Source organism: Pleurodeles waltl, chromosome 1_2 (assembly GCF_031143425.1).
Source record: "Pleurodeles waltl isolate 20211129_DDA chromosome 1_2, aPleWal1.hap1.20221129, whole genome shotgun sequence".
Taxonomy (NCBI): domain Eukaryota; kingdom Metazoa; phylum Chordata; class Amphibia; order Caudata; family Salamandridae; genus Pleurodeles; species Pleurodeles waltl.
Window position 1 is genome coordinate 1,261,252,565 of NC_090437.1, and position 144,179 is coordinate 1,261,396,743.

Here is a 144,179-nt window from a genome sequence, read left to right on the forward strand (position 1 = left end):
CCGGCCCAGGCATGGGTGTCACTCGCCACCTGGCATGTGGCTGGCAGGGCCTTCCTGCCCATCTGTCCGTTGGCTTGCGGGGCCCTCCTGGGCTGCCGTACCGGGCCTCTGGGTGTCCTCCTGCACACCTGGGAGGGGGCTGGTGGGGCACTCCTGGGCAGCTGGCCTGCTGCCGGACTTGTCGGGCGTGCTGCCCTTCCCACCCTTCCCTGGTCGTCTGTGGCCCTTTGACACCTTTGGAGGTGTGCCAGGTGGCACCCCACTTCCAGATGGAGCCAGGGTAGGGATTTGGGTCCCTGGTGTCTGTGGCCTCTCGCGCCGGGCACTGCTAACTTTTGGGTGCTTCTCCGGGGGTGGGCTGGCCGTGCCATGGCTCCTTGCCGGAGTTGTTGCCCTTGAGGGTGGGGGACTCCACAGTCCTTGGACAACAGTCCTGATAGGTCCTGGTTTGGTGGTGGCTGAGGTGCTGATTGCAGTCTTATGAGATGGACGGGGTGGGGGAGTTGTTGGAAAGAGGTTAAGGTTGGCAAGGAAAAGCAATTTGGAAAGAGAGTGACGGGTAGGTGTAGTGGGTATGGGAGTGGAGGAAGAGGATGTGGTTGTAGGAGTGTGAAGTCTGGTGTCTTTGGGTGCAGGTGTTGGGCTGGAGGCTGTCGTGAGGTGGATGGCTGTTGGGTGGGTGGCTGCTTGCGTTTGTGTGGTTTGGAAGAGGGGGTGACAGACACACTGGGAGAGGACACAGGGGACGTGTAAATGGTAGTGGGGGTGGTGACTGCACATGTGCGTAGTGTTCTCGTGGGTGTGCTGGTGATGGACGTAGTGGCTGAAGATGTTGTGCATGCAAGTGTGAGTGGAGACGTGACAGGGAGGGAGGAGGGAGACGAGGAGGAGGGGGACACAGTGGAGGCAGTGGCTGTAGGTATGTCTGCATGTGGATGTTGCTTGTGTGAATGCTTGTGTGATGTGTGGTGCTTATGTCTGGATGAGATTCCCTTGGGTGTTGAGGTGTGTGCAGGCTGGTCTTATGGTGTGTCTGGGATAGGCAGAGGTACTGGGGATTGGGTCTGGGTGGAGGAAGTTGGAGGGGGGAGGCTAGAGACAGGGACAATTGCTGCCGTCAGTGCTGAGGCCAGAGCATTGAACGATCGCTGATGGGCAGCCTGACCCGAATGAATGCCCTCCAGCTATGCATTACTCAGGTGCTCCTCCCTTTCTACACCCTGGATGGCATTCAAAAGGGTAGACTGCCCAACATTGATGGTCCTCAGGAGGTCAATGACCTCCTCACTGAGGGCAGCAGGGGTGACTGGGGCAGGGCCTGAGGAGCCTGGGGTGAAGGAGATGCCCACCTTCCTGGGTGAGCGGGCACGGGGCGAAGGCTGAGAGGCTGCTGGGAGGGCGGTGCTGGTGCGCTGGGTGGCGGCTGCACCTATTGTTGCGGGGGCACGGATGTTGCCGCCACCACAAGGGAGCTCCCTTCAGAGGACGATTCGCTGCCACTGACATCAGCACGAGTCCCCGCTGTGGAGCTCCCCTCGCCCTCCGTCTCACTGGTGAAATCCGAGTCAGTTGCATGGCCCGCCATGGCCATATGAGATGCAGCTCCCTCGTGCTCTGATGCCACTTCTCCTCCGCCTGATGATGCTGATGCACACATGAACAGGAAGACCACAAAAAAGGGGGGGGAGAAATAAAGACATGTTGAGTGCATGGATTACTGCTACCGTTGGCGGACAAGACAGACACAGAAGCCCCCTGCACTACGCCGCGCACTTGGGGTCCACTCCGTGGCACATGGCCTACAAGCCTATCGACGACAACTGCACACATAGATGACACAGGGCCATGGATACCTGAACTTGGCACCCTACAGAGGTGGAGGGGCGGGGGCACAGGGCCATGCCTTACGGAGGGGCCTAGCCTACAAAATTCGCCCTGGCCTAGGGAGACCCACAGCCCTCCTCCCCCACCCAGACAACTCCACTGCGCGCAAAGTCACCAGAATGAGAGTGTACTCACCCCCTTGTGTCTGCTGCGATGTCCTCACGCGCCCATCCAAATCGGGGTAGGCCACCGCCAGGATCCGGGACATCAGGGGGGTCAATTGACGACTGGCACCCCTCCTACATTGGGAGGCCATCCCCAGCAGAGCCTCTGCCGTCTTCCTGCTCCCGCAGCGAATGTCCTCCCACCTCTTCCGGCAGTGGGTGCCCCGTCTGTTGTGGACCCCCAGGGTCCGGACGTCCTTGGCGATGGGAAGCCAAATCGCGATTTTCTGGTGGGCGCTGACCTATGTGACATGTACAGGGAGAGAAAAATTGTCATCACCTTCTGCATGCTCGATGTGAGTGGCCCCCCATCCCCACCCTTACCATGTGGCACATGCTCCCATCTGTCGTCTGATGCATGACTCAATCGCTCCCCTCCCCACTATCTTTCATCCACCCGACTCAACCCAGGCATTGCCCACAAAGCATGCTCCCAGTGTACTTACCTGTTGGTCTGGAGGACCGTAGAGTAGCGCATACTGGGGGAGGACCCCATCCACGAGTTTCTCCAATTCTTCAGAAGTGAAGGCAGGGGCCCTTTCCCCAGTCGCAGCAGCCATTGTCTCTTCCAGACCGAGGTCACAGCAGCACTTGCAGTGTAGGTCCTCTCCTGTGGAAGATCAGGTATCGAGTGATTAAGCTGATAGAAAATGGCGGTCACGCCAGCGGCGGTGCGTACCGCGGCGGTGCGTACCTCGACCGCCGGCGCACATCGTCATTGGCTCCTGAAACCCATAGGTTTTAATGTTAACCAATGCGGCTTTGCGCCGCAGTCTTCGACCGCCTACGCCACGGTGTGCCACGCCAGCGCATTGACCTCACATCCCATTGTCACACTTCACAGGTCAGGCAGCCGCCATTTCAAGGGCCCACATGGCTTAATTTCTACTGCGTCACACATACCTAGGCCTTTCCTCAACACTCATACACACCATTCAATGAATATTGAATCGTGTTGTGTGCAAGCTGTGGGAACGTACCTGTGGGTTGATTGACTCTGTGCTCGCTGTTGACCTTCCTAGGCACCGTCCGCTTGGCAATGCAAGGAGATGGAGGAATCTTCCCGTGTACAGACCGCTGGTGGACCTGTCGACAATGGAGGAACGACATGTCATTCTGACATACAGGCTTGACCGAGCCACTATACATGAACTGTGTGCCCAGCTGGAGGCAGACCTGATGTCACCCATCCGCCAACCCACAGGGATCCCCCCTCTAGTGCAGGTGCTGTCAGTACTCCATTTCTTAGCAAGTGGGTCATTTCAAACAACAGTGGCCATATCATCAGGGATGTCTCAACCTATGTTTTCCAAGGTGTTGTCCAGAGTGTTGTCTGCCCTGCTCAAACACATGCAGAGCTACATCGTTTTCCCTGAGGTGGGGGATTTGCCTACAGTGAAGAGTGACTTCTATGCCCTTGGACATATCCCCAACATCATAGGTGCCATTGATGGGACCCATGTGGCTTTGGTAACCCCCAGAGAAAGTGAACAGGTGTACAGGAACAGGAAAAGTTATCATTCGATGAATGTACAGATGGTCTGTTTGGCAGACCAGTACATCTCTCATGTTAATGCCAAGTTCCCTTGCTCTGTGCATGACGCCTACATCCTGCGGAATAGCAGCATCCCGTATGTGATGGGTCAACTCCAGAGGCACCGTGTGTGGCTATTAGGGGACTCTGGTTACCCCAACCTTTCCTGGCTATTGACCCCAGTGAGGAATCCCAGGACCAGGGCAGAGGAACGCTACAATGAGGCCCATGGGCGGACTAGGAGGGTGATCGAACGCACCTTTGGCCTCCTGAAGGCCAGGTTCAGGTGCCTCCATATGACAGGTGGATCCCTAATGTACTCACCAAACAAGGTGTGCCAGATCATCGTGGCCTGCTGTATGCTTCACAACCTGGCTTTGCGCCGCCAGGTGCCTTTTCTGCAGGAGGATGGTCCAGATGGTGGTGTTGTAGCAGCTGTGGAGAGTGAAGAAGAGGAAGCCGAAGAGGACGACATAGACAACAGGAACACAGTAATAGAGCAATACTTTCAGTGACACACAGGTAAGAGTAGACACGGGCATATTACATTTACTTAAAGACTCCTACCTCTCTACTGTCTGACTTTTTCCCCCAGTGTATGGTAACTGTGTTGTGACTTTCCCTTCTGTTTTCAGAGCTGTGGGCCCCACTGCGTGACATCTGCTTAGTTTCCCCATGGGCTACAGCTGTGTGAAAGCGTTTTTTTGGAAACACAATGTGAATAGCAAATTTGGTACTGTCATGTCCAATACATTTGTTAAAATCACAGACAGACTCCAGATTGTTTATGTGCAATAATGTGTTTATTCAAGTGCTCTAATTTGGATGGGTGGTTGCAAATCGGTGAGGGGGGATGGTGGAGGATTGCCCATGGCAGAGTCCAGACTATCAGGTTCACAGGTGCATTGTCCAAATGCCTGTGGGAAGTAGAGCAGGGGCAGTTTAAGGTTGGACAGGGTGACAATGTGGGACAGTGGGATGACAATCAGGGCGGTATCATTTGCTGGCGGGGTCTTGACATGTTACTCTGTCTTCTTCCTGGATCTCAGGGCCCGCTTGTGGGGTGGTTCTCCTTCTGCAGGGGGTGGGGTTCTGGTGGCCTGTTGGTCTTCTGTCGGGGCCTCCTGTCCACTAGCGCCGGCGGAGGTGGTAGCCAGTTCTTGGTCCATGCTAGTGTCAGGGGTCCTTTGAGGTGTCAGAGTGGTCTGCAATGTGGAGATTAACTCATTCAGGGCCACTACGATGGTACCCATGGCGGTACTGATGTTTCTCAGTTCCTCCCTGAACCCCATATACTGTTGTTCCTGCAGAAGCTGGATTTCCTGAAACCTGGCCAGGACCGTCGCCATTGTCTCCTGGGAGTGGTGGTATGCTCCCATGATGGAGGAGAGGGCCTCGTGGAGAGTGGGTTCCCTTGGCCTGTCCCCCCCTGTCGCACAGCTGCCATCCCAGTTCCCCTGTTTCCTTGGCCCTCCGTCCCCTGGACCGTGTGCCCACTACCACTGCCCCCAGGTCCCTGTTGTTGTTTGGGTGGTGGGTTAGCCTGGGTTCCCTGTAGTGGTGGACACACCGCTGATTGACGTGTCCTGGGGACAGAGGTATGGGCCCGCTGGGTGGGTGCTGTGCTGGTGTTCCCAGAGGGGGGTAGGTCTGCTGTGGCCTGTGCCTGTCTGAGGGGAACCGACTGTCCAGAGGTCCCCGATGGACCAGGCTGGTCATCTAGATCCAGGGAGACAGAGCTGCTGTCATCACTGTGGGCCTCTTCTGGGGGTGGAGGGGACATTTGTGGACCCTCCTGCGCGGTGACCTGGCGTTCGGGTCCTGCAGGGGTATAAAAGTATGGTTATTGCTTCTGTGTGTGCCAATGGCGTGCAATGGGTGGGTGCCCGTGTACCCCAGTGCTGGCATTCCTTTGTGGGGGCTGTTGTGACGGTGTTTTGGGGGGTGGGTGATGGGTATGTGCATTGGGCATGCTTTGGTGATGGGTGTCCATGCTTTGGGGCCGCATGCAGGGCTAAGTTTTGGGATGGGTGGGTTGTGATGGTGAGACATTTGCAAGGGGTAGTTGTGAAGGGGGTGAGGGATGGCGGTATGAGTTGGCATGCAGGTGGGGTGGGGGGGATGAAGTAGTGAAGATGAGACTTACCAGAGTCCATTCCTCCAGATACTCCAGCGAGGCCCTCAGGATGCAGGATGTTCAAGACTTGCTCCTCCCATGTTGTAAATTCGTGGGGAGGAGGTGGGGGTCCGCCGCCAGTCCGCTGTACCGCGATGTTGTGCCTTGATACCATGGAACGCACCTTCCCCCGTAGGTCGTTCCACCTCTTCCTGATGTCATCCGGATTTCTTGGGTGCTGTCCCACAGCGTTGACCCTGTCCACTATTCTGCTCCATAGCTCCATCTTCCTGGCAATGGTGGTGTGCTGCACCTGTGTACCGAACAGCTGGGGCTCTACTCGTAGGATTTCCTCCACCATGACCCTGAGTTCAGCATCTGAGAACCTGGGGTGTCTTTGAGGTGCCATGGGCTGGTGTGGATGATGTGTGGGGTGGAGTGTGTAGTAATAGGTGGGGTGCTATTTAGTGGTGTGTTGTGTGAGGTGCGTGGAAGTTCTGTGGGTATTGGTATTGTGTGCCTGTGGATGCTTGGTAGTTGACTGTGGTGTCTCTCTCTGGTCTTCGTTCGAAATTTTTGGCCGTAGGGGTTTGTGGGTGATGTGGGTGTGTGTTTTATATTGTATTGGGTGTGTGGGAGTGGTGTTTGTATGTGTATCAGGTGTGTGTATTTCGAATTGTCCAATGTGGTAGTGTTTTGTAGGTGTATGTGTATTTCGACCGCGGCGGTGTGTACCGCCAATAGAATACCGCGGTTGAAAGACCGCCGCGTGGATTCGTGGGTCGTAATGGCATGGGCGTATTTCTGTTGGCGTGACGGTGGAGGTTTGGTCATCGCCAGTTTATCGCTGACCTTTGGTGTGGCGGACTTTTGTGGATGGCGGTATTTTGGCGGTTTGCCTAGTGTGGGTCAGAATGACCGTGGCGGTTTCCCGCGGCGGTGTTATGGCGGTCTTCTGTCTGGCGGTAAGCACCTTTTACCGCCGAGGTTGGAATGACCACCATAATCTTCTGCATGAACTGCAGGAGTCTGAAAAAACAGGCAGCATATTTCTTTATCTGATGGTTAAGGGAACGTTTGGCATCCATTAAAACATCAAGGTTTTTAACAGGCTGTTTGGGGTAGGTGGAAGTCTTTTGTTCTTAGGCCATCAGCTGGGAGAGCACAATGAGTGTTGGTTGCCTACTAATAGCACCTCAACCTTATCTCTGTTTGATTTTAATCAGTTAAGGAGCATTCACCAAACAACTGTGGACAGTTTTTAAAAGAGTTGGAGCTGGAGGCAGTGATATTGGAGAGTGATGCACAGTACCATCAGCATAAGGAAATAAATGAAAACCTAAAGAGTGTATAATTGTGTCCAAGGTAAGAAGACTGATAAATAGCATGGGACTCAGGGAAGATCCCTGAAGCTCTCTGCGAGGTAGGAAGTACGCTGTGGATGAGAACAGTTTCATTGAGGCAGTAAAGATTCTAGCTGAAAGAAGAAAAATAACATTTCAAAGCTGACTAGCAGATGTCTATTTGTAAGTCTATTGTGTAGGATGGGGTGTTAGGTCCACAAGGAAGTGTGTTGCTTTACTACCTAGTTCAAGGGAGGCGTGTAGATATTGTGCATCTGCTAGGTGAGCAGATTCAGTGGTGTGCACTAGTCAAATGTCCGATTTGGATGGAACTGAAAGATTCTTAACTTACATGGATTGGGAGAGTTTGATATTGACATGTTTTTCCATCACCTTGTATGGGAGTTGGAGCAGTGAAATAGGAAGATAATTGCCTAAGGAACATATATCCAAGGAAAGTCTTTTAAAGCCAGAGTTTGATTTGGAGCAAGATCAAGAGAGGAGTCTGATTTGATGGTGCTAATAAAGGAGTGTAGTGTTTTATGTTAATCATATTATATTATAATCATATTAAGCTCCAGGAAGGAGCCTGTAGATGCCTGTAGCTTTTATGTGTTCACAATTAAAGTCAAGTGGACAAACTTACAGAGATTCAGTTGGAAAGTAAAGTTTATAGATTTATTTTTTTGAGAGAAATAAGTACTAAAGTCATTGCAAAGGCTGGGGAAGGCATGGATACTGAATACAACAGATGGTAGATTGAGCAAAGATTTCACAATTGAGAAACTTTTCCTTGAAAAGTTAGAAGTAGATTCAATGTTGGTGGCCTAGAAGTTGACCGCACAGAATGCATTGCCTTATGATAGGTCTGATTCAGACTTATATTTTGTTTTGTTACTAGGATCAAAGAGAACCCTCCAAGTCCATACTAGTGCTCTTAATTCACATTTCAAGTCTCTAAGATGCTTGTTGAACAACGGAGCTGAGGGTTTGTATATGTGCTTGAAACATGAACTAGTAAGGATGCTGGCATTAAGAGCAGCACTAATCCACTGAAAGAAATTGGAAGTGGCCTCAGAAAGAAAGAGCTTGTTTAGTGGTGCTGGAGATGAATTAGAGAGAGCAGAACACACATTTTTGGTTGAAAGTTTGGACCAAGAATGGGAGGTCCCTGGGCAGGCAAAATGGTTGGTATTAGATAGGATAGTCCACCCTTAGTTCAGGTTATGTTGGAGAACACATGTTCCAAGATATATCCAGATAGGTCAGTAGGTGAAGTAAAAAACGGGGGTATAAACTGGGATTTTTATGTGAGATGAGTCTTCAGGAAAAGAGGAATCATTTGATGGTAGTCTAAATCACCTAAAAGAGAAAAAATTGCATACTTCATTACTTATGAGAGATTGAATTTACTAGGTAACTGGAAAATTGTTTTAACGCAGTTGGTACAGTAAATTAGAGCCCCAGGAAAGGAGAAAGTACTTGAGACTTTTAAGGAGAAGACTGAAAATTACACCCTCACAATTCACTATTTCATGAAATGAAAAGTGAGGCCACCTACAGGTTGGGTTGGCCAGTCTTGCCTAAGGATGTAATAATCAGCCAGGGTGGCAGGCTTGACATCGGGGCTGATGCGTTGTGTAACCATGTTTCAGGTAAGAAGAGTTTATTGGATTTCTGAAAAGAAATAAAATCCCAGATGCCCATACAATCTTTGCATACGGAAAATCCACAGGTTCAGCAATTATTTAACTCATAGAGGAAAGTGAGATAGTGAGACTTTTAGGGCTAAGAGTGTGATGAGATTATGATGAGTAGTAGTTAGGGAAACGTGTGGTAGCTAGGGATTCTGGTGCTTGACACTGTCCTAGCAGGGGTATAGCCTGTAATTAGGGTAAATGTATTTACAGCCCAAGGTATGCTTCAGTGAACACCTAGGAAAAACATCAGACAATTTCAACCATAAAAGAGTGTAATTACAGCCAAAAATTGCTTTGTTAATTGGGCACAGAGTACACTAAATTCTGACTGCCCCGGACCTTTATTTTCATATTGTTAAATCTTGCCCAGCAATCCAGATGTCAGTGATAGCCAAACATTGTGCAGTCCAAGGCAACTTTGTTATGTGTATACATAAGAAAATTGGCATATGGTCCCAATAACTCTGTGAAAGAACCTACTTTGGTAATACCTAGCCCTAGATCCTGTGTTCAATGATTAACTAAGTGTGGGCAAACTCACAACCCTGTTGAAGACCCATTTTAGGGTACATGTTTGGTGATACATGCCATTAGCAGCGGTGGCTCCTCCGTTGTGGTGGAAGAGCATTGCCTCACTGCTAGGAGCCAGCAGATAAGCAGATAAGAAATATAATGATAACAAAACAATTTTATTATAAAAAAAAAATTCACTGACTGAGCCAAGTCTAGGGCGGGGTGGGCACTGCTAGAGCGTGTCAATTTGGCTGATTGTCTTAAGACAGCCAAACTTGCATGGACACTTACATTTCTCCAACCCAAGCTGTGTTACACAGCCAGGTGGAAAAGACGCACAGGCTCCCTGTGCTTACGCGAGTGGCAAACCAGGCTGCTCAACTGCATTGGGGTGCTTCACTCATGCTGGGTATTAGCATTGCGAGCATGAGAGCAGCATCTGGATTGGTTTTATTGCTTCTATCACTTCAACAATTTAAAACTATTTTATATTTCTGTAGACATTTCCTTCGTGAAGAAACAGTTTAAAATTACTTGTTACAGGATATACATTTAGATTGTGGAAATGATCACTTACTAGGCATAATTTGGAAAGAGTGACACCAACAGAAGCGTATAAGTCTGAAACCCTACTCTGGAAACCTAGTGGTTGGTGCATTGCACAACTTAACCTGCCCTTCAAAGGCTATTTGTTAAACTCACCTATGAACAACAAAAGGTTTTGAGCTACATTTTCCATAAATTTGGCAGGAAACTAGCTGTTGGAATTTCCGACAACGTGCCTATCTAGTTCTGCCCTTAGATTTCTGGAAGCAGAGAAGACTGAAGCTGCTACTGAGCTTTGTCTGATATTGGTATTAAAATAATAATTCAAACAAAATCGCGTTAATATTCAACCATATTTCACTTCATTGACCTATATGGAGAAATATTACTAATACAACATTAATTCTACCACAGAATCATGTTATGTATTCACTTAATCGTTAGCTTATTATTATTATTTTTTGTTTTTGTATGATTTTCTTTACTTGAAATTCTTTAATAGCATACCTGTAGAGTGCTGTATTAGTGCAGGGGAGATGTCCTTGAGCCAGCAGAAAAACAGGGGACAAACCAGCAAGCTCTTGGAGATTTCTTGGGTTCAATGATGTATATAGCAAGTCCAGTCCTTCTCACTGCAGGCAGGAAGCAGCAGATGGAAGGCCAACACAGCAAAGCAAGTAGCAAACTGGCAGACCCTCCTACAGCACAGCAACCAGTGGACCAACATAGCAATGCAGTTGCAGAGTGGCAGTTCCTCCTGGCAGCACAACCAGTAGAGATCTGATTTGCTGAGGTTTGGGGTTCAGTACTGTAAGAGAACAGGGCTGATTGCAGAGGTACCCTAACTCTTTGCCCCCATTTTCCACTTTTTGCTGGTGTTTTCCTGACTCTGATGGTGCCATGGGTACTGCTAACCAGTCCCAGGGCCTGTGCTCTGTGTAAAATCAGTATGCAAATTAGGCTAATTATAATTGGCTAAGTCAACCTACCTATAAGTCCTTAGTATATGGTAGGGCATGTAGGTTTAGGGACCCCAGCATAGGTAGTGCACCCATAGGTGCACTGCTGAGGTACCCAGTGTCATTTTAAAGGCAGGCCTGCCTTGCTGGCTGCTTTTAAATTAAAGTTATATGCAAATTCGACTTTGGAATCAAAAGTAGTTCCAAAGTCGTAAACTACCTTATTTTTACATATAAGTCACCCCTAAGGGTGACATGTAACTATAACAGGGAACTTATAAAAATAGTTTTAGAAGCCCTGGTGAGGTAAAAACAGACAAATTAGTTTTTCCCTTATTGTAGTGAATGGCCTCCATAGGCTAGAATGGGGAGGTTTTATTTTAATTTTAAAAGTCCCCTTAAGTAACAGATACCAAGAGTTTGGTATCAAATTAATTGTTGTAATAAATCCCACAACTTCCAGTTGTTGGATTTAATATAACTTGTTCAGGTAACGAGTTTTAAACTTTACCTGAAAAGTTGCCAACAACGCCACATTAGCATAAAAAAAATGACACTAATGTGGCACAATGGGGCGCAACATGCATTCGCCCCTTAGTATGGCTTGTTTCTCCCTGAGAGCATAGGCTTTCGTACTACATCCTTCGCTAGCGTGGGGAAATCAGGGAAGGAAATGGAACGATTGATAGAGTGGTTGTGAATGTGGTTTTGGGATTGATGGTATGTGGACACAATGGCTAGATTACTTTTCATGCACACCATCAAATTCAAAAGTATGCACCTTACCACTGCGCTTATTTTAGCCTCAACTCTTCAGCTAGATTGTAAACCATATATAAGAAAGCAGCGCCTGTGTGAATACTATTGAACTCTTACCATAATCCTTGTTACAGTCCTGTTAGAATTGTGTGAAGCATACATACAATAATGATCAGTTAGCTACATGAGCTGTTGTTGAAAGCATTACTAATAACTGCCACACTTCCCAGTAAGTGGTCATCACAGGGGGAAGGACCATGCACCTGATTGGAGAACCAGGAGCCCCCTGTTTTTCACCCAGGAGCAGGGATAAAATTGGCAGACCTGCACCCACACCTTAGATCCCCATCAGATTCCAACAAGGAAGAACTACGGGAGAAGAAGGACTGCCCTGCTGGACCCGTGACCTGCACCTGGACACTGCACTCTGGAGGACTGCGCCAGCTGCACACTTGGGCTTCACCACTAAAAGGACTTTACCTGTCTTCTACTGCTTCAAGAAGGGACTACCTCTTTGCTACATGTACAAAGGAGCTGCCCAAGGTCCCCTGCATCAAGTCCTGCAAGCAGAGCCCAGCTGACCATCGTCCAGTGGCCATTTGAGGATGCTGACCAGGTGCATTCTGGGAATTGTAGTCCCAGCTCCCAAGGAGCAACTCCGAGCATCTGGAACCTTGGATCAAGTTGTGGACACTTCAAGGACACAAAAAGGACCTCTGGAAGAAGATCCACAAGTTTGGAGACGTTTGGAGCAACTCTATAAGTTGAATAGGTGCATTGTGGGAGTTGTAGTCCCAGGCCCCAAGAGGCACACCAGAGCCTCTGAACCCATGGCTGGTGCTGTGGACCACTTTCCTGAATCAAACACTTCTGAAAGTAAGTGTGACAGTGTTATCTCGTGGGTGGCCTGAACTCTGGACTTTGTTCCTTTCCAGTGCGACTTTTTTTAATTAACCCTTTGAGCGCTAGTTGCTTCTATGTGCTGATAAGCATTAATTCTTTAAAAATTCATATCTCCGTTTCCCCTCATCCAATTATATTTGTTTTGGTGTCATTTTAAAGATAAAAATATAGTCTATTATTATAAATTGATTTTGTATTTTTAAACTGGTTCCTCTGTTTTATGTAACTACTGTTTTGTGATATTTGAATGCTTTACGCTTTGGGCCTGATTACAACTTTGGAGGAGGTGTTAATCCGTCCCAAATGTGACGGATATACCACCAGCCGTATTACGAGTTCCATAGGATATAATGGACTCGTAATACGGCTGGTGGTATATCCGTCACTTTACAGTCACTTTTGGGACGGATTAACACCTCCTCCAAAGTTGTAATCAGGCCCTTTGTCTCCTAAGTTAAGTCTTGCCGCTCGTTGCCAAGCTACCAAGGGTTGAGCTGGGTTTAATTTACTGAGACCTAACTGGACCTAAGTGGAGGTTAGTGGCCAATTGCTAATTGTAGGTACTTACCTGCCCTTACCAATAACCCATTTTCAACAAGTACGTGCACCTAAATGTCCCTTTGAAGTGGAGGAGAGCTTAAAGGAGGCATTTGAAGATCACAAGATCCCTACCCTTCTCTGGCTCCAGATTCTCTATAGAGGGTTATGCAGCCCTTTTGTATGAGGAGAGGCACAGCCTTATTCAGGTGTAAGCGTCAGCTCCTCCCATCCATATAGCCCAGGAAGGCCACTCAGCCTGTTGATGGGTCATCAGGATGAAAATGTCACATCCATATCCCCCTTCTGTGTGACTGTGTAGAAGGTATGCACACAGCCCAGCTGTCAAGAACCCCAGACGTGTATTAAGAGACCAGCAGAGGCACAGAATGGTTAAAGTAAGAAAATGCCAACTTTCGAAAATTGGCATTTTCAGACTTACTATTTAAAAACTGACTTCCCCATAAGTTGTGATTTGAAATTACGAGTCCAGAGACACCAAACTTCATATTTGATCTTTTACCAATTGGACATGACACTTAAAAAATGTCTTATGGTAATCCCAATGCTACCATATGAGAGAGATAGTGCTTGCAATAGTGAACAACAAATGTAGGGGTTTTTCACTATCTGAACATGTTAAACTTAAAAGCACATGTCCAACATTTTAAATACACAGCAACCCACTCTTGGGGCTAACTAGGCATACCTTACGGGTGCCTTACATGTAGTAATAAAGTAAGGTTCAGGACTGGCAAGTGGGTTAAAACTGCACACACAGGCTCTGAAGTGGCAGACCTGAGACAGGTTTGAAAGGCTACTGTAGTGGGATGGCACAACCAGTTCTGCAGGCCCACTATTAGCATTTCATTTACAGGCCCTGTGCATGTATAGTGCACTTTACTGCGGACCTACAGGTAAATTACAAATGCGAATTGTGGGCCTGAGTCAATGTTACCTGGTCAGCAGTGGTAAAATGCCCAGAATGCCAGCAAAAAAAGAGTCAGTAAAACAGGAGGTCAGATATCAAAAAGTTAGGGGAAACCACACCAAGAATGCCAGGTCTGACACATGTCTCTACCAGTTGAAAGTGAGGACAGCTATCCAAACCCTTTGGAGTTCTCTTCACCAGAACCTGGACAGATCATCAGCACTGGCAGGTCTATTCCATTCCTTTCTAGGGAGATGGACCACCTCAACTGTATGGGATTCTCAACCCTCATCTGCATTAACCATCTGAGGGGCCTGTGATCTGTCTAAACCTGGAAGTGGGTGTCAAACAGGTATAGCCTTAGCTTCTTCAGGGCGCACATCTAAACAAAGGCTTCCATTTGAATCACACTTCACCTCTGTTCTTTAGGAAGCAGCCTCCTACTGAGGGAAGCTACAGGTTGATCCAGGCACTCTTAATTTATCTGTGACAGCACAGCTTCTATGTCATGCTCTGAGCCATCTGTCTGAACAACAAATTATTTGGAGAAATCTGTGGCCTTGAGCCTGGGTGCCGTGCACATCAATCAATCACCATGGGATCTGACGATGTTGGCCAGGGGGTCATATATGCTTTGAAGAGCGTGGGGCTGAGGGACAAGCCCTGGGGTACACTGCAGTTGATCTCCTTGGATTTGGAGATAAAAGGTTGGAGGTACATCTTCTGGGGTCTTCTTTTGAGGAAGAGAGTGATCCATCTGAATGCATCCCCTTAGATGCCGATGTGGTGGAGACTTTCGATCAGCATGTGGTAGGATATGGTTTCAAAGGCAGCTGAGAGGTCTAGGAGAATCAAAACTGCTATTTGTCCTTGGTCAAGGAGGGTTCGGATGTCATAAGGGGATTTGATCAGGGCAGCTTTGATAATTTGATTACTGCGGAAGTTATATTGGGAAGGATCAATTAGTTGGTTCTGCTCCAGGAATGTGATGAGTTGCCTGTTGATGATCTTTTCCAGTACCTTTGCTGGAAATAGGAGCAAGGAGATTGGCTGGTAGTTTTTTGGGTTCGCTGGGGTTGGTGGAGGGTTTTTTGAGTAGTGGTCTGACTTCTGCGTGTTTCCAGGTGTCGGGAAATGATGTGGTGTAGAACAGGATGGTGAGTTCCTGACCGATGCTTTGATTTCCAAGGTTGAAGATGTAGTGCGGGCATTGGTCTGTGAGAGCTCCTGAGTGGATGGATTTCATGGTGGAGGTGATGTCCTGGGCGGAGAGGATATTCCAGGTGGTCCGTATGTGGCTTGCGTTGATTACGGGCCTATCTGTTGAGAAACTCAGTAGGTGTGGGTTGGGGTTCGAAGTTTCTGTATATGTTTGCGATCTTGTTGTGGAAGAAGTGGGCCAAGTTGTCACACAGCTCCTGTGAGGGTGTGATGTTGTTTTTGCTGGCAGATGGGTTGGATAATTCCTTAATGATGTTGAAAAGTTCCTTGATGTTGTTGCTGCTGGTTTTGCTGGCAGCCGGGTTGGATAATTCCTTAATGATGTTGAAAAGTTCCTTGATGTTGTTGCTGCTGGTTTTGATGCATGTGGAAAGGGCTGTCTTCTTTGTTGCCCTTAGCAGGCGGTGGTACAGGTTGAGGGAGGTCTTGAAGGCTGCTCTTTCGGAGGTGTCCTTGCTGGCACACCATCTCCTCCTCAGCTATTTGCTGTCTTGTTCTGAGTTCTCGGGTGTACCAACTGGCCATTTTGAATGTTGCTCTTGATAGGGACGATGCTGTCAGCGTAATTAGTGCTCGAGGTGTTGAAGTTTTTCACTAACGGTTCCAGGTTGGCGGGAGTAGCTGGGTTGGAGGTGTTGAGGGAATAAACCCAGGTGGTCTCTGAGATTTTGTTCTTTCTCCAGTGGGGATGGAGGTGCAGGGACTGGGGATGCTGAAGTGGTGATGGAGCGATTGCTCCATGTGAATTCTCTAACATGGCTGTTTTTGATGCAGTTGCTTGAAGTGAAAATGGTGTCTAGGGTGTCCTGCAGTGTGTGTGTAGGGTTGTGGATGATCTGGGTCAATCCGAGGCTGTGCATTCTGTCAAGGAGGTGTGCAGTGTTGTTGTTGTTATGGTAAATGATGTGGAAATGTAGGTCACCGCAGGAAGATGTAGTGCTTGGAGTCTAATGCGAGGGGTACAATGAAGTCTGTGATGATGTTGCAGAAGCTGGAGTACAATCCTGGGGAGTCGGTATGTGAGGGTCCCTCTGATGGTTAGTTTGTCATCCATGTAGAAATTGAAGTTGAGATGTTTGATGGGGGTGATGGTGTTGTCATGGGGGTAGTGCACTGTATGCTCTCTTTGTGGCACACCCACTCAGGTAACCCCTTTATCTCCAAGTCTGACCTTACCTCCACATCTTTCCAGATGGTGTGCTCCAGGTCCTTGCCCAGCAGACAATCCACAGGCATGGACGGACTCACAGCTACCCTTGAGGAATCTGAGACCTCCCCTACTCAAAGGGAACCAAAACCACTGGGTAGTGGCTCTCAGAGTTGTCAGCAGCAACAACTTGGTGGATCATGTTAGGTATTACCTGGTCTGAAGACCAAAGATTGCACCTGACAGTTGTCATTCTGGCTCCTGTTCTCTGTAACAGTCTCTCAGAGTTTTAACACTCAGCACATTGATGGACACCCACTGACTTTACTTTTTGAGTAATATCAGGCATGTGCATTTTCTGAATCATCTCCCAATCACCCAGGGAAACTAGAGTTAAATGCACTTCCTCCCCAGCACTATCTAAGACTATCTCCTCCCTAAACACTACACTAGTCAACTGCAGTGACTGCCCACCAGTGGGGGTCTGAGCCCACTTCGGACACTTGGGGGCATATTTATACTCTAATTCGGTGCAAAACTAACTCCATACTTATACTTCGGTGCTAGACCCGTCAAGCACCACATTTATGGAGTTAAAGTCATTTCTTGGGAAGTGGAAAGCTACCTTGCCTTAATGAGATGCAAGGTAGGCGTTCCCATGCAAAAAATTACTCTATGGCCTTAACGCCATATTTATATTCCTGTGCAAAAATGGTGCACGGAAGGGAGGAGGGGTCAAAAAATTGTGCAAAGTTAGCTTTGCCCTGTTTTTTTAACTCCTAGGTCAGGGCAGGCGTTAGGGGGACCTGTGGGCCTATTTCCATGGTGGAACACCATGAAATAAGCCCACAGGTGCCCTCTGCAGACCCCAGGGGCACCCCCACCCACACCAGTGGAACTGCGGAGGATGGGGGACCCCATCCCAGGTAAGTACAGATAAGTACAGGTTAAGTATTGCATTTTATTTTTTAAAGTGCCATAGGGGGACCTGAAATGGGCCCCCATACATGGCACAGGGTAATTGTCCTCTGTGCTGGTCATTGGGGTAGTGGGCATAACTCCTATCTTTCTTAAGGCAGGAGTCATGTGGCATGGTAGGTTTAGCACCATAAAATGACGCTAATCTGGTTATAGTCATTTTGTTTTTACTCTAACCTGCCTAAAGTCATTTTTTGGTGCTAAACCTCCTTCTTCTAAACCGCCAGCCCCATCCGACTAAAGTGTTTTTTTTTACTCTAGCCTAACCTTTGCACCGGCTTGCACCATGCCATAAATATGGTGCCCGGCTGGTGCACAGAAATGGTGCAAACCGGTGCTAAACTTTTCGATGCAAAACTGAGTTAGTGCAGTTTTGCACCAAAAAGTATAAATAAGGGCCTTGGTATCTCCTTTGTTTTGCCCTTCCTGCTGACAATCAATGTACTACACAGGAGTCATTTGTGCAGACTTGTTCTCAGGGAACCACATTTTCTTTCTCTCAGAAGGGGAAGGGAACCTTGTCCTGCAAAACTAGTTTGGGCCACTTTGGTGAACTCCTTACTCTCTTTGTCCCTCGTCCTTGTCATGATCCCCCCAAGGTACCTTCTTGGAGACTCAGATGTTAACCCATTGGTTCTTCTCCTTGGAAAGTTCTATGGGGGCAGTGAGCTTCATGTCAACAATGTGCTGGCACAGATCTAAAAAGCAAAGACTAAAAAGATGCTCTATTGCAAATAAATTGTGCAACTACTGATAATCTTTTACCTCACTGCCCCTCGCCCAACCATTCAGTTCATTGCACAAAATAATCCACACAGTCTACCCAGGTGTTTTGGGAAATACAAAAAGACTCTGCACCAGTTTAGATAAATAGAGAATATTTAAATAAAACCAAAATGACAAAAACACAATCAGTGGAAGTTGAGATATGAATTTTGAAAGATTAAGGGCCTCATTGCGAGTTTGGTGGTCATACCGCAAGACTGCCATGTTGGCGGTCCCAAAACCTTTGCCATGATGGTAATTGTTAGAAATGGGTTCTCTGGTTGGCAGTCAGTATACACTCTGTCCAAGCAGGAACCCTCACTCTAGTCAGGGTAAGGGGGATACACACCTAGGATAAACCCTGGTCACCCCCTTGGTAGCTTGGCACAAGCAGTCATGCTTTTCTAAGAGGCAATGTGTAAAGTATTTGTACAATCACACACAGTAGCACAGTGAAACACCACAAAAGGACTCAACACCAGATTAGACAAAATAGTCAATATTTATCTGAGTAAAACAAGACCAAACTGACAAAAATCCAACATACACAAGCAAAGTTATACATGTTTAAAGGTTAAAGTTCAATATAGGGGTTAGAAACACAAATGCTTCAATTTGGTGATATTATGGCATCAGGATGGAGTCACTCCTAATAATCCAATTCAAATGGCGCCAGTCACAGAGTCACACGGACCCCCAAGTACAGTACCTTGTGAAAATGAGGAAACACGCCTGTGCACGGAGTCATAGATCGAGGCGTTGCTGGATCCAGTGTGGGGCTGCAGAGCAGAGGAGCGGAGTTGTCGGTGAGAGGCCTTGGGTCCTTGCTGCAGAGCAGTGGAGATGAGGTGGCGGCGGTGTGAAGAGTCAGTTCCCTACACTACCCACAGAGTCAAGTGTCACGGACGTCGGTGACACATCATTTCAGGACTCACGATGTTGTGGACTTCAGTGAGGCGGCATTGGGCCTACAGGGTCAGTCCGGGTTGTCGCACTCCAGCAGGGGCCACTGCTTCAGTTGCATCCGATGTTTCAGGATCCAGCAGCGGCGTCAGTCCGTGCGTGGTCCGAAGTCGCTGCACTTAGTTTTCTTGTTTTTTTGCCAGCTTTCACTCCCAAGGGACTGGAAACTGGAATAGGTTCCACCTGATGAGTTAGAGTCCACAGCAAGTGAACCCAGAGGCTGGTAGGTGGTTTTTGCTGTCCCTGAGACTTCTTAACAGGAGACAAGCTCGGTCCAAGCCCTCAGAGAAACTTCACATGCAGGATACACAGCAGAGCAGCAACTGCAGGCCAGCCCAACAAAGCACAAATAGCAAAGAGGCAGTATTCCTCCTCCAGCTTTTCAGCTCTTCTCCTGGGCAGAGGTTTCTCTTGATCCAGGAGTGGTCTAAAAGTCTGGGTTTTGGTTGCACTACTTATACCCCTTTCTGCCTTTGAAGTAGGCAAACTTCAAAGAAAAATCTCTTTTTGTTCACAAGATCCTCCCTTGCCCAGGCCTGGTGCTGATACCTGGGGCTTGGAGACTGCATTGTGTGAGGACATGCACAGCCCTTCAGGAATAAGTGCCATCTCCTCCACCCTCACTCTAGGCCAGGAGACTCATCAGGATATCCAGTTACAACCCAGCTCCCTTTGTGTCACTGTCAAGAGGGAATTCACAGCAGCCCAACTGTCAGTCTGACACAGACGTGGAATACACAAACAGGCAGAGGCACTGAATGGTTAAGCAAGAAAATACCCACTTTCTAAAAGTGTCATTTTCAAACTGACAATCTAAAAAACAACTTTACCAAAATATGTATTTTTAAATTGTGATTTAAGAGACCCCAAACTCAATTGCTCTAACTGCTCCCAATGGGAAATTGCACTTAAAAGTTATTTAAAGCCATGTTAACCTATGAGAATAATAGGCCTTGCAATAGAGAAAACCTAATTTGGTAGTATTTCACTGTCAGGACATGTAACACATCAGTACATGTCCCACCTTTTACATACACTGCACCCTGCCCATGCGGCTACTTAGGGCATTCCTTAGGGGTGGCTTACATGTACAGAAAGGGAGGATTTGGGCCTGTAAAGTGGGTACACTTGCCAAGTCGAATTGGCAGTTTAAAACTGCACATACAGACACTGCAGTGGCAAGTCTGAGTCATGTTTGCAGGGCTACTCATGGTGGTTGCACAATCAGTGCTTGAGGCCCACTAGTAGCATTTGATTTACAGGCCCTGGACACCTCTAGTGCATTTTACTAGGGACTTACTAGTAAATCAAATATGCCAATCATGGAAAAGCCAATTACACATACAGTTTATACAGAGAGAACGTGTGCTTTGGCACTGGTCAGCAGTGGTAAAGTACCCAGAGTACTAAAAACCAGCTAAAACAAAGTCCGGCACACAATCAAAAGATAGGAAGCAGAGGCAAAAAGACAGGGAAGTCTGCACCAAGGATGCCAACCGCCCATCAAAAAAGGCACACCGGCAGTGGAGCAGAGGGCCAAAAGTAGGTGGTCCGACCACCAGCTGATGATGAGTTAAGTGTCATGGTGGATGAATCATAGGAGTAGAGCCACAACTGTTTGGAGCGCAAGACCAGCACACTTCTTTCAGTAGGAAAATGTAAATGTGGGAGAGGATGTTTGACAGAGTCAATGCTGTAGGCACCACCCTGTGTACAAGGTCGAAGAAAAGGTGGAACAACCTCACGGGTTATGTGCATTCCATGGTCTCCAGGCACCAGCTGCAGGCCAAGAAGGCTGGGGGTGTCCCTCCCAGGGCCCTATTACAACTCCCTACCTGGGAGGAGAAGGTCCTGGCCATCCTGCATCCTGAAGGCTGGACATGAATACCTGGGGGAGTGGAGTATGGTAAGTCATTACTGTGACCTCACTCACCAGCCCAGGGCCCACCATTCCAAGATCTCTATTTGGCAATTCACATTTGAAATGTAGTCATCTGGGGAGATGACATGTGTATAGTGTGTGTAGTACAGGAATGACATGACTACATCTCCCAGCAGTCACTGTTACTGTTACTGAAACATTAGCAACACAAAAGGATGATGGACGGAGCGCTGAACAATGCAAACACTCACCCCTAGTCACAGATCTGGGTTTAATCCATTGTTCTGTTGCTCACCATGCCACCCCAGTTTGGACCCAGCCATATGCAAATCAGTCTTGACCCTGTCCCTCATGGGAACAGTTCAGCCCGAACTGCCAGGCCAGGTCCTCCCTGGACCGAAAACAAGCATCCTGGGACCGGTTTCAGGGTATCACCCTTCATCAGCCAGGCTAGCTTGAATCCAGTGGCACAGTGAGTATGGAACCCACATCTGGGCATACCCTCCCCACTTAGGGAAAGTTTAGCAACAGAGAAGGATGATGGACGGAGTGCTAAACAATGCAAACACTTACCCCCAGTCACAGATCTGGGTTTAATCCATCTTTCTTTTGCTCACCATGCCACCCCAGTTTGGACCCGGCCTGCAGTGATGAAACATATCTACAGCTACATACAGGTCATACAAGAAGAGTGTTTAGCCTAAGTGAAGGGTGACTGTCTGGCTTGCAATTGACGACAACATATTCAAAGCCCACATATTCACAAACATGATGCAAGTGGCCCAACACAGCAAAGTAACTCATGTACATTGTGCACTTCAGACTGTCCACCCAAACACTGGCCAAGCTGTCTTGGAACAGGTCTCATACATCCCAAATCTGTTACCTACATTACATGGAACAGTCAATGTCTATTTCACAAGTCAGAACAGCATCATATACCTGTCAAGGTCACAACTCTGAAATGCCCACATGCATAAAACCAGGAGTATAGAATTGTCAACATGCCTACAACCCTAATCACATAGCAGGCATCTGGAAATGAGGTTACATTGTAATGGGAATTCCACAGACAAAGCAGCTAAAACAAAATGGGGATAGGTTTGGATACCATTAGCCCCTCATTGTCTTGAAAAATCACTCTACTCCACACATTCTGACAACTACAGTTCTTCGTACTGTCACAGTCATTACATCACATGACATACTTACAAAGTTTTATTGATGAGATTTGCAATTCAGCTCCTTCCCCTTCACCACTGTCAACCTCACTTGGCATTTCAGGAGGCTCACCCAGTGGCACTGCTGGCTCCCCCTCCTCAGCAATGTATGGGATATTCCTTCGCAGGGCAAGGTTGAGGAGCATGCAGCAGGCCGTAATGATCTTTTCCAGGTGAGTAGAGGAGGACTGCACCATACCTAAATCTTACCTTCAGGTGCCCAAAAGCTTGCTCCACTACCCACCTTGTTCTTCCTTGGGCCTCACTGAAGTGGACTTTCCCTGGTGTAGTTGGATTCCTTAGTGGCATCAACAACCAAGGAAGGTTTAGATATGCAGTCTTCTGTTAAGGAATGGGACATATGTGCAACTATGAGTCCCAGATTTATAGCACCATGCATTACACATACCCAAACAGGACATGTTGTGACTTACCAACTGGCCAGTCTCTCTGGGTACAGTCATGACATCAGTCAGGGGATTGTACTGTTCTGCATAATGAAGGCATCATGGACTGATCCCGGATAATGGGCATAGGCCTGTAAGATGTAGAGATCCACCAAGCAGACAACTTGGACATTGATGTAATGAAAGTTCTTTCCTTTGCCATATACTTGTTCTATGGCATGCGTTGGGACCAAAACAACATGTGTGTCACCATTGGCCTCACAACATGTGGGTTGAATGCAAAACCATAAAAGCCAGCCTTCACATGGGCTGAATCCTCACGTCTGGGAAACTGGAAGAAGCGGTCTATGTGTTTCAACATTGCTGAGAGGACATTCTTCAACATCAGAATGAACATAGGTTGGGACATTCCACCAGCTTGGGCCACTGTATGTTGGAAGGACCTTGTGGCTAGGAAGTGCAATACTGACATGACTTGAACAATGCGTGGTATGTTGTTTGGATAGCTAATATCCATCATCAGATATGGTTCCAACTGATGACAGAAATCCACTATCGTTAGCTGATTCAGATGGTACAGCAGGATGATGTGGTGTTATTCCATGGTCTGAAGGTCTGGCAGTAGATAGTAGACAGGTGATTGACACATCCTCCCTCTCCCTGGGAACCTATTAATTACAAGAAATGAGTCCGGACATTAGTAATTGTGACCACAGCAAATACATGACGCATGTCAAGGATTACATGTGACATGACAATTTTGAATGGCTGGAAATGGCAACTGCTCAAAAGACAAGGGTCTCATGTTAACCCCTTGGCTTACCACACATATGTACGTCATGTATCAGGGACGAAAGCAACATTGTGCATCACCGATGCCATTCAGAATGTGACAGGCTGTACCAAGCGCAAATAAGATATTCGACGGGGGTTGACTGTGCTCAAATGTAAATTTCTATATGTGCCCTGTAACATACAACAATGGTGTCAGATTTTTAGGAACAAAATAACCATACAACATGAGCTGGTTTTAGTGCCCAAAATACTGTTATATGAGGTGTGATGTAGTTTATGACTCAATTTTTCACTTTGTTGGTCTCTAAAACAGTGGCTGCCTGACCTAGTCCAATGTACCTTAGGAACCACCTGCGACCTCCAGTGAGTGTCATCATGGCAGTAGGTGGTCTCAACCACAGCAGACATAGCCATAGGCTAACATTGTTGCCAATGGCGGTCTTGGGCCAATGTCTGTGTCCGCTGGTGATGACCACAGGCTTGACCACCATGTTCTGGAATGTCCCTCACTTTACTCCTGACACTGCTACCAGCAAGACCTCCACTACTGAGCTGCTGTGTAATGCGTCTGGGAACAATCATGTCACATCCAGCAGGTGATAGGGCCCCAGCTTTCACAAAAGAGGAGCTGGAGAGGCGGTTATGGCAGTCAGATCCCTGTACGAACAGCTCTATGGTGAACCAGAAGAGCAAGTAAATGCCTTGTGCACAGTTTTCCCTGTAATTAACCATTCTTTCCCCCCTCACAGACTAGAATGTGCCCATATATGCCAGAATGTATACTTATGTGCCTGTTGTTGCTGTCTGTGTGGCATCAATAAAAGAGTCAATGTGCGGGTATTGGTTGCCAGTGTCATATATTAAGTTTGGTCACATTGTGTAGGCTCTATGTACGCTGTTCCCTGAATCAACTTAAGTTGGGTGCACATGACTAGGTAAGGTTACAGCACAACCATCCACTGACATCTATTTCATCAAGATTGCTGTACATGTGAGACAATATGTATGTCCATGACAGCATGAGCTGAGTATGCATATTGTATGTGTTAATTGTGAGGATTGTGAGCTATGTGTATGTTGCCACAGGGTTACTTCAGACATCTGCCCGTCCCAGTCTGTTTTTTTGAAGGTATGACATCACTCTCTCTGCCCTTCAGGCTGCCACACACACCACAAGCAAAATTGTTGTTGGCTACATGATGTACTGTTATACAGTACATAGAAGTGATGGGAATGTAGTGTCATGTGGGTTTCAGTCTGCTAAACCTGCAGAGACCCGAGCCTGTCACATGTATCTCCCAGTATGTGTTACAATGGGGTGTAGTCAATGTGGCTATACAACTGTGGCACAGTATCCACTTTCTGTACCCCAGATGAACTTGTCTTGTGACCAATATGAGGCTTTGTTTTGATATAGTGCCCAGAATGCCTTATACCTCTAATGAGAGTTGTAATGTGTACAGGGGTGGGTCACTGCTCTGTGACAGATGTGCCCTTACCATCATTGTCATGTGTCTCTCTGACTCCTGACAGGTCCCTTACTCTCTACAGGTCATATGTGTCCTGTGCAGGCTCATTGCATGACTGACATTTCCACAGTGCAGAGAGTGTGTTGATTCCCGGAAACTGGACAATGCATGCCTTTGTTTGTAGGATGCCATGTCAGTAGGAGAGAAGTCTGTGGTACAGGTACATAGCACAGAACCCCACTCACTGAAGTACCATAAGGCTGCATTTTTCATTGCAAAGCTCCACACAGGGACTGGCTAGAAACTTTCTGTGCCCTCCATGCCAGTCCCATTTATTGTTACCCATGTGTGTTGTATGACTTGGTACTCTGCCAGTGGCTTGTAAGGAATGTATGCCAAAAGTAATTATCACAAAGTGTGCATATGTAGGTTTATTTATGTCTAAGGAGTCTATCTTTCAGAAATCAGTAAGGTGTGAAGCTCCTCATGGTGGCTCACGTCACCCAGGTTGCTTGAGCATGTCCCTAAAGATGTCAGTAAACCTGTCTAGTCATTGTAGGGCCTGAGCAGGGTAGTGGGTTGTCCTTCAGATTGGCAAATGTATCTCTCTAGTAATAGCCCTGTACTTACTAGCTTACATATCCCAAACTTGGGGAGTACAGACAAACTGGAGAAGACCGACCCTGATGTTTTTGACATGTGTGTGATGGGGCAGGTGTACATGATCGCTTGATATATCTTTTGCATCCATGCAGGTCAACGACCATCAAAAGAAAGGGATTTGGAGAACTATTACTCAGAAGATGCGGACCCTGGGATCCATAGCTGGTGGAGCGCCCACTGCAGAAAAAGGTGGGAGGACCTGAGACGCTAGGCCCGAAGATCACAGAGGCCCATTAGCGGATGTCCCCCCAACATGAGTAGGGTGCCCATTGGACAATGACCCCCTTATTGGCCCTCATCCTGGCGGTGGTCTATCTGGAGCTTGATGGGCATTTCAGAGCAGCACAGCAGCCACAAGTGAGGGTCTGACAGGTTCCCCTGACATTTAGGGATGGGCCATGTGTCACACAGTAGATGAGAGATTCATTTTGTAAACATGTCATGTGTTTTATACTGATGTGCCTTGGCCTGTTGTACCAGGGACCTAGGACTGGCCTGGGTAGAATTCTCAAACCACTAGCTTTGACAGGACCACATATGGCTCTGTACAGTTATCAATCAAGTACTGTTTGTTGTAGTAATGTGTGTGTTTTCTATGTAATAGACCACTACTCCTCAGTGTTCCAGGCCAAAGGCAAGTAGATGATGAATAACTGTCCTCAGCCATGTTCGTGTGTAAATGTGTATGTTGGCATCTGCCACCCAGAATCATGTTTTCTTCAGTGTCTGATGGGTTCTGGTGCCTCAATGCAGTCTGTAATGTGAAGGTGTCCCAAATTCATATGATAAGGCTTACATTTTAGTTTGTTTTAAGCTATGGATCACTACTTTCCATTGGTAAGTTGGACTATCCATTGACATGATTTATGTTCCATCACTGTTGCCAACATTTCATGTGCCTAGATGTCAGCAGGTGTCCCTTTCCCTTGAGTGTACATATGTGAGCTACATTTTCGTGCATGGTCTTACTATATTGATGAGATGATGTCTTTATTCCCACACATGTATTTGTGCATGGCAACCTACGTGGAATAAACCATTTGCAATGGGGCTACATATTATGTTGTGCCACATACAGGATTGTGTCATCATTGTCTATCGGCTGGCACATACCCTTAAGTGTCTTAGCATGTCATTTGGCATGTACAACTGCACAACTGCAGTAGCAACAAGAGACATGACAGGTAGGCCTAGGGTTAAGAATCACAATGTGAATATGTATGCCTTGACAGTTGGCATGCATTATGGAGTCACTTGCAACTATGTTTCAGTCACATGTGTTTGGGTACTGACATTCATTCACAGACAGAAAGCTGCATTGACATAAGCAAAATGGGGATAGTGATGTAGGGCCATTGGGCAATCCGTTGAGGGCCTTCTACAATTCCTTGCAATGTCTGTGTCTCTCCAACATGGCAATGGCTAATTGCTTCTACTGAAGCACTCAGAGCATCTTATGGTAAGGGGTGCTAGCCAATATTGGTGATTACCCTGTGGCTTGCTGTTTTTAGCGGACATCTCTCCCAGACATCTTGCACATGATGTCTACAGTATTCATTTCCGTGCCTCATGTGTGGCCTATCTGAGCAAAATCAATGATACCTCCTTGACTCTGCTGGGGCAGATGTCACTTGGTGAAGTGTGCATAGTGGAGCTGCATCCAGTGTGTCATGATTTCCTGTCACCTTCTCCAGGCTATTGTACCTTTGTCATTAACATAGCAGAATGTGGGAGCATCACTTATTTCTGTTAGCTCCTTAGGTATGTAATAAATAAATATGTGCACACCCTTGTGTGGGAAATGTGGGAATACAGTTGGAATTGATTTAATATTATGTGACAACAGGTAACTAAGGTCTGCTCCATGGGGAAAGCCTTACTAGTTCAGTGTTTACAGTGATTGCACAGCTTCAGGCATGCAATTATAGTTTTCATTGATCCTGATTTTCCAGTGGTAATCTGTTGACATTTTAGATGGCATGCATGCCTATGGTATGGCACATGTATGGACAACTTAGGTGTAGTTTTTTGCTGGGGCCTACCTGACATCATGGTAATGTTTGCTAATGTGAGCTGTTGTTCAAGTGTGTTCATAGACATGTGATGAGCCTCTTTCTGTTTGTCTTTGCAACATCTGTACCAGCAAGCAGACAAGACAGGGGCCGAGCCGAGTGGGGAAGCATCAGGCCACAGGACCTTGGGTCAAGAGACATCTGACACATAGGGACCCAGTGGCCTTGAGGTTGAGGGGAGTGCCCCAGGGTAGATAGGTTCAATATCACCATCCTCATCATTGGATTCTTCCTCCAGTGGCCACTTCTTAATGGTGGCGGACCCATCAGGGCAACCCCGTACCATTTTTGTCCGCTACCCCCATTCTATCACCACCCTCCGTGTTGCTCCCTAAGTAGGTGGCCATGCCTGCTCACCCAAGAGGGCAGGTGTCTCCTTCACTGCAAGCATCTCCACCCCAGCCCCTTGTGAGGAGGCTATTTACCTCCTGAGAAGTATCTATATAGGTCAGTCAGCCATTTTGAATGCCATCCAGGGATTGGTGACCCAAATGCAACAAACAATGGCGTTCCTGGAAGGAATTCATACTGCAATGTCTGGCCTACAAAGATCTTTTCAGGCTCAGGCTTCCACATTGACGGCAGCTGGTCTCCCCCCATCTTCCATCCTCCCTCCAACTCCCTCTTCCCTGTCCAAATCCCCCTTTCCCCACCTATCTAGAGCACTCAAACAGATCCACAGACATCTACCTCAACAGGCAAAAGGAGCACACACATACACAAACAATACAAAACACACCCACATGCACACAAATAATATCAACCTACAGACACAGCAACACTCACAGCTTCCAGGGACATACCTACGACTTCCCAGCATCACACACATGACATCAACCATACCTACAGAAACCACAACAACAGGCACTGACACAGCTACAATATCCATCCTACCCACCGGCACCACCCCAGCAGACCCCCAGAGCAACTCGTGATGGGAAAGGATCCTGCAGACCAGGCAGCCTCACAGAAAGGGTGCCTGCCGCAAGTGCTGGCCAGAAGGGCAAGGAGCCCTCACCAGCTGATGCCAGGAAGGGCAAGGAGCCATCCCCGGCTGCTGCCAGGAAGGGCAAGGGGCCTGCACCAGCAGCTGCCCTGAAGAGCAAGGAGCCATCCCCAGCTGCAGCCAGGAAGGGCAAGGAGCCTGCACAAGCAGGCAGGAATGACAGGGGGCCTGGTGCTGGGACTCAGTCAAAGCCCCCACCACCAACCATGGTGGTGCAGCCATCTGAGGCTGCAGGGGATGGGCAGGAGCTTTCCCCCACAACCACCACCAGCATCAGCACCTCCCCACCACTGAGCAGCCGTCCGATGCTGCAGGGGATTGTCAGGAGCTTCCCCCACAACCACCACCAGCAGCAGCACCACCACCACCACCAGCAATGGGCAGCTGTCCAAGGATGCAGGGGATGGGCAGAAGCTTCCCCTAACAACCAACACCAGCAGCACCACCACTGAGCAGCCATCTGAGGCTCCAGGGGATGGGCAGGAGCTTTTTCCCACAACTACCACCAGCATCAGCAGCAGCACCACCACTGAGCAGCCGTCACCGCCAGCAGACAGTCTGTAGTCCTGCGTCTATTGACTGTTGTGCGGCCTGCACCCTGAATACCCTGCGGGTATGACACCCACCTGAGAGACTGTGACCTTGCACTCCCCAAGATCTGCATCACAGGGCTGGATGCCCCCTCCAGAACCAGTGGGTATGGCACCCACTCACCCGATCCGCCCCAGGATGAAGCTCACTGGGCACGATGCCCCCTCCAGAACCAGTGGGTATGGCACCCACTCACCCCATCCTCCCCAGGATGAAAATCACATGGCACGATGCCCCCTCAGAACCAGTGGGGAAAGCACCCACTCACCCCATCCTACCCAGGATGAAGATCACATGGCACAATGCCCCACCCAGAACCTGTGGGTATTGCACCCAATCACCCCATCCTCCCCAGGATGAAGATCACAGGGCACAATGCCCCCTTCAGAACCAGTGGGAAAATATCCACTCACCCCATTCTCCCCTGGATGAAGATCACAGGGCACAATGCCCCCTCCAGAACCAGTGGGGAAAACACCCACTCACCCCATCCTCCCCAGGATGAAGATCACAGGGCACAATGCCCCCTCCAGAACCAGTGGGTATGGCACCCACTCACCCCATCCTCCCCAGGATGAAGATCACAGGGTACGATGCCCCTCCAGGACCAGTGGGTATGGCACCCACTTGGAATACTGTGGCCTTGCACTCCCCAGGACCAAGCAGTAGGCAAATTACCCACTTGAGAGACTGTGGCCTTGCATTCTCCAGGACCAATCAGTGGGCAATTCACCCACTTGAGAGACTGTGGCCTTGCACTCCCCAGGACCAAGCACAGGGCATGTTGCCCCCTCCAGGACCAGTGGTGTTGTTCCATCTGCCGGCTGAGGTGCCCCCCGTTCCCCGTCCCCCTGAGGTGTCTGCCCTTTTTTGGAACTGATGCCCCTGCAGTGTTCTCTCTGTGTTGTTGCAGGAGACAAGTGGGGCCTTGGACTTTGTCATGTGGCGCTTTGGGCCACGCACATTGAGGACTGGGCAGTGTCCCTTGATTTGTACATATGTATATACTTTTAGATTGGATGTACGTGTTTTTGATGTATTTAAATTATTACACTCACTTTCATCTATTCATGTTGTCCTTACGTTATTCCTGAGGGGTACACGCTATATATGTTTTCTTGCTGCAGCTGTATGTGTGTATGGTGCTGGGGGTGGGGAGGTGTGTGTTGTGCATGTCACTCTCTTTTTTCTCCCTCCCCTGTGTGCTAGGCAGATGTACTCACCGTGGTCATCTTCGTCATCGTTGGTGTTCGTGGTGGAGCAGGATATAGAAGATCATAGAAAAAATCTGCAGCTTGGGCCCCATGGCGGTGTGGTTGTTCACTGAGTCTCCAATGGTGAGTCCTTTCCCTTCTGTGCTGTGTTTCTGCCAGGCTTTTGATGTCGTTGGTACCGCCCCAGAAAAGTTGGTAAATTGGATTGTCATTATATGGTGGGCGGAACATTGACTTCCGTCTGGCTGTAGACGGCTACCGCTGTGGTGACTATTGTTTCCGCCCTGGCGGTCGGCGTGGTAAAGTGGCTGTCTATTTGAGATCTTTCCGCCATGGTCATAATTTGGTGGTATTTACCACCAGCCTGTTGGTGGTATTACCGCCACTTTATCACCATCCGCCAGGGTTGTAATGAGGGCCAATGTCCAAGGTTTGGCAAGGACACAGTGGGGGCATATCACTCATGCAATTATGCCCTCACGTATATTATGGTGCGCCCTGTCTTAGGGCTGGAAGGCCTGCTAGAGGGGTGAATTACCTATAGAATATGCAGTGTAGGGTGGACAGGACTCACAGAGAGTGTGCCATGTTCAGTCTGTATTTTAGGTTTGCACCAGGACACTCAGCCTGCTAGGTCAGTGCTGGGTCCATCTGGATGCATAGCCCTTGAGTCTGGCATAATCTGTGCTGCTGGCCTTGGGAGCTTACCCCTGGTAGCCCATGCCCTGGGTACCTAAGTACCTTTTGCTAGGGACTTATAGTGGCAGCTAAAGGTGGATCCAATCACTTGTACCATGTTTTAGGGAAAGAACACAGGCACTGGGAACCTGGTTAGCAGGATCCCAGTGCACTCCAGTCCACGTTGCATTCAGAAACCAGACAAAAAGTGGGGGGTATTGCAACAAGGAGTCAGTCTCTCACACTAGCAACAGAAGATGGGGTGGAGGAAGAGAGTGAACCTCTTCTTGACTTCCTGTCTGCTGGAGAGAAGGTTGGGTCTGTGGAAGGAGTGACCCTCTCCCCCTCCCTGACCCCAGAACAGCACAGGGACCGTCGCCAGGTGTGTCAGTTCGCCTCTTTGTTCTCCCTGATACCAGGGGTCACACACTTGTGTACACACGATGTGGACACTGGGGACAGTCTTCCTGTTAAACACAATGTTTACAGAGTGACTGGCAGGGTAAGGGCTAACATTTAAGATTGGGGGCCAGATGTAGGGCGATTCCAATTTGCGACTTGCAAATTGCGATTCAGAGCTGACACCATCTACGACACACAAGGGGGGTCGCAAAGGCCCACTTCATTATTATTAATGAGGTGGGTCGCAATTTGCGACCCCCTTGCGAGTGGCGGCATTCACAGGGATGGTGGCCTGCTGTGGACAGCAGACCACCATGTCAGTAACTGCTTTTTAATAAAGCAGGTTTTTTTTTTTTTGTAATGCAGCCATTTTTGTTTCATTTTTTTCAGAGCAGTCAGTGCCATGAGGATCCCTTCCCTTTTGCAAATGGGTTACCACCCATTTCAAATGGGTGCAAAGTGCGATTGCTTTGCGACCGTGTTCGCGGTCACATAGCAATCTGGCATTGCACTGCGACTCGCAATTAGGAAGGGGACTCCCCTTCCTAATTGTGACTCGCAAACCCGTTTTGCGATTCGGTAGCCAGGTTACCAAATCACAAAAGGGGTTTTGTGCATTGCAAACTGTTTCTTAAATCTGGCCCAAAGTCTCTAAAATGATAGCATAGGGAGTTATTGAGTTTTCCAGCAGACCTTGGGCCAGCCAAGTGGTTTCGGTCTCATAGCCTGCTGCTCCTGGTGCCACTCTAGAACTCTGGCTCTGTGTGGACTACCAGGGACTCAATGCGGTCACCATGACTGATAAGCAGCCCATCCGCTGAGCTGATGAGCTCATTGGCCGGTTGGGAGCTGCCAAATACATAAGTACATTTGATCTTACCTCTGGGTATTGGCAGATTGCCCTAACTGAGGGGGCTAAGCTGAGATCTGTATTCTCCACACCAGATGGGCACTACCAGTTTAGGGTGATGCCCTTTGGAATGAAGAATGCCCCACCAGAGGTTGGTCAACCAGGTGTTGGCTGGACTGGATGATCGCAGTGCAGCCTACCTGGATGATATTGCTGTCATTAGTTCCACATGGGAGGAACAGTTGCATCATCTCTGTAAAGTGTTGGAGGGCCTGCAGAAGGCAGGCCTCACTATTAAGGCAAGCAAGTGCCAAATAGGGCATGGTTCTGTGGTGTACTTGGGACACAAGGTGGAGAGTTGCCAAGTGGTACCCCTACAGCCAAAAATTGAAACCATTCTGGCTTGGGAGCCTCCCAAGACCCAGACTGAGGTGAGATCCTTTAAAAGTCTCACCGGATACTACAGGAGATTTGTCAAGGGGTATGGCACAATTGTTGCTCCCTTGACTGAGTTAACTTCCAAAAGGCAACCCAGAAATGTGATCTGGACTGAGTCTTGCCAGACAGCTTTTGATGCCCTGAAAGCTTCCATGTGCAGAGCACCTGTGCTGAAGGCACCTGACTATTCCAAGGAATTTGTTGTGCATACACACACCTCAGATTGTGATTTTGGAGCAGTACTCCCACAGCTTAATGAAAAGGGCCTGGATCAACCTGTAGCCTTGATTAGCAGGAGCTTATATCCCAGGTAACGTCGGCGAAGTGCAATTGAGCATGACGCTATTGCTGTGGTCTATGCACTGAAGAAGCTAAGACCCCACTTGTTTGGGGCTCACTTCCGAGTTCAGATAGACCACAGGTCCCTCAAATGGTTAATGCAGATGAGAGGTGAGAATCCCAAATTGTTGAGGTGGTCAATCTCCAAACAGGGAATGGACTTTACGATGGAACACCACCCTGGCACCGACCACACCAATGCTGATGGTCTGTCCAGATTCATCCGCCTAAGTGATGAGAACTCTCATGAGGTTGGGTAGTTGCTCCCCACTTTCAGATGCGGGGACATGTGTTAGACTTGGCGTCATTGGCATGGTCTCCCCTAACCTTTTGCCTCTACTTCACAGGTTGCTTCTGTGTGCTGGACTATGTTTTTGTTGTTTTTGTTTGCTCTGGCACTTTACCATTGCTGACCAGTTTAGGAAAGTACCCTCTTTTTGCCATGGTTACCCCATTTTCTGCCTGATGTCAGTGTGTTTGACTGTGTTAACTGGGATCCTGCTAACCACAACCCCAGTGAATATGCTCTCTCTCCTCTAAATGTTGTCACTGCATACTGGTAACCCAGTATTTCACCCAATATTTGCATACTGGTGCCCCTTATAAGTCCCTAGTATATTGTACCTAGGTACCCAGGACATTGGGTTCCAGGGGATCCCTATGGGCTGCAGCATTTCTTTTGCCACCCACAGGGAGCCCATGTAAAGGCTTTTATGGGACTGCCATTGCATCTTGTGTGAAAAGGTGCATGCAACCTTTCACTGCCATTTACATTGCACCAGGTCACTTATAAGTCATCCCTATATCAGCCCTTTCAGCCCTGGGGGCAGGGTACAGAGTACCTGTGTGTGAGGGCACCTCTGCTCTAGCAGAGGTGCCCCTCACGACCTCTAGGACCATTTTCCTGGACTTCGTGAGTGTGGGGATGCCATTTTTCGTGCTTACTGTACATAGGTCACTACCTATGTCCAGCTACATAATGGTGACTCCGAACACAGGCATGTTTGGTATCAAACATGTTGAAATCATACCCCAATGCCTTTGAAAGCATTGGTTGTATGATTCCATGCACTCCTCAGAGGACCCCCTGCATAGTCATTGCAGCCTTCTGAGGTTTTCCAGGCAGCCCCAGCTGCTGCCAACTCTCAGACAGTTTTCTGCCCTCCTGTTGCTTGAGCAGCTCGAGGCCAGGAAAGCAGAACAAAGGATTTTCTTTGGGAGAGGGGTGTTACACCCTCTCCCTTTGGAAATAGGTGTTACAGGCTTGGGGGAGGGGGGGTAGCCTCCACAAGCCTCTGGAAATGCTTTGAAGGGCACAGATGGTATCCTCCTTCCATTATCCAGTCTACACCGGTTCAGGGACCCTCAGTCCCTTCTCTGGCATGAAACTGGACAAAGAAAAGGGGAGTGACCACTCCCCTGTTCATCACCACCCCAAGGGTGGTGCTCAGAGCTCCTCTAAAGGGTCCCTGGGTTTTGCCATCTTGGATTCCAAGTTGGCAGGGCACTCTGGGAGCACCTGAGTGGCCAGTGCCAGCAGGTGACTTCAGAGCCCTCCACTGATAGGTGCTTACCTGTTTAGCTGACCAATCCCCCTTTTAGGGCTATTTAGGGTCTCTCTCTTGGGTGGTTCCTCAGATTCGGATTGCAAGACTCCAGCAAGAATCCTCTGCATCCTTTACTTCACCGTCTTACCAAAGAAACTGCATCTGGACCCTCCAGGAACTCTACAAAACTGCAACAAAGAAGCAAAGACGACTTTTGCAACATTGTATCTTCAGCTCCTGCCAGCAACTACAACTGTTTCCAGGTTGTGCATCCTTCAAGGACAGCCTCTTTTCAGCCTGCACCGGAAGAATGATGGAATCTCCCTTGGAGTGGAGGAGTCACTCCCCTGCTTCATCAGGCAACCCTCTGCAGTGACGACCTGTGGAGTGGGTCATCTCTCCTGAAGAAATGCATGGATCCAGCAAAACTGGTGGTGGACTAAAGTTTTCCTGATGGTCCTGACGTCCAACTTTGGTGGAGGTAAGAGCTTGCCTCCCCACGCAAGACAGTACCCCCATGCACTGCATGTTTTGCAGTTGCCAAGGTTTATTGGCATCCTTCTACAAAGTTTTTCCTGCACCGTGCAGCTCCGGCCACCAGCACTCTAACTTGTGATGCACAGCCTCATGCGTGGTTCTCCGGCAGCGTGGGATCCCTTTGTGTAGTGCTACATGGGCCTCCTTTTGCACCTTCTTTGTCCCCGTGCTGTGGGACTCCTGTGAAGTGCTGAGAGCCCCCTCTGTCTCCCCCTCCTGGGTAGAGGCCACCAGGTCACTCCTGGTCCCGGGCAGCACCATTTTCCACCAACCGTGAGCTTTGCGTGTGCCAGGGCTTGCTTGGGGAACCCAGGTAAGCAAACCAGACTGCAATCATCCATCCAGCGCGGGACATCATCTACACCAACCAGGAACCTGCATCCGTCTTCTTGGGTGCAGTACTGACTGTTCTTCTTCACCAGTGTTCTTCTTTTGCACCTTCATCCGGGTTAGCAGGGGTTCCTCTTCTCCCTGGAGTCTTCAGAGCTTCTTAGACTTGGTCCCCTTCTTCCAAAGGTCTTAAGGTCCAGGAATCCATTGTTGGTGTCTTGCAGTCTTGTCTGATTCTGGCAAAATCCTCTATCATGTGTTCTTGTGTGTTCTAGGAACGTTTCAGTGATTTACTCCTGCTTTCCTGGACTCTGGGGTGGGTGCTATTACTTACCTTGGTTTTATTTTATACTCCCAGTGCCCCTCTAAACACTACACATGCCTAGGTGGGATACCGACTTTCGCATTCAACTGATAGTTTATGGTTTGTATTCCTCCTAGGCCCATTTCTAACTATTGTGATTTTCACTATTGGTACTGTTTTCTCACTGTTTTACAGCTAATTCAGCTTTCTAGTGTACATACTGTGTACATTACTTACCTCCTAAGGCAGTATAGTCCCTAAGGTATTTTTGGCATTTGTGTCACCAAAATAAAGTACCTTTATTTTTGTTTCACTGAGTATTTTCTTTCATGTCTGTGAGTACTGTGTGACTAGAGTGGTATTGCATGAGCTTTGCATGTCTCCTAGTTAGGCCATGGCTGCTCATCCACACTACCCCTAGAGAGCCTGGCTTCTACACACTGTCTACATTTCAGTAATAAGGGATAACTGGACCTGGTATAAGGTGTAAGTACCTTAGGTACCCACTACAAAGCAGGCCAGCCTCCTACAGCACTATACTTGCCTAGATGGGAAACCGACTTTCGCATTCCACTTCCTAAGTATATGGTTTGTGTTCCCCCTAGGCCCATTTCTAACTATTGTGATTTTCACTACTTGCATTGTTTTCTAACTGTGTTTACAGCTAATTCTGCATTCTAGTGTATATATTGTGTACATTACATACCTCCTAGGGGAGTATAGTCTCTAAGGTAATATTGGCATTTGTGTCACCAAAATAAAGTACCTTTACTTTTGTAACAATGAGTATTTTCTTTCATGTTTGTGAGTACTGTGTGACTACAGTGGTATTGCATGAGCTTTGCATGTCTCCTAGTTAGGCCTTGGCTGCTCATCCACACTACCCCTAGAGAGCCTGGCTTTTACACACTGTCTACTTTTTACTTTTAAGTGATAACTGGACCTGGTATAAGGTGTAAGTACCTTAGGTACCCACTACAAAGCAGGCCAGCCTCCTACAACACTATACTTGCCTAGGTGGGAAACCGACTTTCGCACTCCACTTCCTTAGTATATGGTTTGTGTTCCCCAAGGCACATTTCTAATTATTGTGATTGTCACTATTTGCACTGTTTTCTAACTGTTTTTACAGCTAATTCTGCATTCTAGCGTATATACTGTGTACATTACATACCTCCTAAGGCAGTATAGTCTCCAAGGTATTTTTGGCTTTGTGTCACCAAAATAAAGTACCTTTATTTATGTAACAATTAGCATTTTCTTTCATGTTTGTGAGTACTGTGTAACTACAGTGGTATTGCATGAGCTTTGCATATCTCCTAGTTAGGCCTTGGCTGCTCATCCGTACTACCCCAGAGAGCATGGCTTTTACACACTGTCTACATTTTACTTATTAGGGATAACTGGACCTGGTATAAGGTGTAAGTACCTTAGGTACCCACTACAAAGCAGGCCAGCCTCCTACAACACTATACTTGCCTAGGTGGGAAACCGACTATCGCATTCCACTTCCTTAGTATATGGTTTGTGTTCCCTAAGGCCCATTTCTAACTATTGTGATTTTCACAATTTGCACTGTTTTCTAACTGTTTTTACAGCTGATTCTGCATTCTAGTGTATATACTGTGCACATTACATACCTCCTAAGGCAGAATAGTCTCCAAGGTATTTATGGCTTTGTGTCACCAAAATAAAGTACCTTTATTTGTGTAACAATGAGTATTTTCTTTCATGTGTGTAAGTACTGTGTGTCTACAGTAGTATTGCATGAGCTTTGCATGTCTCCTAGATAGGCCTTGGCTGCTCATCCACACCACCCCTAGAGCGCCTGACTTCTACACACTGTCTACATTTCACTTATAAGGGATAACTGGACCTGGTATAAGGTGTAAGTACCTTAGGTACACAATACAAAGAAGGCTAGCCTCCTACAACACTATACTTGACTAGGTGGTAAACCAACTTCAGCATTCCACTTCCGTAATATATGGTTTGTGTTCCCCTTAGGCCCATTTCTAACTATTGTGATTTTCACTATTTGCACTGTTTTCTAACTGTTTTACAGCTATTTCTACATGCTAGTGTATATACTTTGTGTACTACTTACCTCCTACGGAAGTATAGTCTCTATGGTATTTTTGACATTTGTGTCACTAAAATAAAATACCTTTACTTTTGTAACATTGAGTATTTTTTTTCATGTGTGTGAGTACTGGGTGACTATGGTGGTATTGCATGAGCTTTGCATGTCTCCTAGTTAGGCCTTCACTGCTCATCCATACTACCCTTAGAGAGCCTGGCTTCTAGCCAGTCCCTACATTTCACTATTAAGGGATAACTAGACCCGGTATAAGGTGTAAGTACCTTAGGTACCCATTACAAAGTAAGCCAGCCTCCTACAACAAGTGCTAAAGTGTAAGTGTTCCCTGTATAAATTATATGTGTACTTTGGTTTATCCATAATTGGCATATTTGATTTGCTAGTAAGTCCCTAGAAAAGTGCACTAGAGGTGCCCAGGACCTGCAAATCAAATGCTACTAGAGGGCCTGCAGCACTGGTTGTGCCACCCACATTAGTAGCCCTGTAAATGTGGTTCAGACCTGCCACTGCATTGTCTGTGTGTGCTGTTTTAAACTGCCAATTAAACTTGGCAAGTGTACCCACTTGCCAGGCCTAAACCTTCCCTTTTTATACATATGAGTCATCCCTAAGGTAGGCCCGAGGTAGCCCCATGGGCAGGGTGCAGTGTATATTAAAGGTGGAACATGTACGTATGTGTTTTACCTGTCCTGATGGTGAAATACTGCCAAATTCGGTTGTCACTGTTGCAAGGCCTATCTCTCTCAAAGGTCAACATGGGGGCTGCCTTTAAATAGTATTAAAGCCCCGATTCCCTTTGGGAGCAGACAGACATATGGAATTTGGGGTCTCTGAACTCACAATTTAAAAATAAATCTTTAAGTGAAGTTGGATTTTCGATTTTGTGTTTGAAAATGCCACTTTTAGAAAGTAGGCATTTTCTTGCTTAAACGATTCTGTGACTCTGCTTGTTTGTGGATTCGCTGTCTGGGTCAGTTTGACAGATGGGCTGTTTGCACCTCTCCTCTAGACAGTTCCACAAAGGGAGCTGAGGTGTAACCTGCATATCCTGATGGGCCATCTGGGCTGAGGGTAGGGGAGTGTGTTTGGGGCCTGGCCTGCCCAAGGCAGGATCTTGAAAACAACAGACACTTCTCTTTGAGGTATTGTCGTAGTTTGGACTCTTGCTCTGAGCAAGACTGCTGGTTTAGGGATGACAGTACTTTTGTTTGTAGGCGGCTACGTCTTTCCTACAACAAATCGCAACTGTTGTCCCAACCTTACCGGCTCACTAGCAGCACCTCATCAGAAACACAATAGTAAAAGGTGATTTATGGCAGCCGTTTACGCATGGACTCGAAAATAAGATATCTCAGGAAGTGTTGTGGTTAAACGGAGATTACACTTTTCTCACAGATATATTATGTCTCATACAAACACAGGCAATGACACAGATGCAGTAAAGTTACAATAGTTTTTATTTAACATAACTGCAATTTGCGATAGGTTGCATGGGCTACAATGATTAGGATAATGAATAAAGCAAGAAATAGTATTGTGAAGACGAGAGTCATTATTACAAAGACCCCAACCATCTTGCAATATATAAGAAAGATATATGAGATGTACTATGCCCTAATACCCTAATGTGAAAAGGCCTAACCTCCTACCTAAAGGAGAGCTGGGTTTGTTAAACCTAATCTGCCAATGCCATGTCCATGAGAGGAGCCCCCAACCCTCGTTACCTTGGAACGAGGTCTCTATCTCAGACTCCGCAGGGACACGAAGACTGGGTCAGCGTCAAGACGACTGCAGCATCGGTATCAGCAATGGTGGCGATGCCCTCTGGTCGGAATCCCTCTGATTATCTGTCTAAAGTGGGATGTATTTATACAGATCTACAAGGTCCCCTGACGTAGGTGTGTTCCTAAACAATAGATAACAGACATGCTTGGGACGGCAATCAATATCAACAATCCCTCGAAAGTATAGAGAGGGAAAATCCCTAAGTGTGAACACCTACTGTTTGTTTGTCTTTGGTGCTTGATCTTGACGCCTTGGCGCGGTGACGCTGATAATGTTACCCATAACAAGTGGCCTAACTATAAACAAGGCAGCCATCTTAGAAGAAATAAATAATTAAATGGGCTAAGACAGAGCAAGCTAAGTAGGTTAAAAGTCACTAGGTGACGGGGGCACGAGTCTACAAGCCAGAGGCTAAGCTAACTCCTGTTATCCCATTAAAACGAACTAGGATTCACTACAGTATGCCTACTTCAAAGGCAGAAAGGGGCATATAAACAGCACCCAAAACCCCTGAAAATCAGATTACTTCTGGAACCAAGAGGAATCTCTGCCAAGAAGAAGTGCCAGGGGAAGCTGGAGGAGGAGTACTGCCCCTTTGCCTGTGACTGTGCTTTGCTGGGTTGGCCAGCAGTAGCTGCTTCTACATGAGAGAGGACAAATACTGACACTTGTGTGACTTCCCATTGGTGAAGAATCTCCAAGGGCTTGAACTGAGCTTGCCTCCTGTTGTTGAAGTCTCAGGGACAACAAAGACTTATCTCTGACAGCACTTGGGCTTTCTACCTGCCAAGTGGTGCCCTAACCTGTCTCTGAGCCCTTGAAAGGTGCAGTTGGTGGAAAAGGACAGAAATCCATGCAAAGACCGCTATGCGGGGAAAATTTCGACTCATCACCCACCTCGCTGCTGAAAAACGAAGCGCCACCGGCCTCGTGGCTAAAATTGACACTCCATCTGCATTGTGACTGGGAGATCAATGTAACGCGGCTGGAGAAACAACACGCAACACCCGCAGCAGCTGCTATTAACAATGCAAGCACCACGGTTTCTTGACACCGTGTGACCGGATTTCAATGTAACATCGTTGGAGAGAAGAAATGACGCACGCCGATTTGACCAGAGGAGGAAATGACGCACATTCTTGCTTGAGGTGAGAAATTGACGCATCGTGGCCTTTTCAACGCACACTAGCCCATGCTGCTTTATTTTGAAGCTACCCAGGTACTTTTGTGAAATAACAGTGTTTTCACTGTTTTCTAAGGATTAAGGGGGTCATTCTGACCTCGGCGGTAAAAGGCGCTTACCACCGGTCAGAAGACTGCCATAACACCGCCGCGGTCGCGGTAAACCGCCACGGTCATTCTGACCCGCAACTGGCAAACCGCCAAAAACCCGACATCAACAAAAGTCCGCCACACCAAAGGTCAGCGGGAAACTGGCGATGACCAAACCTCCACCGTCACGCCAACAGAAATACGCCCATACCATTCCGACCCACAAATCCCAGCAGCGGTCTTTCAACTGCGGTATTCCATTGGCGGTACACACCGCCGCGCTCAAAATACACACACCTTTACAAAACACATCCACATTGGATAATTCAAAATACACACACCTGAGACACATACACACACCACTCCCACACACCCAATTAAATATAAAACACACACCCACATCACCCACAAACCCCTATGACCACAATTGCGACTGAAGGACAGAGAGAGACAGCACAGAATAGAGTACACCATCACACAGAGGCAAATCACAACATCACCTACACAATATCCACGCACAAAACACCACACACCACCACACTCACTACACTCTACAACACATACACCACCCCTCACCTCATCCACACCACCCCATGGCACCCCAAAGACACCCCAGGTTCACTGACGCAGAACTCAGGATCATGGTGGAGGAAATAGTTCGGGTAGAGCCCCAGCTCTTCGGGACACAGGTGCAGCACACCACCATTGCCAGGAAGATGGAGCTATGGCAAAGAATAGTGGACAGGGTCAACGCTGTGGGACAGCATCCACGAAATCGGGACGACATCAGGAAGCGGTGGAACGACCTACGGGGGAAGGTGCGTTCCATGGTATCAAGGCACAACATTGCGGTGCAGAAGACTGGCGGCGGACCCCCACCTGCTCCCCCAGAATTCACAACATGGGAAGAGGAAGTCTTGCACATCCTGCATCCTGAGGGCCTCGCAGGAGTAGGCGGAGGAATGGACTCTGGTAAGTCAAATCTTCACTACTTCATTCCCCCCACCCCACCTGCATGCCAAATCATACCCCCACCCTCACCCCCACCCCCATCACACCAACTCCTTGCTAATGGCTCACCATCACAACCCACCCATCCCAAAACCTAGCCCTGCATGCGTCCCCAAAGCATGGACACCCATCACCAAAGCATGCCCACTGCACACACCCATCACCCCCACAAGCCACTGTCACAAAAGCCCCCACAAGGGAATGCCAGCACTGGGGGACACGGCCACCCACCCATTACACGAAATGGCACACACAGAAGCAATAACCATACTCTTATACCCCTGCAGGACCCGAACGCCACCACACCGCCACGGAGGGTCCAGAGATGTCCATCCCACCCCCAGAAGAGGCCCCCAGTGATGACAGCAGCTCTGTCTCCCTGGACCCAGATGACCAGCCTGGCCCATCGGGGACCTCGGGACAGTCGGTTCCCCACAGACAGCCACAGGCTACAGCAGACCTAACCCCCTCTGGGAACACCAGCACAGCTCCCACCCAGCGGGCCCATGCCTCTGTCTCCAGGACACGTCAATCAGCGGTGTGTCCACCACTACAGGGCACCCAGGTTGACCCACCACCCCAACAACAACAGGGACCTGGGGGCAGTGGTAGTGGGCACACGGTCCAGGGGACAGAGGCCCAGGGAAACAGGGGAACTGGGAGGGCTGCTGTGCGACGGGGGGGGGACAGGCCCAGGGAACCGACTCTCCAAGAGGCCCTCTCCTCCATCATGGGAGCATACCACCTCTCCCAGGAGACGATGGCTACGGTACTGGCCAGGTTCCAGGAGATCCAGGTACTGCAGGAGGAACAGTACATGGGGTTCAGAGAGGAACTGCAAAACATTAGTTCCGCAATGGGGACCATCGTCGTGGCCCTTAACCAGATAGTCACCACATTGCGGGACCATGTGGCACCACAAAGGGCCCCTGTCACTAGCATGGACCAGGAACAGCCTACCACCTCCGCCGGCGCTAGTGGACAGGAGGCCCCCACACAACGACAGGCCACCAGAACCCCACCTCCTGCAGAAGAAGAACCACCCCGCAAGCGGTCCCTGAGATCTCACAAGAAGACAGAGTAGGATGCCAAGACCCCCGCCAGCAAAGGATACCCCCTGATGTCATTCCACTGTCCCACATTGTCACCCTGTCCAAACTTAAACTGCCCCTGCTCCATCCTTCCACAGGCATATGGACAATGCATCTGTGAGACTGAAAACTGGACTCTGCCATGGACATTACTCCACCATCACCCATCACCGTTTTACAATCATGTTCCTAAATTTAGCACTTTAATAAAATCACTTATTGCACTTAAAAAATCTGCAAGTCTGCTTGTATTTTGAACAAATGTATTAGACATAACGGTGCCATAATGTTCAGTTACATTGTGATGACAGCATACCACTGTCACACAGCTGTAGTCTATGGGCAAACAAAGCAGAGGTCACGCAGTGGGGCCCACAGCTCTGAAAACGGAAGGGAAAGTCACAACTCAGTTAACAGGAACTGGGGGGAAACACATACAGTACAGAGGCAGGAGACTTTAAGTAAATGTAAAATGGCGTGGTTGATTCGTACCTGTGTGCTACTGAAAATACTGTTGTATCACTGTGTCCCTGTTGTCTGTGTCGTCCCCGTCGTCTTCCTCCTCTTCACTCTCCACAGGCTCCACAGCTGCTACAAAACCACCATCTGGACCATCCTCCTGCAGGAAAGGCACCTGGCGTCGCAAAGCCAGGTTGTGAAGCATACAGCAGGCCACGATGATATGGAACACCTTCTTTGGTGAGTACATTAGGGGTCCACCTGTCATATGCAGGCACCTAAACCTGGCCTTCAGGAGGCCGAAGGTTCTTTCTATAATCCTCCTAGTTCGCCCATGGGCCTCATTGTAGCGTTCCTCTGCCCTTGTCCTGGGATTCCTCACTGGGGTAAGTAGCAACGACAGGTTGGGGTAACCAGAGTCACCTATTAGCCACACACAGTGTCTCTGTAGCTGTTCCATCACATAAGGGATGCTGCTATTTCGCATGATGTACGCGTCATGCACTGACCCAGGGAACTTGGCATTTACATGGGAGATGTACTGGTCAGCCAAACAGACCACCTGGACATTCATCGAATGATAACTTTTTCTGTTCCTGTACACCTGCTCACTTTCACTGGGGGGGAACCAAAGCCACATGAGTCCAATCAATGGCACCAATGATGTTGGGGATATGGCCAAGGGCATAGAAATCACCCTTCACTGTAGCCAAATCGCCCACCTGAGGGAAAACAATGTAGCTCCGCATGTATTTCATCAGGGCAGACAACACTCTGGACAAAACCTTAGAAAACATAGGCTGAGACATCCCTGATGATATGGCCACTGTTGTTTGGAATGATCCACTTGCCAAAAAATGGAGTACTGACAGAACCTGCACCAGAGGGGGAATCCCTGTGGGTTGGCGAATGGGGGACATCAGGTCTGGCTCCAGCTGGGCACACAGTTCCTGTATAGTGGCTCGGTCAAGTCTGTGTGTCAGTATGACATGTCTTTCTTCCATTGTCGACAGGTCCACCAGCGGTCTGTACACAGGAGGATTCCTCCATCTCCTCGCAAGTCCCAGCGGACGGTGCCTAGGAAGGACAACATGGAGTCAAGCAACCCACAGGTACGTAACCACAGCTTGCACAGTACACGATTCGCTATGCATTGAATGGCTTGTATGATTGGCAATGCAAGGCCTAGGCCTGTGTGACGCAGTAGAAATTAAGCCATGTGGGCCCTTGAAATGGCGGCTGCCTGACCTGTGAAGTGTGACAATGGGATGTGAGGTCAATGTGCTGGCGTGGCACACCGTGGCGGTAGGCGGTCGAAGACCGTGGCGCAAAGCAGCATTGGTTAACATTGAACCCTATGGGTCTCATGAGCCAATGACGATGTGCGCCGGCGGTTACGGTACGCTCCGCCGCGGTACGCACCGCCGCGGGCGTGACCGCCATTTTCTATCTGCTTAAACACTCGAGACCTGATCATCCACAGGAGAGTACCTATACTGCAAGTGCTGCTGTGACCTCGGTCTGGAAGAGACAATGGCTGCTGCGACTGGGGAAAGGGCCCCTGCCTTCACATCTGAGGAATTGGAGAAACTTGTTGATGGGGTCCTCCCCCAGTATGCACTACTCTACGGTCCTCCAGACCAACAGGTAAGTACACAGGGAGCACGTTGTATGGGCCATGCCTGTGTTGAGTGGGGTGGATGTAAGATGGTGGGGAGGGGAGCGAATGAGGAATGCAACGCACGACAGATGAGAGCATGTGCCACATGGCAAGGTTGGGGAGGGGGGGCCACTCACATCGACCATGCAGAAAAATGATGATATTTCTTTTCCCACCCTGTACATGTCACACAGGTCAGCGCCCATCAGAAGATCGACATTTGGCGTGCCATCGCCAAGGACGTCCGGGCCCTCGGGGTCCACAACAGACGGGGCACCCACTGCCGCAAGAGGTGGGAGGACATCCGCTGCGGGAGCAGAAAGACCGCCGAGGCTCTGCTGGGGATGGCCTCCCAACCTAGGAGGGGTGCCACACGGCAATTGACCCCCCTGATGTCCCGGATCCTGGCGGTGGCCTACCCCGATTTGGATGGGCGCGTGAGGACATCACAGCAGACACAAGGGGGTGAGTATCAGCACATTCTGCTATATTAGCGCACAGTGGAGGTGTCTGGGTGGGGGAGGAGGGCTGTGGCTATCTCTAGGCCAGGGCGGTTTCTGTAGGCTAGGCCCCTCTGTAAGGCATGGCCCTGTGCCCCCGCCCCCCACCTCTGTAGGGTGCTAAGTACAGCTATCCATGGCCCGGGCTCACCTATGTGTGCATTTGTCGTCCATAGACTTGTAGGCCCAGTCACAATAATTGAGTAGTGTACCTCGAGTGCGCGGCTTAGTGCAGGGGGCTTCTGTGTCTGTCCTCTCCGCCAACGGTGTCGCCAATGCATGCACTCAACATGTCTTTCTTTCTTCTCCCCCCCCTTTTCTTTGGTTTTCCTGTTCATGTGTGCATTAGCAACATCAGGCGGAGGAGAAGTGGCATCGGCGCATGAGGGAGCTGCATTTCACATGGCCCCGGAGGGCCATGCAACCGACTCCGAGTAAACCAGTGAGACGGAGGGCGAGGGGAGCTCCACAAAGGGGACCCGTGGAGACGTCAGCGACACCGACACGTCCTCGGAAGGGAGCTCCCTTGTGGTGGCGGCAACATCCGTGCCCACCGCAACAACAGGTACAGCTGCCACCCAGCGCACCAGCTCCGCCCTCCCAGCAGCCCCTCAGCGTTCGCCCCGTGCCCGCTCTGCCAGGAAGCCGGGCATCTCCTTCGCCCCAGGCACCTCAGGCCCTGCCCCAGTTACTCCTGCTGCCCTCAGTGCGGAGATCATTGACCTCCTCCAGACGCTCTTAGTTGGGCAGTCTACCCTTTTGAATGCCATCCAGGGGTTAGAAAGGGAGGTGCATCGGAGCAATGCATACCTGGAGGGCATTCATTCGGGTTAGGCTGCCCATCAGCGATCGTTCAACGCTCTGGCCTCAGCACTGACGGCAGCCATTGTCCCTGTCTCCAGCCTCCCTCCTCCAACTCCCTCTACCCAGTCCCACTCCCCTGTTCCTCTGCCTATCCCAGACACACCTACAGACCAGCCTGCACACACATCAACACCCAAGGGCAGCTCATCCAGACATAAGCACCACAGATCACACAAGCATTCACCCAAGCAACATCCACATGCAGACATGCCAACAGCCACTTCCTCCTTTGTGTCCCCCTCCTCCTCGTCTCCCTCCTCCCTCCCTGTGACGTCTCCACTCACACCTGCATGCACACCACCATCAGCCAGTACGTCCATCACCAGCACACCCACCAGAACACGCCGCACACGTGCAGTCACCACCCCCACTGCCATTTACACGTCCCCTGTGTCCTCTCCCAGTGTGTCTGTCACCCCCTCTTCCAAACCACACAAACGCAGGCAGCCACCCACCCAACAGCCATCCACCTCACGACAGCCTACGTCACAAGCACCTGCACCCAAAGACAGCACACTTGACTCTCCTACAACCACATCCTCTTCCTCCACTCCCATACCCACTGCACCTACCCTTCCCATTGCTCCTAAAAAGTTTTTCCTCTCCAAAATTAACCTCTTTGCATCACCTGACCCACCCCCTCCATCTCGTAAGAGTCCAAACAGCACCTCTGCCACCACAAGCCCTGCACCTACTAGGACCATGGTTCAGGGCTATTGGAGTCCACCAGCTCCTAGGGCAGGAACATCGGCCAGCAGCAAGGGGACAGCCAGCCCACCCCCTGGGAAAAGAACCAAAAAAGGGAAGGGCCGGCACGACAGGCCTGAGACGGCTGCCCCCAAGGACACTACCCTTGCACCGTCACCTGGCACATCCACAAAGGGAGGCAAGGGCCCCAGAGATTCAGCGAAGGAGGGCAAGGGCAGCAGGGCGGACAAGTCCGACAGCAGGCGAGCTGCCCAGGAGGGCCCCACCAGCCCCATTTCGGGTGTGACGGAGGACACCCACGGGCCCAGGACTCCAGCAAAGGAGGGCCCGGCAAGCGAAAGGTCGGATGGCGACTGAGCGGGAATTATTGGCCAGATCTGGTTCCCTAGGAACACAAGACAAGCACCGCTGAACAGGGCCCCGCCGTGAGAAGCACCGCTGAACAGGGCCCCGCCGTGACAAGCACCGCTGAACAGGGCCCCGCCAAGACAAGCACCGCTGAACAGGGTCCCGCCGTGAGAATCACCGCTGAACAGGGCCCTTCCTGTCAAGCACCGCTGAACAGGGCCCCACTGTGAGAATCACCGCTGAACAGGGCCCCGCCGTGACAAGCACCGCTGAACAGGGCCCGCCAAGACAAGCACCGCTGAACAGGGCCCCGCCAAGACAAGCACCGCTGAACAGGGCCCCGCCGTGAGAAGCACCGCTGAACAGGGCCCCGCCGTGACAAGCACCGCTGAACAGGGCCCCGCCAAGACAAGCACCACTGAACAGGGCCCCGCCGTGAGAAGCACCGCTGAACAGGGCCCTTCCTGTCAAGCACCGCTGCACAGGGCCCCGCCGTGAGAAGCACCGCTGAACAGGGCCCCGCCGTGAGAAGCACCGCTGAACAGGGCCCCGCCGTGACAAGCACCGCTGAACAGGGCCCCCCCAAGACAAGCACCGCTGAACAGGGCCCCGCCGTGAGAAGCACCGCTGAACAGGGCCCCGCGTGAAAAGCACCGCTGAACAGGGCCCCGCCGTGACAAGCACCGCTGAACAGGGCCCCGCCAAGACAAGCACCGCTAAACAGGGCCCCGCCGTGAGAAGCACCGCTGAACAGGGCCCCGCCGTGACAAGCACCGCTGAACAGGGCCCCGCCGTGACAAGCACCGCTGAACAGGGCCCCGCCAAGACAAGCACCGCTGAAGAGGGCCCCGCCGTGAGAAGCACCGCTGAACAGGGCCCCGCCGTGAGAAGCACCGCTGAACAGGGCCCCGCCGTGTGAAGCACCGCTGAACAGGGCCCCGCCGTGACAAGCACCACTGAACAGGGCCCCGCCGTGACAAGCACCGCTGAACAGGGCCCCGCCAAGACAAGCACCGCTGAACAGGGCCCGCCGTGAGAAGCACCGCTGAACAGGGCCCCGCCGTGACAAGCACCACTGAACAGGGCCCCGCCAAGACAAGCACCGCTGAACAGGGCCCCGCCGTGAGAAGCACCGCTGAACAGGGCCCCGCCGTGAGAAGCACCGCTGAACAGGGCCCCGCCGTGTCACGCACCGCTGAACAGGGCCCTTCCTGTCAAGCACCGCTGAACAGGGCCCTTCCTGTCAAGCACCGCTCCGCTGGGCCCTTCCTGTCAAGCACCGCTCCGCTGGGCACCGCCGTCTCTGAACTGCTCCGCTGGGCCCTTCATCTCAAGCACCGCTCCGCTGGGCCCCGCCGTCTCTGAACTGCTCCGCTGGGCCCTTCCTGTCAAGCACCGCTCCGCTGGGCCCTTCATCTCAAGCACCGCTCCGCTGGGCCCTTCATCTCAAGCACCGCTCCGCTGGGCACCGCTGTCTCTGAACTGCTCCGCTGGGCCCTTCCTGTCAAGCACCGCTCCGCTGGGCACCGCCGTCTCTGAACTGCTCCGCTGGGCCCTTCCTGTCAAGCACCGCTCCGCTGGGCCCTTCATCTCAAGCACCGCTCCGCTGGGCACCGCCGTCTCTGAACTGCTCCGCTGGGCCCTTCCTGTCAAGCACCGCTCCGCTGGGCACCGCCGTCTCTGAACTGCTCCGCTGGGCCCTTCCTGTCAAGCACCGCTCCGCTGGGCCCTTCATCTCAAGCACCGCTCCGCTGGGCCCTTCATCTCAAGCACCGCTCCGCTGGGCACCGCCGTCTCTGAACTGCTCCGCTGGGCCCTTCCTGTCAAGCACCGCTCCGCTGGGCACCGCCGTCTCTGAACTGCTCCGCTGGGCCCTTCATCTCAAGCACCGCTGGCCCATTGGCAGGGCCGGATCTGTGTCGGGCAGGGCTTCACGAAGCACTCTGGCCAACATGCCTCCTCCATAACCAGTGGAGTCTGTAATCCACCTGATGGACTGTGGCTTTGCACTCCCCAGGATGGTACAGTGGGCAATCCACCCACTGTAGAGACTTGAGAGACTGTGGCTTTGCACTCCCCAGGATGGTACAGTGGGCATGGAGGCCCCTCGTGGATCTGGCGTCGTGGACTCATGTGGCTGAGGCGCCCCCCCTTCCCTTCCCCCTGAGGTGCCTGTGGTTTTATTATCTGATGCCCCAGCAGTGTTCTCTCCAATGGAATCGGGTCTCGTGTGTGGGCTTTGCCCATGTGTTTATGCACATTGGCCCACGAACAATGGAAGGTAGCCAATATGTGCCGGACTTTTGGGCTATGTATATATTGTTCATGTTGTAATATATTTTATTTATATATTTCATATTTCACTTAACTTCAAACATGCTATAATATACTTCAATTTTAATGATCATTTTATTTTGTCTTTGCATTATTCCAGGGGGTTTGGGGGGTGTCACTCTGACTTGTTGCTCTGCATTGGTGTGTAGGGATTTGGGGGGGTTAGGGGGTGGCGGTGTTGCGTATGTGTGTGCCTGTAACCTTTTCTCCTCCCCCCTCCCCTATGTCTTAGGTGCAGTACTCACCGCTGTCGTCTGCGCCGGCGTTCGTGCTCCTGGTAGAGGAGCAGGTAGACAATAGCTGGTAGGATGTTTAATTCGGGTTCCATGCTGTCCAGATTCCTTGTGGAGTGTATAGAGGTGAGCGTTTTCCCGTTCGTAGTCTGTTTCCGCCGTGTTTTTATCGGCGGGGCTCCCGCCCCGGAAAAGGTGGCGGATTGGTGGGTCGTGATAGTGTGGGCGGTACATTGTCTGCCGCCTGTCTGTTGGCGGTGACCGCCGCGCTGTTTGTTTGTCCCGCCGTGGCGGTTGGAGTGTTAAAGTGGCGGCCTGTGTTGGCGGTTCCCGCCAGGGTCAGAATTCCATTTTTTTTACCGCCTGCCTGTTGGCGGGTTGGCCGCCGCTTTAACACCGACCGCCAGGGTTGGAATGACCCCCTAAGACTCTTTGGGGGTTATTACAACTTTGGAGGAGGTGTTAATCCGTCCCAAAAGTGATGGTAAAGTGACAGATATACCACCAGCCGTATTATGAGTCCATTATATCCTATGGAACTCGTAATACGGCTGGTGGTGTATCCGTCACATTTGGGACGGATTAACACCTCCTCCAAAGTTGTAATAACCCCCTTATTCTTTAAAAAATTCATAACTTGACTTGTGTATGTTGGATTTTTATTGTTTTAGTCTTGTTTTGTTTAGATAAATATTATCTATTTTTCTAAACCTGTGTTGTGTCATTTTGTAGTGTTTCACTGAGTTACTGTATGTGTTGGTACAAATACTTTACATATTGCTTCTGAAGTTCAGCCTGCCTGCTTTTGCCAAGCTACCAAGGGTGTGAGGGAGGGTTAACTGAGGGTAAGTCTCCTTTACCCTGACTAAAGAGAGGGTCCTTTCTTGGACCGGGGTAACCTGACTGCCAACCAAAAACCCCATTTCTAACAGCGGTGTCATAGCATTTTGGGGTGTTTACGATGGTGAGTAATTAATCTTGTGTTGTCCATTGTGATTTTGTTTGGTGTTGGACTTATCCCCCAGATATGGCTTATGTATTGATCTGATGTGTGTCAGCTTGAGTTTTATTAGTGCGGACATAGAGGGGGTCATTCTGACCCTGGCGGCCCACCGACCACGGGAGCACTGCCAACAGGCTGGCGGTGCTCCAACGAGCATTCTGACCGCGGCGGTTCAGCCGCGGTCAGAAGCGGAAAGTCAGCGGTCTCCCGCTGACTTTCCGTTGCTCGTTTGAATCCTCCATGGCTGCGGAGCGCGCTCCGCAGCCATGAGGATTCTGACCCCCCCTACCGCCATCCTGTTCATGGCGGGAAAGCCGCCATGAACAGGATGGCGGTAGGGGGGGTCGCGGGGCCCCTGGGGGCCCCTGCCGTGCCCATGCCAATGGCATGGGCACGGCAGGGGCCCCCGTAAGAGGGCCCCGCAAAGTATTTCAGTGTCTGCCTTGCAGACACTGAAATACGCGACGGGTGCCACTGCACCCGTCGCACCTTCCCACTCCGCCGGCTCGATTACGAGCCGGCATCCTCGTGGGAAGGGAGTTTTTCCCTGAGCTGGCGGGCGGTCTTTTGGAGACCGCCCGCCAGCCCAGGGAAAAACTCATAATACCCTCCGCGGTCTTCTGACGGCGGAGCGGTATAATGGGGGCGGAATTCTGGCGGGCGGCCTCCGCCGCCTGCCAGAATCAGAATCACCCCCAGAGTGTGTTCAGGTGTGATAGCTTTGTTAGTTGTTGCCTGTGCATGTATCCATTTATCTGTGTGTCCCTTGCAGCTAGTACTTGTAGAGGTATGTTGCTTGCAGTTGAAGTTGTATGAGTTGCAATTCCCCGTTGTGCAGAGGGTCATTTCATTTTGGTCTAGTACAGTTTGTCCCTGACACATAAATAGGGCTCTTTCCTGTGCACAAGTTGTTTTAGGGGTGTGTACAGAATGATATGTGTCCCAGTGCAGCCTCATTCCCTGGGTGTTCCTGGTGCTCCCATACTGATTGTTTAGGTATTATATGGATATTGTCCTTTGTCTATTTGTCTCTCTGCACATTGTGCATGCCATTATCCTTCCATTGTGCTGTGATGGGTGTGCCCACTGCACAGTTGTTTTTATGATGGTGTTATTTGTGTTTGATGCCACATTGATACATATGTGTGTTGTATGAGATCCCTGGCCTGTGTGGAATTTGAGTGTGTGAGTGGTATTTGTATGTGAGATTGTTAGAAATGTGGTCTTTGGTTGACAGTCAGGTTACCCCCTGTTCAAGCAAGGACCCTCACTCTAGTCAGGGTAAAAGAGAATCACCCTTCATCTAACCTCTGCTTATCCCCTTGGTAGCTTGGCATGAGCAGTAGGCTTAACTTCAGAGCGCTAGGTGTAAAGTATTTGTACCAACACACACAGTAACTTCATGAAAACAGTACAAAATGACACAACACAGGTTTAGAAAAAAAGAAAATATTTATCCAAACAAAACAAGACCAAAACGACAAAAATCCACAATACACAAGTCAAGTTATCAATTAAAAAGCAAAAAGAGTCCTTATGTAGTTTAAAACACACACTAACACTGTTAGCGTGAAAAGGTACCTTGGGTGCGTCAAAAATAACCCGGCACAGGCGAGTGTACGTCAAAAAGGGCTTGCGATCCGTCAATTTCACTTACGAGTGAGACCTTGCGTCATTTCTCCTTTTGTCGGGTCGGGTTTGTCGTTTCTTCTTCCCGCAGGAGAGTGATGCGTCGATCCAGTCAGCACTCTCGGGTCCGGGCAGGCCTTGCGTTGTTTTTACATGCCCAGCAGTGTTTGCATCGGAAATCCAGCCGCACGATGATCCGAAAACCACGCAGCGCGGGTTGTGATCTCCCAGTCTCCGTCAGCGATGCTGTGAATCATTTCCCCAGCTCTGTGCATCGATTCTTCGGTCGCATTTCCGGTGAGCGTCGATTTTCAGCCGCAGAGCCGGAGGCCCGTTGTTTCTTCAGCCGCAGATCGGAGTTGTGTCAATCTTTTCACCGCACAGCGCTCTGTGCATGGATTTCCTCCTCTTAGGCTGCCAGCTTCTCCTTTCAAGCTCCCAGGAACTGGATGGGCACCACAGGGCAGAGTACGAGTCTCTCCAGAGACTCCAGGTGCTGGCAGAGAGAAGTCTTTGCTTCAAACAACTGGAGGCAAGCTCTAAATCAAGCCCTTGGAGATCTTCATAAGATGGAAGGCACACAAAGTCCAGTCTTTGCCCTCTTACTCTGGCAGAAGCAGCAATTGCGGGATAGCTCCACAAAGCACAGTCACAGGCAGGGCAGCTCTTCTTCCTCAGCTATTCAGCTCTTCTCCAGGCAGAGGTTCCACTTGGTTTCCAGAAGTGTTCTGAAGTCTGTGGTTTTGGGTGCCCTTCTTATACCCAATTTCTCCTTTGAAGTAGGCGTACTTCAAAGCAAAGTCTCTCTTGAATGTGAAATCCTGCCTTGCCCAGGCCAGGCCCCAGAAACTCACCAGGGGGTTGGAGACTGCAATGTGTGAGGGCAGGCACAGCCCTTTCAAGTGTGAGTGGCCGCTCCTCCCCTCCCTCCTAGCACAGATGGCTAATCAGGATATGCAGGCTACACCCCAGCTCCCTTTGTGTCACTGTCTAGTGTGAGGTGCAACCAGCCCAACTGTCAAACTGACCCAGACAGGGAATCCACAAACAGGCAGAGTCACAGAAATGGTATAGGCAAGAAAATGCTCACTTTCTAAAAGTGGCATTTTCAAACACACAGTTTCAAAATCAACTAAAAGATGTATTTTTAAATTGTGAGCTCAGAGACCCCAAACTCCACATGCCCATCCACTCCCAAAGGGAATCTACACTTTAATCAGATTTAAAGGTAGAACCCATGTTAACCTACGAGAGGGACAGGCCTTGCAACAGTGAAAAACGAATTTAGCAATATTTCACTGTCAGGACATATAAAACACATTACTATGGGGGTCATTATGACCCTGGTGGCCGGCGGTACACTGGCGGTAACACCACCAACAGGCTGGTGGTGTTCCACCAGTGTATTATGACCGTGGCGCATTAGCCACGGCCATACCGCCGGCCCCTCCACTATACCGCCAGGCTTCAGCCAGGCGGTCATAATCCTCAATAGCCAACCTGTCCATGGCGGTAAACACCGCCATGGAAAGCCTGGCAGTAAGGGGGACTCGGGGTGCTCCTAGGGGCCACTGCACTGCCCATGCACTTGGCATGGGCAGTGCAGGGGCCCCCAGGCACAGCCTCATCACACATTTCACTGCCCGCATTTCAGGCAGTAAAAGCGCGACGGGTGCTGCTGCACCCGCTGCCCTCAACATTGCCGCTGGCTCTATTATAAGCCGGCTTCAATGTTGATGTGACTTTTCCGCTGGGCCAGCAGAAATGTCAAAATAGGGAGCCACCAATACCACCAACACTGGCGGTATTGTGATGCCAGCAGCTTCGGCGGTCTTTCCTACCTTAGCCATACACTGCACCCTGCCCTTGGGGCTACCTAGGGCCTACCTTAGTGGTGTCTGACATGTAAGAAAAGGGTAGGTTTAGGCGTGGCAAGTGGGTACACTTGCCAAGTCGAATTTACATTTAAAACTGCACACACAGACACTGCAGTGGCAGGTCTGAGACATGATTACAGAGCTACTTATGTGGGTGGCACAACCAGTGCTGCATGCCCACTAGTAGCGTTTGATTTACAGGCCCTGGCACCTCTAGTGCACTGTACTAGGGACTTATAAATAAATCAAATATGCCAATCATGGATAAACCAATTACATACACATTTTGTAAATGAGCACATGCACTTTAGCACTGTTTGCAGTGTTAAAGTGCCCAGAGTAACAAAAACAGCAAAATCAGAGTCCAGCACACATCAACAACCTTGGGAACAGAGGCAAAAAGTTAAGGGAGACCACGCCAAGGACGAAAAGTCTAACAGTGATGTCTGTGTGTTGTTGATTATTTGTGTGAGACTATTGTGTAGCCTTCAGTGTATCTGTGCCTGAGAAGTGTGGCTCTGTGTTTTTGTGTCATGGTGTAGTGCAGTCTGAGTGAGCTACCTAAATGAGGCATATTGTAAGTGTGCATGTGTCAGTCATGGTATCTGGTTCAGATGCAGGACACAATGCCAAGTGCACCTGGTGCCTCTAGTCCCCCTCCCAATGATGTGGCTGATGGCTCTATGGCCCTCATTATTAAATTGGCGGTAAATCCCGCTTACCGCCACGCTGATGGCCATCAATTTACCACCACATTGGCGAATACCCGTTCATCATATTATGACACACACACACCAATCCGACAGAATTCAGCCACATACACAAATCCGCCAGACCAAAGGTCAGTGATAAACTGGCGGTCTCAAAACCCACACCGTTACGCCAACAGAACAACGCCCATCACATTATGACCCACCAATCACCATGGCGTACATTCAACGGCGACAAATCATTGGCGGTACATACCGCCACGCTCAGAATGGACACCCATATTCAAAACAACACTACATTTGCCAATACCAAATACACACACCTGACACACATACACACACCACATCCAGCCACCCACACCACTATAAAACACACACCCACATTACCCACAACCCCTTACGTACAACAATTGCCACCAGGAGACTGAGAAGAAGAGCACAGAGACAACTAGACACACACACACTCACCGACACACATCACACAACACCCATGACACCACAAATGCACCCCCATATCACTGAAGAGGAGTTAAGGGTCATGGTGAAGGAAATTGTCAGGGTAGAGCCACAGCTCTTTGGAGGACAGGTACTGCAAATATCTATAGAATGGAAGAAGGAGCTGTGGCGGAGAATCGTGTACAGGGTCGATGCCGTGGGACAGCACCCAAGAACAAGGGACGACATCAGGAAGAGGTGGAATGACCTAAGGGGGAAAGGACATTCCATAGCAGCAAGGCATCAGCACGCCATACAGAGGACTGGCGGTGGACCCCCACCTCCTCCCCAACAGCTCACAGCATAGGAGGAGCAGGTACTGGCAATACTGCATCTTGAGGGACTCGCCGGAGTTGGCGGAGAACTGGACACTGGTAAGGCAACTTTTAACAATTATCACCTCCATACCTGCATGCCATCTCACACCCTCACTCCCATCACTCCACAACATCCCACACACTGCACCTACACATGTGACTAACCCCAATGCCAACCCCTGCATGCTATATCGATGCATGGACAGCCTTCCAAGCCCTGCATGGACACCCATCACTAAAGCATGCACAGCATAGGGAAACTAACAATCCCACAGTACACCAACATACACAGGCAAACGCTGGCAGGGTGACAACAACCATAGAGGGGAAGCTACAGATGTAAAAATGTCATACACTTGAAGCATAATACATCATTTACATCCCCACAGGTACCCCAGCCTATGTCAGTGGAGAAGAGGTCCCACCCCAACAGAAGAGACCCCCAGTGATGACAGTAACTCTGGACTTCTGGATCTGGACGACCAACCTGGCCCATCAAGGACCACTGGACAGCTGGTCACCCAAGCCCACTCACAGACAACCACAGAGCCTCCCCTATCAGGAACCAACTCCACAGCATCTACCCAGTGCACCCACGCCTCAGTCCCCAGAACACATCAATCAGCAGTGTGCCCACCTATACAGGGACCCCAGGCCACACCTCACACACAAGACAATCAGGGTCCTGGGGTCAGTGGCAGTGGGCACACCATGCAGGGGAAAGAGGCACTGTCCAACAGAGACACTGGGAGGACTGCTGTGCACCAGGGGGAGGACAGGCCCAGGGAACCGACTCTCCAGGACACGATGGGCCAGATCCTAGACAACATGCAGGAAAACAGGCAGCTGCAGGAGGGACAGTATCAGGGGATCAGGGAGGACTTGCAGACCACCAACACCATCCTGATATCCATAGCAGGGGTGCTGGCATACATGGCCAAAATCATGAGGGACGCAACAGCACACCAGCAGGCCCCTACCACTAGCCAGTCATCTGAACAGCCTTCCAGTTCTGCTGCCGTTACTGGCCAGGAGGCCCCGCCACAGGATCCACAGGCCACCAGCACCCCTCCCCCTGCAAATGATGAACCACCTCGCAAACATTCCCTGCGAACTAAACAGATGCTAGAGACACTTGCCAAGACCACCACCAGGAAATGAGACTCTGCTGATTGTCCCCCTTGTGTCCCACTCAGTCACCTTGTCCACCTTGAACTGCCATTGCTCCCCTTCCTATGTCCCCATGGACACTGCACCTGTGCTACCAACAGACTGGAACAATACCTTGGACTTTCCTCTATCATCACCCCATCACACATAGTATGAGCATAGAATGAATGACCTGTTGTCATATCACCAACATCTGTAAAATGAATATCCATGGGTGTTAGACCTGACATGCCTTAGGGTGGTCACCCCTAACTATTTGCCTGCCTCCCTCCACTTTTAGGACGCAGTTTTTGCTGGCTTTTAGACTCTGCACACTTTACCACTGCTAACCAGTACTAAATTGCATATGCTCTCTCCCTTTAAACATGGTAACTTTGGATCATACCCAATTGGACTATGTAATGTACTTATACGTCCCTAGTAATGTGCACTGTATGTGCCTAGGGCCTGTAGATTAAATGCTACTAGAGGGCCTGCAGCACTGGTTGTGCCACCCACTCAAGTATCCCCTTTACCTTGTCCCAGGCCTGCCTTTTCAAGGCCTGAGTGTACAGTTTCACTGCCACTTCGACTTGGCATTTAAAAGTACTTGCCAAGCCTAAAGCTCCCTTTTTTCTACACATAAGTCACCTCTAATGTGTGCCCTAGGTAACCCCTAGAGCAGGGTGCTGTGTGGGTAAAAGGCAGGACATGTACCTGTGTAGTTTACATGTCATGGTAGTGTAAAACTCCTAAATTAGTTTTTACACTACTGGGAGACCTGTTCCCTTCATAGGCTAACATTGGGGCTGCCCTCATACATTGTTGAAGGGGCAGCTGCTGATCTGAAGGGAGTGGGAAGGTCATATTTAGTATGGCCAGAATGGTAATACAAAATCCTGCTGACTGGCGAAGTTGGATATAATATTACTATTTTAGAAATGCCACTTTTAGAAAGTGAGCATTTCTCTGCACTTAAATCTTTCTGTGCCTTACAATCCACGTCTGGCTAGGTTTAGTTGACAGCTCCTTGTGCATTCACTCAGACACACCCCAAACACAGGGTACTCAGCCTCACTTGCATACATCTGCATTTTGAATGGGTCTTCCTGGGCTGGGAGGGTGGAGGGCCTGCTCTCACACAAAGGACTGCCACACCCCCTACTGGGACCCTGGCAGACAGGATTGAACTGAAAGGGGACCTGGTGCACTTCTAAGTCACTCTTTGAAGTCTCCCCCACTTCAATGGCACATTTGGGTATAAAACAGGGCATTTGCCCTACCACCTCAGACACTTGCTGGACAAGAAACCTGAACCAGAACCTGCATCCTGCCAAGAAGAACTGCCTGGCTGCTCAAAGGACTCACCTGTCTGCTTTCTACAAAGGACTGCTGCCTTGCTGTTGGCCTGCTGCCTTGCTGAACTCTTGTCTGGCTGCAAAAGTGTTCTCCAAGGGCTTGGATAGAGCTTGCCTCCTGTTCCATGAAGTCTCAGGACCAAAAAGACTTCTCTTTTTTATTTGGACCCCTCGTGTGCCAAAAAATTCGACACACGGCTTGCTCAATGGTGAGAAAATCGCTGCACGCCGACGCTGCTCAACGCGACGCCTACGGGACGACCGGAACTTCGACGCACGGCCTCGCATGGACAACGCCGCTCGACTTCCAGAGAGGAAATTGATGCGACGCCTGCCGTGAGAAAGAAAGTTCCACGCACAGCTTCCCAGAACGACACACAGCCAGATAACAAGCCGAGGAATCCATGCACAGACCCTGGGACATCTGGTAATCCTGTGAACCATAGAAGGAGTCGGCCCGCGTGCCGGAAAACGACGCACATCTTCCCCGAGTGAAAAATAACGCCGCAAGTCCGTGTGTGAAGGGGCGAAACCAACGCACACACACCATTTTTCCACGCATCTCCTCCTCTGCGTCCCTCTGCTGAGATTTTCCACTCCAAACCAGGTACTTTGTGCTTGAAAGAGACTTTGGGGGTCATTCTGACCCTGGCGGTCACCGACCGACAGGGCCAACGACCGCGGAAGCACCGCCAACAGGCTGGCGGTGTTTCCTGGGCCATTCTGACCGCGGCGGTAAAGCCGCGGTCAGAAAAGGGGAACCGGCGGTTTCCCGCCGGTTTACCCCTGGCCCAGGGAATCCTCCATGGCGGCGCTGCTTGCAGCGCCGCCATGGGGATTCCGACCCCCTTCCCGCCATCCTGTTCCTGGCGGTTTTTACCGCCAGGAACAGGGTGGCGGGAACGGGTGTCGTGGGGCCCCTGGGGGCCCCTGCACTGCCCATGCCACTGGCATGGGCAGTGCAGGGGCCCCCTAACAGGGCCCCACAAAGATTTTCAGTGTCTGCAAAGTCGCTGAAAATCGCGACGGGTGCCACTGCACCCGTCGCACCCCTGCAAATCCGCCGGCTCCATTCGGATCCGGCTTCCTCTTTGCAGGGGCTTTCCCGCTGACCGCGGTCTTTTGGCGGTCTCCGCCCGGCGGGCGGCACCAGCCACCCGCCGGGGTCAGAATGACCCCCTTTGTTTGCTTTTTAAAGACTTAAGACACTTTATATCACTTTTCAGTGATATTTCCACAAATACTTTACACATTGCCTTCTAAGTTAAGCCTGACTGCTCGTGCCAAGCTACCAGAGGGTGGGTACAGGATAATTTGGTTTGTGTGTGACTTACCCTGACTAGAGTGAGGGTTCTTGCTTGGACAGAGGGTAACCTGACTGCCAACCAAAAACCCAATTTCTAACAATAGGTAATAGAAAGTAGGGGAAAGAAGTAGGTAATGTCAGCCTGCCAATGCCACACAGAATACACCAATAGTCATAGAAATGTGAAGTTGCCTTGTCTCACTTGTGTGTTATTGGAAGTACTGACATACCAATGTTCTGTTGTCCACATCCTCATCCTCCTCATCCTCACTCTCCTCAGGGTCCGCTGCTGCTACAGGGGCATCTCCAGTCTCCTCCTCCTGCAGAAAAGGTACATGGCATCTGAGGGGCAGGTTGTGCAACATGCAGCATGCCACTACTATCTTCTATTATTCTACTATCACAGAACTTCTTGGGTGAGTAGCACAGGGATCCACTTGTCAGATAGAGGCACAGGAACCTGGCCTTCAGGAGGCCAAAGGTCCTTTCAACAATCCTTCTGGTTCACCCATGTTCCTCATTAGAACGTTCTTCTGCCCTTGTCCTGGCATTCCTCACAGGGGTCAGCAACCATGATACGTTTGGGTAACCAGAGTCACCGGCAAATATTGAGAAACAACATTTAGCCACACGCTATCCTATATGGCCAACAGCATAGGCATACACGAACATATACTGGGTGGGTACTAAGGCTCACCTACTAGCCACATCCTGTGCCTCTGTAGTTGGGTCATCACATTTGGGATGCTGCTATTCCTCAGGACAAAGGCATCATGCACCAACCCTGGATATTTAGCATTGACAGGGGAGATGTACTGGTCCGCCAGGCACACCATCTGCACATTCATGGAGTGGAAACTCTTCCGATTCCTGAATACCTGTTAATTTTGCAGGGGGGGACAAACGCAATATGTGTTCCGTCAATCACCCCAATTATATTGGGGATATGTCCCATTGCATAAAACCCTGCCTTCACAGTGGCCAAATCCTCCACCTGGGGGAAAGCAATGTAGCTGAACATTAGTTTTATCAGGGCAAACAAGACTCTTGCCAGCACTAATGAGAACGTTGGCTGTGACATTCCTGCTGCCAAGCCCACTGTTACTTGGAAAGAACCAGTTGCCAGGAAATGGAGCATTGACAGAACTTGCACAAGAGGGGTGATACCAGAGTGATGACGGATAGCTGAAATCAGGTCAGGTTCCAACTGGGCACACAGCTCTGTGATTGTTGCCCTGTCCAGTCTATAGGTGAGTAAAATGTGCCTGTCCTCCAGTGTAGCCACGTCCACCAGGGGTCTTTACACAGGGGGTATGTCTCCATCTCCTATTCATCCGCAGTGGTAGGTATCTAAGGGACACAAGAGTGAGTAGGCTGTCACAATTTGAACAACTATACCAAACAGCAGTCCACATCGTGCAATCATGTTTTGAGACAGTGTAATGGAAAAGTATGTGGCTATATATCCTGTGACGCAGAAATTATAGATAGGCCTGTTCAGCCACCCTGAAATGGCGATTCCTGTCCTGTGTGGAGGGACAGGTGGAAGTGAGATAATGCTGCTGATGTTGTGCGCTGTGGCGGTAGGCTGTCGTGAACCGCCGTGCAATTCCTCATTAGTTTATATTGGGCCCTATGGGGTACAGTGGCCAATGGAGATCTACGCTAGCGGTGCCAGTATGCACTGCTGCGGACGCCACCGCCATTTTATATCACATTCCTCACTTGTTTCCTGACCTTTCATAGGAAAGGACCTACACTGCATGTGCTGCTGTGACCTGTGTCTGGAACCTACCATGGCCTGTGTGACCGGGGAAAGGGCCCCAGCCTTCACTTCGGAGGAGTTGGAGTGACTGGTGGATGGGTTCTATCCGAGTACAGACTGCAGTATGGACCTCCAGACCAACCGGTAAGTACACTGTGGGCACAATGCATGTGGCATGAATGCATGGAGTTGTGTGTGTGAAGGCCTCATGTAGGGGGTGGTTGGTGAATGGGCCCTGGGCAGAGTGCAGCATGTATGCTGGGCCATGTCTGTGCTAATAGGGATGTGAAGGGGCATGGTGGGCCATAAGTGTAACAGGCAGGATGGTCAGACTAATATATTTCCCGTGTGTATCTCTCTGCAGGTCAGCACCCATCATAAGAAGGGTATATGGCGTGCCATCGCCAAGGACGTGCGGACCCTGAAGGTCTATGGCAGGCAGAGCACCCACTGTCAGAAACGGTGGGAGGACCTGAGAAGCTGGGCACGAAAAACAGCAGAGGCCAAGCTGAAGGATGGCCACCCAATGAGGAAGGGGTGCCCGTCGAACCCTGACCCCCCCTGATGGCCCGCATACTGGCAGTGGCCTATCTGGAGCTAGATGGGCGCTTGGGGGCATCACAGCAGCAACAAGGGGGTGAGTACAGTTCCCTTCATTACAACTTACGCCTGGTGGGGTGGTATCCGGGTGGGTGATGTTGGCCTGTAGGTGGCCCTAGTCCAGGCCTGACATTGCATAGTAGGTCCCATGTTGGGCAGGGTTCTGATGTTAAAGTCATCCAACCAAGCTAATGGGCATCCACTACTGGGCAGGGGTCTGTGGGTCTGAGGTATGCTGCCATTGGTGGTATGTGTCCTTATCCATTGGCTGGTGACTAGTATTGTAACTGGTAGAACATTGCCTAGTGCGTTGGGCTGTTCCATCTGTGTGTGTGTGTGTGTTGTGTATGCTAACGGTGGTGTTGGTGCGGCTATTGACCAAGTGTATTCTTTGTCTCTTCCCCCACCTTTTTTGATTGTCACCCTGTCCTTGTGTGCATTAGCATCATCTGGTGGAGGAGCGGAGGCACCGGTGACGGAGGGAGCTGCATCCCACAGGACCCAGGAGCCAGGAGGCCGAATCCACCGATGGTGAGGGCACCAGTGGGACGGAGGGCGAGGGGAACACCACGGAGGAGACTGGAGGGGACAGTTCGGACATGGATACCTCCTCCGATGGAAGCTCCCTGGTGGTGGCGGACACCTCTGTCCCCACTCCATCTACAGGTACAGCGTCCACCCCCGTACCAGCACCACCCTCCCAGCAGCCCCTCAGCGAGCTTCCCGTGCCCGCTCACCCAGTAGGGTGGGCATCTCCTTCTCCCCAGGCATCTCATGCCCTGACCCAGTGAGCCCTGCTGCCCTGAGTGAGGAGGCTATTGACCTCCTGCGACCCACCTCTGTTGGGCAGTCAACCATTGTGAATGTCATCCAGGGGCTGGCAGCCCAAATGCAACAGTCCAGTGCAATTGTGGAGGGCATTAACACTGGCTTGAGGGTCCAACAGAGATCAATCCAGGCTCTGGCCTCCTCTCTGATGGCAGCCAGTGTCCCTGTTTCTACCCTCCCCCCTCCAACTTCCTCCACCCAATCCCATTTCCCTCAACCACAACCTATCCCAAAAGTGGTCCAGATGCTTGGGACCATCCAGATGCAGACATACCAACATTCACTGCCTCCACTGTGGCCCCCTCCTCCTCGTCATCCACCTCCCTCCCAGTTGCGTCTCCACTCACACCTGCATGCACTACATACTCATCCACTACCCCCATCACCAGCACACCTATCAGTACACATCCCTCACTGGCAGTCACCACCCCTACATCCATGCACACGTCCCCGTGGCAAGCACCTCAGCCACCCAGTCTATGGGCACAGTAGTGTCTCAAGCACAACAAGGTGGGAAAGGATCCCGGCCACCAGCCAGACAGCCGGAAAGGGTAACTGGCCCAAGTGCTGCAGGAAGGAAGGGCAAGGAGGCATCCCCAAGTGCTGCCGGAAGGAAGGGCAAGGAAGCATCCCCAAGTGCTGCAGGGAAGAAGGGCAAGGAGCCACCCCCAAGTGCTGCAGGAAGAAAGGGCAAGGAGCCATCCCGAAGTGCTGTAGGAAGGAAGGGCAAGGAGCCATCGCCAAGTGCTGCAGGAAGGAAGGGCAAGGGGCCTGCACCAGCAGCCAGTGAGATCATGGGGCCTGGTGCTGGGACTCAGTCGGAGACCCCACCACCAACCATAGTGGTGCAGCAGTCCAAGGCTGCAGGGGATGGGCTTGAGCCTCCCCCCCACCACTGCCAGCTCTGCCAGCAGCACCACCACCAGCACAACCACCAGCAGTAGCAGCACCACCAGTTGGCAGCCATCCGAGGTTGCATGGGATGGGCTGGAGCCTCCCTCCACCACTAGCTCCGGCAGCAGCACCAAAACCAGCACTGCTACCTGCACCACCACCAGCAGCAACAGCCCCGGAGGGCAGCCGTTCAAGGCTGCAGGGGATGGGCTGGAGCCTCACCCCACCACTACCAGCTCTCAACTTATGATGAAAAACTTTCTACAACATTACAGCACTTGCTGCACCCATTTATGGTGAAAGACTTTTTGAAATATTATTCAAATTAATTCTAATGACTGCATTTATCATGATGCTTTGGGGCTATTCGAGCTGAAATGTAAGACAGGGTGCTCCCTTTTTGGATTGTGTATTTAACAGCTCCCGTGAGCCTTTGAGCTGACGACTCTGGTGAAGCACCTGTGCGCCTACTGAGTGGTACATAAACCTGAGAATACAATTAGGCGGCATTTCAAGCAACCCCGTCTGCCACACTTTGCTCTCCGCTGGTGACGGCCGAAAGCCAGAAACACGTGTCCAGAGATACGGCCTTCGCTGCACCAACTTATGGTGAAAAACTTTCTACAACGTTACAGCACTTGCTGCACCCATTTATGGTGAAAGACTTTTTGAAATATTATTAGAATTCATTCTAATGACTGCACTTATCATGATGCTTTGGGGCTATTCGAGCTGAAATGTAAGACAGGGTGCTCCATTTTTGGATTGGACACCCACTCACCCCATTGTAGGAGGCTGGCCTGGCTTATAGTGGGTACCTTGTGGTACTTACACCTTGTGCCAGGTCCAGTTATCCCTTATTAGTAGATTAGAAGTGTTCTAGCAGCTTGGGCTGATAGAGGTAGCTATAGCAGAGCAGCTTAGGCTGAACTAGGAGACATGCAAAGCTCCTACTATACCACTTATATCACTTAGCACTATATCACAAGAAAATACAATACTCAGAGTTATTAAAAATAAAGGTACTTCATTTTAGTGACAATATGCCAAAAGTATCTCAGAGGATATACTTCCTTAGGAGGTAAGTAATATACACAAAATATACACATACAAACCAAAATCAGGTAAGTAAACAGTTAGAAAAGTAGTGCAAATACTGTAGAACACAACAGGCCCTCATTCTAACCCCGGCGGTCTCAGACCGCCGGGGCCAGGGTCGGCGGGAGCACCGCCGACAGACCGGCGGTGCCCCGCAGGGCATTCTGACCGCGGCGGTTTGGCCGCGGTCAGAAAGGGTAAACCGGCGGTCTCCCGCCGGTTTACCGCTGCCCTTAGAATCCCCCATGAGCCCCTGGGGGCCCCTGCCGTGCCCATGCCAATGGCATGGGCACGGCAGGGGCCCCCGTAAGAGGGCCCCACAAAGTATTTCAGTGTCTGCCCAGCAGACACTGAAATACGCGACGGGTGCAACTGCACCCGTCGCACCTTCCCACTCCGCCGGCTCAATTCTGAGCCGGCATCTTAGTGGGAAGGTTGATTTGCCCTGGGCTGGCGGGCGGCCTTTTGGCGGCCGCCTGCCAGCCCAGGGCAAATCCCAAAATACCCTCAGCGGTCTTTCGACAGCGGAGTGGTATTTTGGTGGGGGAACTTCGGCGGGCGGCCTCCGCCGCCCGCCGAAGTTAGAATCACCCCCAACAGAATGCAATAGGAGAAAATAGGCCTAGGGGCAACACAAACCATATACTCCAAAAGTGGAATGCGAACCACGAATGGACCCCAGGCCCAGTGTAGTGTGTAGAGGGTTGCTGGGAGTGTAAGAGAATACTAAGGGTGTCCAAGATACCCCACACCAAGACCCTGAAAAGTAGGAGGAAAGTTACTCTACTACCCCAGAAAGGCAGTAAAGTTGAGATAGGGGATTCTGCAAGAACAACAACTGACTGCAAAGCACTGAAGATGGATTCCTGGACCTGAGGACCTGCAAAGGAAGGGGACCAAGAGTGTAGGTAAGTGTGAATGTGTGTGCATGTGTGTGTGTGTGTGTGTAAAGTGTGTGAAAGTGGAGGTCAAAGCGCATGTGATGTCCACTTCCGCTAACCCTGGCATTATGGTGAATTGACATCCATGGTGTGTGTGCTTGTGGGTGAGAGTGTGTTTATGTGAGAGAGTGTATGTACGTGTGAATTTGTGGGTACGTGTATGTGTGTGTGAGTTAAAATGGAGGTCAAAGGGCATGTAATGCCACGCCTGGTATTTCGGTGAATTGACCTCCATCGTGAGAGTTTATATGCATGGACCCGAACGGTCATAAGTGTCCCGAATTGGGAAAATATTCGTGGGTGTTCCACCCCAAACACGCTCTTGAAGCTACTTCCCTTCACAGGCACATTTTGTCTCCAGGGACAACTTCACACCTTTTGTATCGATAGCCAGCAGAAGCTCTTAACATGGCAGCAGCAGGAGAATTCAATAATTTATGTGAGTTTTATAAATGGCAGTTATAATTGCAATTATTGTAAAAGGATGTAATTGTGAATACATTGAAGAAGTAATTATTCACAAAATAGCTGCTCCGTTCTTTGACAAATAAAATGAGACAAAAACGCGTTTCTGCTCCACAGGCCCGAATAACCCTCTCCAACAAACAGTCTATATGTTTGCTGATGTGAATCTCATCCAACAGTCTAATGAGTTCTAATCAATGTTCTCATATGAGCTGCATGTACGAGTTTTTACTTTCAAATTAGTGAGATGTCATCCGATGCTGCTTGTGGGAAATAAGAAATTCATACACGAGGCAGCCAAATTAGTTTACCGCGGCAACGTGAAACGATGCTAAGTTGATAAGTTACATTGCTCCTTGTTTTTTTCATGAAAATAGTCAAATCTATAAATGAACATCTAAAGAGTAGTAAATAATGTGTGTTTTCTTGAGCAATGTCGCTGTCTATGTTTGCAACAGAGAAAATGACTAAAGCTTTTGTAGAAGGCTGCTGAATAGGCCTGAGGTGTCAGCCTCTAAATGTACAAAACCTTGGCCAGTCTGAGCTCTCTAATATACAGGAGATCTCAGCTCACCTACTTAGGTGGGTGACACCCACCATGGGAGGCGGGGAGAGGGCTCCAAACTCCATCCTCCACTTATTGTGCAGTTATTTACCGGTAATCTTCATTACCTCGATTAAGGTCCCCCTCATCCCGCTCCTTAGTATGTGAGGTGGTTCCGCCTCCCCATAGGCCCCTGAGATGCTAGTCCCTTTTTTATTTTCGTATCATAACCCCATCCCACCCTCCACTATTCCTGTTAATAACAAGACAAGACACAACAACAGCAGAAGGGAGGGAGGAAACGTGACTGGGAAGAGGAGGGCCTTATTCGGAGTAATGAAGATTACCAGTAAGTAACAGCACACAACTCCCTCATAGGACCACCTCATCCCACCCTTACTACGTGAGGATCTCACAAGCCAATACACAAAATAAAAGTATGACACCAGAGAGACATGCCAAAAAGTTTAATAAAAGGTGTAGTAGGTGGACTCTTCCTCTAGGCAAGACTGCTGGTTGAAAGATGACAGTACTTATATTTTCTAGGTGACTATGCCAGTCTTACAATTCACAACTGTCATCCCAACCCTTCCGGCTTACAAGCAGCACCTCACCAAGAACCCAAATAGTAAAAGGTGATTTGTGGCAGCCTTTACTCATGGACTCAAGAGTGTGGTATCTCAGGGAGTGTTGTGGTTAAACGGAGATTACCCCTTTCTCACATAGACACCATGGTGCATATTTATACTCTGTTTGCGCCGAATGTGCGTCAAAAATATTGACGCACATTCAACGCAAACCTTGCACCATATTTATACCATGACGCCCTCCCCCATGAATGTAAAAATTCCTCCGTGTGCGTCATTTTCTGGATGAGGGAAACCGGCTTGCGTTAATGACAAGCAAGGTAGGCGTTCCCACACAAAAAATGACTTAAACACACATGCACCATATTTATCCTACCACACAAAAATCCTGCACAGCTCGGAGGCGGAGCCGGAGGCGAAAAATGATGCACAGTCCGATTTGCATAAAAAAATAATGCTTGGGTCAGGGCAGGCATTAAAATTTTGCAAACACACCAGTATTTAAGGAAAGCAAACAGAAGAAACAGCAGAGCTCAAAAAGGAAGACATGGAGGTGCTATTCATCCAGCATGCACAAAGACGCAGAGCACAGGGCCAACACCAGCAGCTTCCACCACACCAGCATCAAATCAAATCAAATCAAATCATTAACATTTATAAAGCGCGCTACTCACCCGTGCGGGTCTCAAGGCGCTAGGAGGGAAAGGGGGGGTTATCGCTGCTCGAACAGCCAAGTCTTTAGGAGTCTCCGGAAAGCGGAGTGGTCCTGGGTGGTCCTGAGGCTGGTGGGGAGGGAGTTCCAGGTCTTGGCCGCCAGGAAGGAGAAAGATCTCCCACCCGCCGTGGAGCGGCGGGTGCGAGGGACGGCAGCAAGAGCGAGGCCAGCGGAGCGGAGGGGGCGGGTGGGGACGTGGAAGCTGAGGCGTCTGTTGAGGTATTCCGGTCCCTTGTTGTGGAGGGCTTTGTGTGCGTGGGTGAGAAGACGGAAGGTGATCCTTTTGCTGACTGGGAGCCAATGCAGGTGTCTCAGGTGTGCGGAGATGTGGCTGTTGCGGGGTACGTCGAGGATGAGGCGGGCCGAGGCGTTTTGGATGCGTTGCAGGCGGTTTTGGAGTTTGGCTGTGGTCCCGGCGTAGAGGGTGTTGCCGTAGTCCAGGCGGCTCGTGACGAGGGCGTGGGTCACGGTTTTTCTGGTGTCGGCGGGGATCCAGCGGAAGATCTTACGGAGCATGCGGAGAGTGAGGAAGCAGGCGGAGGACACGGCGTTGACTTGCTTGGTCATGGTGAGAAGAGGGTCCAAGATGAAGCCGAGGTTGCGGGCGTGGTCTGCGGGGGTCGGTGCGGTGCCGAGGGCCGTGGGCCACCAGGAGTCGTCCCAGGCAGACGTGGTGTTGCCGAGGATGAGGACTTCCGTTTTTTCAGAGTTCAGCTTTAGGCGGCTGAGCCTCATCCAATCTGCGACGTCCTTCATACCCTCTTGTAGGTTGGTCTTGGCGCTGGCGGGGTCCTTGGTGAGGGAGAGTACAAGTTGGGTGTCGTCGGCGTAGGAGGTGATGATGATGTCGTGCTTGCGTACGATGTCGGCGAGGGGGCTCATGTAGACATTGAAGAGTGTCGGGCTGAGCGATGAGCCTTGAGGTACGCCGCAGATGATCTTGGTGGGTTCTGAGCGAAACGGAGGGAGGTAAACTCTTTGGGAGCGGTTAGCGAGGAAGGAGGCGATCCAGTCCAGGGCCTGGCCTTGGATCCCGGTGGAGCGTAGGCGGGTGATTAGGGTGCGGTGACAGACGGTGTCAAAGGCAGCCGAGAGGTCGAGGAGAATGAGGGCGACTGTTTCACCGTTGTCCATCAGGGTTCTGATGTCGTCTGTGACTGAGATGAGGGCGGTTTCCGTGCTGTGGTTGGTTCGGAATCCGGTTTGTGAAGGGTCGAGCAGGTTGTTGTCTTCCAGGAAGGTGGTCAGCTGTTTGTTGACGGTCTTTTCTATTACCTTGGCTGGGAAAGGTAGAAGAGAGATGGGGCGGAAGTTTTTCAGGTCGCTTGGGTCAGCCGTAGGTTTCTTTAGTAGGGCGTTGACTTCAGCGTGCTTCCAGCATTCGGGGAAGGTAGCAGAAGAAAAAGAAGAGTTGATGACGGTCTGGAGGTGCGGGGCGATGATGTCGTCGGCTTTGTTAAAGATGAAGTGCGGGCAGGGGTCCGAAGGGGCGCCGGAGTGGATAGAGTTCATGATGGATTTGGTTTCTTCCGTGTTGATGTGGGTCCAGTTGTTGAGGGTGATGTCCGGGGAAGCGGGTTCAGTGGTGTATGGTTGGGTCTGGTGTCCGAAGCTGTCGTGGAGGTCGCTGATCTTGCGATGGAAGAAAGTGGCGAGGGATTCGCACAAATCCTGTGAGGGCGTGACGGCGTTGGCGCTGGCGCTGGGGTTGGAGAACTCTTTGACGATGCTGAAGAGTTCTCTGCTGTTGTGGCTGTTTTTGTCTAGTCTGTCGGTGAAAAAGTTCCTTTTGGCAGTGCGGAGCAGGTACCCCAAAGGCAATGCAGAAGGCAGGAGAGGATATTCCGGACCAGGACAACCCTTCAGAGACTCAGGCAACATGATGTCATCCAGAGGTACAGACTCAACTGGCAAGCCATTCAGCAGCTGCTGCGCCACATTGAGTCACAGTTGGCACCCAGCTTGCAGACACCCCACATCATTCCACAGAGACCAAGCTGTTAGCTGTCCTCCACATGTTGGCAAGTGGCTCGTTTCAAACCACTGGTGCCCTGGTTGCCGGGATCTCACAGCCCTTATTCTCTGCCTTCCTACCCAAGGTGTTGGATGCCATTGTCTCCCTCACACCCCACCACATCAGCTTTCCCAACACACAGCAGAAGCAGCAGGAGACCAAATAGAGCTTCTACCAAATCAACAGCTTCCCACAAGTGCTTGGTGCCATTGACTGCACACATGTACGCATTGTGCCACCTGCTGCAACCGAGCATCTATACCGCAACAGGAATCACACACACTCCATCAATGTGCAGGCCATTATCGATCACCGGGAATCGATCACCAACATCGTGGCAAAGTATCCTGGGAGTGTACATGATTCATTAATCTTCCGCCACTACACCATCAATCAACACTTCCAGGATGGACGATATGGCAATGGCCTACTTGTTGGTAAGTACAGAAACCTACTCATATACACACAGCAGAGCAACCATGTAGGACACACAACACATACACCACTACATTGACACGTGGCCAGGAAGACAATGAGGTTGTGACACTGCTAGGCATGTTTGATATCCTCACCCAATTGGATACCCACCTAGGGACAAATGACAGATGCAAATAACAACAGATGGCATTCCAGAGCCACCAGGGAACAATTTAAAACCACACAGTGACAATGAAATGGCCTTAACTGCCAGTACAACTCAGAAGATTAATCTTACAATATCACATCAATAACACTCAATCACACACCCTTCCAAGCAATATGTATAGTGTAAGGGGTATGCAATGTGTTTCGCTGCAGGCATAAGACCATGATACACATAGCATGATGATGATGACTCTAATGAAAGGGACATGGAATCATTGAGGCTGTACCAATATCTCACATCACTCCTCCTCTGACAATGCCCACTACCAATAAGCGAGTGGACTGTGCTAAGAACACATATTGATGTGACAATATGGAAAGTGCTCATTCCTACACATACCGTTTGAGACAATTAAACATATACACAACAAATGTACAGGAATATGGACCTTCTGACACTCAAACCGTCAACCTCACAACCAAGTTAGCCAGCTGAACTGGACCAGGTTCAGTAGTGTAGGTACAAGTTTGAACATGAGTCAACTCGGAAGGGCAGATAAATAGGTCTGCATAGAACTTGTCACACATGGGATATTTGTGCATTGTCAATTGTCAACACGTCAGTGCTGCCAACTTTTGGAGATGTGTTGTACAATGTCACCTAGCCAAATCAAAGGGCCTCATTGATGTTTAACAAATTCTATTGCATATGTTAACTTGGATGGGATGTCCAGGCCATAAAGATGCAACCGTGTTACCACCACTGTGGAATAGATTCTGTGTATGGAAGTATCATGTCACCCCCAGTTAAGACACATGGACACCTCTTTCACATGACATAATGCATGGGAGTACACAATGTACTGCAAGTTTACAAAAATACAGTTGACATCCGGTCAATCAGCCAAACACCAGTTCAGATAATGAAACATCCCAATGCCGATGGTACATCCTAGAAGCCTGGGATTCCACACAATAACACAAACACAGATGAGTCGCAGACAACACAAGAGAACAACTGCCATGCAAAGTGATAATCATGGTGCAAGCAACATCAACATTTTCTCTTTCAGCTGATCAGGGGTATGGGATCCAACCATGGATCATGACCCCATTTGCAAACCCAAGCACAGCATCAGAGCGTGCCTATAATGATGCACATCGGAGGGCACGCACCATAGTAGAGAGGACGTTTGGCATCCTGAAGTCAAGATTCAGGTGCCTCGACATCACCAGAGGCAGCCTCCTATACTCACCTGAAATGGTCTACAAGATCATTTTGACCTGTGCCATCCTGCACACCATTTGTGTAAGGAGGAATATTCCCCTCTATGAACCAGAACCACAAAATGCCTGAAGAGGAAGAAGAGGAGGATGTTGTCCATCAACATGAGGGGGACCATCCAAACACTGCAGCAGGATTGCGTCTTAGACAACACATTGTACAAACTTCTTTTAACTATAGTCACCATCACCACAGTCTTACCATATGTCATTAAACACCTATTCTAATCATTATATCATGGTCTGGGTAATGATTTATGCATCACATTATTCGTAAGATTCATAATCAGAATGTAGCTTCATAGAGCATTGCAGATATACAGATTAGGATACTGAAAAATCCACATCACATTTGATGGGTATGAATGTACACCCAACTTCACACACACTGTAAATGACATATATCCTGTCCATTTCACATTTCAAGGGCAATATCAGAGGACCACAGATATGGCACACATACATGTTGGCAACATGGTTCATTGCAGCATATGGCACACAACTAAGACACCATCATTCATAAGGTAAAAAACTGCCTCATACATGAGGCAGTGGATGTCCTATTGCATTTGTAATAGGAATGTATGACCAGACCATTGACAGCAGTAAGTGTGACATCAGCTATCTCTGCAAGGAGTATGTGTGACAAGAAGTCCATGTAAGCTGCAAATGGATAGCACGAGTGCCCCAGGTATGACTAGCATTGCTCACAAGACATGCCCTGCACATGCCATTCCAAGTCATAAGTCCTGCCACTGCCATGTTTTCAGTCTCTCCCCACCCTTCTCTAGGGGGCCCTGGAAATGGACTATTTGTACCCAGATAATTCTTCATCTACACACACAGAGACTCACATTCTGACTCCAGTGTGCTTCCCTCTTTATTATGGCATGCCATAGTCATAGTTCATCTGTGTGCATGGACGTCTGGCCAGATAATGCACTGCCTGGTAGTCTGTAGGCCCTGTAATCACCTGTCCATTGCTTCCCATGTGAAAGGCACTGTTGGCCCTTTGTACTTGATTCTCACCTACAGGACTTGTCAGGGACTGAAGCTGCACACACCTCTGAGCACTTTCATGCAGACCAGCCATTTGAACCTGCACTGCCCTTGCAGCTGCCTGGAACGGCATACAAGCTGCCATTATATGTATATCCCTGGTATGCATTGCCGTATAAATCACTTGTGCGACACAGGCCTTGGGTTATTGTGTAACATTGCAGCACACAAGACTAATACAGCTTTCATTTTCCACAGTGTTGTTCCAGCTTTGACTAGTCTCAGTCTGCTCACTGTGTATTTGCCTTGTTCATGTTAGTTCCTGACAGAGCCTCCAACCTGTTAGCCTGATTGGTCCCTGTCTTTCTGTTACCATAAAGGTTCCATGTGGCTACTTTTGTCTCATAGTTGCTTTCCAAGCCCCCACTTTGCTCCTGGGGTATTGTGTCAGGTAGGTCTACAAGGAATGATCAAATACATTGTATAGCACAATCAGTTTACTTATCGTATCATGGGGTCTTCAAATAGCCTAATCACGGCCCATCCCTTGTCTGGGTTTCATGTATGCATGAGTGATAAATAGTGACAGTGTATCATGGCTGTATGCATGGATTGGGCATGGTGCCTCCAGCACACCAAACAACGTTTGCTAATGTGCATGAAATGTCAAAACATGTTTGTACCCTGACGGTCCACACACTGATTCACATCAGCCCCAACCTATTGATGGGGCTTGCATGGTGAATAGCTGTGAGATTAATCAGCACAGAGGCACTGATGTTGCCGGTTGCAGTGGGAATTTTAGAGGCCACCCTGTGTACAAATGTTGTGAGGAAACCTGCTGGTTTTAAATTACTGATCCATTAACTTTGTGAGCACACCAAGGATGCCCTGTTGTCAGTCTCATACAACTTCTGCAGTGCCATAGCTGGACTATCCCCATGTGTGTTCTCAATTCCTCTTTGGCTTTCGTTCAATTCAGCTGTGTAGGATACTTTATTAATGCAGGGAATGGCTCCACAGACTCATGACTAGACCTGCGCGTAACTGTGACAACATGGACCCCAATAATGACACAGGGTACACATGGCCACATAGTTGAACTGGACACCTTTGTGCAATTAACCACTGGAAATATGTGAACACATGCTGCTTGGTCTGCTGGTCCTCCACTGCCACAAGAGAAACATAGGTCATTTATATGACTCAAACTGTGGAGTGACATTACAGTTTTGGATTGGTTTTGGGACTCTGTGTCAAAACACTGTACAGACATAGTATTTTCAAATGCCTGACTCATGGGTAGTATACAACATTGTAGTACATGTGATGGCTAAGTCTCGTAACATTGTCATAATCAACCGTCCTCTATCTATCCTGTGCATGGTTTGTCATGGGAGATGCTTTTGTCCCAAAATTCTGGTAAGTTCATACAGTATTTGTTGCTACGTGTATGACAAACATATTTCGTGACTCATTTCAACACTGAATAGCATCTGATGGTTATCCACATTGACAACACATGCATACAAGCTCATTTATGAAAACACGTCTTGTGATGTTCACACAGTGGGACAACTACAATTGAAATAGCCAATTCACAGACATTGACACACAGACAATGAGTTACTGTATTAAGTTGCACAGCCTTGCTATCCTCTATTGATGCACCACCTGCTCAAACTGGGTAATACCAATTTGTATTCCAAAAGTTTGGGTATCTATTGTGTCAGTGAAGAGTGCAAATCCGGTACATTAACTAGAGGATCATGGTCTGCAGTAGTGTGATCTGCCACATGTGCCCAAATACTGGAATACAAATATATAGGTGCAAACAGCCTATGTCTGTATAGTTACAGCTGTCATGTACTATAAAAATGTGAGAAATGACCCAAACCTAGTAAAAGACATAGGGGATGATTCTAACTTCGGCGGGCGGCGGAGGCCGCCCGCCAAAGTTCCCCCACCAAAATACCGCTCCGCGGTCGAAAGACCGCTGAGGGTATTTTGGGATTTGCCCTGGGCTGGCGGGCGGCCGCCAAAAGGCCGCCCGCCAGCCCAGGGCAAATCAACCTTCCCACGAGGACTCCGGCTCAGAATTGAGCCGGCGTAGTGGGAAGGTGCGACGGGTGCAGTGGCACCCGTCGCGTATTTCAGTGTCTGCATAGCAGACACTGAAATACTTTGTGGGGCCCTCTTACGGGGGCCCCTGCAGTCCCCATGCCATTGGCATGGGCACTGCAGGGGCCCCCAGGGGCCCCGCGGCACCCCCTACCGCCATCCTGTTCCTGGCGGGAGTCCCGCCAGGAACAGGATGGCGGTAGGGGGTGTCAGAATCCCCATGGCGGTGGAGCGCGCTCCGCCGCCATGGAGGATTCTGCAGGGCAGCGGGAAACCGGCGGGAGACCGCCGGTATCCCGCATCTGACCGCGGCCGAACCGACGCGGTCAGAATGCCCTGCGGGGCACCGCCGGTCTGTCGGCGGTGCTCCCACCGACCCTGGACCGCCGGGGTCAGAATGACCCCCATAAATTTTGATGCATATGCGTCAAAAAAGACGCATATGCATAAACAAATGCCACATATGCGTAGACAAATGACGCTCACAGCCATGATACATCCATTGGCGCGAGCGGTAATTCCCCATGAAATTGGTTACCAATGAAAAATATTTGGAAACATGGATGAGGGGTAATTTCTAAGCATGTGCGTCAAAAAAAATGACTCACAGACTGTAAACATCATAATATTTTGAAGCATTATAATAAAAACGCACCGCTTTTGAGGCAGGAAGTGATGTAATAGGATATCCTGTTTACAGAATTGGTACAGTGGGTGTACTTTCACTTTCACTTTGCAGTCTGTGATTTTTCTTGACTGTGTGGGTGGCTGTGTTTGGACTTGTCTCTCTGTGCATATTGTGAATTTGTCTCCTGTGTGCTCTTTATATTGTCTTTTGGTATTTTCTAAGTGTCTGTAGTATCCTGTGTAAGTGTATTCTTGTCATTTCTGGTGCCTAATTTTGTCTTTGTACTGTTGGGAGTCTGTTGTGGGTATTGTTAGTTTGGGGATAGTTGGGTTTATTTTCATATCATTTACCTCTCCCCCTTTCCCTTCATTATCCTCTGTACCCCTTAACTCCCTTATTATTTCAGTCATGTTGGGTAGGCCACATCTGGGGAGAACGGGTGAGGAGGAGCTGGGGGGATTCATTTGGCTGGTGTGCCACTTCCTCCCATTGATGATCGAAGCAGGTGGCAGGGTGATACAGGGGTATCACACAGAGGCGAGGAGGCTCCGGTGGTCCACGGCCGTGTACCATCTGCGATGCGTCTACAACACACCGTGCAATGACCACCAACTAAAGCACCGCTGGGCTGACCTTGTTGCCAGGGAGCAAGATCTGCTGGACCACATGGGTATTGTGATTGGCGGCCCTGTTAGTGAATACAATTCAGAGTAATGTGCACATTTAAATGCTCTGTAGTGACAGTAGCAGATTTGTTGATATGCTGCAGGCAATGTATTTAGACATGTGGAATGCAAGTTAAATATACAGTGGCCTTGAGTCACACAATAATTGCTACACATTACTGTAATTTGTGGACGCAACAACTGCAAACCACAACTGGATCTTGTAAATTAGTGCTGCCTTCACATCAATGGATGATGCAAATGTGGCTCTAACATATGTTTGAGCCATGGTCTGTGAGTGTACCAGAAAAGACATGTTTTTCACCAGATAATTTCAAGAATGAATGTGTTCCCCAATTATTTCCAATACATATCTGAACTGTATTCTGGCACATACGTACCAATTTCTTTCTAACCTCAGGTAATATCTTAGGCTGATAGTTTGACTTGGTTGTGCCACAATTAAATTAGGAATGGATGCCAAAGTAATGCACACGGGTTCATATCTAAATGTTTGGTGCTACTTTCCATAGCTGTAGCATATAATATGAAGCAAATGATACAAATAGAGGGATAGCAACTACCTATGGCCCTCTGTTCATTGTACCTGTGTGTTTTAAATTTGTCTTGGGCACAGTAGCTGGAACAGAGATAATGCATTTCCCATCTGTGTTACTCTATAGCCATGCACTTCTCAGAAGTTATGGGATCATCATGGGATACCTGACATTGGGGAATGCATGGTCACAATTTATTACGTGCATGATGTCGTGCAAGGGACCCCTGACCAATTCCGTCATACATATAAAGTTCCCTAATACTTTGCTAGTTTTGTTTGGTACACCCCTGCTGACTTAGTGCAGCATATGTTCAATAAATAACTTCCCAGTATGGAGGCTATCACAAGATCAGAAGACCAGCATTCCTGTGAGTGCTGCCATTCCGAAGGTACATACAAATTGAAACCTACATCATCATGATTGACACAGTGGTACATTTGCTAAACCATGTGTTAATAATATGACTGTATCAGTTTGCTGTATACCCGCTGATCTCCCAACTTGGCAAATGTAAGATGATGAATGTGGCTCACTGTGATTTCCAAAACCTATAATGGGTACATAGGGCAATGAGTGACACATTTCAGGTGCAATGACTACACCTGTCCCCCATGCAGTCTGTCATGGATGACCACAATAAACACTGTCATCATATATCTCCTTGTTGTATTAAAATATTAAAACTGGTCAATCCATGGCTTGACTCAAATTGTCACCAATTAATTCACAGGATCCCTGCCATTATGGTGTCATAGGGGGCATATGTGGCTCAGGGCACACTGTTAATGTAGCATATGTAACTTATATACAACACAGGCCCTACATGTAAGGGACCATAGAGAGCATGATAAATCATGACCTTAAATCAACCCACAGTTGCGTCACACAGTGAATGTTTGCCCCTTGATGCACAAGCCACATTACCTGAGTGACTGATATTGCAGTGCTCCAGGAATGTGGCTTTGCATGTCTCTCATTACTACAAATGATGAGAGAAGTTCACTCCATAAATCAGTCTGCAACCAATTGATGGAGCATGTCACCACATGATAGTTAGGGCCACTGCATGTGTGCAGATATGTGTGTATCACTCACTGGAGTGACCGGGTCTGTACATGTTTGCAGTGGTATGTCTGTTGGAGTATCATCATGCCTGAGAGGCTGGACTTTCAGATTTAATTTTACATACAGTAATTTTATTTGAAAGTGTTGTGCAGTGCACAGACATTGAGCACATTCCTCCCTTCCATGCTTTCAAGGTGGACCTGCCCCTTACACAATCGGAGAAGTGGCTTGGTTTGCGGACCCAGACATATCCAGTAAGTGTTGATATTTCAGTTCTGTGTTGTGTTTGCAGCTGTTGTGTGATTGACTCCTGTGTGTTGGACACATAGCAAGGTATGATGTGCTGGCAAATGATCTGATATGTTACTTGACTGGAGTTTCACTTTTTTTCCATCTTTGAGCTGGACAATCAGTAGCGTATAGTCACATTTTGGGATTGTAGTGCAGCCCTGTAGGCATGGCCATGTGAAGAGGATGACATTTGTTTTTTAAATTTTTATGAAGAAAAATTAGCAGAGGGCCATATTCATGATTTAGTCAGCACGTCAGACCCTGAATCTCTCAGAATAGGGATGCCAAAGTCTTACCTACAGACTTGAGCCTCCCTGTTCACTAATGAACATGTTTGACTGTATGTTTAACTTCCTAGCAGCGTCTAGCTCCACATATTGTGCTACATGTATGTGGCACTTGAGTACAATTTCTTAGGTGTCCATGCAGATCATGCCCAGATGTGTGCTTGCATGTATCTGCTTGTTGTAAGACAGGTATTAGTGGTATTAAACGATGTTGACAATTGTCTGCATTTACAAACATAAATGTGGATGGGATTGTCCAAGGTTTGGGTCTATCCTAGTTGGACATCCTCCTTACCTGTGGTGGACTGCCTAAACCCATGTACAGCTGTCCAAAGCTTCCTGGGTGTCCTTGATGTTTGAAAGCATGTGTTGCTTGTCCACCCCCGAGACACAGGCTTAGGGTTATGAAATGTGTACCTAGGTGTGATGATCCAAGTTTAGTCCACAGACATGTAAATCTGTAAATCACTTGTCCAAACCTAGGATACCCACTCATGATTAGCAACTGCATTCCATCCTGGCAATTTCATTTACAAATCACAGATCTTGTGGTCCTTGATTGTCATCCAGAAGATAGTCATTGGTTGGCCTGTCACATGTGGAGGACTTGCAGCATTTCTTACTTGACTAATGGCTGAACAATGATGCATAGGTCATTTAAGTTGATACACATCTTTTAGAGCATTGCTGTGCTGTCCCTGGCATGTACTTCCTCAGGGAGAATCTGTGATCTGTATGGTGATCTGGCCTGTTCCAACTACATTAGATGTATTGTCTGACTCTCATCAGTAGCTATATCACACAATGAAGTACCTAATGTTTGGCTTTATCTTTTTTAACATCAGCCAATATGGATGCCAGCCAGATTTGTGAGTTTCAGCACCGGGCAATGCGTTACCGCCACATTCTGGATGTGGAGTCTGGGTTCCGCCACATGATACAGCGTTATCACCATGAAAGAGCCTCAGGAGTGTGGAGGGCATTTGCCCAAGGGGGCCCTTCGGTGTCCACAGTAGCCGCCACCACCAGCACCACCACCACGACCCAGGTGGCACCAAGGATATCAGCCATCACTGCAGGACCATCGACTTCCACTGCTCCAGGACCACTGACAGCAGCACCTGCACCTCCCCCAACAAGCATTGCACCCCAACCGGACACACATCAACAACTGGCACTCAGACCACCCCTGCTGCAGTCATTGACCCTGATGATTTTAGGGTAATGCAACGTGACATGCAACGTATGTTGCAGAGACTGGACAGCAGGAGGTGTCACAAATTAATAAGAGGGTGCGTGCCATAAAGAAGACCCTTCGGAGGGTGAACTTGTGACAATTATACCCTCTGCCATGATTCCCTCCCCTCCCTCCTCTTTCCTGGTTCTTTTAATTACTGGATTTAGGGGGCTTAGTGTTAGGTTAGAATATGCTGTTAGTTTAGTTAGTAGTAGTGGGTTGGTGGGTAGGGGTATGACATTTTTAAATGTTATTTTTTATGTGGGTGGGTGGGTGGGGGATGTTGTTGGGGTTTTGGTGTTTAGTATAAGTTAGTATGTGTTTAGGTTAGTATATGTTGTCCTTCATATGTCCCGTCTTATAAGGGGGGTGGTTGGTCGATGTTTAGAGTGTTTAGTTAAATGTGATAAGTAAGTTTAGCTTAGGTTAGTTAGGGCCAGTTGTGGGTAATGTGTAGTTAGGATAGGTTAGGTTAGGTAGGGTGTTTCCCCTGGTTTTAGTATCCTTTTTTACTGTTAAATAAATATGTAGGTACTCCTTTACAGTATGTGTCATATGCTTGGGGATCAGGGCCTTGGCATGGGTGAACAATGTATCTTTAGCATTTGCATTTGTGTCCTATCCTGCAACCAAATCCCAATTGAGCTGTCACATTGGCAGCTCCACCAGAGCTACTTTGCTAGGAATCTGCCATCCGTTGCACCCACCTCTCAAGATTACTATGGATCCTAATGTGCTGTTAATTTTTATGTATGTTTTGAATCTCACAAACTTTGGGACCAGATTTGGTATTGAGGACACTGTGGGGGTCATTCCTACCCTGGCGGTCCGAGACCGCCAGGGTAGGGGACGGAGGAAACACCGCCAACAGGCTGGCGGTGCTTCTGAGGCTATTCTGACCGCGGCGGTAAAGCCGCGGTCAGAAAAGGGAAGCCGGCGGTTTCCTGCCGGCTTCCCGCTGCCCCTGTGAATCCTCCACGGCGGCGCTGCAAGCAGCGCCGCCATGGGGATTCCGACCCCCTTCCCGCCAGCCTGGTTCTGGCGGTTTTCACCGGGAACGGGTGTTGTGGGGCCCCTGGGGGCCCCTGCAGTGCCCATGCCTAACAGGGCCCCACATTGATTTTCAGTGTCTGCTTGGCAGACACTGAAAATCGCGACGGGTGCAACTGCACCTGTCGCACACCAGCAACTCCGCTGGCTCCATTCGGAGCCGGCTTCCTCGTTGCTGGTGCTTTCCCGCTGGGCGGGCGGGCGGGCGGGCGGCCTTTTGGCGGTCGCCCGCCAGCCCAGCTGGAAAGACAGAATGACCGCCGCGGTCTTTTGACTGCGGTACGGTCTTCTGGCGGTTCCCGCCAGGCGGGCGGCGACCGCCGCCCACCAAGGTAGGAATGACCGCCTGTGTTATGTCTGCCTGCAGCCTGACGTTCAAGTGAAGCCTTATAAGGTGAGTGATGGTATAATCTCATGTAGTATAGTATACATGACTCACACCTATCATTTGTTACATTGTACAGCCAGGTTACTTATTTGTACATACACTCATACACATCCATTCCTGCTGTATGGTGTGTGTGGAACAAATTGTGACAAATGTCACATACGTAAAGATTGTCTAGTACAATAATTTGAAGGCAATACTTTTCGGTTTAGACATCCCTTGAAGAAGACTTATTCTGTACAACACAGCATTTTACTGTATAGTTTTGAGTTACCTCAGAATTAACCTTCAGGAAGGGTAGATGATGGTACAATCCGACCACAGTGCATAGTTAGCCGCCCACATTCTTTCAGGGAAGTTGTATTGACATTCTATGGGCATTGACATGACGCAAACATCACTAATCTCCCTCACAGTTGATGTGTCACATTACACAGAGACAAAGTGGTTGTTGAAGTGCTATTTATTTTAAAGTGCTGTTGTGCTATATTTACATTGTCCACTAGTGTGACACCTTCCATTGTGATCCTACACATGTGCAAAAGGACATGTCATTGGTCATGCTGGGGTGAAGTGTCATACAGTGCAGTGGGACATGAATTGCCAATGAGGTTGTGAGAGACAATCACAGGGCTTTGTGACAAGGTAAACAGTGGGCTGTAGAATAGTGCTTGAGAGCAGCTGTTGTTAGACTGGCAGGTTACAAAACACAGGACCTTGGTTATAAGGGGCCAGGTGGCAGGGACTTGTGCTGCCGGGTACTCTTACGGGTGAAGGTGATCTGTTCCAAGTCTTCATCCTCTGATGTGTGTGTTGTCTCCTCTGCCCTTGGTGGTGGTGCATGTGTAGGGGCAACAAACACCTCAGTGTTTGAAGACGTGGATTCAGAAATCCCAGTAGCTGCCAACTGTGGGGCTATTAAGGGCAGTACTGCAGCAAGAAGGAGCTGCTGGTTCTTAGGAATAGCAGCCACATCATTGTGGTAGGCAGCCAGGTTGGCCCTGAGGGGATCAATATTGCATTTTTGCACGCGTTGAAAGGTTTGTTGTTGGAGGTGTTGTGTCAACTCTCTTACAGCTGTGCTGATTTCCTTCACACTTTTTTCAAGTTCTTGCAAGATTGTTGTTCGCCCTTGCATGGCTGCTGCCTGTTCTGCAGTTGACATCATGCACAAACGCACCCCCTCTAGGCTGGCTGCCATATTTTCCATCCTCACCCACACCTCCTTGGCCAGCTCCCTCTGGACTCCCTCTGGACTCCCTCTGGACTCCAACTACAGTTCTCTCAAAGCTGGTACCAGTGTTGTCAGAGTCCTCAGCTGGGTTGGAGCTGGCAGGTCGTACAATTGGGGTGGTTCCTCTGTGATGGCTGCTGTATCTGTGCTCCTCCTTGTGACTGAAGATGGGGTCTGGAGGGTTTCAAGGACATCTTGGAGGGTCTGCTGGCTGATGTTTGTTAGCTCATCATCCATGTCATCAGGAAAGTCCAGGACAGGCATATCCCGAGGAGAGCCATCGTCCTCTGCAATGAGATATTTTATAATTATTGTGTCTGTGTTGTGGCATTTGTAATGTGACGTGCCTGCCTTCCTATTAGCTGCACATTGTGATACAGGTTCCTGTTAATTGTTCCTGTCTATAATATTAGCATTCTCCCAGGCCTATGCCCCACCTGCATGTGACATGTATTGTGGTCAGTTTGGGGACTTGTCAGCATCACATCCTCTAAGTGTAGGTTCTTCCCAAATTGTATATTGTCACCTTGTTGTCCTACTCAACCCTCCATCTACTTCCATTCTCATGGCGAGGCCTTGCACTGGCTGTGGGTGTTCTGATGGCACTTGCACCACACTTAACAATCTTGAACTGCCCCAGTCTTTGATATTTCACATCCAGCTATATGTTGCTGAGACCTAGCATAATTATGTATAACATTGGCATGGCACACTACGTATGTCAGCATTGATAGTGTGTAATGTTGATGTTGGGGAATGTGTGCTACATTGGATTGCACTGATAGTCCTAGCAGTGTTCCATTTCCTCTTCTGACTGTGCAGGTGTATTTCACTAGCCGGTGACATATGTCCTCCCCCTCAATGCTGTTGTCTGAGCAGTATAACAGTTGGGATGTTGCAAGGTGTCATTGGAGCTATTGTGACCCAGGCACAGGGTGGACCCTGACATATGCAGCATGGGTATGACATTAGTGCTGTGTACCTCATAATGTTTATGACAATGGCTGATGTTTGTAGCAGCTATGGACATTCACATTTGACAGGATTAGCACATTTGTATTGATTTCAGGTGATTGTTAACGTTGTCATCCTGAACCCTCCAATTTTGTGTGTTTGATCCATGGGCACGTAACTGCCATTAGCTACTTGACCTACACACACAGCAGATGTGGTAGTGGCAACTGTTGTCAATATTACATTCCACTTGCGGATATGTTCTGAGACTATTAATTGAGCCCTAGTTCATATAGGGAGAATACCAGCTGTCGTGTGACAGCAGGCCAGTTTTACGTTGTACCCTACCCTCCTGGACTGGCTACCTTTCCAACATCCTTGGCATGGCTGCATACCCCCATGCAAAGGTTGTTGATGTAGTGTACTACTGTGTCCAAGGTTTCCTCTGAACAGCCCATGCCCCCGTGCCGTGCCCCTTTACCCATGCCACTTCCTGAATATCATGACTTACATGCATTGTGTAGTACGTATGTCCACCTCCCCAACTCACAATTACCATTTGTGCATTTTAAGTCCCCATGCGATTTACCCTGCATCTGTGTTGTCTCCTGGTAGTCTGCGCTGTCCTGTCTTTGAATCCCTGTGACGATCTCCTCAGGGATGACGGCTGCCACCATCTCCTCCATGTGGTCTAGGGCCTCCTGTGGTGCTGGACTCCCACCTCCAGTCTGCAGTGCTGCCTTCCGGTTCCTGGCCATCTTTTCCTTTGTCCTGTGCTTGCAGTCATGACAGCGTTTCTGGCACTCGTTGACTGTTCTTTATCTTGTCAACAATTTGTTGCCATATTGCCTCTCTTCTAGTAATTGGCATTTTTGAGGTGACAAAAAGTTGGTGCTGGTGTTCTGTCACCTCTTTCACCAGTATTTCCTGCTCCTCTGCACTGAACCAACACTTTCTTTTCTTCTTCTCCCTCTCCCGGGTCTTGTGTGGGTCCTCCTGGCTGGTTCCTGGTCTGTTGTCATCTTCCTGGGGTCTGTCCAAGCATCTAGGATCCATTTTGGCTCTCCTTAGCACATTTTGCAGTGTTTGCGCCGCTTTTTCATGCTATTGCGTCAAAAAACAGCGCGTATCTGATTTGCAACGTCTTAAACTGTCTCACAGTCATTTTCGCCACATTAACATCGTTTTTCTTTACGACTTGACGCATTGGTTTGAGTCAAAAAGTAATGACTCACACCTGTGGTTTGCGCCACTGTGTGTCAAAGTATAAATTTGACACCTGAGAGGCACAAAGAAATAGCGTTAGCTGGCGGTAAATTTTGTGACGTAAAACTGCACCGGCGCAGTTTTGCGACAAAAAGTATAAATATGGCCCCATGTCTCAATCAAAGGCAGGCAATGAAGAAGATGCAGTAAAGTTTCAAGAGGTTTTATTTAGCAAAACTGAAATCTGCGATAAGTTGAATGGGCTGCAATGATTAGGATAGTGAACAGTGCAAGAAACAGAATGGTAAAGACAAGAGTCATTAATACAAAGCCCACCACCATCTTGCAATAAAATGTAATGACATGACGTGAAATATGCCCTAATACCCTAGCATAATGAGCCAAACTTCTAACCTTAAAGAGAGCTCGATGTGATAAACCTAATCTGCCAATGCCATGTCCATGAGAAGAGCCCCCAACCCTCATTACCTTGGAAGGAAGTCTCTAGCTCAGACTCCATAGAGACACGAAGACTGGGCCAGCATCAAGGTGACATGCAGCATTGATAGCAGCGATGGTATCTGGTCGGAATCGCGCTGACTATTTGCTTAAGGGAGCAGTATTTATACAGATCTGCTTGGACCCCTAATGTAGGTCTGCTCCCAAACAATAGATAACAAGACATGCTTGGGATGGTAATTTATATAAACAATTCCATCGAAAGCGTGAAGAGGGAAGGTACCTAATGTGAACACCTACAGTTTGTTTATCTTTGTTGCTTGAGATTGATGCCTTAGTGCGGTGGCACTGATGACGCAAACTAAAACATAGGCCTTAACTAAAAACAAGGCAGCCATCTAAAAAGATTTAATTAAATAAATGTGCTAAAACAGAGCAAACTAAGTAAGGTAAAAGTCACTAGGTGACAGTGGCACGAGTCTGCAAGCCAAAGGCTAAGCTAACTCCTGTATCCCATTAAAACAAACTAGGATTTACTACAAAGGCAATAAGGAGCAGCGTCATTAAGAACATCAACAGTCAATTTATTCAGAGAAGCATGCAACACATCAAGATGATAATGCCTAATAAAGTGTGATGTGACTGCCAGGTAGCCACCCTACAAATCTTCAGGACAGAGACACCAGCTGCCTCAACCCAGGAAGCAAACATTGACCGAGTGGTGCGCCCCTTAACATGAAATGGAGGATCCAGGCCCATAGACTTAGAAGACTGCCAAACGCAACTACCTACTGATGGTGAAAGTAGAAAACATTACCCATGGCCATTTTCATACAAGAAACAAACAGAGCTGGAGAAAAGGTGAAAGTCCTGTGTACGTTGCAGATAAATCTGAAGGAATCTCTGAACATCCAACACAGAAGGAACTTGAGCCCCCACTTCGGCCGGAAAATCAGTAAGAACAATCTCTTGCTGCAAATGAAACTTAAAAGAGACTTTAGGGAGAAAGGCCTGATCCAGCCGTAAAACCACCCTGTCAGGCAGAAATTGCAAATAAAGAAAGGGTATGACCAAGGCCCCAAACTCACCCAACCTGTAAGAATAAGTAATGGCCAACAGGAAGGACAACTTAGCTGACAACCACAACAAATCGGCCTCCACCAAAGTCTCAAAATGGGACAATTGGAGACTCTGCAGTACAGTGGGCAGATTCTAAGAGTGAACAATCACTGGATAGATGGGGCAACAAAGCCAAAAACTCCACAACAGCTGAGACCGCAAAGGAGCAACACCCTCCACAGCAACTGTCCAATTCCTACAGACAGGTATAGCAGCCCATTGAGCAGTCAAAGTAAAGGCGGAAAGATTTTTCAGAAACCCATCCCTGAGAAACTCAAGTATTTTGGACTGGTCCCCAGCACCAGGATCCACCCCATGGGAAGAACACAACCTGCAAAAGGAGCCCCATTGCTTATTGTAAAACTTAAGGGTGAAAGCCCAACGGAAATGTTGATTTTCCAATGCCACCAAGGAAGAACAACCCAAAGACTCCAATGTCAAACGTGGAAGAGCCAGACCATGAGATTCAACTGGTAGAGTTGAGGAAAGGACAGGTGGGGGAGCTGAAGCAGGGAGAGGATAACCAGAAGCCGGACAAACCTGCCCCCGGGCAACCTCAGCAACAGGGGGAACCAAAGGCGCCAAGGCCAAAAAGGAGCAACCAGGAGAACCAACACCTTCTTCACCTGAATCTTCTGCAGCACCCTCTGGAGAAGGTGAATGAGAGGGAGTGTATATAGAAGGTCTGAAGACCAGCATCGACCGCCCAAGCCTACGGACACATTATCTATGAACAGAACTGGCAAAGGGGGCATTGAGAGGAGATGCAAAGGGGTTGATCCACGGCTCCCCAAAATGAAGGCAAATGCACACGAACAGGGGCACAGACAGATCATACAGGACTGAAGAAGGCAGATTCTGGCTCAGACTGTCCGCATGAGTGTTCAAATGACTCTGAATGTAAACAGTCCACAGGGCCCTGAGGTGGGGTTATTCCCAGTGACAAATCAGATAAGCCAGATGATTCAGAGAGGTGCACCTTTTCCCTCTTGGCTTTCAATTACAGAGAGCCACATGGTTCTCAGTGTGAACCAACAGGTTGCAATCATTTTTTTAGGTGTAGTGTGACCCAATCTAGGGCAGTGCATTCAAAGCCTATGTGGTCTTTTGTCACATGTGTAAGAAATTAGGTTGTGATTGACTGGGGTGTGGGCCTTGGTTAAGCAACAGCCACAATCTCTTGCAGCGTGAAATAAGAAAAGTCACTAAATTAGCCGGTGCGTCACCCTGGGTAGCTTACCACAAAAAGCAGTCAGGCTTAACTTAGGGGCATTGTATAAAGTATATATGCAGTACACAGACAGCAATAAAAAAAAGATGAAAAATCCCAAGCCAATTTAGGAAAATAGAATGTATTTTAATAAAGTATTTGACACTAAAAAAGCAAACATGCAGTCAGTAAATCCAAAGCTATGAATTTTTAAAGAATAAACTGCAATATAGCACCTTAAAGCACAAAGCTCCAGGCATGGGTATCTGATCAAAAGTTTAAGCAGACCGTGATGGAATGATGGTTGGATACAGTCCCAGATTAGTCAAGCTGAAGGTTTACTTTCTCAAACTTTGAACCAAAAATCCTGTTTGAATTGGGGGTCACAAGGAACAAGGAGAGCATCACAGGTGGCTGTCAGGATGATGCAAAGAGCAGGCCGGGTGTTACAAATGGGTGGGCTGGAGCTTCACTTTGGCGGTCCCCCTATGGGCTGTAGATACTGCTGTCAAAGAGAAGGGCTAATGGCAGCTTTAGTGGATTTGTGGCATAAGCGGAATGGTTCTGGTGCTACTGGACCCGTTCGCAGTTGTAAAGAGCCCAAAAGCTTGATTTGAAGAGCTCAAGAGCCACACCAAGTGTCTAGGACCCAAGATGTGTCACTTGAGGGTCTGGAACTAGCTGTAGAAGTGTACAGGATCTGTTGGGGAGCCTTTTATGTCCCTCAGGCTCAGATAAGGAGGCCAGCAAAAAAGCCCTTTGAGTCACTCTGGGGTCCTGGGTTCGAGATAAAGTTTCAGATCCAGTTCCTCTTTCCCAGCCAAGAGGGCAACAGGCAGCAGGTCCACACAGAAAGGCAGCAGCTCCTTCAGAGTAGCAGTCCAGCAAAATTATGTTACTTTCAGCACCACAGCAGTCCTTCTTCCTAGCAGAGTGTCCACAGGGCCAGAAGTGTACTGAAGAGGTGGGCGAAGGTCCTATTTTTATACCCTGGTGCCCTACTGCTGAAAGGTGGGGAAAGCTTCTAGGAAGGTTTTTTAAAGTGCAGAAAAATGCCAACTTTCTAAAAGTGTCATTTTTGACATTGTAATGAGAAATCCAACTTTACCATTAAAAAGTGTTTAGCGTTACAACTTCATAGGTAAAAACATGATATATCTACCTCCTCTCAGTTAGGAATTAGAACTTTTTAAATGTAATAGGAAATCCTAAATGTTATTCTATAAGGTATTATAGTAGTGAAAAACGTAATTGGGTGTTTTCACTACCAGGACAGGTAAAACGTAAAAGTACATGCCTAACCTTTTAATTAGACAACACACTGCCCTATGTGCTACTTGGGGCCAACACTAGGGGTGATTTATGTGCAATAAAAGCAGAACCGGCTATAGAAATCTGCTCTGCCAGTGCAGCTTGTGGAATTTGGGCACTTTAAAATATGCGGAGTAGCGTGGAGTTCCCAAATTCCGCAATCAGACATGAAATGGAGTTCTTGTGCATGAGGTTGGGTTTTGACACCCTCTAGTGAGCAACATGATACTCCAGGGGCTGCTAGCAAGCACACATGAGACTTTGAGTTCAATCGTGCTGTTTCCGACCACAGGTTCGAGGCTTTGCGTTTACTCGCGCTGCTTCTGGCCGCGACAGTGGCCAAAATAGTCCTGCTCACAGTGCAGATGCATCTGGATTAGATTTTTTACTCCAGATACATCTAAATCTGGTCAAAAAGTGTTTTTGAGAGTATTTCCTTCTGCAATGGACCCTTTCGGGTTGTTTTATTGAAAAGCCTTTTTTTTCAAACAGGAAGGAAGTATCCCAGAGACTCCAACTTCCTGTTCCTGTCCAGCAGGCTCTTCCCAGTGCTTTGTCCATCTCCTGGTCACTTTTCACTTGTATTTTAAGGTGGAAGGATCACTGTCTTTGGCTCACATTTATACTCTGTTTCCCTTGAATTAGTGTCAATTTATTACGCTAATTCAGCGCAAACTTAACTCCATATTTATATTTTGACGCTAGACTACTCTAGTGCCAAAATATTGCAGTTAAAGTAAATTTTGGGATGCGTGAAACCACCTTGTGTCAATGAGATGCAAGGTGGGCGTTCCCATCCAAAAAATGGCTCTAAGTCCCTAGCACCTTATTTATCCTCCTGTGCAAAAATGGTGCACGGGAGGGAGGTGGGCCTAAATAATGGCACTAAGCCTTCTTAGTGCCATAATTTAATGCCTGGGTCTCGGCAGGGATGAGGGGACCTTTGGACCCTGTTCCATGGTCAAACACCATGGAAAGAGCACACAGGAGCCCTCCCCAAGCCATAAGAACACCCCTACACACACCAGAGGGACACCACAGGATGGGGGACCCCATTCCAGGTAAGTATAGGTAAGTAGAGGTTAGTATTTTAGACTTTTTCTAAAGTGCCATTGGGGGCACTGAAATGGGCCCCCCTACATGGCACAGGGTGCAATGGGCATGCCCAGGGGACCCTTGTCCCCTGTGATGGCCACTGAGGCGGTGGGCATGACTCATGTCTTTTATAAGACAGGAGTCACGTGGTATGGATCATTTAGTGTCAAGAAATGCTGGTTAACGTCATCTTATATCACTCTAACTAGCCTAACATAATTTTTTGGTGCAAAACACTATTCTCCCATACTGCCACCCCCACCGGGCTAACATAATTTTTTTTAAGCTAGCCCACCCATTGCGCCAGATTACACCATTCCATTAATATTGCGCCCTGCTGGCATCCTGGAATGGCGCGAGCTGGCGCTATACTTTTTGATGCAAAGCTGCACAAATGCAGTTTTGCGTCAAAACGTATTTTTTTTTATTTTTTTTTTAAATTTCTTGTATTTTATTTTATTTTGTAACTTTTTAAATATTTAAAGATTTTTTTTTTTACATTTTAATGTAATTTCATTCTGCATTTTGGCTTGATCCATCCATCCACATCTATTCCTCCATCCATCCAGCCACCAAAGACGCGTAGCCGCACTACACCATTTGGTTTCTTTAGGTGTATAATAATTCCAATTCTTCCTGCACACCTTGGCTGCAGGCAAATCAGCAGCATAATTCATTTTGTAATGATTATTCCAATTCCCCTGGACCACCTTGCTGACACAGTTTTTTTTAATGATTATTCCATTTACCCATGCAGCTCTTTCTGACTAACCCAGGTGTCTCCTTTAAAACAGATGGAGATAAAGCAAAGAGCTGCATCTGCATGTTGTGCTGCCTGATTTGAAATGAAATTTTATGGTGTGGTGGTGTGGTATGGCTTTACGATGTTTGATTAAATTGGTATTTATTACATAAGTAACCAACCACACTAAGATTGCATTTGTCTGTACTATTTTAACCTGCAAGAATTCCACTTTTCACTACCTACATGTTTTTCTTGCTTGGTTGCTTTTAGATACACAAGAGAAGGGACCTCACATCACCAGCAGTATTGCCAAAGAGACAGTTACTTTGGTCCTCCAAACTCTTCTGCTTGTGCATTTTAGTGCCACGGACAAATTAGAGCTGAAGATGGCCGAAAAGATAGTTGTTCCCAAGAAAGTGACCAGTGAGAGGAAGCAGCTTTCCACCAGTGGCTTGCCAACCGCAACCTTTTTGGGAGAAGTGTGCCTCCCACACCTGCCTCTGGAACCTAGAAGCAGCACTCCCACATCTACAGCACCAATCCACCCTAAGCACAAGACCGTGTCTGTCAATAAGGCAGCCATTGCAATCATGGCAACGCCGGCGAACAGTAAAGTTGAACTGGAGTTGTCCCTTTGTCAAAGTAGTACCCAATCATTTCAGGAAATAGAGCAAACTGGACAGCAGCCGCAGTCAGCAATAGCAGATCTTCACGACCTTGGGGGAGAACAGGAGGTCAAGTCTCCTGCCAAGCAAGAACCTCCTCTTTCAGAATCAATGGACCCCAGATCTCCAGCAAGTAAATGGAAGTGTACTATTCCACCATCTTCTCCGAGCACCACTTCTGATGACTGTGAAAGGGACATGGAGTGGACCCCGACAGAGTCCAAAGTCCAGGAGATGCCAGGAGAGTCAAAGGAAAAGAAGTGTTGCAGAAACACTTAGAAACATGAAAGGGGGTAATGATGATGTGGATGATGACAACAAGCCAGTTATTGTGGAAGCTGGCACAGAGGAGTTTGTCATCACTATCCAACCTGCTACGAGGGATGTGGCACAGGCAGCACCACCAGCTCCCATATATGTATGGCCCCAGCAGAGACCTGCACCATCACATATCTCAGTATAAATATGCACTGCAGAGAGGCAATCAACACACCCACCTACCTGCAATTCTTCACCATTGGCACTGGGCCAATAAGAAAATACTCCTCCCCATTTTGGAATTTTTTTACAATCAGCAACATTTGCCACACAAGTGTTTGTCGAGGTAAGCCTGGGTTATATTATGGTACTGGGGCCAGACGAACCATATGAACAAAACATTATGCAATCTGGTGGGAGGAGCATCTTAAAAAAAAGTCTGAACGTGGTTGCAGTGACGAAGAGGAGGAGAGCCAGGAAACCTCAGCTACAACTTATCAAATCACGGTGGAAGGTTAGGAAGAAGAGGGTGACATGTTCACATAAAGCAGCCCTGTCCCTAGCTGTGTCCCAGAATCACCTGCCTCAGCGACCTCACAATGGCACAGGAAGACCTTGAGTCAGATGGAGACACCACGGTATACTGTCACTGCACCACAATGAACATTGAGTCTACCACCAACTACATCTCAAAAATCACCTGCATCAGTGGCCTCGCAAAAGAAGAAAATCCAGGCTACAATTATAGGCATGTTTAGGTAGGATGGTCCCTATGACTGAACCACCCAATGGCATGTTTGTACAATGGGAAGCTGGCAAAAATTTTAACACTGGACTTCCTCCCTTTCCCTTTTGTGCAATTCCGACGCAAAACTAACTCCATATTTATACTTTGGCGTTAGACGCGTCTAGCGCCAAAGTCCATGGAGTTTGCGTCATTTTTTAGCGTGGACACCTACTTTGCGTTAATGATATGCAAGGTAGGCGTTCGCGTCTAAAAAATCGACTCCGAGGCATGTGAGCCGTATTTACACTCCCGGGCAAAATTCACGCCCGGGAGTGGGCGGGTCAAAAAAAATTACGTACGGCCGCTTTTGCGCCGTTTTTTAGTGCCTGGACAAGGCAGGCGTTAAGGGACCTGTGGGCTCGGAAGGAGCCCAGAGGTGCCCTCCCATGCCCCCAGGGACACCCCCTGTCACCCTTGCCCACCCCAGGAGGACACCCAAGGCTGGAGGGACCCATCCCAGGGACATTAAGGTAAGTTCAGGTAAGTACTTTTTTTTTTTTTTTTTGTGGCATAGGGGGGCCTGATTTGTGCCCCCCTACATGCCACTATGCCCAATGACCATGCCCAGGGGACAGAAGTCCCCTGGGCATGGCCATTGGGCAAGGGGGCATGACTCCTGACTTTGCTAAGACAGGAGTCATTTCTATGGGGGTTGGGAGTCGAAAAAAATGGCGCAAATCGGGTTGAGGTGAAAAATTTGCCTCAGCCTGACTTGCCCCATTTTTTGACGCCCAAGCTCCATATCCCCCTACGCCGGCGCTGCCTGGTGTACGTCGTTTTTTTTCACGCACACCAGGCAGCGCCGGCGGCTAACGCCGGCTAACGTCATTGAATAAATACGGCGCCCGCATGCCGCTTCAGAATGGCGTTAGCCGGCGCTCATTTTTTTGACGCAAAACTGCGTTAGCGCAGTTTTGCGTCAAAAAGTATATATATGGCCCTAGATGTATTGCTATGGACAATGGCAGTAACATAGTCAAGGCCGTGGCAGATGGTGACTATTTCAGGGTCCTATCTTTGGTGCACTGCATCAACCTGATTTTGCAAGACTTTCTCAAAAGAGAAGACATAGTCAGCAACATAATGACCATCTGCAGGCGAATCTGCAGTCATTTCAGCCATTTTTTTAAAGCCCGGAAACTGTTGTGGATTGGTTAGTGTGGTAACAACATACCAGTTAGAACCCTGAATTATAAGTTGCAACATCTGTTTGAGCAGTACAGACAGATCAATGACAATGCCATTCTAAGAGAAGGGGATGCAATTGGGAAAGCTATGACCATGGATGCGGACAAATTAGATCTAGTCAAATGCCTGATACAGATGCTGCTCGTTTTTGAGGTATTCACATGGGAAGTTAGCAAGGAGGACAATCCAATGGCCTGTTGTTGCATCTGCTACAGGACCAAGCAGAGAAAGTGTCTGAAAGATTCACACTCAGAGGTACAAAATGATCAAGTCCAAAGAGTGCATATGTGCTACCCTTCTTGCTTGATCCATGCCACAAAAAAAGTTTTCCTCTTTCATTCCTTTTTCTGAACGGGATGTTTCGAAATTCAAGAGGTGGATTGTTGAGCAAGCCGGAGAACTGGAAGAAGAAAGGCTGAAACTTAGAGTCCCTCTCCGCAGTTCTCTGGTGCCACCTTCAACTTTCAGAGAGGGCAGTCTTGTCTCACAGAAGCCAAGACCAGCAACAAGAACACCAACAACAACAGCATTATAAGAATCGGACCCAATTTCTGCACTGGATTGGTTTTCAAGTGGGAGTTCGTAAATCTAGAGCAGAGGCAAAGGAAAAAGAGGTCGAGAAAGTGGCAGGGCAAATGACACTTCAGATTCAGAGCATGTTCCAGAAGTATCTGGATGACCTAAAAGAGGTGTATGTGGATCAAAATCCATTGGCGCATTGGTATGGGAAGATGCACTAATGGCAGGAGCTCAGCAGGCTGGGACTAAAGTATCTAGCTTTTCCTGTAGCCAGTGTATCTGCTGAACGTGTGTTCAGTGCAGCTGGTGCAGTTGTTACAATGAGAAGGATCAGTCTCTTGACTCAAAACATGAAGAGATTAACCATGATCAAAATGAACCACCATTTTATACCACCTGATTATACTGTTCCCCAAACACCATAGGAGGAGGAAAAGGATGATTGGTCAGAATCAAGTCTGTTTGCTGACCAACTTCTGGGTGAACCACATGAGTCTGAGGACAAATTCTACTTCCTGAACTGAGTATGCCAGTGTCACCATTGAACTTGTTAACTATTTCTCATTGAACTTATTTCTTTCTAGTGGAACATTATGTTTCTGTCAGATATATGCTGACCCATCAATTTTTGGTCACATAATATATGGACGGATAGGAGTTGGACGCATGTGCAGTGAAGAAGCCTCCACATTCCCTTTAGGACATAGAAGACGATGTCTGTCTCCTTCACATGCCATTATCTATCCCTGTTTTTTACATCACCTAGCAGCGCTGCCCCAGCAGATAATTGATTAAAAGACTGTCAGTGCCAATGTCAAATTCCAATGTGTTGCTACTTGATACCAATGGAGGAGATATTTTGTTCAACCACCATGCTTGGATTGGAAGAGGTAGCTACTAACTATTGCAACGATGAGTGGTGATATGTTTAGTGATTGTGATTGATTATTAATGATGTATGCAGGGGCTGACAATGAGGTAGGGAGTACAGCAAATTTGCAAACTTGGTTCTGATGATCTGCAATATTTGGGGGCTGATGGGTGATCATTTTTACCTGAAAGTGATTGGTCTTTCAAACTTAGGCCCTCATTACAACATTGGCGGTAAAAGCCGCTTACCGCCGTGCAGAAGACCGGCAACACACCGCCGCGGAATTCCGCCACAGCTATTATGACCCAGAGCACGGAATCCGCCAAAATTCAGACACCCACACAAGTCCGCCACACCAAAGGTCATTGATAAACTGGCAAAAACAAAACCTCCACCGTCATGCCAACAGAAATACGCGCACACAATCACAACACACGAATCCACGCGGCGGTCTTTCAACCGCGGTATTCCATTGGCGGTACACACCGCTGCACTCAAAATACACACACAAATACAAAACACAGCCACATTGGACAATTCGAAATACACACACTTTATACACATATACACACCACTCCCACACACCCATTACAATATAAAACACCCACATCACCCACAAACACCTACTACCAAAAATTCAGAAAGAAGGCCCAAGAGACACCAAGAAGAACAGCATCCACAGGCACACAACACCATCATCCACAGAACTTCCACGCACCTCACACAACACAACACTGTATATCAGCACACTTATCACCACACACTCCACCCCGCACATCACCTACACCACCCCATGGCACGGCAAAGACATCCCAGGTTCTCGGAGGAGGAGCTCAGGGTCATGGTGGAGGAAATCATCCGGGTAGAGCCACAGCTATTCGGAGCACAGGTGCAGCACACCTCCATTGCAAGGAAAATTGAGCTATGGCGATGAATAGTGGACAGGGTCAACGCAGTGGGACAGCACCCAAGAAATCGGGAGGACATCAGGAAGAGGTGGAATGACCTACGGGGGAAGGTGCGTTCCGTGGTCTCAAGACATCACCTGGTTGTTCAGCGGACTGGCGGCGGACCCCCACCTCCTCCCCCACAACTAACAACATGGGAGGAGCAGGTCTTGGCGATTCTGCATCCTGAGGGCCTTGCAGGAGTAGGTGGAGGAATGTACTCTGGTAAGACAAATCTTAACTATTACATCCCCCACCCTACCTGCATGACAGCACATACCCCCATCCTCACCCTCACCCTCAGCACTCCAACTCCTCACAGATGTCCCACTATCACAACCCACCCATCCCAACACCAAGCCCTGCATGCAACAACAAAGCATGGACACCCATCACTAAAGCATGCCCACTGCACATACCCATACAAACCCCTAAACCATCATCACACAAGGTCCCACGCAGGAATGCAAGCACTGGGGTACACGGTCACCCACCTATTGCACACCATGACACACACAGATGTAATAACCATCCTTTTATACCCCTGCAGGACCCCTACCCAACGTCACCGGCCAGGAGGGTCCACACATGTCCACACCACCAACAGAAGAGGCCCACAGTGATGACAGCAGCTCTGTCCAACTGGATCTAGATGACCAGCCCGGCCCATCGGGGACCTCGGGACAGTCGGTTGCCCTCACCCAATCACAGGCCACCACAGACCTTCCCCCCTCTGGAAACACCAGCACAGCACCCACCCAGGGGGTCCATACCTCTGTCCCCAGGACACGTCAATCAGCTGTGTGTCCACCAATACAGGGAACCCAGGATAACCCACCACCCCCACAACAACAGGGACCTGGGGGCAGTGGTAGTGGGCACACGGTCCAAGGGATAGAGGCCCAGGAACAGAGGGGAACTGGGAGGGCTTCTGTGCGACAGGCGGCGGACAGGCCAAGGGAACCCACTCTCCACGAGGCCCTCTCCTCCATCATGGGAGCCTACCACCACTCCCAGGAGACGATGGCAACGGTACTGGCCAAGTTTCAGGAGACCCGGCGTCTGCAGGAGGAACAGTATATAGGCTTCAGGGAGGAACTCAGAACCATCAGCTCCACCCTGGGCACCATCATAGGGGTGCTGAAGGAACTCGTCAACACCAGGAGGGACACTGTGGCACTACAAGGGGCCCCTGACACTAGCATGGATGATGAACTGCCCACCACCTCCGCCGGCGCTAGTGGACTGGACGCCCCACCACAGGACCACCACACCAGCACCCCACCCCCTGCAGAGGGGAAACCACCCCGCAAACGGGACCTGATATCCAGGAACAAGACAAAGCACGATGCCAAGACCCCTGCCAAGAAATGAGACCACCCTGATTGTCATCCTACTGTCCCACTTTGTCACCCTGTCCATACTTAAACTGCCCCAGCTCCACTTCTTATGCCCATATGGGTAATGCACCTGTGAGACTAATAGACTGGACTCTGCCATGGACATTCCTCCGCCATCACCCCTCACCATTTCACTACCCCTCCAATATTGAGCACTTAAATAAACACACTTTAAGCAAAAAACAATCTGGAGTCTGTCTGTGATTTCTAAATAGTGTATTAGCAATTACTGTGGCAAAATGCTCTTTCAATTGTAATGTCAACATACCTATGTCACACAGCTCTAGTCCATGAGGAATCTAAGCAGATGTCACACAGTGGGACCCACATCTGTGAAATCGTAAGGGAAAGTGACAACTCAGTGACCATACACTTGGTGAAAACGACAGACAGTAGAGAGGTAGTAGTGTTAAAGTACATGTAGTAGGCAGGTCTGTACTCTAACCTGTGTCTCACTGGAAATATTGCTGGATCACTGAGTCCCTGTTGTTCATGTCTTCTTCCTCTGCTTCCTCGTCTTCACTGTCCACAGGCTCCACAGCTGCCACAATACCGCCATCTGGACCATCCTCCTGCAGAAAAGGCACCTGTTGTCGCAAAGCCAAGTTGGGAAGCATACAGCAGGCCACGATGATCTGGCACACCTTCTTTGGTGAATAGAATAGGGATCCACCTGTCATATGGAGGCACCAGAACCTGGCCTTCAGGAGGCCGTAGGTCCGCTTGATCACCCTCCTAGTTCGATCATGGGCCTCATTGTAGCATTCCTCTGCCCTTGTCTTGGGATTCCTCACTGGGATCAGTAGCCATGACAGGTTGGGGGTAACCAGAGTCACCTGCAAATGGCGAGGGACAACTGTTAGACACACACTAACCTGTAGGGATATCCCCAGACCTACACAACCATTCCCACTGACTTGCTTCCAGGTGCTCACCTAATAGCCACGCACAGTGCCTCTGGAGTTGACCCATCACAAAAGAGATGCTGCTATTCCGCAGGATGTAGGCGTCATACACTGAGCCAGGGAACATGTCATTCACATGGGTGATGTACTGGTCTGCCAAACATACCATCTGTACAGTCATAGAATGATAACTCTTCCGGTTTCTGTACACCTGTTCGCTCCTGTGGGGGGGGACCAAAGCCACATGTGTCCCATCAATGGCACCTATGATGTTGGGGATGTGTCCCAGGGCATAGAAATCACCTTTCACTGTAGGCAAATCCTCCACCTGAGGAAAAACGATGTAGCTCTGCATGTGTTTCAGAAGGGCAGACAACACTCTTGACAATACGTTGGAAAACATAAGCTGGGACATCCCTGATGCTATGGCCACTTGCAAGGAAATGGAGCACTGACAGCACCTGCACTTGAGGGGGGATTCCTGTGGGATGGCGGATTGCTGACATCAGGTCTGGCCCCAACTGGGTACACAGTTCCTGGATTGTGGCACGGTCAAGCCTGTATGTGATAATCACATGTCACTCCTCCATTGTCAACAGGTCCACCAGCGGTCGGTACACCGGAGGATGCCGCCATCTCCTCACATGTCCCAGCGGACGGTGCCTATGAAGGACAACAGCGAGCACAGAGTCAAAACTCAGAGGTACATACCCACAGTTTACACAGAACACCATTCATACACAAAAGGTGGCCTGTATGTCTGTTGAGTATAGGCCTAGGTATGTGTGACGCAGTTGAAAATGAAGCTGTGTGGGCCCCTGAAATGGCGGCTGCCTGACCTGTAAAGTGGGACAATGGGATGTGAGGTAACTGTGCTGGTTTTGTACACCGTCGCGGTAGAAAGCCGAAGACCGCGGCGCAATACTGCATTGGTTAACATTGGACCCTATGGGTCCCAGGAGCCAATGACGATGTGCGCCGGCGGTGACGGTACGCACCACCGCAGACGTGACCGCCATTTTCTATCTGTTCAATCACTCGATACCTGATCTTCGACAGGAGAGGACCTACACTGCAAGTGCTGCTATGACCTCGGTCTGGAAGAGACAATGGCTCGAGTGTCTGGGGAAAGGGCCCCTGCCTTCACATCGGAGGAGTTGGAGAAACTCGTGGATGGGGTCCTCCCCCAGTACACGCTACTCTATGGTCCTCCAGACAAACAGGTAAGTACACAGGGAGCATGTTGTATGGGCTATGCCTGTGTGGAGAGGGCTGGATGTAAGAAGGAAGGGGGAGAGTGCTGCGTGCATAAAAGACGGTGAATGCATGTGCCACATGGCAAGGGTAGGGATGGGGGCCCATCAGTTTGATGGTGCAGTTGGTAATAACTTCTCTTTTTCCCCTGTACATTTCATGTAGGTCAGCGCCCACCAGAAAAAAGATGTTTGGCATGCCATCGCCAAGGACGTCCGGACCCTGGGGGTCTACCACAGACGGAGCACCCACTGCTGTAAAAGATGGGATGACATTCGCCGCTGGAGCAAGAAGACGACAGAGGCTCAGCTGGGGATGGCACCATGACCCCCCTGATGTTCAGGATCCTGGCAGTGGCCTACCCGGACTTGGATGGGCGCTTGAGGGCATCACAGCAGACACAAGGGGGTGAGTACACTCTCATTCTGCTGACTTTGTGCGCAGTGGAGGGGTCTGGGTGGGAGAGGTGGGCTGTGGGTTTCCGTAGGCCAGGGCGAGTTCCGTAGGCAAGGCCCCTCCGTAAGGCAGGCCATGTGTCACCCCACCCCACCTCTGTAGAGTGACAACTACACCTAGTCATGCCCCTGTGTCATCTATGTATGCAGATGTCATCCATAGCCTTGTAGGCCATTTCCCAGGAATTGAACAGTGGAGCCCAAGAGCGCGGTGTAGTGCAGGGGGCTTCTGTGTCTGTCGTGTCCGCCAACGGTAGCGGTAATGCATGCACTCAACATGTCTTTCTTCTGTCGTCCCCCCCTGTTTGTGGTCTCCCTGTTCTTGTGTGCATTAGCATCATCAGGTGGAGGAGCAATGGCACCGGAGCACCAGGGGGCTGCATCCCACATGGCCCTGGAGGGCGAAACTACGGACTCGGAGTTCACCAGTGGGACGGAGGGCAAGGGGAGCTCCATGGAGGGGACAGGAGCTGAGACCAGTGACACGGACTCGTCCTCTGATGGGAGCTCCCTTGTGGTGGCAGCAACATCTGTGCCCCCCCATCTACAGGTACAGCCACCACCCACCCTTCCAGCATCGCCCCCCCCCAGCAGCCCCTCAGCCTTCGCCCCGTGCCCGCTCACCCTGGAGGGTGGGCATCACCTTCGCCCCAGGCAGCTCAAGCCCTGCCCCAGTCACCCCTGCTGCCCTCAGTGAGGAGGCCATTGACCTCCTCAGGTCCCTCACTGTTGGGCAGTCTACCATTTTCAATGCCATCCAGGGTGTAGAAAGGCAGTTGCAACAAACAAATGCATTCCTGGAGGGCATTCATTCTGGTCAGGTGGCCCTTCAGCGAGCTTTTCAGACTCTGGCCTCAGCACTGATGGCAGCCATTGTTCCTGTGTCTAGCCTCCCCCCTCCAACTTCCTCCACCCCGACCTAATCCCCTGTACCTCAGCCTATCCCAAGCACACCTACAGACCAGCATGCACACACCTCAACACACAAGGGAAGCTCAGGCAAACATAAGCACCACACATCCACTGTGTCCCCCTCCTCCTCATCTCCCTCCTCCCTCCCAGTCTCGTCTACACTCACACCTGCATGCACTACCTCTACAGCCACTACGTCCCTCTCCAGCACACCCACCACCACACCCTGCTCATGTGCAGTCACCACCCCGACTACCATTCACACGTCCCCTGTGTCCTCTCCCAGTGTGTCTGTGACGCCCCCTCCCAAGATACACAAACGCAGGCACACACCCACCCAACAGCCATCCACCTCACGACACCCTCCAGCGCATGCACCTTCACCCAAAGTCACCAAACGTACACCTCCTACAACCACCACCTCTTCCTCCACTCCCAAACCCGCTCCAGCTACCCCTCCCAGTGTGTCCCAAAAACTTTTCCTGTCCAACCTTGACCTCTTTCCTACACCTCCCCCACCCGGTCCATCTCATAGGTCCCGAACTAGCACCTCAGCCACAACATCTCAGGGACCAGTAGTGCCTGTAGTCACCGGAATCTGGAGTGCACCAGCCACCAGAGCAGCCTGTATGCAAGGAGCCACAGCACAGACAGTCCCCCACCTGTGAAGCATAAGAAGTTGGCCAGTGCCCGGCGGGAGAGGGGGAAGACTCCAGCCACCAAAGCCGCTCCCAGGGGTCCCGGTGGGAGTGTGGAGTAAGCTGTGACACCTTCCAAGGTGGGGAAGGGCCACAAGAAACCCAGCAAGTCTGGGAAGAGCAGCACAGCAGAGAAGACCGCCATCATCCCCGCTGCACAGGAGGCCACCTCCAGCACAAGCCCAGCTGCCCAGGAGGGGCCCGCCAGCACCAGCCCAGCTGCCCAGGAGGGGCCCGCCAGCACAAGCCCCGCTGGGCCATGAAGGACTGCCAGCAAAAGCCCCGCTGGGCCATGAAGGACCACCAGCAACTGAGTCACTGCAATGGAGACCGCCACCTCAAGCACCGCTGAACAGGGCACCACCATGTCAAGCACCGCTGAACAGGGCACCGCCATCTCAAGCACCGCTGAACAGGGGCACCGCCATCTCAAGCACCGCTGAACAGGGCACCGCCATCTCAAGCACCGCTGAACAGGGCACCGCCATCTCAAATACCGCTGAACAGGGCACCGCCATCTCAAGCACCGCTGAACAGGGCACCGCCATCTCAAGCACCGCTGAACAGAGCACCGCCATCTCAAGCTCCGCTGAACAGGGCACCGCCATCTCAAGCACCGCTGAACAGGGCACCGCTGTCTCAAGCACCACTGGCCCTTGAGCGGCAAGGGCACTGACGCAACTGAGTCCGTCACGGGGTGAATGATGCACTCTGGGAATCATGCCCCCTCCAGAACCAGTGGAGATTCACATCCACTACCTCAGTCCATAGCAGGATGAAGCACTCTGGGCACCATGCCCCCTCCAGAGCCAGTGGAGACTGTCATCCACTTGAGAGACTGTGGCTTTGCACACCCCAGGATATGGCAGTGGGCAACCTACCCACTGTAGAGACTTGAGAGACTTTGGCTTTGCACTCCCCAGGATTGAACGGTGGGCAACCCACCCACTGGAGAGACTTGAGAGACTGTGGCTTTGCACTCCCCAGGATATGGCAGTGGGCAACCCACCCACTGTAGAGACTTGAGAGACTGTGGCTTTACACTCACCAGGATTTAGCAGTGGGCAACCCACCCACTGTAGAGACTTGAGAGACTGTGGCTTTGCACTCCCCAGGATATGGCAGTGGGCAACCCACCCACTGTAGAGACTTGAGAGACTGTGGCTTTGTATTCCCCAGGATTGAACAGTGGGCAAACCACCCACTGGAGAGACTTGAGAGACTGTGGCTTTGCACACCCCAGGATTGAACAGTGGGCAACCCACCCACTGTAGAGACTTGAGAGACTGTGGCTTTGCACTCCCCAGGATTGAACAGTGGGCATGTGCCCCCCTCGTGGATTTGGCGTCGTGCACTCAAGCGGCTGAGGTGCCCCCCCTTTCCCTCCCCCTGAGGTGCCTGTTTAGTTGCTGTCTGATGCCCCTGCAGTGTTCTCTCCGTCATGGTCGGGGATCTTCTGTGGGCCTCGCCCATACCGTGTGGTCCCAGTGTTCCACGGACTTTCTTAGAGCACTACCTGGACTACTATGCTTGGTATATATTTTGTACATGGTGTATATATATATTTCTGCCTACTTGCTTTTAATATATTACAATGGTTACACTCATTTTCTATTGTCTTTGCATTCTTCCGGGGGGTTTGGGGGGTGTAACTGTGATGTATTGATTTGCATTAGTGTGTGTGTTGTAGTGGGTGAGGTTGGGTGTGTTGCGTGTGTATGTCCCTGTTTTTTCCCTCCCCCCTACCCCTGTGTCGTAGGTGCTGAACTCAGCGTGGTCTTCGCTGCCGGCGTTCGTGCTCCTGGTAGAGGAGCAGGAAGACTATTGCAGGGAGAATTTGGAGTTCCAGATCCATGGCGTCCTCGTTCCTCGTGGGGTGTGTAGAGGTGAGCGTTTTCCCTTCGGGATTCCTGTTTCCGCCGTGTTTTTATCCGCGGTGAATCTGCCCCGGAAAAGGTGGCGGATGGGCCTGTCATAATAGTGTGGGCGGTACATTGTCTCCCGCCTGTCTGTTGGCGGTGACCGCCGCGCTCTTTGTTTGTACCGCTGTGGCGGTCGGAGTGTTAAAGTGGCTGTCTTTGTTGGCGGTTTCCGCCACGGTCGTAATTGCAAATTGTTTACCGCCGGCGTGTTGGCGGTCCTACCACCGCTTTAACACCATCCGCCAGGGTTGTAATGACCACCTTAGTGACATTTATCTGCAGGGTCCACTCCGATTCTTTGGTTCCACAGACCAGACCAGTCACTTTAGTTACCAAACACAAATCTACACAAAATACTTTCTGTTTTTAAATTTGTTCTTCAACAGCAGTGCATTTGACTACAGAGGTGTACCTCTATCATTTTGGGACTGGGGCAGAGTTCCTCAGAATCAAGAGGATGAGGGTAGAAGGACTCAGGGCAGGACTATCTCAACAGCTAGAGGGAGAAAGTTATCAACTTCAAAGAGAAACCATAATGACACCTGAGGCCTAGTACTCACTCAGCTCTGTGGACTGGAGAGAGGTGCGTTGATTTGGGAAATGCTGCCATTTGTGTGTATGTTTGCTGCATTGCTGGCTCAAACATGAAACTCCTTTTGCTATGCTTCTGAGTATTCTTGGTACACTCCTGACTCCTCGTGAAACTTACCTTGCTTCCTTTTGTCCTTCTTCTTTACTGTTTAATTCAGTCACTGTTTATTTCAATATACATGCCTTCTTCTATTCCTCTTCTGCAAGAACATAACTTGGTGAACGCTCTAGACTTCAGCTTATCTACTGGACAGGTTCACCCAGGCACCCAAGAGTGATGGACAATCCAAGAAGAAAGAAGATGCACCTCCCAGTTTGGCATTGCAGTATCATTTTCCTTTTGTCTAAGGTAGTAATGGCAAAACATTTTCGCACCTCCAAATGGTGTCCGATATAGTACAATTAATACAATAGTCCAAAAGAGGTGCAAGTGGCCAGGTGCCCTACTACCCCAAGGCACCTGAATAGTGTATTCAGGTACTCGTCTCCAGTCTAGCCTTGAAAAAGTCTGTGTTGGCTGTGCTTGATTGACTGTTATTTGATACACCACTATTGTTCCGAATAAATATCTTTCTGGAACACAAAGAAGAGTATTGTACTATGAACCAACGGATCTGTTATATCAAAGTTCACACCTGTATTCCACTACTATATTTGCTTTGTGTGCTGTGGTCGTATTTGTTTATAATTTTCCTTTTAACAATCATAATTTTTAGATCTGGGTGCATTAACTTCAATTCTCCATACTTTGTATTTTTTAAGCCTAGAAGACATTTAGACATATACTATCTTGGGTCTCTTTGGGACAGAAGGACTGTTTGCAATGCATTTAACTGATCTGTGTCGTTCTCGTCCCTTCATGGTTTCCTTCAACAACAGATTTATGATGGTGTGCTTCTCAGCGTCTCAATTAATATTATTGTGGTTTCCTTTGCGTAGTGTTTGTCTTTGTCCCACCTTTCCCAAAATCCCATTTCTCATCCATTCATTGAGCCCCCTACCCTTCTTTTCCCTGGGCTGCGTGATTTATTGAGGTTTGACTTAATTTTAAACCTTAAATGGATCATACAATTGCAGGGTGGATGTGGTGAAAGTGATACCAACTCACTGCATGACTTCTATTGACTGAACAATATTCCACCCCGGCCCCATTAACATCATCATTCTTGCCTTGTGTTGTGTGTTGCATAAACACTTAACCTTGTGCAACCACTCTTGACTGTGAGCTCACTTCTCCTGACGCCATGATTTCATTTCCTAATTTCAGTTTTTAGACGCTAGCTCCCCACCATTGCTCAGAAGAAGTTGCTATTGCTAGTTTTTATTATTATACCAGGTCTTCTTTGTTGTGTGTCAATACTGTCATTGTGGTAGTCTGGTCTCAGTGTTCCTAAAGTTATGATATAATATGACCCACTAACTCTCTGTTTTCTTTCAATCTAGTTGACAGTGATGGATAACCCTTTGATTAATCCTGCAGTTGGAGTTCGTATAGGTGGGAGTGGCACCTCCTGTTCTGCCTTCCCTGTTAGCATGTAGCCTGCTACTACTACTACCTACCACCCCTTTATTATGCTACCTTGGGAACAAACCTGAACTAGGAATACTCCTGTGCTTCATCTGTTCAGGGAAGAGAAGAACTATGGATTGAAGTGAACTTGTTTAGTTAATATTTGACTCTTACTGAAGAAGATGTTGTCTGTGTATCTAGGTTTTTTTGTAGGCAAAGTAGACAATGACCACCATCTCCTAGTGGTCAGTATAGTTGCAGAGGGCAGTAGAGCCAGGGTATAAGTAAGTGAAATACTTTTTTTTAGCAGATTCATAAAACGGACTACAATAAAAACAGCAGTGCAAACTAAAACACCAAAATAAACATTTGAGCTATAAATCAAATAAAATATATTTGCTCCTTTTTATTTTTAACAAATACAAAAAGCTACTCTTTCCACCCACAAAATGTCCACCCCTCTCCCTAAACAAATAGCCTTGTCCCCAATAAGTCCAATGACTCCCTCCCTACCCTCTCCACCCACAATAAGTGTCCCTCCCACCAATTTTCTTTTTTTTTAAAGAGTCAGGCGAGGACGTTCTCCACACCAGTCCAGAGATCGTAGAGGGCTGCCTCTATATGTGCCACCTGGCTGTCCAGGCGCACAAAGGCTCAGATTTAAGAGGGCTTAGCATCATTCTAATGTCACATTAGCGTAATTTGTTTTACGCTAATGTGGTGTTAGAAGGGCAAAAATGCCACGCCATATATATAAAGTAGTGCAATGCATGCAATGAGCCACTATGTAACCCTTTGCACTACATTACACCTGCGCCAGGCAAAATGAATAAAAAGGGGGCATTCCCCTATTAAGGGGGCCATAAAAAATTGTGCAAAGAAATTTAACAGATTTCTTTGCATCATTTTTTCGGGGATTTTTAATACCTGCTCAGAGCAAGCGTTAAAAGGAAGCTCCCATTTGTTTCAATGGGCCTCTGGGTGCTTTGCAGGATCAGCATCAACATTTTTTATGCTAATCCTGCAAAGCACCGAACTAGCTTCTAAAATTCTGATGCTAGTTTCCACCATATTAAGGGCCATATTTATACTCCGTTTGCGCCGAAATTGCGTCGTTTTTTTTGACGCAATTTCGACGCAAAACTAACGCCAACTAACGCCATATTTATACTATGGCGTTAGAGGCGAATAGCGCCAAAGTTCCCGGAATGTGCGTCATTTTTTAGCGTGAACCCCTTCCTTGCGTTAATGATATGCAAGGGAGGCGTTCCCGTCTAAAAAATGACTCCCAGGCCTTTACGTGGGATTTATACTCCCGGGCAAAAGCGACGCCCGGGAGTGGGCGTGGCTAAAAACGGCGCATTTGCGCCGCTTTTTAACGCCTGGGTCAGGCATGGCGTTAAAGGACAAGTGGGCTCAAAATGAGCCCAGAGTGCCCTCCCCTGCCCACAGGGACCCCCCCTGCCACCCTTGGCCACCCCAGGAGGACACCCAAGGCTGGAGGGACCCACCCCAGGGACATTCAGGTAAGTTCAGGTAAGTTTTTTTTTTTTTTTTTTAATAATATTTTGTGGCATAGGGGGGCCTGATTTGTGCCCCCCTACATGCCACTATGCCCAATGACCATGCCCAGGGGACAGAAGTCCCCTGGGCATGGCCATTGGGCAAGGGGCCATGACTCCTATCTTTACAATGATAGGAGTCATGTTGATGGGGGATGGGCGTCGTTAAAAAATGGCGCAAGTCGGGTTAAGACGATTTTTTCGACGTAACCTGACTTGCCCCATTTTAAGACGCCCATGCGCCATTTTCCCCCTACGCCGGCGCTGTCTGGTCTACGTGGTTTTTTCCCACGCAAACCAGGCAGCGCCGGTCTGATTGCGCCGTCTAACGCCATTCCATAAATACGGCGCCCGCATGGCGCTTCAGAATGGCGTTAGACGGCGCAAAACTTTTTGACGCTAAACTGCGTTAGCGCAGTTTAGCGTCAAAAAGTATAAATATGGGCCTAAATACGGCACACACATGGTGACATTGGGAGGCAATAAAGGGCGAAAGAAAAGTGGCACTTCACTAGGTGCAGCGCCACTTTTCATAAATATGCCCCAAAGTGTTTCAGGTCTGAGCATGAGGTCAGAGCAGCAGAGGTGAAACAGGCTGATGCCAGCTGGCAGCAGCTATGATCGTGCTGCTGGGAGGTAGGAGGTGCTAGCAGCCGGTTGGAGGAGCTAGGTCCAGCTGGAATGTTGCCTGCTGCCTGGGCCTTGCCCTCCTCCTCCTGAAGAGCCTACGGCTGCTGATATTCATTGCGGAAGCCCTACAGCCTCTGCTGCTGGAGCCGGGCTGCTGTATCCTGGCAAGTTGGATGTCCACCAGGGGTAGCTGTAACAGGAAAGAAAAAGGAAAATGACAAATTATAAACCGTGCACTGCACACACATTTTTTTTAAAAATAGAGTGGCACTGTAGCCGTAAATTGCTGAACCCCTAGGGCCATTTGAGTTTGATGTGGCTCATTACGAGTCACAGGACAATTTTTGTACCCACACATGCCTCATTGTAGTTGATAAATGTCAAAAGGGTAACATTTTAACTGGCATGGATCCACTATGGAAGCCATGAAATGTTAATCACTGTACATAAATGTGGTGCATGCAAATGGCATTTGGGTTGCTAAAGTACTAGGAAGTGACAGAGTGGGCACTGAGAGGGAGAGAAACACACCTTGGACGTTTGTAACTCATTGACAACTTTGTAAATGCTGCATGAACTCAAGCAGCTGCATATTGCACAGACAACACTATTGAAGTATCCAATTGAACCAAGCAGCAGTTACGTAATAGTAGCATGGGAGACTAATGGTGAGGGAGGTATGATGATGGGTGGGAGGATACATGCCTGCCTTGCTTCAACTACAGTGTTAAGAGAGAAGACAGAAAATTTAAATATCTCAACTTTGAACCACTGCTTTGATAACTATGCAAACCAAGTGAAGTAGGTGAACAGACACGTCCCTCCTCAGAACAGCTCCCTTATTTCTTGAGCTAAGCAATTATACATTCATCTTTTCATTCATCTATTCTATTTACCCTTTGATACCCACTGTTAGACTCTTCATCCTTGATGTGGTCTCCCTTAAATTTTTGCCTCAGTTCCCTTGGTTGTTGATGTGTGCTGGACTCTGATTTTACTGTTGTTGTTACTCTCGGCACTTTACCACTGCCAACTAGTGCTAAAGTGCAAGTACTTCTTTATAAAATGTGTATGTAATTGGTTTATCCATGATTGGCATATTTGGTTTACTAATAAGCCCCTAGTAAAGTGAACTAGAGGTGCCAGGGCCTGAAAAATAAATGCTACTAGTGGGCCTGCAGCACTGGTTGTGCCACCCACATAAGCAGATCTGTAATCATGTCTCAGACCTGCCACTGCAGTGTCTGTGTGCAGTTTTAACTGAACCCACTTGCCAGGCCTAAACCTTCCCTTTCCTTACATGTCAGATACCCCTAAGGTAGGCCCTAGGTAGCACCAAGGGCAGGGTGCAGTGTATGGTTAATGTAGGACATATAGTTATGTGTTTTATATGTCCTGACAGTGAAATACTGCTAAATTCGTTTTTCACTTTTGCAAGGCCTGTCCCTCTCATAGGTTAACATGGGGGCTACCTTTAACTATGATTAAAGTGTAGATTCCCTTTGGGAGTGGATGGACATGTGGAGTTTGGGATCTCTGAGCTCACAATTAAAAAATACATCTTTTAGTAAAGTTGATATTGAGATTGTGTGTTTGAAACTGCCAGTTTTAGAAAGTGAGCATTTTCTTGCTTATACCATTTCTGTGACTCTGCTTGTTTGTGGATTCCCTGTCTGGGTCAGTTTGTCAGTTGGGCTGGTTGCATCTCACACTAGACAGTGACACAAAGGGAGCTGGGGTGTAGCCTGCATATCCTGATGAGCAATCTGTGCTAGGAGGAAGGGGAGGAGTGGTCACTCACACCTGAAAGGCTGTGCCTGCCCTCACACAATGCAGTCTCCAACTCCCTGATGAGTGTCTGGGGCCTGGCCTGGGCAAGGCAGGATTTCACATTCAAAAGAGACTTTACTTTGAAGTAGGCCTCCTTCAAAGGAGAAATTGAGTATAAGAAGGGCACCCAAAACCACAGACTTTGGAAACTCTTCTGGAAACAAGGGGTACCTCTGCCTGGAGAAGAGCTGATGAGCTGAGGAAGAAAAGCTGCCCTGCCTGTGACTGTGCTTTTAGGAGCTATCCTGCATTTGCTGCTTCTGCCAGAGTAAGAGGGCAAAGACTAGACTTTGTGTGCCTTCCATCTTGAGAAGAAATCTCCAAGGGCTTAATTTACAGCTTGCCTCCTGTTGTTTGAAGTCTCAGGGACAAAAAAGACTTCTCTCTGCCAGCACCTGGAGTCTCTGGAGAGACTCCTACTCTGCCCTGTGGTGCCCATCCAGTTCCTGGGACCCTGAAACGAGAAGCTGGTAGCCTAAAGAAAAGCTTGCGGAGACTGGGAGATAGCAACCCGCGCTGCATGGTTTTCGGATCATCGTGCGGCTGGATTTCCGACACAAGTACCGCTGGGCATGTAAAAACAACGCAAGGCCTGCCCGGACCCGAGAGCGCTGACCGGATGGACGCCTCGCTCTCCTGCAGGGAGAAGAAACAACGAGCCCCAGCCCGACGAAAGGAGAAACAACGCAAGGTCCCACTCTTGAGTGGAATTGCCGCATCGCAAGCCCTTTTTGACGCACACTCGCCCGTGCAGGGTTATTTTTGATGCAACTAAGGTACATTTCCACGCTAACAGTGTTAGTGTGTGTTTAAAACTACTCAAAGACTCTTTTTGCATTTTTATTGATAACTTGACTTTTGTATTGTGGATTTTTGTTGTTTTGGTCTTGTTTCGTTTAGATAAGTATTTCCTATTTTTCTAAACCTGTGTTGTGTCATTTTGTAGTCTTTTCATTAAGTTACTGTATGTGTTGGTACAAACACTTTACACCTAGTACTCTGAAGTTAAGCCTACTGCTCTGCCAAGCTACCAAGGGGGTAAGCAGGGGTTAGCTGAGGGTGAGTCTCTTTTACCCTGACTAGAGTGAGGGTCCTTGCTTGAACAGGGGGTAACCTGACTGTCAACCAAAGACCCCATTTCTAACACCCACCATTTAAGATTTACACTCTCATACAGTCTTTCACCATTCCAATGCCAGGTTTCCATATATCCACCCACCCATCCATACATTCACCTATCCAGTATCCTCTCTTTCAGATTCCGTGCTTTCACCTATCCATCCATTTACCTATGTATCCTTTGTTACTATCGTTTGTTACCATCTGCCCATTTCTCACCCGAGCACCAGCTTTTACTCATCCTCCCTTCACCCAATGAGGCATCCTTTCACCCCTTTTATCCATCCTTTTACCCACCCATGCATCACCTATCACTCACCTATGCATCCTTTCCTTTCACCCACACACCATTTCTCTCATATATCATTTCACCCATTCTTTCATTTAGCCGTCCATCCTTTATTTGCTTATCCATCAAGCTATCATTTGTAGGGTCTATTTATTATGAGCTTTTGTCTTCTGATTTGCAGAGGGACGAGGCCATTAAGAACTCAACCCCCACTGTATCTGATAAACCAGGGGCTTCACATGCAACACGCTTGTAGTGAGTATATTAGTAATAGTCAACGGGCAAGAGAAATATGACTTACCAATGCTTGTCTCTGCTGCCGCCAGTTCTCCCCCTTTGATCACTGCCACGCCCAGCGCACTGGTGCTGCTGCTTGCCCCTGCACTGGTGGTTGGTGCAGCTAGAAAAAACATTACGAGATTTTTGGTTCCAACAAAATAAAACCAAATAGGTCATTACAGTTCTATCTTCTTCTATCATTCACTTTAGGAATTTTGTTGATGTTAGAAAAGCCAAATCAACCACAAATGTTTCAAAATAGAGGGGCAGAGCTAAGTCACTGAAGTGCAATAAAGGGGTGGCATACTGTGGCCAATCCAGGAGAACCTATGGGGCAATGGGCTTCAGCCAGGCAAAGAAAACATTCACAAACATGCGTTGAAAAGCTGACTTGGGCATGCAATCTTGACGCTTGAGTACCTGTGCTAAAAATCTGTTCTCATATTATTAAAGTACCAGTCTGCAAGATAAGTAAGGGAAGAAGGGAAAGCTAGCTTAGTTACAAAGCAGAAGAAAGCTAGTACAGTCAGGAGGAAGTTAGGTACAGAAGCATGAAAATAGATCATTGCAGGGATAACAATTTAACAAAGCTTAGATAGGACAAAGGTAAGTACCAAAAATCTAGACAGGCACAGAAAAAGTAAAACAAAAATTATTCAAAATGAGGAGACGTGAAAATGAGGAAAATAATAATAATAATAACAATAATAATAATAATAATAATAATAATAATAATCATAATAATAACAATAATAATAAAAACAGTAAGACTTACTGCAGCCAGCTCGTCCTGGACCCCTCCCTGCAAAACAACAATCACAAGAGAAGTTTTACTTTTTCTATGTGTGCTGCAGGCTGCAGCACACATAGAAAAAGAAAAAACGAGGGAAAAATAAGGTATTTCACCTAGTTGCATCTCCCTTATGCCTCCCCTGTTGAGGCATAGGCTTTTGATGAATTCCCAGGTTTACAAAACCTTGTAAATCTGGGAAAGTGTGAAATGCCATGGGTGTCATGTGGGAACACCACCTGTAATAACCATGGCACTCCTCCCTATTGCAGGGTGAGTAAACACAGTGACACAGAGTGGCTTTCTGTGATCATGTAAATATGGCCCTGCAGTGTGCGCTGCCGGACCATCACTAAACATGACTTTCGGCAGTGCAAAAGACCTTGTAAAGATGGCCCTACATTTACAACTACATACCACTAACAATGCATTCATATTGCTATGAATGATCTTTGCTTCTCAACCACGTTTAATGGGGCTACTCAGCCTCTTTTTTTTCAATGCATAGATGCATACATTCTATGATGGTATCATACTGAACATCACTGGGATAATGTGATTAGGAGAGACTGCATAAACTACATAAAGAAAGGCACAGAGAAGGGATTGCTAACTCACAGATAATACTTATTACTACTACCACTATCTTATTCTTGGTGACAGGAGGAGTCTCTGTCTGCATGGCTTCTTAAATAATCAGTCCAAACTCACATCTATCATAGTCAGGAAGTGCTGACTCACCTGGCCAGCTCAAACTGGACCACATAATAAATATAAAAGTAACATAACCTTAACTTACCTCTGAGTGTCAGCACTGCTAGTAATAAAAAAATAGTATTGTGGAACACACACAACAAATAAATAACTATTACTTACTGACCCAAGACCTTGACACCCAGCACGTCAAGCAGGTCCTGTTCATGGTTGATTATGTCTGCCCAATGGTGAATCAACTGCTGCTGGGTGCGCTGGATCCCAGTATGCAGATGAACCAAATGGTGCACCCTCCCCCCACTGCATTCCAACACTCTGCAAAGGGCCTAACCACTCTCTGACCTGCTGCCAGTATGGAGGGGAGGTGATGCTGTACAAAAAAGGACAAGTGCTGCCACCTCCACCTCAGTGAAAATAGGGGAAGGCTGCACCCCTTGGTGGCACCAATGCCCATATAGTGAGCGACTAGCAGCCACATTGGTGCCACCATTCCCTCTGCTGCCCTCTGCCATGGAGCTGAGTAGGAAAAAGAAAGGAAGGAAGAAAGAGAAACAAAAAAAAGGAAAAGCAAAAAAAAACAAATATATTGAAAAAGTCATAAAAACACACCAAAGAAGTGACGGAAATGTAAAATACGCAAAGACAGACACTGATTAAATAAAGGAAAATGAGGGGTGGATAATGTAGAAAAGGGTGGGATTGAAAAGATTAAAGGTGGATTAAAAGTTAGACCCAGCACCATGCACAGAGATGGAGAAAGCAAAATGGCTGCACCCATGCGAAGCGCGTGGTGCCGTTTGAGCCATATATACAAAGTGAGAACACAAATCACGCTCCTGAATGTGAAAAAGGTAGCACAAACCGATGTGCTAAGCAACTCCACCTGCTGGCAGAATTCCACAGAGCTCCCTGAGATTCTTAACCCCTTTGTGAAATTCCACATAGTGGGACTCTGTGAGCTCTGCCCACCCTTAAATAAAAGGTGAATTCAAGACTTGGCATCTGACCCGCAATTCATCATGGTTGTCCTGGACTTGTGACTTTCTCTGGTATAGCACAACTCAATGACTGTGATATAATATTAATAGCAATTGTATTGTTTTGTTACCTGAGCAACTTACAATCAATAAAAACATGAGCAATATAAAAACTCCAAGCTGAAATGACTTTCAAATCATTTTTACATTTATCAATGAATCAGTAATTATTTAAACAAAGTTAAAGTGCAAGTAAAATGGCTTTTGAAGCATTTGACATTAATCGATCCTGCAGATGCAGACAACTGCTCCAATGACTGATAAAATCGAACTGCAGAGTGCAATATATAAAATAGCAGCAAACTTTTATCAAGAGAAATTAGGCACGTGGGCCTAATGTCCCCATTGGAAGCTAGCATCTAATTTACATTTTGCATTTATCGAAAATGCTGGTGCAGACAACTGCTCTAATGGCTAATAAAAGCAAAGTGTGGCATGCAGTTTGTAAAGTAGCAGCACACATTTATCAACAGAGGTTTAGGCGCAGGAGCTTGGTGTCCCCTGTTGGGACTGGTACCCAGTTTTCTCAGATTACACCCAAAGCAACATTATGGCAACAATGCATTTTAAAACAGACAATAAAGCAGGAGTAAGAGGAGTGCACCAGTTAATGCTAAGCACAAAGGCCCAGATTTACAACAATGTGGTGCTTCAGTACTGATGCGCCATAATTCTTGCACCCCCTTCACCGCCACCTAACGACACCATTGATGTGCTGTATTTACAATACGGTGCACCATGGCGAACGTTAGGCCAATCGTTTCAAAACTTTTGATGCTATTGTTGCACTTTGCTGTGCAATTGTCAAAAACTTTGCAGATTTCATTGTGCAATTTTTACAGGCCTCCTAACACCGGAAAACTCCCCTTGCATACATTATGCCTGACGCAGGGGGTCGCAAAGTGGTGCAATGCATGCATTGGCCCACTTTGTAAATATAGGTGGTCATTCTGACCGTGGCGGTCTTTGACCGCCAGGGCGGAGGACCGCGGGAGCACCGCCGACAGGCCGGCGGTGCTCCAATGGGGATTCCGACCGCGGCGGTAAAGCCGCGGTCGGACCGGCACCACTGGCGGGGTCCCGCCAGTGTACCGCCGCCCCATTGAATCCTCCGCGGTGGCGCAGCTTGCTGCACCGCCGCGGGGATTCCGACCCCCCCTACCGCCATCCAGATCCCGGCGGTCGGACCGCCGGGATCCGGATGGCGGTAGGGGGGGTCGCGGGGGCCCCTGGGGGCCCCTGCAGTGCCCATGCCACTGGCATGGGCATTGCAGGGGCCCCCGTAAGAGGGCCCCTACATGTATTTCACTGTCTGCTGCGCAGACAGTGAAATACGCGACGGGTGCAACTGCACCCGTCGCACAGCTTCCACTCTGCCGGCTCGATTCCGAGCCGGCTTCATCGTGGAAGCCTCTTTCCCGCTGGGCTGGCGGGCGGTCTGAAGGCGACCGCCCGCCAGCCCAGCGGGAAAGTCAGAATTACCGCCGCGGTCTTTCGACCGCGGAACGGTAATCTGACGGCGGGACTTTGGCGGGCGGCCTCCGTCGCCCGCCAAGGTCAGAATGAGGGCCATAGTGTGTCGATTTTTGCCTCGTTGAACCACATTAGTGTAGAAAAAAATGACGCTTATGTGGCACAAGGTGGCTCTAGGACCTTGTAAATCTGGTCCAAAGGGTGCAATACAGTACAGCAAGTAACAGGACTTTATCAGGGAAAGATGGGTGTGGGAGCCTATTGCTCCCTTTAGTGACTAAGAAATGAGTAGACCCAGGGCATCTTTAGTAGTTGCATAAAGCTCAAGGTGCATTCTCAACACTTTTCACGCAGAACAATGTACCAAAGACTTATTATAAATCTCAGCTGTAAGTGAAAATCAGATAAGGGACATTGGGGCAGGGAGCAGACAGGACGCTTAGTCCTTAAACTTGAGGTGGTTGACTAGAAGAAACTGCTTTGACGTGTTCTGTAGCTGGCAGACAGTCCAGTAAAGTGTGTGAACTAATGACTGGAACCACACAGCACTTTGTAACCTCTAAGCTTAACTTCTTGGCCGCCAGTACCACAAACTTGACCAACGAGATGTTCAGAGTGGTATTATTAGGGTCCAGGGCATAAATAATTGCCTGATAGCATGTACGTATGCCTAAGTTGATCCATTCCAGTCTTTGGAATAAGAGTGTAATACATTTAACATGCACTGAAATAAAACTCATGTATAACTAAGCAGAACTAAGTCATCCCCATAGAGCGAGTTGCTGATGTGTTTGCCTACCATCTTGGGGGATGGCTGTTTCTATTATCAAGAGAAGTGTACAAATCAGGGATGTACACGTTAAAAAGCAATGGGGCCAGCACGCAACCCTGCACGACTCCACAAGATGATACACAGGCTCCATCATCCAGTTTGACACAAATCCATGTGTTGGTATGTAGTTATATGATTGTATGATTGTATCAAGGAGATTGGATGGGATGCCCCAGTTCCTTAAGTTTGTCTATAGGTCCCCCCTTGACACAGTCACATGCTGCACTGACGTTCACAGAGCAGCAGTGCAACAAGGTCTGGCATGCTATAGCCCTTCCTGAAAGTAAGGATATTTTTTACAGGTTTATTGCTGTGACAGACTTCTCAACAAACCCTGTTTGATTCTTCAGAATGAGGCCCCTGAACTCCACCCATTGTTGCAGATCCTCCAGGAGTAAGCTTGAAAAAAAAGTTTTATTATCCAGAAGGTCTATAAACCTAAAAACGTTGGGGTTGGATTTCGAACCATGATTAAAGATAGGTTGAATAATGGCATCACACCACGGTTCTGGTATTGATGAACTCCTTAGACAGTAATCGAATAGTGGCATACATTCTCTGGCCCAAAAGGGTGTGTCCTGCTTAAAGAGAGCCTGGAGGAGACCATTTGGTCCCGTGGCCCCTTCTGATCTAACTTTCTCCAGAACAAGTTTCAGATGGCACATCAAGGAAGACAGGATATTAGTAGGGAGAATATCACCCACAGAGCCTTGATGACAGACAGGGCTGGGAGCCTATGTGGTACTTCTAGGGCTGTGGTCACTCCCTTGTTGGATAGCATATCAGACTGGGCTTTCTTCAGAGTCACTAAACATGAGGTGTTTTGAAAGAAAATCTGATTTAGACATGTTGGCACTGTCAGTTCTGCCTGGCCCAATCATCTGGCGGTTTATCAAAGTCCAAATGTTCTCTGAAGAGTTCTTCTTTCTCTCATTCAAGAGTGTCATTCAGAACTGGCAAGTGCATCTGACCTTGCCACCTCATACTGCTTGCTTAAGGCATTTTTGTGTCAGCTTAAACTCAGTCACTAGCTCTTTGCTACCTAGGTTTTTGCAAAGTGCTCTCAGCGTGGTGTTCAGGGCTTTCTTCAAACTTCCAATCATAGCAGGGGGAGAGTTTTCAGTGGATCAGAGGGAGTCAATGTCCTTCGACATGGATATTTCGCAAGCAGCAGCCTAGTAAAGTTAGTCCACTCAGCTACTGAAGATGTATTTTCAATGGCAACCCTGCTTAAAATCTTTATGCATTCAACCATGATTTTACTATGGGAGTCATCCCTCCATTTTAATTAACATAAGGTTATCATTGAAGGGTTCTTTACTGGTGACACACACCAGATCGTGTTGCTCTATGTTGGGATTTATTCTTGAAACTTGGGGGGCGATAGTCACTCTCAACACAGGGTATGATGCAATGACTTTCCACTAAGCTAAACATTTCAACATTAAATGTGGTATAATCAAGGTAAGACTGTCTGATCTTGTTCATTTGGGTGGGACATCCTGAGGGAACCTTCCATTCAGGACTTTAAAGCCCAGGTTGTTGAACTGTAGGAACACCACCTCCTTATTGTTCTGTGATGTTTCACACAAAGCGAAAAGCCAAATCTGGGGTTTCCTCTTAATTGTATTAAAAAAGTTCATGTTGAAATCCCCATGAAATAAAGTCTTTTGAGAGATGATCCCTGCCCAAACCACCTATAACTGATTTAAGATGATTCAGTTTTGCCCTTTATTCCCTCAAGGACATGTTAATGTAAATATTGATGAGCAGGAGTGAATGATTAGGTCTCCAGTTTAGAAGTTTATCTACTTGTAGCCAATTCTACTCGATATCTCTGAGTTCAATCAAAACCTGACGTTTTGAGGAGATGTACATTGAAAGGCATCCTTTAGTGCTGCTGCTCTTATGCTCTTTAAGGCAGATTTGCAGATATTAAGGAAACTAGTGATGGTGTCGTTGGACTCTTACCATGGGGATAAAACTGCATAGCTCCTTTAGGATGGTAGCACCACTGAGTGTGGGGGACTGAGTCGGTCCACACCATCTGGAAGCTGTTGGCCTGACTTCTTCACCTAGCTTCCAGTGCCTCACCCAAACCTAGAAAGTACAGCTGGTTTGCGCAGCCTAAAAGCATGGGGGCATATTTAAGAGCCCCTTGTGCCTCCTTGTGCCACATTAACATAATTGTTTTTACGCTAATGAGGCAAAACTCGCCAGGCCAAATTTGCAAAGTGGCACAATGCATACATTGCACAACCTTGTAACCCTTTGCGCTACATTAAGCCTGCGTCAGGCATAATGTATGCAAAGGGGGCATTCCCACATTGGGGAGGCTGAAAAAATAGGGTATAGAAATCTAATAGATTTCTTTGCGTCATTTTTTTCAGCACTTTTAATGCCTGCTCAGAGCAGGCATTACAAGGAGGCACACCATTGTTGACAATGGGCCTCAATGGGCTTTGCAGGATTAACATCAACAATTTTGACGCTAGTTCGGACCTTTACAGGATTAGCATAAAAAAAAATGCTAGTTCCCTATCTACTGCCATGGTGCGCCGTATCTTAGAGGCAGCGCACAGATGGTGGCGTTAGGGGGATGCTAAGGGGTGCAAGAAAAGTGGTGCTGCACTGGCTGCAGCACCACTTTTCTTAAATCTGGCCCATGATCTTCTGAGTCCTCAAGGGAGTCGTAGTGAACATACCCCTTTCTATCAGTTATGCAAAGTATCACATTTGCAAAGGCAACATAGGTTTTGATTATGTTTATTGAAGCAATTGCATCCGACTGTAAAATGCAGGGGCTTCAATGAATAGTCAGATGAAACACAATACAGCGATTATTGTTACCATTAGAGTAAATAAGATAAGCAACCCCAACATCCAGCTATGATCATAAAACCTAGTGACTGATGCCTACACCCTCATGTCTAAAACCTGAGAGCATAGTAGTTTTGGCCCTTCAACTTATCCCGGTCTATGGGAAGATACCCGACTCCTGTAAGAGGGTCTGCCTGTTGTCTGCTGGCAATCCTCCTGGTTGGCTGCAGAGTCAGTGCCAGGATCAGCTAAGCTGTCAATGAAAAGGTGTACATTGCAGGAGGACCATGGCTGGACTGCCCTCTACCCTCCTCAAGCTTATGTGGTGTTTATATAACAAATATTACAGTGCTCAAAGAACAGGCCTGTTGTGATAATATGTATAAACCTGAGGGTTCACTCTGTAACTCCTGAAGTGTCAATACTAGTTAGAATATTGTGTACCAAACATGACAGCCTTGCGCACGGCACAGAGTGAAATGAGTGCAAAGGACTGCTAAAATGTGCAATGCGTACAAATGTGCCTTCTCAAAAATGACAGCTGATTACAATATAAAAACAACAAGCTAAAAGCTGACTGTGATAAAACATATGTAATGAATAAAATGTGTATGTATGTGAAGGGGTGAAAACTATGGGCCTAGAACTAAAATGCAGGTGCCCAACCTCAGTGCTAAGGGGAACCCAAAACATTGGAGCGGTCACTGATGCACCAGGTTGCTTTTGAAACAATGATTTCGAATTTACCCCATAAATCAAAAGGATCTTGTAACCACTGAATCTGGGAATGGCTAAAAATATTCCAGGAACATAGAGAGAGGCGCAATGGCTCATTGGGGCGAGACTGGCCATTTTCGTTAGTTCAATCAGAGTGCATACAGTCTGGGATTGCGTGCAACCAGCTTCACTCAGCCTTTGAGAGGTCGCATGTCTCAAACTGTTGGTCTCTGGAAACAGAAATGGTGAAGCCCAGTACATTTTTTAAGATAGAATATGCTTCTTGCTTCTATGCAGCTGGTGCAGTCTGCTGTTTTGTAAGAACCACTGGATAGCCTGTTTCCTTAAAGATGCTGAGTTGTATCCCCCAGGAGTTAAACACTTTCTCTTTTGACAAGATTGTTTGAGTGTGGACCATGGAGGCAAATGCTAGGTGTAAGGAACTCAAATTAAATGATATCCTTTGATTCCAAGTGGCTAAGCTCTGGGATGTCCTTCAATAGCCTTAGGATATTCCCCCTGTTCAAGTTTTCATGGGGACCCTGTGTGGTGTATTCTGGAATGAGAAGCAGTCTGACACTGGGTTGGTGCAGAACAACTTGCATGGTGGTACCATGGCTTACAATTGTGGGAAACACCTGAGTGGCACTTGGTACATTATAGCCTCCTGAAACGTCTTCTTCCAATGGGCCACTCGTCAGATGATCCAGGCTCAGTACTTTTTTGGGCCTGGAAACCATAGGGTGCTGACCTGCCTGTTCTCTGATGGGCATTGTGGACTGGAAGCTAGGTGCTTGCGCCATTATAACTTAAATACTTTCTGTGTTAGCATGGATGAGAGGTTATTAAGGTCTGCTACTGTAGACTGAAAGGTCTGCATGAGCTGATATGGCCAAGCACTGCAGAGAGAGGACTGGGGCTGGCATTTGCTGGTTAGATCATTGTTAAAGGACTCCTCAAGAAGGGAGAGCGACAGCTCCAGTAATATTTTATAATTTAGAGCTGTGCAAACAACCCTAGGCTAAGTATAGCTGATGTTATCTAGCTGAAAAGATTTCACTGGAGATAGGGGAACCATGCTCCCCACTGTTGTCCAGTCCCGCTGTGCTGCTGGTGGGCAAAATAAACACTTTGTGGTTAACTCCAAGCCTGGCTCTGGCCATTGCTGCTCCACTGTGTGTGCAGAGGCGCCTGCTTGACAGACTGCCTTTGTCAGACTTGCTAGTAAGGTTTTTGTGTTGTACTTACATACCAGGTGGTGAGGGGCCAGGCCTGAACCAAGATCAGAGTGACGTCAAGGGCTCTTGACCTCAGGGAGAGCCTAGAATATCATATCTGTGGCGGTGCCGCTGGTGGAATACGCAGCTGGAGACGACCAATGCAGCGAGATGCTGAAGTCCGATGAATGATCTTAGGGCAGATCTCCAGGCATAAGACAGCATTGTCATTGCCACTGACAACTGGAGACAGCAGGGCTACATGGACAATAGACCCTACCGCCACAGCCGGCACTGTACGGTCACATGAAGGGGGCCTACCCTCTTCTAATGGTTAAGATTGGCTTTTGGTGGTTTTCTGGTGAAACAGACAATCAAGGTGGTCATGTGTGGGCCTCATTGACCAGGAAGGTACTCAAAACTACCATGCCAGGATTTTAAACAAAGTTTGAGGCCAAAGGGCTGGGTTCACAGTCAAAAGACAGAGGCTCCCCCACTGCTTCTGGATCAGGTGAACATGCAATCTTAATCCTCCTGTGCTTGACAGGCATTAGTAGTGCCCACCTCATCCTACCAGACCTTATCACTCAATTGTCTGTAAGTCCGGGGCTGCTTGAAGATAAGCATGTGTGAATACACCACAAACTAAGCTGGATGCAAGGAGGGAGCTCACCGGAACCACAAGCCATATCTAAGCCTGGTCAGGCTGCTTAAACAGCAGCCCGGCTATGCCTACTATGGTAACAACACCTGGGCCTGTACTCACCCCACTGACCCACTGTGAGGTGTAGTCACAGCACGCGAAGCAGCAAACAGAGAGTGCTGAGCAGGAGGTGCAACATTGCATAGTCCTTTATTATTGGAAAAAGATTTTTCCCCCATTTTTGTGGCGAATCACAAAGCAAGGCTCAGCCTTGACCTCGGATTCACCAAGTGCCTGATGCAAACTGGTCTTCTGGCTGGGCGGTTCATTAATGGTCCCCTTGGCGAGGGCAGAGTGAAGCAGCAGGGCAGCACAGTCGTCACTCATTTCCAGTTGTCAGCACCCGCTCCTCTTGTGCTGCCAGTAGTGCCTCATGACCAGCAGACAGGTAGGTGGGCGGGCAGGTAGGTGGGCAATCTCAAGGGGCCATCAGCAAAAATCTACAAAGCCTACGTCCGATCACCAGCAAGCACCAGCTCCTTGTTCCTGATACAGGTCCTAAAGGAAAAGCTATCCAGCCCATATATCATCATCCATTTAAATTTGCTACCCCTATTTTGAGTAGTCCAACTGTTCAATGGTTTATTGCCACAATAATATTTGCAAACCACTCTGATACCCTGTTAAATCACAAATAGGATGGACTGCACCTTTAATAGCCCTTTCAAATGGCAAATCAAAATGGGTTGATAAACAAATTTTGCACATTAGAAATGCTGAATATATATCTGTGATGTGAAATGGGTTATTTTGCGGTTGCAGACCGTGTGATTTTGCAAATTACTCGGTTTGCAAATGCAAAATAGCTTGGTATATCTGACCATTAGATATATGAATAGCATTCAACCACCTATGATGCAACATTCACGCTCAATCAGTTAGCAAATAACCAAACATTAGAACAGTTGCCCCCCACTTGAAAAGGACTGCCACCAAAATCACAGTTTATAGTAACACACAAGCACAAAAGTCCATGAAGATGTCAACAGGGTGGGATGGCTAGACACCACCACGAACATGGAAACCAAAGGTAGGCTTATGAAATCCACAACGTGAATAACAATCTAAGATTCACTAGGCTTCATTCTGATAAAAGTTAAATCCCATTAGCTGTCAACGGCAGACTGTGGCCTAAGAAACAAGCAATGGCAAAGCCAATGAACATGGATTTAATGTGATAACTCATCCAAACACAGTTCTGAACAGATGTACACAAAGGTTTTGTGGCATATCACAGACTAATCCACTGCATGGCATGAAAAGCTTGAACACTAAAGGAGAGGGTTGAAAAAGAGGAGGCTCAGAAAGAGACAGGCTGCATAGAGACGTCACAAATGTTCTGTTTGCATTTGTGTTATTACACTGTTCATACCAATAATGCTTGATACTTCCATGATTTAAACGTCTGTGGATCCTTCCACTATAATGTATTTGACTGGACTTTTAAACTGGCTTGCCTTGCAGTTAATATTAGCTGTGAGAGAAGACTGAAATTAGTGAAACCTCATTAACGTACGTTAGGGTGCTCCACATCTTAAACTGCCTGGGCTGTAAAGCTGTTCCTTGATCGGTTAGGGACCCTTTTATTTCAGGTGTTTATGTGCTTTGTAAGTTGAATGACCAATGTAAAAATGTATCTCTAAAACTGTGTATTAATGGACGTCTTCCTCGGCACCTCAGTCACAAAGTAAACACATGTTGACCTCTCACAGGCATCTCTATACAAGTTCTCTGACCTTTATTGAAGGTACTGGTCAATTGAGGTGACCTGGAATGTGACTTCATTGAGATAAGTGGGTCCACTGAGCTCATGTGGAATGTAACTTCAATAAAGTCAAGGGTACAAAGTCAAGAGCACTGAGTGGACCTGGACTATGAGTGAATTAAAGTCAGTGGCACTATAGAGTTGATCTGTAATGTGACTTAATTGAAAGTTTGTCTCAGCACTGATGATATTATCATATTACTGTAGTGCTGGTGCACTATATTAATAAATTGCATTTGGAAAAAATAACGTTATGGAAAAGTAGGTTGACAAGTCATGCTCCGATCATAGTCTTAAATCCTGACATTCATTAAAGTGATGCCAAGACATAATTGTGGCCCTACACCTAATTTAAAGTCATTGATTATATTTTTGGATTCCAGTTAACATGAGAATTGTGAGGTAGCCAGAATTCTTTTGAGTGTCATTTTAGTTTTTTATAATGGCTACTGCTTCACTGAGTTCTGACTAGCAATACGCCCGGATGTTTCGCTTTTCTGATCATCTGTTTTTTGGACATTTTGCTGTGGGTGAACCTCACTACCGGTTTTACCACAGTAATCACATGGAAAACGGACTGCACATGTTTATAGCCAGTGTCTGCCTTTAAAGATAGGGCCTCTGTAACACGGCAAGGATAAAGGTAATTTTGCTGGTTATGCGTGAACATGTGTGCACACTCCTGTACACACGTGTGCAGGCTGCGCGCGGGAGACTACTGTTGTACACAGCCTGTTGTCAGCACACAGGTACCTTGGCGCAATGGGGACTCTGCCGGATTTAGTATTCACCTAGTATAGGCTTCCTGAGGGTAGTGTACACTACTAGGGAAAGTCAGTGTGCTTCACTGCTTTAACTATAGTGACACTCCATTATACACATAGGGAGGAAACAGCCTTAGAATGTAGTTTCACCTCCCCCTGGCCTACAGAGACCTTTGATATCTTGAACCGGAGTGTAACCTGTGTGAAAATCAAATCTTTAACTTCCAAAATGATAACTGCACATCTTGTGGGTTATTCAGTGTTTCCATGTTTTTCTAGCTAAGCTCAGGATCAGAACACAGACCTTTTGTAACCCTGCTGTGCCCAGTAATTACTTTTGCTCCAGCAGCCGGAACAAAGGCCGCCCCTACAAAAAAAGGAGCATTTAGCACTACTTCTCCTAGCCCCTGAGGAGAAAAGGGGAAGGGGGAATGATCTGTATCAATCGCCCAGCTGTCATACTGCATCAGGAATGGGCCTGCCCAAGCCCACTGAGCAAAGGAGAGTGCCCAAGCAACTGGAGCCAATCTACTAGGAGGCTCTGTTTGAAATTCTAGTGTGCAAGTCCCTAACAGTGGTGCCAGCGAGGAGTGGAGCTGAGACCCCAAGAGCTGATTTGACTAGTGACTCCTGGATGATGCCATTTTGGCTTGCCCCTACTAGGGTTGGGCAAAGAATTTTGCTCTGCTGTAGGAGTTTGTAGAGTATTCCACACTCTGCGCAGAGCTTGGAGTTGCAAGAAACTGTGTGAAGTGATGCAGAGTTTTTCCTCTCGCCAACGTTAAGTTGGCGAGCACAAGATTTCTGAACACGGGCGGTAGCGACAGGTTGCTACCGCTTGTGTTGAGAAAGCTGCCGCTCGCGTTGAGGAAGCTGCTGCTCGAATAGTAAATCTAGTTGAGCTGCAGAAATAAGTTAGTACCCTCTGGAACTCCATGTGATGCTGTTTCCGCTGATTTTGCAGAGCAGGAGAAACTCCTGGCACTGAAAATTAGTATGAACAGCTTGAATTACCCAAACACCGCTACTTGCGGTAGCGCATGTAGCGCAGCAGAGTTTTTCCGGCACTCCACAAACCACACCCAGGCCTAGTCCCTACATGCTGTGCTGGAGGGTTGGGACAGGGGTGGAAAGGTGGTGTGGCACCCCATGAATGGTTGGGGTTTCCTGCCTTCTGGAACTTTCTTCTCCCTTTTCTAAACTCTTGCCTGCTAATTTTTTTTATCTACTTCGCTGCTAGATCCTAGGACGGCCATGGAGAACAGGAAGGAAGTACCCCTGACCCCCCACTCAGGACCCAGTACTCTGTCCAGTTGACCCCAGAACTAGTGGGTCTTCCCAAGAGCCAGAAAGGCTAGCCCCCCAAGAGCTTCCCCCAAGAACCAGTTGGGGGAAGCATTGGATTTTTTTGCACCCACCAACAAAGCCAAAAAGGAGGAATGGCGCATGGAGCTAGGAGGACCAGCCGTTGGAGGACTGCCCCAGTTGGGAGTCCTAGAGGGTTGTTGCAACTGCCCCTAGTGGATGAAGATCATCACCAGGAGTAATGTGAGCCAAGGATTGTCCAAATATGCCCAACGAGTTATGGCATGCTAAAGTTTGGTGACCTTTGATCTAATTTTCCTCCCTCGAAGCGTGTGGGCTCCACTGCCGTTTGATCGATTTCCCCCGGGGAGGGCCATGGCCCAAGTGATGGTGCAAGAAAGCTGTAATCACTGTGGCCCATATTTATACTTTTTGACGCTAAACTGCGCTAACGCAGTTTAGCGTAAAAATATTTAGCGCCGTCTAACGCCATTCTGAAGCGCCATGCGGGCGCCGTATTTATGGAATGGCGTTAGCCGGCGCTAGCAGACCGGCGCTGCCTGGTGTGCGTGGAAAAAAACCACGTAGACCAGGCAGCGCCGGCATAGGGGGAAAATGGCGTTAGGGCATCTTAAAATGGGGCAAGTCAGGTTGAGGCAAAAAAATCGCCTCAACCCGATTCGCGCCATTATTTTCGACGCCCAGACGCCATTTAAATGACTCCTGTTTTAGTAAAGACAGGAGTCATGCCCCCTTGCCCAATGGCCATGCCCAGGGGACTTATGTCCCCTGGGCATGGTCATTGGGCATAGTGGCATGTAGGGGGGCACAAATAAGGCCCCCCTATGCCACCAAAAAAAATTAAAAAATATAAAAATGTATACTTACCTGAACTTACCTGAATGTCCCTGGGGTGGGTCCCTCCATCCTTGGGTGTCCTCCTGGGGTGGGCAGGGGTGGCAGGGGGGGTCCCTGGGGGCAGGGGAGGGCACCTGTGGGCTCATTTTAAGCCCACAGTCCCCTTAACGCCTACCCTGACCCAGGCGTTAAAAAGTGGCGCAAATGCGGGGTTTTTTGACCCGCCAACTCCCGGCGTGATTTTTGCCCGGGAGTATAAATACGACGCATTTGCGTCGCCGTCATTTTTTTAGACGGGAACGCCTTCCTTGCATCTCATTAACGCAAGGAAGGCGTTCACGCCAAAAAATGACGCTATTTGCCCATACTTTGGCGCTAGACGCGTCTAACGCCAAAGTATAAATATGGCGTTCGTTTTGCGCCGAATTTGCGTCGAAAAAAACGACGCTAATTCGGCGCAAACGGAGTATAAATACGGGCCTGTGTTGGGGGAGAGGGCATGCATGAGGCACCCCTGCTTGTGTTCCTATCTTACCAGGGGACTCCATCCCGGGGTGGATTTATGAAAAAGGGGACAGTACCACATTCCTGGACCCCCAGCACCACAAGGGAATATGGGAAAAAGCTGTTGTACTTTCTCCCACTGAGGCAAGAGGGGTCGATGTCAGCATCCCTTGGCCCCAGCATTACGTGTCTGCCCCCATGTGGCAGACACTAAGAAATGCTACCTGCTCCACTGCAGCACTTGGGTCTTCTTGCTGGCCTCCAACAGTGCCAAGCTCTGGGGTGTCTGGGTGGGACTGAGAATCTCCCATTAAAAAGAAGGAAAATATGATGTGAGGTGGATTGTGAGCAAGAATTGAAAAGGGAAACATCACTGTGGCTCTCCCCGGCACAGACAGAGAGCCGCAGCTACAAAATTCACTGCTTGCTACAAAATTGCTTAGTAATGATTTGTGGGATCTTTTTCTTTACTTTGATTTTCAGCCATATCTCAGACTATGATGGTCCCAGGATGATGGTCTCTTCGGGTCATCTTCTGGGTCCCCACCCTAAGGTGGCCCCAACATCATCACCTTTTGCACTGCTCAAGACATTTTTAAGCTTTCCCAGGCTGGAGCGTTTGCTCTAATCCTGCAAAGCCCACTGAGGCCCATTGTAATCAATGATGTGCCTCCTTTTAATGCGTGCTGTGCGCAGGTGTTAAAAGTGCAGAAAAAGTGCAGAAATAACTGAGGCAAAGAAATCTCTTAGATTTCTGTGCACCATTTTTTCAGCCACCCTAACGGGGGAACACCCTTTATGCATACATTATGCCTGGTGCAGGCATAATGTGGCGCACAGGGTTACAAAGCAATGCAATGCATACATTGTGCCAATTTGTAAATATTTAACTGGGATTTTGGTCTCAATGGGCCACATTAGCATTTTAAAAAATGACGTTAGAGTTATGCAAGGAGGCGCTCTGGGCTCTTAAATATGTTCCCTAGTCTTACTACCGCTGTACCCTAGAAGCGCAAATCAGCTTTGATCTTCTGGGCTACAAAATCCACCAAAGCCAAAAGTACCAAGATTGATCAATTGAAGTGCTGCTATAGGATGAGAAAGAGACAAGGTTTTCTCCATCTTCAAGGTGACCTCTTGGGGCAGCAAAGTGAGACCCACACTTTGCACCCAACACATTAGTCCATCACATCTCATCTCAATTGATGTCTCTCATGCTTGGATCTTGCAACTGCTTATCTCACAAAAAAACAGATGTGAAAATCTGTAATCATTTGAAGGGCAAAGACCCTTACACAGACGTAGCTCTATTTCTACATAAGAGATAGGCACATGCCACCAACAAGATCAGGGATCAGACATCGAGGTATTAAAGTTCGGCATATTTCTACAAAAAAACAAGATCAGCAACATGGAGGGGCAGACCATATGAAGGGGGAAACATTGGGCAAGACATCAACTAGAAAGCATGCTTTGTCACCCATTAATAATAGCTCATTACCACAGATTTTTCCATCGCACAAGGTACGTTACACCTCTGCGAATGATTTATCCAGTGCAGAGACTTCCACTAAGAGGCTCCAAGATCATACCTAACCACCATTCTCTCACCCATCACCAGTAATTTTGCCCTCCAAAATTCGGACAAGGAAAAACTCCAGCAAGCCCATAGAAAAGATTGTACTTGATAAATTCCTTGACTTTTTACATGTCAAGTAATAGTACAGATTATTTGATTAAAAGCACAGAGAATGATTATGGGTAGAACTTGTCACAACACTTAGTTCCATCCTATGGAGTATCCTCCATTGCATCAAATTAACAGAGAGCCCACAGAGAGCACCACAGAGACAAAGGCCTTAAAGGCCCTCAATCTACTGATCTGGACATTTAAGGACTCAATAGATATGACCACACCACTAATACACGAAGGTGCACATTTTTCGAGTGCCAAGTAAATTTAATCCCCACAAATTTGATTAACCTCTTACCACTCTCATTTTTGGGTTCTTCTTGTTTACTAGCCACAAGTGAGGAGGGCACCAAGCTAAAAGCTGCTGGAATTCAACCCTAATGCAAGTATCTTTTGAATAGAGAGGACACGCCCTTCAACTTTGCGGAAGATGACGCTGACATAGCCCTAATCAACACCTCTTTCACCACGTTACGGGAAACGTATTAATATCAGTTTGTGAAATACAACCAGAAGCAACTTTGTAAATACAAGAAGGACAATGGTAAGTCCTGTGAACAACAAACCATTGCATAAACTAATTCCAGATACCCCCAGCCCATCTTAGCTATCATGTGAACAATGTTCAGGACTTTCGATATTATTGCCTGAGCATTAACTCAGCAAGCTTCTAAACTGTTCATGCAAACAGAAAGGGTGCAGCAAATAACTTGCACAGAGGAGGTAATTGCAAGTAAGATGGACGAATATGCATCACAGGGCCTGATTCAATTGTACAAGGAATTACTGGCTTCAGATACTTGTTCTGAATCTTTAATTCTTAGGAGCCTAGGGAAGGTACCAATTGATTTCCAATCCATAATAACATCCATAATAACAGACTATAAAAAGTCTTTACATCCATCGAGCCCAGCTGCCATTGAGGAAAAAGAGCACATTTCCGGAAACAATAGAGCCAACCAAGGGCTCTTGGCAAAACCAAATTGAGGACAACCAGCGCAAATAACGGAAGGGCTGGGACTCGAGTATGCTGGCTAAGTCCTAGAACTACACTCCTGCAATACCAACTACTGTCCTAAGCTCAAAAGCCTCAAAAGACGCTCATACAAGGCCAAAGATTAAACAAACTAGGCTTTATAAATGACACAAAAAGCCAAAGAGTAAACCAGTCTTCAGTGATCCCACTCTGAAGTCAATTTAAATGCTCCTGTCTCGAGAGCTAATCACCAAGTCAACTCTTCAGTAACAGGAGTTCATGGACAAGCCATTGGAAAAAATATTTTTGCTGAACAGGCACCCTGAAGGTCCTTTCTCCCAAGGTTTTGCGCCAGGCCCACTCTCTATGGCAAGAGCTGTACACTGCACACACATGTGCAGAGATTTCTGTGGAGAAAAAAAGTAAAACTTATATCCGTGGTCCAGGAGTGATTACATCAATCAAGCCAGCCCAAAAAATGAGTCTACTTCATTATTCAAGGAATCTGCCTTCTTCAGCTCAGGCGTACCAGCTAACTTCACTGAAGCACCAATTTAAGGAGAATTGTCTAGTGGAGCCATCCTGCACATCAAGCAGAGACAAGGCAAAGAAAGCCCTTTCGTAGAGTGTTGCATGTCATTACCATATATAACTAAGAACGCAACACCATTAGGAGCCGTGAATGATTATCACGACTCACATGGCCAACCAGTCTTGCCACAAGGTTCACGCTCCTTAACCACTAAAGTTTCAGCTCCTCGGTTCAATTCAGTGGAATGCAAGGTGACTTTGCGAGGGAAATATCAACTCCTAGGCAAGAACTACCTGCTACGATGGCCAAACTGCTGCATCTTTGGTTCTAGAGCAAGCTCCTGTCTTCCATGCAACGAACATAGAACCTACATTCAGGCCAATTTTAAACAAAAGTAATGTAGACTTCATCTATAACAAGCATTTGCAATTCAATGGGTCTCCCATTTAATTGAGTTAGAGGTATTGGCGTAAATTCATAACTAGACTTTTCTTGCCACATAAATTGGTCAACCCTGCCTCATAATTTGGTCTTTTCCTGCCACATACCTCCAGTGGCCTCCCATATAACTAAAGCACTTCCATTTACCTTCTTCCTTTATCTGCAGCCAAAAATGAACATGTTGCCATTTCGCATACTTATTTAAATCTGTCATGCTAATTCCAGTAGAATACCACTTTCACAACCCCATCATCAGAGTTGCAGGCTGGCTAACACAATTCTCAAACAAGACAGCCATGGAGGAGTAACGTGAGAAATAAACTAGATGGGTCACACAAACATACCAAGAGGGTTCAAACAGTTATAGTGTAACAAGGATGTTAGGTTGACCTGAATCTGGTCATAATTGCAATAAAGAGAGATTAATAAAACATATCCAATGTCAAATAAACCCTATAAAAACTTTTATCAGAAATAAGCATTTGGCATTGGACTGTAATGTTCAGAAAAGCCCCTAGAAAACACCCCAATGAAAATAGCATTCATAAGAAACATGGGCATGTTACCATATAGTTAGCCCATATAGAGCATACCCACATGAAAAGAAAATGACTGACAGTATTGCAGTGTAACCATATATTTAACCCCCATCAAGTGCCATTCATTGCACATTTTGAGGGTTAGTAGGCCTACTGCAATGATATTACAAACAAAACCCTTAAAACACAAACTACTAACATGTAAAACAAAAGATCCAGCCATGAAATGGGTTAAAAACACACTGAATGGAGGAAGGGGTTATTATTTTGGGGTCCCCACTAGCCTAGCATGGGGACCCAGAGATAATATAGGTGCAGGTTGTGGTGAATGTTTTGAAGGTGGTCCCATTGTACTAGGACCACCACGGGTGAGTTATGAGCAAAAATATTTTGTAAAAGGATACCTGGCAAAGCATTATGGAATGACCGAGTGCAGCAAATATTGTAGTATGTTGACTGTAATGCTCAGAACAGCCCCTAGAAAGAACCACAATAAAAATATAATTTGTAAGAAACATGGTCATGTAACCATGTAATTAGCCCCTCGAGAAGATAACCACATGAAAATAGATTGACAGACAATAATGCAGTGCAACAATGGGGCAGTTTACTTCCTTGTGTCACATTAGCATCCTTTCATAATGGTAATGTGGGCAAATAAGGCCAAAGTCACTGCGCCAAATTTACAAAGTGGTGCAAAGCATGCATGCATTACGCCACTTCGTAACCCTTTGTGCTACATTATGCCTGCACCAGGCATAATGTATGCAAAGGGGGCTTTTCCCCATGAGGAGGGCCACAAAATATGGTGCAAAGAAATTTAAGAGATTTGTTTGCGTCATTTTTTTGGGCACGTTTAACACCTGCGCAGAGCAGGATTTAAAAGGAGGCACTCCACTGTTTACAATGGGCCTCAAATGGCTTTGCAGAATTAATGTGAAAATCCAGCAAAGCTTTGAACTAGCATCAAAGATTTTGACGCTAGTTCTCTAACTGATGCCATGGTGAGCTGTACTTATATACAGCGCACACATGGTGGTGTTAGGGCGGGCACAAGAAGAGTGACACTGCACTGGGGACAGCATCACTTTTCTTAAATCAGGCCGTATATATGTAGCCCCTAGAGGGTGTAGTGCCTTACACATTTTCAGGCCTGCTGCAATACTAAAGCCCTTAAAGAACAAGCTACTCCAAGCTGTAAAACAAAAGTTCCAGTCATAATAGAGATTAAAAATGGACAGAATGGTGGGAGGGGTTATTATTTTGGGATCCCCATTAACCTAGTGTGGGGTCCCAGCGATGACCTAAAAGAGTGCTTCATGTTGAACATTTTGGTGGTGATCCCATTGTCCTAGGACCACCACAGGCTGATATTTTGGAAACAATGTTCTGAAAAAGAATGTGTGCAAAGTATTACAGGGTGATTTTTCCCGAGTGCAGTGAATATTGTAGTATTGGCTCTCCCGCTGTGCCTGTAGAGCAGCTTTGCGAATTTCTATATTTTTTAGTAAAGCATTTATCAACTCTAAGTGTTTTTGGGAAAACTATGGAGGGTAAAGTGGAGACCCAAAAGAAATGACTCTGATTAAGTAACGGCGTGAACAACGTGACTAGCACTCCAATACCGCTGATGAAGTTTGCGCTGTTGGCGCTGTGAGGGCCATGGCTGCCATGGAACATGAAGGGGAAAGACAAAAGAAAAAAATAGTTAACCCGTGCTGAAGTATATCAGCAATCGTGCAATTATCCATGTAACAGGGTCAGTCTGCAAGGGGGTAACAAAACCACCCCAAAGCGGGACACAATGTAAAGCAATTACCCATGACATCACAGATTTTGGAAAGGCAAGCCCACTAACTGGTGAAAGTGATAAGCTTGAGCTGGATGTAGTTAAAAGCTTACAATACTTTCAACAGGTCAAAGCGCTGGCGCACTTGACCTAAAACTGGGGGTATGACTAAGAGGAATCTTGCCTACACCAGGGTAACATCAAAATTAAGCATAACCGGAAGAAACTTTAATGGGAGAACAATTGGAAATGGACAGACAAAACCCAGAACTCCATAGAACCAACTATTCTTTGGAGAAAACAATGTACCCGATTGCTTGATCTTGGTAATAAGCAAGACAAAATGGCTGCCCTTGGGCTTAAGAGCCTTTTGTTAGCAACTGCAAGATCTGAGAACAAATCACACAAGGGACTGCGGGGAGTAACAATATGTCACAGCTGAAATGGCTGGACCAAGCTTGTCTACTACAGAACAAATGAACGCGCCATATCAAAAAGTAAAAAAGAGCAAGGAAAGAAATGAACATCTAAAGACCTTGGAAAACATTATAGGCTTCCAATCAAAACAAGGAAGTCGCAACTTAAAAATAGAACATGGATGTCACTGGAGATGGTAATTAAAGAAATAAATTGTACCAATGTTTGGGACTTGGGTAGATGGGGCTGTGAGGGGCCCACAATGAAAGGGATTAACTGCAAGATGTGCAGCAATCACTTCTCTCCTTCGGACCAACTCAAGTTTGACAGGCCAATGGAGGAGACGGCCAGGAAATGAAAAATGACAAACCACCTTAACAATAAACATCAAACAAGAATCTTGTCTCTCAAATAGACCCCTGAAATCGACCCCCTCGATCAATCCCTACATTTACTGCAAATGCTCATCTATGTGAAGAATCCTCCAGCATTCCTACATTTGAGGCTCTGTTCACAGGGACATCTTAAGGATTTTGGGGGCCCTGGTCCAAACATATTTTTGGTGCCCTATGCGGAACAGCTTTGAATTTAAGATCCAATTTCAGCTCTTTCATGCCCTCTTTGGCCAGGTCACTGACAGTGCAGAGGGACACTTGTCCAAATTCAGCTAATATTCAAGGACAGTGATACGTTTTTAATATTGTAACACAGCAGCAGCTCACTAATATTACTGCAAATAATCTCTGTGACAACCTCCCATGTCCCATGTGTGAGGTCCTTCTTTGATCTAAAAGAAACTTTTTTTAATGGATGCTACATGAAACATAAACACATTTCTCTGCAAAATGTCTGTAATAGACTCTCAAACATCACCCAAACTAAAAATAACTTAAAGGAAAACAGCATTTAAAACAATCTATTTAAGAATGATTCAAGGTCATCCAGGTAAGACTCTACTCTCAGCAGAGCAGAGCTGGTTCTATCGGGGGCTCCATGAGAGGCTGAGGCCCTGTGCCAGTGTCAATATTGCCCATGCCTTGAAATGACTTTGGCCCACATAATTTTCATTCGGATGTTTTTGGAACCAATTTATCAATATTAGCCCTAGTACGAGCTACGGGTTTAATGCTATCTAGCTACACCAGCAAAGCCCATGCTCATGGAACAAGCCAATACAAATTCCTATAGATAACAAAGGGAGCAATAGCGATCGAACCAACTCTAGGGCAATATCACTCTTCGGTGCTACAGGGACAATTTAGGATAAGCTGTTTTTAAACGGCCTGCAGGATTGGGTCTGTTTATCAGGCAGAACTTCGGAAGAGTGAGGGCAAAGTTGATCAAGCCATGAGGCTTTTCTTAATCCCCTTGAAATATATAGTAGTCAAAGAGTGACCCTTTAATATGGTGTTCATTGACCTAAATGGAGCATTCGACCTGGATGATTGACCACATTTATGGGCATCCCTGAGAGTCTAACTTCAGCCATTCTTAGCTTATGTGGGAACAGCACAGCCAGAGTGTGTTTCAGCAGGAGAGGGGAGTGTACCCCTGAGATTAAGATCGAGCAGGGTGTCAAACAGATGTGCGTACTTGCATCCTTGTTCTTTAACCTCTTCATAAACAATACGGACAGTACCCCTTTGTACTTGGATCTGGATTTCTCTAGAATAGAAGTAGCTAAGGAACATATTTATTAGAAAGTGGCGTGGCACTGGCGCTGCATCACTTGAGAAATGCATGGATGTGCTGTATTTACCAAAGGATGGTGCTTCTTTGTGTTGCCCCTAGCACTGGCGCTAAACTTAGCTTCCTAGTGCAAATGCAGGCACTCTTGTACCCTAGTGCAAGGGGGTCTGCATTGAAGGGAATGATTGTTTATGTGCAAGAAGGGGTGGGGAGAAGGTGTGCAGAATGCACCACATATAGAAGTAATAAATCGTCATTATTGAATAATTGTTTATGTGCACATAAACAATCATTCATGGCATTTTGCCCCTTCTATGTGTGCTGCATAATGCAGCACACAGAGAAGAAGCAAAAACGAGGAGAAATAAAAGTATTTCTCCTCATTGTGCCATGCAAATGCCACCCTTGGGGTGGTTTAGTTTTTGAAGCTGACTCAGATTCACGATTTCTTTTAAATCTGGGGCAGTGTTAAAAGTGATGGGTGTTGTGGTGGAACTCCAATAGCAACACTCATTGCACGCCCCTCTGCTGCAGAAAACTGCAGCGGGAGAGCATATTTGCGAGGCGAAGTTAAGCCACAAAAAGTGGCTTAGCGCCATCTTGTAAATATGGTGCTGTGCACTGTGTCACCACAGCATCACAAAAAGTGGCGCTATGGGCTTGTAACTATGCCCCTAAATTCCCACTTTTGCTCCTTGCTGATGGCACTGTTTTTTTATCACAGACAGTGCACAATGGATCACCTTCTTCAGATTTTTGAAGATCACTATCTTAAAAAACTATTAACATCAGAAAAACAACATTTATGATAGTACAACCGCTAAGACGGCTGAAACTGACATTCGAAATGCAAGGAGTCAACCTTGAGAAAGTAAAATATTTTGCTGATTTGGGCATATGTTTTGACGGGAAAATGACATGGGCAATACAATCATCAAAAAGCGAGGTCCTAATGAGTCGAAACACCGGTGCAATCATACATTTTTTTGACAACTTTGCCAACTGATTTCTCAATCCTTCAATCACAGCCTATAAAGCAAAGGCAATCCTGTACGGATCCAAAGGAGCAGAACTATAGAATTACAAGAAGTTTGGCAAACTCAAAATAGTGGAGAATGCATTTTTCCAGCGGCTGTTAAATCTAGGCCTTTAAGCTGGAATTGGGTCTCCTGGGTATTGAACTATCAATCCTCAATTCCATTCAACTTTATTTTTGCAATTCAATTCAATCCTCATTAATCCTATCCTGTATTGGGTCAGATGATGGACAGATAAGACATTGTCTCGCAATAAATACACACTTTTGAGAATCCTTTCAATTCAAGACCACATAAAGATCTAGTGGCTCACCTACATAGGCACGACCCTAGCCAATACTGGATGCTCAGACTTTTGGACCAATCCAAGAGCAATGACCACTGAGAGCTTCAAAAGTGTCAAAAGGAGACATCAGGACTAAGTACATTCATAGTGGCCATCATCGACGAGTCACTTACTTCGGTCATATTCTTTCATCAAGCCAACCCTAAAATTCAAACCATATCTAAGTTCATTACAGCCAGAGGAAAAATATATTGTTTTTAAAATGCAGATGTGGTATTCTCCCGGTTTTATCTTACAACAAAAATCGGTCCAAAGGTACAATAAACAGTAACCGATGCACCTTCAATCAGGGAGGCCAAGGGACAGTCTTTCAGTTTATGCTTTTATCCTATTTTACACTCATTTTGCGAGGAGAAATACTCCACGACACAAGAAGATGCAGCAAGGCCCTAATACTCTGCCTGGGGTCGATTCAGCAGACATGTACAAACAAGTGACTCTATCCCTCTAGTGTGCTTGATAATGTAATGAACAAGAGAAAACAAAAATGACAAAAATTCAATAAGGGAAACCATAGATATGAGATTTAATAATTTAAATGAAAATAGCTCTAAAAAGATTTCAGCATCAACCACATTCATCTGATTGCACTAAGCCAGTACTTCTGCTCGATTTAGGTGAACTGCAGTTCAGTGCAAGTCAAATACAGAAACCAGATTTGACCCAGTTGGAAGTTTCACCTTTGGACATAGTCACTGAAATGGAAGTTAAAAAACCTTACCCAGGCAAGGCAGCACACTATGGCCAATGAGGGTCCCACAAGACCGAATAGCCATTGGATGAGGTCCCAGTCAAGCCATAAAATTTTGGTAGCAAAGCTCCTAGCAGGAGAAATTAAAAATGTATGCTCAAGGAAGGTTCCTCCATGGCTGGATATTTTAGGCACCTTTGTCCACTGAATATTTCTACATCTGAACGTAGTCACTTTTTGGGAGCTTGGAAGTCTCCAGAGAAGTAAGGCTGCAAGCTGTAGTCAAACAGGGCTCTATGAGTAAATCAATTTGTTAACCTAGCAGTAGGTTAGCCAGCTGACCCTAGGATTCTACATTGTTAACCCTGTCCACCCTGGTCCCTGGGAGAATGTCCAGCCTTTTTTCTCTCCTAATAGGTCTCAACAGCAGGTGCAGTCCTTCTTCATTCTTCCACAGGCCCATTAGTGTTCTGAAGAGGGTGCCAGGGGTGCTACATTTAGGAATGGTACTAACTAAAAGGAAATAAGTTCCTAGCGGGTAACCTTATCCCCTTTTGCAACAGCAGTTGCTGCATGCCCTACTGTAAACAATCTGACAGTGGCCTTCTCTGTCCTAATCCAACTTAGCAAAATCCTTCTATCCTTGTGCAGGGAATGTGTGCCCACCCCAGAGATGTGGCCAAGGAAATGAGAAACTCCCTCTTCTGTGGTCACTTCAAACCAGTTCTGGGGAAAGATCCGCTCCCACTAGGATTGGTGCCTGTCTGACTCGGGGAACAAAGATGGATAATGTCCATCTGTCAGCTAACATTTCCCTCTGGCAGGATAGGTCTCTTTAATGGTAATCAAGTTTGTGGAACAACCAAGAGGTTCATGCTGCCAGAGGAGCAGAAACACCTTTCCACTGACAAGGCCATTGTCCTGCTCTGAGAGCAGTTATCACATCTCATCAAGAGCCCTTTTCAGCTGCTAGGTGACAGTTATAGTGTTTGTAAATGTACCTCCAGAGGCTTTAGACAGATTTTATGTTACCATTAAACTGGATTTGAAACTCTTATTGAAAAGAGCCTTTGAATTAAATTTCTAGCTGTTTCCTCACAGAAATGTTCATTATTAAATATAGCAATGCAGTTCAGGGCTTTCTTTTGGAAACAGCCAGCTGTGTCAAAATGCAAAAAGGTCTGTTTTTTCACTGTGAGGATATGCGTAAAATAAAAATTCTACATGTCCTATTTTTGAATGCTATGTCCCTTGCCTTAGGGCTTATTTATTGTAATTAAGAGTGACTTATTAATATTTAAAAGACAGGTTTTGGTGTGTCAAAAGTGTTTATTTTGAAAAGCTGAATTGCAGTTTAGAAACTGCCATATCCAGTCTACAATGGAAGGTCTGCTGTCATGTTTGCACTGTTACTGTTTTGAGTGGCACAAATGGTGATGCAGTCCACTAGTGACATTAAACCTACAGGCCTTGCTTATATTGTGTTCCAATATTGGGACTTAAGAGTAAGTTAAATATGTAAATTAGGAGTATAACCAATTCAGACATGTTATGTTTTATGGATTAGGGCACTTGCATTGATCACTGGTTAGCATAGCCCGAGGAGCCAGAGCAATGATCAGCAATACAATCTAGCACAAAATTGAGATGACATGCAAAAAGGGTATTTTCCTACAGTCCTACTTGTGGTGTATTTAGAGTGGCTTTGGTGTCTGTATAAAGCTGTGATGCCACAGTTCTGGACACAGGAATTAGTTCTCTCCTCAGACTAAGGTGACCTAATCCAGAACATTTCCTGATCCAGACTCTTCATTACATGAGACAGAGCTCACCTGGGAACCATTTGATATACTCTGGACAAATTGAATGAGGTTAGCTACCTCTTCATGGGTGTAGCAGAGGAGGTCCTCAATCTGGACAGAACATGGAGGAGCACCCCTGTGGATTCACTCTGAAGCTTTCTGGCCAAGGTGCTGTGCTGAGGGCCCCATTGGAGTTTGGGGGCCCCCTCACACTGCAGGGGGTGTGAGTCACTTTGTTACACCACTGTCATCGAGTTTAGGGATTCTCTAAATCATTTGAATGAATGAAGTATTAGTTTGAGGTGAATATCACAAATTGCCCATGATTTAAAATATCATCTGGGAAAGATTAGATGCTTTTTAAGAAGGAGCTAGATGATGGTACACTTTATAAAATATTTTAAACCACTTTTGTAATTCACACGTAGGATTTGAAAGAATGGTAATGTGGACCATTTAGATCTTTGCAGTTGATATGAGGTTAGTTTCTAAATGTCATGTCTTTCCTGTATACACAGGCCCAGGAAAATAGTGAGCAGATTCCCAAAATGTGTTTCAACAATCACATGATTTGCTCTATTCAGCTAGTTCAACTAGGAATTGCACAAGGCTTGAAATCAATATGTGCAGTTCTTTATTACAAATAACAATAAGAACCACATAAAAGTGCAATGGGCAACAAGCAAGCAAACTCATAGGTAAATTACAGTACTGAAAACAAGTGGACTAAACATATACAAAATGTGAATTCTAATGGCATCCGTCAACGGTGGAAGGACGCAGAAGTTGAAAAGTTGGCTGAAGTAAGAGTTGTGCATAGCTTCTAGACAGCCTCCTGGGATCACATAGCTAAGTGCTCTTCAAAATACTTTGTAAGATTAAGTCAAGATTCAGTAAAAAAATATGAGGGAAATCTTTGTCAAGGAAAATTAGTTGCTTAAGCTATAGAATCTATCATGAGCATTGCATAAAAGGAAAAGGATGAGGGGTTTCAGATATTCAGAAGTAGCAGTGATATAAGGTTATTCAATAGCGATATAAAGTTGATGACACAGATGTCGAAATTGCATACTTTGGTAAGTATAATGAGTTTTACTAATATGCACTATAGATACATGTCTATGTATCTATATATCTTAAAATAAACTCATACGAGTAAAACACAGACTCAGGAATGGTTTAAAGTGGTTTTATTCAAGGTTTTTTTTCAAACACTTTTGTCCTGTCCCATTTTAGCTTCTGTGCTTCACAATGGCATATATAATATGGTCCATAACTCCTAACGTGCTCTTAACATATATCAATTTTTTTTTCCATGTTGAATTGCAATGGTTATGTCAATAAATCATGTTGAGTTTCTATAGTAAAGTCTTCACAGAATGTCCCAATGATCAACAATTTTCATAATAAGTTATCCTTTATTGATGAATGAATTTCAAGACATGATTTCTCATTTGTGGCCACCGCATTTCATTCTCTATGAATTTCTTTGAGGCTGTTATTAAATATATTTTTACATTAGCCTTACAAACACGATTTAAAAAAACTAGAAACATTTTAAAAGAATCAAGTGAGGACATCCCACTACTACAATTACTGTCGATTTACACTTCCTCAAGCACCCTGATCCTTTCGCCGGGGGATAACTCCCACCTATCACACAGTGAATTTTGTAAGTGCAACTATTGTTCCCTATTCTCTGAAAGTAATATATATTTAAAAACCGATCAAATATTATAATTTCTTATTGCTGGATCTTTTTAAGATACACATACAATTAATACATGTCAAGAATGTACCTTAATTTTCAAAAGAGTGAAATACTGTTTAAATAGCAAAAAATACATAATTATTAAAATAACAAATTAAAGTGCATAATTGATGTTATAATCAATTAAAGGAATAAATATGTAAAAACCTTCCCACCATATACTACACTAAAAAATACTGACATAAAATAAAAACAAATAAAATTCCTTACCAAATCGGGAAAAAAAACCATACTAAAACATAATAAAAATAAGCAAACATACTTTACAATAAATAATATTTAAAATAATAACATAACATAAATAATTATAAAACTCAACTATATAATAGAAAACTGATATTGTGTGTAACTATATTTAAAAAATACTATAAAAGACTTAAAAAAGTATACTTACCTTCTATATTCTGTCCTGCAATATTTTTGCCCTCATGATGTTTCGACTGAAAGCTTGTGGCTCACAATATTTTTGGAAAAATATTTTGGTGGAATATCCATTCAGTTCATGTGGTCTTTGAAAATACACTCTGAATGGAATTCATTTTTTAGACTGGGTGAACGTTTTAATGTAGTTATACTGTGCACATTTATAATAAAATGCTAGGGCCAAATTCACAAAGGTAAAGTTAGACCAAAAGCATAACTTAGACCAAAAGTCTAACTTTACTGCATTTCAGTATTTAATAAAGGTAAGGTTAGACCAAAAGCCTAACTTTACTATTAGCAAACTTAGATTTTTGCTCTAACTTTACCTTTGTGAATACCAAAAAGTGGTGAAGTTAGATTTTTGGTCTAAATTTACCTTTGCAAATCAAGCCCTTAATATCTAAGCATCTTTTGAGTAAGTTTACTACTTTTCTGGATTCACTAACTGCACTTTTGTAGTAACTTATGTGTTTTCAGTAAGTCAGGAACTAAATATGGTCAACCACTAGTACTGCAGTACCCTCTCATAAAAAATAATGGCAGTAGGAAACTAAAATAAAACCTAAAATGCAAAGTAGTGTTGACGTTCATGATAAATGTTGAAGAGTTCTGTGGAAAGGAATTTGAAGTCTGATTTATGAATATTCTTGGATTCTTGCATTGGAGAGCAGAGAGTGTATCCTATCTATGTCATATAACATTGGACGGTTATGAGGTCCGTGGTTAATTTGAGCCAGTGGTTTCTGGTTCTTGGCACTGTCATATAGTTATCAACATTGGCCTAATCCATTTTTGTAGGTTTGGGGGCCTGGAATATTCTGAGTCATCACACTTGTACAAATGTGATGATTAGCAGTTGTGTTGATACTGTCATTAGCAGCTCTGGCAGGGGCAATGGGAAAGGGCCATGGGACTTTTTACAAATTAAGCACTGTAAGATATAGATAGTGTAAATTCTGTTACAGTGTTGCCAATTTTGGATGTTGAAAATGAAAATGAAGGTAGTTCCAGTCTTTCCACCCAATTTACAGACAGAATAGCTGTGTGAGTATTTGGGTTATTGGTTGACTGAGGTGCGAGCCCTGGTCAAATAGCAACCACAATCAAAATTGTCAGAGTAAGGAACAATCAAACCCCAAATTTGCCTGTGTGTTCCACCCACGATAGATTGCAAACAATATGATAAACTTCAAACAGTAATACAGTGAAAACTTCACACAAAATGATCCCCACACCAAGTTAGAACAATAGAGTAAAGTATAATAACTAAAACCAGATCCAAATTACAAAACTCCAATCAGTAGAACTGCAGATACGAGTTTTTAAATATCTCAGTGCAAATTGTGCCAAAAAGCATAAAGCACCAACTTCGGATATGTGGTTGTGCTGGACTGGGTCATAGTCACAAGTTGAGGTCAACTGCAATGGAGCACAGGTTGGCTACAGTCCCCAGATTACTCCTGCTGAAGTTTCACCTTCTCCTATTAGCACCACAAGTCCTGTTCATGTTGGAGAGGGTTGCGAGGAGCAAGGAAAGTGTCACGGAAGGCTGTCAGCATAATGTAAAGTGCAGGCTGGGCATTGCAGATGGGCGGGCCAGAGCTTCGAATTGGTGGTCCTGCACGATCAGTCGATGCTGTAGTGCAAAGAGTCACGCTGGTGACCCTTCACATAGAATTGTGGTGCGAGTAGCGAGGTCTCTGTGAATATGGGCCTATTCACAGTTGAGTAAATCTCAAAAACTTGATTCAAGCTCACTGAGCAGAAACAATGGTCAACTACATGAGGGGCATCACTTGGGTGTTCAGAAACCCACTGCAGATGGGTCCAGAGGCTGGAGCAGGATGTTTGGGAAGTTATTTATTTCCCTAAGGCTCAGATCAGGAGGCCAGCAGATTATCCCCTGGGGTCACTTTTGTGTCCTGGGTTCAAGGGTGAAGTTCCAGGAGGTCCAGTTCTCTTCTCAAGGGCAGCCAGCAACAGGTAAGTGCAGTACAGCATTAGCTTTTGTCAGATATTCCAAAAGAGTGGCAGTCCTTTCAGCAGGACAGCAGTCCTTCTTCCTGGAACAGTAGCCACAGGTCCAGAATTGTACTGAAATGTGGGTACCTGAGCTCCTGTATTCATAACCAGTTATGACTTTGAAGTGGGGAGAGGATTCTAAAGGCATGCTTTTGAAGTGCACCGATGTCCTTCCTTCCTGGCCCTGCCTTCGGACTAAGTACACAACCTAAACAAGTATAAGTGGATTTCAGGCAGCTCCTCCCTCTCATCCTACCAATGATGGCCCATCCAGTTACTCCCAATATCCATATTGCATGTGGCTATCTAGGATGAATACACAAAGCTCAACTGTCACCTAAACTAAGTCACGTGACCACGATACCAGCTGCAGGCATCACATGGCTAAGGCAAGAAAATGGCAACTTTCACAATGTTAGGATTTTGACTTCCAGTTCCAGAGAAGCCAAACACGTAGGGGAGACCTGTTTCCATTTGAAAATTATACATTTAAAATGTAATAAGGTAACTCAAATGTTATCCTGTGGGAGAGGAAGGCCTTTTTCGCTACTAGGACATGTAAAATCATGTGTCCTACTTTTTTAAATACATTGCACACTGCCCTCTGGACTGTTGAAGGCCTGGCTATGTACATCTTATATGAATGAAAAATAATGTTTTGGGCCTGGCGGGCAGTTTAGTTTATCATGCCAATATGGCAGTTTAAAACTGCACACCAGGATCTCCAATTGCAGGCCTGAGGCATGTTTAAAGGGCTGGGTGGAAAAATTAGCCCTGCTGGCGCACTGGTATTTAATTTACAGGCCTTAGCCGCATGCAGTACCACTTTTCTAGGAATTTATAAGTAAATTAAATATGTCAATTGGGTATAATCCAAAGTTACCATGTTACCATGTTTAGGGGAAAGAGCTGGTAGGTTTAGAGAAACATTCCCTGGGCCCGATTCACTAGGAAAGTTATATATCTGCACTCATCTATTACCCATCCATACAAGGTTAGCTTTACTACTTTCTGTGATTCACAAACATTCCCAGGAATACAAATTGAAAGCTGTGCCAGG